The sequence below is a fragment of the Aulonocara stuartgranti genome (genome assembly GCF_965226115.1).
Source record: "Aulonocara stuartgranti genome assembly, chromosome: 18".
NCBI lineage: Eukaryota > Metazoa > Chordata > Actinopteri > Cichliformes > Cichlidae > Aulonocara > Aulonocara stuartgranti.
Window position 1 is genome coordinate 28645383 of NC_138954.1, and position 121896 is coordinate 28767278.

General features: G+C 40.9%; 12 protein-coding genes across 20 annotated transcripts in view; 5 read left to right on the forward strand and 7 right to left on the reverse strand.

Moving 5' to 3' along the window:
- LOC309694445 (uncharacterized protein) overlaps positions 1-24002 on the reverse strand; it is a 28804-nt gene extending 4802 nt beyond the window's left edge. Inside the window, exons 1-64 of the mRNA XM_082514540.1 lie at positions 23894-24002; positions 23720-23781; positions 23583-23621; positions 23213-23237; positions 21131-21199; positions 20963-21052; positions 20811-20879; positions 20590-20685; positions 20359-20445; positions 20131-20232; positions 18681-18746; positions 18486-18575; positions 18312-18398; positions 18140-18229; positions 17920-18009; positions 17748-17810; positions 17559-17612; positions 17391-17453; positions 17242-17310; positions 17046-17129; positions 16764-16850; positions 15970-16053; positions 15831-15899; positions 15674-15748; positions 15475-15591; positions 15293-15382; positions 15063-15125; positions 14906-14968; positions 14762-14830; positions 14566-14649; positions 14380-14466; positions 13869-13955; positions 13710-13778; positions 13480-13569; positions 13138-13227; positions 12965-13054; positions 12819-12881; positions 12377-12436; positions 12221-12289; positions 7543-7626; positions 7296-7382; positions 7131-7214; positions 6958-7026; positions 6797-6886; positions 6666-6716; positions 6484-6573; positions 6305-6394; positions 6142-6213; positions 5946-6008; positions 4741-4803; positions 4584-4652; positions 4391-4474; positions 4205-4291; positions 3041-3124; positions 2882-2950; positions 2652-2741; positions 2310-2399; positions 2137-2226; positions 1991-2053; positions 1549-1608; positions 1393-1461; positions 462-545; positions 227-313; positions 62-145 (exon numbers count right to left, since the gene is read on the reverse strand). Coding sequence (XP_082370666.1) covers positions 62-145; positions 227-313; positions 462-545; positions 1393-1461; positions 1549-1608; positions 1991-2053; positions 2137-2226; positions 2310-2399; positions 2652-2741; positions 2882-2950; positions 3041-3124; positions 4205-4291; positions 4391-4474; positions 4584-4652; positions 4741-4803; positions 5946-6008; positions 6142-6213; positions 6305-6394; positions 6484-6573; positions 6666-6716; positions 6797-6886; positions 6958-7026; positions 7131-7214; positions 7296-7382; positions 7543-7626; positions 12221-12289; positions 12377-12436; positions 12819-12881; positions 12965-13054; positions 13138-13227; positions 13480-13569; positions 13710-13778; positions 13869-13955; positions 14380-14466; positions 14566-14649; positions 14762-14830; positions 14906-14968; positions 15063-15125; positions 15293-15382; positions 15475-15591; positions 15674-15748; positions 15831-15899; positions 15970-16053; positions 16764-16850; positions 17046-17129; positions 17242-17310; positions 17391-17453; positions 17559-17612; positions 17748-17810; positions 17920-18009; positions 18140-18229; positions 18312-18398; positions 18486-18575; positions 18681-18746; positions 20131-20232; positions 20359-20445; positions 20590-20685; positions 20811-20879; positions 20963-21052; positions 21131-21199; positions 23213-23237; positions 23583-23621; positions 23720-23781; positions 23894-23969 — 4930 coding nt within the window. The 5' untranslated portion in view covers positions 23970-24002. The remainder of the gene's footprint in view (positions 1-61; positions 146-226; positions 314-461; positions 546-1392; positions 1462-1548; positions 1609-1990; positions 2054-2136; positions 2227-2309; positions 2400-2651; positions 2742-2881; positions 2951-3040; positions 3125-4204; positions 4292-4390; positions 4475-4583; positions 4653-4740; positions 4804-5945; positions 6009-6141; positions 6214-6304; positions 6395-6483; positions 6574-6665; positions 6717-6796; positions 6887-6957; positions 7027-7130; positions 7215-7295; positions 7383-7542; positions 7627-12220; positions 12290-12376; positions 12437-12818; positions 12882-12964; positions 13055-13137; positions 13228-13479; positions 13570-13709; positions 13779-13868; positions 13956-14379; positions 14467-14565; positions 14650-14761; positions 14831-14905; positions 14969-15062; positions 15126-15292; positions 15383-15474; positions 15592-15673; positions 15749-15830; positions 15900-15969; positions 16054-16763; positions 16851-17045; positions 17130-17241; positions 17311-17390; positions 17454-17558; positions 17613-17747; positions 17811-17919; positions 18010-18139; positions 18230-18311; positions 18399-18485; positions 18576-18680; positions 18747-20130; positions 20233-20358; positions 20446-20589; positions 20686-20810; positions 20880-20962; positions 21053-21130; positions 21200-23212; positions 23238-23582; positions 23622-23719; positions 23782-23893) is intronic.
- A 6423-nt stretch (positions 24003-30425) lies between these two features.
- On the forward strand, positions 30426-34800 carry dhrs1 (dehydrogenase/reductase (SDR family) member 1). Its single transcript, XM_082513209.1, has 9 exons — positions 30426-30582; positions 31152-31304; positions 31507-31650; positions 31777-31856; positions 32837-32969; positions 33062-33193; positions 33285-33354; positions 33565-33645; positions 34200-34800. The coding sequence occupies exons 2-9, from the start codon at positions 31161-31163 to the stop codon at positions 34334-34336; spliced, it is 921 nt and encodes a 306-aa protein (XP_082369335.1). The 5' UTR covers positions 30426-30582; positions 31152-31160; the 3' UTR covers positions 34337-34800.
- A 42-nt stretch (positions 34801-34842) lies between these two features.
- On the reverse strand, positions 34843-47837 carry LOC309693731 (E3 ubiquitin-protein ligase RNF212B-like). Of its 8 annotated transcripts, none has more exons than XM_082513212.1 (13): positions 47749-47837; positions 46627-46739; positions 46456-46505; positions 46288-46362; positions 45511-45617; positions 45317-45419; positions 45210-45238; positions 45089-45129; positions 44952-44976; positions 44808-44871; positions 41537-41588; positions 35709-35963; positions 34843-35616 (listed from the first exon to the last, which is right to left on the reverse strand). In XM_082513212.1, the coding sequence occupies exons 2-12, from the start codon at positions 46724-46726 to the stop codon at positions 35914-35916; spliced, it is 696 nt and encodes a 231-aa protein (XP_082369338.1). In that variant the 5' UTR covers positions 46727-46739; positions 47749-47837; the 3' UTR covers positions 34843-35616; positions 35709-35913. The 8 variants fall into 8 exon arrangements, with proteins under 8 accessions (XP_082369338.1, XP_082369343.1, XP_082369337.1 ...); XM_082513211.1 differs by lacking the exons at positions 34843-35616; positions 35709-35963 and adding exons at positions 39524-41253; positions 41373-41403 and having other exon boundaries at positions 45511-45602; XM_082513210.1 differs by lacking the exons at positions 34843-35616; positions 35709-35963 and adding exons at positions 39524-41253; positions 41373-41403.
- homeza (homeobox and leucine zipper encoding a) lies at positions 35941-40859 on the forward strand. The gene is made up of 2 exons (XM_082513208.1): positions 35941-36355; positions 37552-40859. Exon 2 carries the CDS (start codon positions 37579-37581, stop codon positions 39529-39531), a length of 1953 nt encoding a protein of 650 aa, XP_082369334.1. The 5' UTR covers positions 35941-36355; positions 37552-37578; the 3' UTR covers positions 39532-40859.
- A 1458-nt stretch (positions 47838-49295) lies between the features above and the next one.
- On the reverse strand, positions 49296-51194 carry LOC309693330 (zona pellucida sperm-binding protein 3-like). Its single transcript, XM_082512438.1, has 9 exons — positions 51089-51194; positions 50826-50992; positions 50646-50749; positions 50454-50542; positions 50196-50376; positions 50007-50112; positions 49839-49924; positions 49617-49708; positions 49296-49549 (listed from the first exon to the last, which is right to left on the reverse strand). Exons 1-9 carry the CDS (start codon positions 51150-51152, stop codon positions 49494-49496), a joined length of 945 nt encoding a protein of 314 aa, XP_082368564.1. The 5' UTR covers positions 51153-51194; the 3' UTR covers positions 49296-49493.
- Positions 51195-53722: 2528 nt separating this feature from the next.
- Positions 53723-56083, reverse strand: LOC309693355 (zona pellucida sperm-binding protein 3-like). The gene is made up of 9 exons (XM_082512465.1): positions 55976-56083; positions 55681-55865; positions 55489-55592; positions 55313-55404; positions 55061-55241; positions 54874-54976; positions 54714-54802; positions 54317-54408; positions 53723-54190 (listed from the first exon to the last, which is right to left on the reverse strand). The coding sequence occupies exons 1-9, from the start codon at positions 56040-56042 to the stop codon at positions 54069-54071; spliced, it is 1035 nt and encodes a 344-aa protein (XP_082368591.1). The 5' UTR covers positions 56043-56083; the 3' UTR covers positions 53723-54068.
- A 1674-nt stretch (positions 56084-57757) lies between these two features.
- On the forward strand, positions 57758-59428 carry nedd8l (NEDD8 ubiquitin like modifier, like). The gene is made up of 4 exons (XM_082514561.1): positions 57758-57920; positions 58698-58745; positions 58828-58910; positions 59004-59428. The coding sequence occupies exons 1-4, from the start codon at positions 57903-57905 to the stop codon at positions 59125-59127; spliced, it is 273 nt and encodes a 90-aa protein (XP_082370687.1). The 5' UTR covers positions 57758-57902; the 3' UTR covers positions 59128-59428.
- Positions 59429-59513: 85 nt separating this feature from the next.
- ap1g2 (adaptor related protein complex 1 subunit gamma 2) lies at positions 59514-73988 on the reverse strand. 2 transcript variants are annotated; one of them, XM_082514559.1, is made up of 22 exons: positions 73841-73988; positions 73019-73221; positions 72429-72553; positions 72130-72271; positions 71648-71744; positions 71481-71557; positions 71288-71383; positions 70984-71064; positions 70092-70190; positions 69937-69992; positions 69078-69191; positions 68189-68329; positions 66766-66820; positions 66250-66372; positions 65591-65680; positions 64271-64398; positions 64074-64178; positions 63791-63917; positions 63036-63198; positions 62641-62792; positions 62176-62274; positions 59514-60768 (listed from the first exon to the last, which is right to left on the reverse strand). In XM_082514559.1, exons 2-22 carry the CDS (start codon positions 73217-73219, stop codon positions 60670-60672), a joined length of 2370 nt encoding a protein of 789 aa, XP_082370685.1. In that variant the 5' UTR covers positions 73220-73221; positions 73841-73988; the 3' UTR covers positions 59514-60669. The 2 variants fall into 2 exon arrangements, with proteins under 2 accessions (XP_082370685.1, XP_082370686.1); XM_082514560.1 differs by lacking the exons at positions 73019-73221; positions 73841-73988 and adding an exon at positions 72637-73010.
- A 6966-nt stretch (positions 73989-80954) lies between these two features.
- prmt5 (protein arginine methyltransferase 5) lies at positions 80955-88550 on the reverse strand. Its single transcript, XM_082512819.1, has 16 exons — positions 88314-88550; positions 87881-87999; positions 86838-86923; positions 86603-86737; positions 86376-86488; positions 86203-86252; positions 85932-86095; positions 85629-85790; positions 85200-85277; positions 84477-84535; positions 84122-84244; positions 83733-83908; positions 83368-83571; positions 83180-83290; positions 81889-81953; positions 80955-81800 (listed from the first exon to the last, which is right to left on the reverse strand). Exons 1-16 carry the CDS (start codon positions 88409-88411, stop codon positions 81648-81650), a joined length of 1896 nt encoding a protein of 631 aa, XP_082368945.1. The 5' UTR covers positions 88412-88550; the 3' UTR covers positions 80955-81647.
- Positions 88551-90255: 1705 nt separating this feature from the next.
- Positions 90256-91044, forward strand: psmb11a (proteasome 20S subunit beta 11a; the record flags this gene model as incomplete). The annotated part of the gene is made up of 1 exon (XM_082514975.1): positions 90256-91044. One exon carries the CDS (start codon positions 90256-90258, stop codon positions 91042-91044), a length of 789 nt encoding a protein of 262 aa, XP_082371101.1.
- Positions 91045-91818: 774 nt separating this feature from the next.
- On the forward strand, positions 91819-101849 carry psmb5 (proteasome 20S subunit beta 5). Its single transcript, XM_082513218.1, has 3 exons — positions 91819-92095; positions 96962-97268; positions 101167-101849. Exons 1-3 carry the CDS (start codon positions 91841-91843, stop codon positions 101448-101450), a joined length of 846 nt encoding a protein of 281 aa, XP_082369344.1. The 5' UTR covers positions 91819-91840; the 3' UTR covers positions 101451-101849.
- A 13697-nt stretch (positions 101850-115546) lies between these two features.
- On the reverse strand, positions 115547-118368 carry LOC309694631 (uncharacterized protein). Its single transcript, XM_082514808.1, has 4 exons — positions 118141-118368; positions 117923-117953; positions 115736-115942; positions 115547-115682 (listed from the first exon to the last, which is right to left on the reverse strand). Exons 1-4 carry the CDS (start codon positions 118204-118206, stop codon positions 115678-115680), a joined length of 309 nt encoding a protein of 102 aa, XP_082370934.1. The 5' UTR covers positions 118207-118368; the 3' UTR covers positions 115547-115677.
- Positions 118369-121896: the final 3528 nt, after the last annotated feature.

Here is a 121896-nt window from a genome sequence, read left to right on the forward strand (position 1 = left end):
GTATTTTATTTTTTAAGAAGTCATTGCTTTACACTATGTGCAGGTAAGATATGTCACTCACCTTTAATCTTCTCGTCATCTCTATCATTTTCAGCCACAGTGACCAGTTTCTCGATTTCTGTTTGTAGTGCAATAATCTGCAGAACTGAAAGAAGGTTGGAACACTGATAAGTATTTGTACCTCAGTTAGTAATCTGGATTCTTTCAGCAGGTTGTTTGTACTCACGTCGTTGTGGTTGAGTACTTCTCTCTTTCAGCTCTTTTGTTAGTTTGTCCAGCTCCTCGTTCTTTTCATCTATGGCTTTTTGGAGCTCTGCAGAACAGACAAAACTTTGTTATGAGTAAATGTAAATATTTATTTAGCTAATATTAAAGCTGTACAACAACCCTTTAATGTACACCATGTGAATACTGGACCCCAGTAGCGCTGCTTACTTGACTTGACAATGAAACACACTCACCATCAACCTTGGATTTGGACACAGAGTTGTTCATTTGTGCTTTCAGTTGCTCCACTTGCTGAGTTAATGTAGAAATTTGTAGAGCTGAAAGAATCAGTCAGAATAAACATCAGCGTTCACTGTTCTCATCTAAGACACATGAAAATGTGCACAACATCTGCGAATAGTAAAACATTGAGAATGTGGAGAAAGAAATCATGGCAATATATTTTTTTTGACATATTAAGATATATTCAGATATTTTAATATTCAGATAGTATGATGTCATCATATCACATAGCAACCACCCAGTAAAGGGCTAAAAAGTTCCTTTTCTTATCAATTATGCTCCTATAAAAACATAAATGTATTTTTATTGCACAACATTAACATCTAGTTTAAATTCAAAAAGTCTGATTGACACCATCCTATTGCAAAAACCTAGCAAGTGGCTAAAAATGACATTTTTTGCCTTTATGCACCTACATGCACCTCCTTTTATTTGGATATTATCTTATTATGAGGCAGCTAGTTTTATTTATATTCACAAAGTTGAATTACACATGCCTACCAACCACCTAGGACCTTGTGAGATTACCCCAACCCCCAATGTGATTAAGTATATCAATCAGCCAGCTGCACAAATAGGCCAAACACTACAGTGGCACTACTGTAGCGTGGGCATGCCATGTAGTAGTAATTATAATAAATAATGCAGTACATTTGCAGCTCTTGCTTGACCATGAGTGACTCAGGCGTTCCCCTAATAACTACAAAATTGCATCATCATGAATTAAACCTTTTTTGTTGAAGGTGATAAAAAGTTAAGTAAAATATGATTTACAGCTTCTAAAATCTTCACTTTTAAATCAATATCATAGGAAAAAAAATGAATATATTATGATGAATTTGACAGCTTAGAAAGTTTTTTATTCAGAGATTCAACACTCACCAAGTGAAGTAACAGAGCTCGATTTGGACTGCAGCTCCTTGATTTTGTCATTCAGGTTTTGCTGCAGATCTGCACAGAGACATTTATTATGGGTGCTGATCACAGACAACAGTTTTCTGTATTTAGCAAGAACAGCAAGTCAAAGATTACACTCACCTGTAATTTTCTGCTTATCATCTGAACATCTTTCTGTCTCGTTCAGTTTTTCCTGCAAGTCTAAGAGAAAGGTTACATTACTAAGCAATAGTCTAGGCATTATTTTTTGATACAGGTCAGCATGAAAGCTCATATTGTTATATTTTGTTGGCTTTCAGTGGGTTTTGACTATGAGTTTGTAAAACTATTAATTCCAGGTTTCTCCAATAATTCAGTTCAGTTCACTTTTATTTATACAGTGCCAAATCACAACAACAGTTGCCTCAAGGCGCTGTGCTTTGGTGACAGAGGGAAGGAAAAACTCCCTTTTAACAGGAACAAATCTCTGGCAGAACCAGGGAGGGGCAGCAATCTGCGGAGACCGGCCGAAACTTGCAAGCATCTTAAAATCAACTTAATCCTTCTTGTTGCAGAAACTTAAACATGCCACGGATGAACTTACCGAGGATCACTTCCTGATCACGAGAATGCTCCAACTCTTTAACCTTCAGTTGTTTTCTGAGATCTAACAAAATGTAAAGTTAGCTTCAGGTGAAGAAGGTATCAGAGGTGATACTTGCTTTTAGAGAGCAAAAGAAAAATACTTACTAGAAATTGTAGCAGCACTTTCTTTATCCTCAGCTGTCTTAACTTTTTCAAGGTTTTCAAGTTGGCTTTGCAGATCAGTGATGTTCAAAACTGAGGAACAGAGGAAGAAAGAATCAAAGCAGAACTTTTTTCCTTCATCGTTTCTGCAGACACTGCAGTCTTTCTTGACTTACTCAGGTTGGCATTTTCCTGGTTCTTCTGTTTCAGCTCATTGACATGTTTCTCCAGCTCTCCCTTCTTGGCTGCAAGCTCATTTGTGATCTCTGAGGTCATTTTAAAGAAGTTAAAACAGGTTTATTGGTCAGACACGAGAGATCATCGTACACGTTTTGTACTGTGAATTACAAAAGCTACCAAGTTTCTTTATCTCTCACACTTATTTTGTTTTTTCTACAAGGATGGGGAAAACTAAAACTCTCACTTGCCCCACATCTGACTCCTCTGTGCTTCTGCCTGCTCACTTGTATTTGTCACACTCTTATCACTAGAGGAAAAGCACAATGGGAGATACTTACCAGTTAGCTCACTGGTTTGTTGAGATTCGCGGTTTGACAGCAGATTCTGCAGGTGCTTCACCTGACTCTGCAGATTCAGGATTTTCAGTGCTAAAGCACAAAGAAACAAAAAGAGTAGTTTGCTATAAGACATGCTGTGAGAGAATTACTTCATGAGAGGGATAAAGGTAAAAAGAAAGAAAATTCAACTTGTCAGTGAACCTTTGTGCTCACAGTTACTTCATACTCACTCAGTTTGGTGTTATCTCGATCACTGCTGCCTATTTGAGCCATGAGTGTGTCTATTCTGTTTTGTAGCGCTGCAAAAAACAGTGAATTGTATTAATAACATTTAGTCATCTACTATGACTTTGTGTCACCCTCAATCAGCACCTTAAACCTTAAAGTACCTTTTATCCGGTCACCAGCTGTCCCATTCACATCCTTGTTCTGCAGGTCCCATATCTCATTCTGGAGCTCAATGATTTGTAAAACTGAAACAAACAAACATCTGATGAATGACAGGTAAGGTTTGGTTGTGAAATGTTCCTTTTTGACAAAGTTTATAGTTAGGGCTGGATCAAATGACTCTGAGCAGTTACACTGCAACATGCTGAAGCTGCTAGTGTTTCATCTTCACTAACCCGAATCACCTTTTTGCTCTCTGTGCTTATATCCCACTTTGCATTTAATGATTAGTTATTGTTCTGTCTCCCTCTCCTTATCCTCATCCGGTAATGGCAGATGATTTCCCCTCTGCCTGATTCAGCCAGGGGTTTCTTCCTGTTAAAAGGAAGTTTTTCCTTTCCACCATCACCAAGTGCTGTTTTCTGATTGTTCATATACTGTGCTTACACAGTATTTTGAGACAGATGCGACAGGTGAGCAAATTCTTTATGAAACCATTAAAAAGTATCCCAGTTTTTCAACTGTGATGCTTCTTAAGACACAGCAGTTAACATGTCCAAACCAAGGGACTACATGTATTTTCAGTCAGGATGGGTAAATAATGGCATCGTGTGGGAGCTGAAGAACAATAAATTTATTTTTAAAGCAAAGGTAAGTGCTATATAGCTAGCTTAAACAAAGTACCATGCGTAAATCTTATGTTTTGTTGACCTGGACATTTACAGTGTAGAGCCAGAAAAGTTCTAGTAGTATTAATATGTCATATTATTGTCATAATATAACATTAAAGTTAACAAAGTAGTTTTCCAGTGTCAGGTAAATCATTCCTCTTAAATGACTGCCAATGACAGTCCGGATTTCAGTGGAGAAGCAGGGATTTGTGTGATTTGGACTGTGAGGTGTGGTTAGGAGAGGTGTGCTCACGTTTTGCTGCATTTTGGCTAAGTTAAATTTGAAGATAATCAAAGGATGGCTGGAGGGCAAAGGGCCACTGTACTGTTTTGTCCACCAGGTGGGCATGTCCCAGTAGCTCTGACATCACATGGAAACTATGGTTTGGACCAAATGTTGTCAATTGCCCCCAGAGGCTTAGTGTTGCAATAATAGGCAGCGGGTTGTCAGACTGTTTAAACAGTGTTGATCACAGAGTACAGCAGTGCACTCACCCACTCTCGGGTTGGCAAGCAATTCCTCCATTTCTGCAGTCTTAGTAATCAGTTCATCTTGCTTCTTCTCCAGTTGCATCTGCAGCTCTGTGGGGAATCAGAGAGAAACAGATATATGACTTGAGGTCATATTTGTTTCACATTTTTCCTCCAGGAAGTGTGCTGACTATGACAGCTGATACTCACGTGAGATGATTTCTGGATCTTTTGAGTTTGAGATCTGCTCCTTCAAAGCCCTCACTTCAGCCTTCATGTTGATCACATTCAGGACTAACAGAGACAAACGTGAGCAGATATGACGGCACAGATTAGTTCTGAAATATAATGTGAGGATGTGAGCAAAAAAAAAAAAGAGAGACTTTAACTGCACCGCACTCACGCAGAGCAGTTTTGAAGTCTTTAGTTTTGTTCAGTTCTGCAATCTTATCTTCAACTTCAGTCTTCAGCTCTTATTAAAAAAAGAAAAAAAGAAAAAACAGTCATATCAAAAACTCAGGCTCAGAAACTTTCAGGTTGAAGTCAGATTTACAACTTACGGTTTCGTTGTTGCTCGAGTCCAGAGCACTCTTGAGTCTTTAATTGCAGTTTTTTCTCCAACTCTGAATCAAAAGAAACAAACAACTAAAATTGGATCTCTGCACAAAACTCTTTAATATGATGGATATATTCAGAAAAAAAACCCCTGATTTGTGTCTTTGTCTTTTTAAAAAAGAGATCTGGAGGACTTACTCAAAACAAATTAAAAGGACTGAAAGCGCCTTTTCCATTAGTCTCTACTGGGATGGGCTCGCCATGACTGCAGGTAATTAAGCTAATGGAAAACTCTGAAAACCGTGGCAAGTTGATCCGAGTAGATACCGGTACTATAAGGGGCTAAAGATTATGTTGTAAATTTTTATCTCAAGATATAAAATGCTATATAATGTGAATGTTAGCTTACCATAAAGATTGGAAAGAAGGGGAAACAGCTAGCCTCCCTAAAGCTAACTACATGATTCCTAAAGACAAATTAACATGTTTTACTTTATTTGTTTAATCTACAGCAAAAGCCTTGCAAAGGAATTACATGTCACACTTATTCTGCTCATGTTCAACAATTACTGTAATCCATATGTGCCAAACAGAGTTGGAAAATAGAAGTAAGCAGATAAATCCAGGCGAGCTGTTGCTCATTAAGAGGATGTGTATTGTTAGCTTAGCCACTGAAGCTAATTTAAGGAAGTCAGACTTGAATTTTGAAATGAAATTATACCAAACTTTTTTTTAGAGAATTTGGCTATATTCCATTCAACACAGTGCAAATAGCTTGTAACTGAAAAACTAAAATGTACAAAAATGGTCCCAGGGCCTCAGAAGGGTTTTAATTGTAGTCTGTGTGCTAAGCTAAGCTAATGAGCTGTTGCATTATACTATAAGAGTTAAATAATAATAATGGATTGGATTTATATAGCGCTTTTCAAGTCACCCAAAGCGCTTTACAATGCCACTATTCATTCACTCTCACATTCACACACTGGTGGAGGCAGCTACAGTTGTAGCCACAGCTGCCCTGGGGCAGACTGACAGAAGCGAGGCTGCCATATCGTGCCATCGGCCCCTCTGGCCAACACTAGTAGGCGGTAGGGTAAAGTGTCTTGCCCAAGGACACAACGACCAGGACAGAGAACCCGGAGATCGAACCGGCGACCTTCCGGTTACAGATACGCTTCCCACGGTCGCCCAACAAAAATAAAATACAAACCTTTGTTTGCAGCTTCAAGTTTTTTATTCTCAGCTTCTTGTGTTTTTAGTTTCTTCTCCACGTCTGACAAAGAAAGTAAAAAAGTACTTTTAAACAGGATTTAAGATCAAGCAGAAATGTGTTGCAGGTCTTCAAAATATTTATGAGATTGACTCTACATGCACTAAATTGTTAAATGACTGCAAAAATCTCAAACCTTTGATTTTTTTGTCAGATGTCTGCGTCACCGCCTTTTTCAGTTTCACCCTCAGATCAGCAATCTCCATCACTAGTGGAAATACAAAAAACTGGAATATTATATCGTACTAAAAGGACATGAACAGCATGACACCAAAAAGCAAATTCAACAATATTCATACCATATTTAAAATTCTCTGCATCTATATGCTCAAGTTGACTTTCAGTGTCATCCAGCTGCCTCTCTTTCAACTTTAGTCTCCTTTGAAGGTCTGAAAGTGAGTTGAGATTAATAAACACAATCATTAGCTTAATATACAGGCTACTTCATGCAATATAGATTTCAAAGTTTGTTCTGTACCTGCAAGGCTCTCAGTATGAGCCTCTTTGAGGGCTGCTATGTTATCTTCCAGTTCTTTAATTTGCACTTCAAGCTCCATAATCTGAGCAGCTAAAACAAAACACAAACGTTATGGACTCGGATGCTGTTTGATATTTCATCCTTGTTGCTGACTGAACCAGAACTCATGACTGAACTCATACCACTTCTTGTGTTTCTCTGATTTCTCATGGCCTCCAGTTGATTCTCCAGATCTACAAAAATAGGCAAAAGTGATGTTTTATGTCCTTAAATATTTGTAGTATTACTATGATCGCATTTGAGGAGAGCCCACCTTTAATTTTTGCTTCTTGTGCCTGATTCTTCTTTTCTTCTTCCTTCTTCAGTCTTGCTATTTCAGCTTGCTGATTCAAGATCTGAAATGCTACAAAAAAGGTTTATGCATATATAACAAGAAGAGTGTGAGGGAAGTATTTTACTCTGACTGTTACTCACTCAGCTTAATGTTTTCACCCTGTTCATCTTTAACTCCATCAATCAAATAAGTGAGCTTTCCTTGAAGTACTGGGAAAAAAAGATGATTTTTTTCAAGAAGAAAAAACAAAACAGAAATGATCCTATTTTTGCTTTACACTTGTTACTTTACGCAGGTAAGATATGTCACTCACCTTTAATCTTCTCCTCATCTCTATCATTTTCCGCCACAGTGTCCAGTTTCTCGATTTCTGTTTGCAGTGCAATAATCTGCAGAACTGAAAGAAGGTTGGAACACTTATAAGTATTTGTACTTGAGTAAGTAATCTGGATTCTTTCAGCAGGTTGTTTGTACTCACGTCTACGTGGTTGAGTGCTTCTCTCTTTCAGCTCTTTTGTTAGTTTGTCCAGCTCCTCGTTCTTTTCATCTATGGCTTTTTGGAGCTCTGCAGATCAGACAAAACTTTGTTTGGGGGGGATTTATGCGTAAATGTAAATATTTATTTAGCTAATATTAAAGCTGTACAACAACCCTTTAATGTACACCATGTGAATACTGGACCCCAGTAGCGCTGCTTACTTGACTTGACAATGAAACACACTCACCATCAACCTTGGATTTGGACACAGAGTTGTTCATTTGTGCTTTCAGTTGCTCCACTTGCTGAGTTAATGTAGAAATTTGTAGAGCTGAAAGAATCAGTCAGAATAAACATCAGCGTTCACTGTTCTCATCTAAGACACATGAAAATGTGCACAACATCTGTGCATGTGCCCAATGTAAGTTGTGTTTTTAGCAAAGGCTCTGATTTTAACAACTATGATCCATATAAGAAATTTTGTGAATACCAGCTAGGACACTTTCTATTTGGACAGGCTGAGCATGGGGCAAATTAGCTGGATCACCTGCTGAGGCATGTGTGTGTCCAGAGGTGGCCTATCAGCTGTCTAAACACCTATTAAAAGGAAGCTAGCTGGATACTGGAGGAGAGAGGCCCCAGATATAAGGAGGAACGCGCGAAGGCCAGGAGAAAAAGAGGGACCCGCTGGTTGATCGTGGGGGTGCGGTGCCTCATCTGGAGACGGACCAGTCAGCATGACATGGCAACCCAGTCCCGACAGCAGGAACGGCGACAGTAGGAGACAACGTGTGTGATTAGTAGCAGGGGAGAGGTATACCTCTGCCTACATTTGTGAGTAGTGTCTCCACTGTCATTCACTGGGTGCAGCCGTGTTGGCAGAGGGTTGCCATGGCTATAAGCCAGGGCCGCTTCCGGGACGATGGTTCTAGCACCTATTTGTTTATTTACAGGGCGATGACGCAAGTGGAGCCGCGGTGGTATCGAGCGACGGACGCCAGTGTGTGATGGGCCCAGTGAGAGGACGAGAGGGGGATAGACCCATATGGAAAAGATATGTATAAATCTTATAAAGTTTGCATCTGTCTTGTGTGAAACTTGTATGAAAAGCATACAAGAGTAAAAACAGATGTAAGATCCCTTGAAAAATTATATAAATGAAACTTGTATGTTTTGGATACTTACTAAAACAATATATGAAAGTGGCCACTTTCATGAGTAAATCTTATAAGCCTTATATGATTCACTATATGAAGTAGGCCACATCTTATGCAAGTCTTTTATAAGTTTTTACTATTTCTTTTCCATATGGGGAGGCTCCTCCCCGTCAGCCTGGGACGAGGCTGGCGTGGACCCCCCTCCGCAAAGGGAATTTCTGTCCAGCTCATGAACACCTAACAAACATTCATCCTGGACTGTGGACAGTTACATCAGGGAACCGGATGGGATTTTAGTGCATGCAGAGAATTATATTTTTAGCAGTTTTTGAAGTGGGTTTTTTTTTATTCCTGGGGGATTTTAGTATATTAATAACATTTTATTGTATACTTTTTTCTTATTAGTATTTGGGTTGTTTTATTCCTACTGTCCGTCTCGGGAATAAACTGTTTCTGATCAGGCCTGCTTCATCATTGTGCCCGGGGTTTCTGATTCGCTCCCCCCCCCCCCTGTATTTAAAAGAACCATCCTCTTTAGTATGACATTCTTGCTCACCGGCTTTAGTGTCTACATTACATCTCTCTCAGGTTGGCTTCACCACAAACTCATTAACTGTGAGGAAGTATAATAAAACACTGAGAGTGTGATGAAACAAGTCAGGGAGACAGTTTATATTAGTGACACATTATTAAAACCTTTTTTTTTTAATATATTAAAATGCTCTGTCTGTCTGTGTGTTTGTTTCTTTGACTGCAAACTAGACCATCTGGAACTAAGCATTAAAAATTAGCATACAAATTAGAGATGGCACGATACCACTTTTTTATGTCCGATACCGATACCGATATCATAAATTTGGATATCTGCCGATACCGATATGAATCCGATAGTGTTTTTTAATCAACAAAACTGTTTTTTAAATATCTTGCTGCATTTTGTATAAGTTCATACTCAAGTTTAAAACAACAACTACACTAAAGCTATTCTGTTATACCTGTATGCAAAAAAAATGTTTCATAGTTCAGCAATACTGATCAATCTAATAAACTTAGACCTACACCATCCTCCCTATTCTGGTATTTTAAAGAGTACTTAGCATAAATATTAAGCAACCTAACTAATAGGGTTCCAACTCCCAGCAACAACAAAAATAAATAAATAAAAAATAGGGAACCACCCCTCACGCTCCACCTCATGATGCTTAATCGACGTAATCAACCTTAATTTGATGCAGTGTGAAAAAAATGCACAGAAATCAATTATTTTTCAAGAAATATTAAATAGATTCAACATCTTTCTTCAACAAAATTGCAGACTGCACAGATGGTACCTTCCCAAAGGAAAAAGTACTATAGCTTACTAGGGTATATATTAGACTTAATAGTTACTATATACAGTAATTGACTTCTATTCATTTTACATCAAATTAAAACTTTGGGTGTCAGATAATTATTTATTAAAAGCTTGACATTTTAAATGAGAATAAGAAAGAAAAGTATGTCTTTGTGCCCCCTTTTCCCTGTTAATGCCCTATCGGCCCCCCTGGCTAAACTTTGCTAGATCCGCCCCTGCACAGTTACCAGCCGTCAGCTACGTAGAAAAAGATCCTCGAGTAGAAAGTAATATTAAATAAATTCTAACAACAGCTTATCAAGCTTAAACGTGCTGCTGTTGTTCAGCCGCTGGTTTCCTCTTTCTGGTGCAAAGTGGGCCAAAAGCAAACTAGAGACACGGACTCGCGACAGAAAAGCTGATCAGCTGATCGTTAAGCAGTTTCATGATTGAAGTAGCAGCAAGAAGAGGCAGTCGCTTGTTAAGCTTAACGCAGGAATGCTTTACAAACATTCAGAGATGGACTTACACACTTGCTTTACTTCTCTCGGGATAACTTTGTCGGAGATGAAATGCCGGGTTGCTAGCGAAGCTCCAAATGCTATCCAGACCACCACAGGTCCCGCATGCCACAGCCGCTCTATCACGTGATGCATACTGCTCCAACGTGCTAACGTTCTGAGGTGAGTTGGCGTATTGCAAGTTTTGTGAGGTGCTTTCGTGATATTTAATGGATCGGATTACATTTTTTATTTTTCTCCGATATCCGATCCAGTAATTTAGGTCAGTATCGGACCGATACCGATACGTAATATCGGATCGGTCCATCTCTAATACAAATACATCTCAAGCTCCTGAAGGTTCTAACTTATCAGATATTTTGGCCTCATCATATTGCCAATCAACCACCTAGCAAAGGACTTATGTGTCCCTTTCTTTGCAATTATGCACCTGTAAGACCACATAAAAGCATTTTTATTACACAACATTAAAATCTGCAAACAACCCTGCAATGGGCTAAAATGACCTGTTTTTAGGTTTTATGCAGCTTTAACACCTTGTGAAAACATCCTTATTTCCATTCCAGAATAATAGCATGTCTCTATAATAATTGCACAAATGCCGTCATATCAATCATTAACATCTATATATGTTTTTAAAGAAAACATTCAAATTATTTGGATTTCCATATGTATTATATTTCTTCCATTTCCCACCCCAATATCACGTTTTCCATTTGCATTTGTTTCACCTGCCTCTTTCTGTGTATGTCACCCGTACGTCACTCAGAGGTCATGAAAATTTGTTCAAGTCACCACTACACGAGGAATGAATAATTAGAAATAAAATCCTTAAAAATCAGCATGAGCAGACAATGGTAATGCTGAAGACATTTGACCATGAGGACTGCAGGAACCATAGCACCATTACTGCTAAATATTATGAAAAACTACATTTTTAGTTTAAAATGTTTTGTGGCTGTTGTTAATCATTCCTGCTGTAGTGTACATTGTATATTACAATTTGGATCTTACATTTTTTTGACCAAAGATATCAATACATTTGCTATACTCCTTAAGTCTCTCTTTTAAAGCTACAGTTTTCACGTGTACGTTTTTGTGATAGTCAGGGGCCATGCCAATATTACAGTAGTCCACGTAAATGTCAAACCCAAGCTTTACAGGTCAGGTTTTGTTTGTTTTTAAAACTGAACGTACTATGTACACCGAATAATCATCCAACTCATCATCTCAAAACAATGTAAGAGCTTACTTTTTTACTTAATAATTTAGGGCAACTTATTCATTGACTATGTTGTCTCCAAAGAATACAAATATCATTTTTAATGGTATATTATGTTTATATTTTTTTTGCTCTTTGTAAGAATTTTTTAGAAACCAAATATGACTATATAGTCACATAACAAAAATGTTAAGAATGATGAGAAACTAACCACACATCTCTGTGCCATACATGAGCAAAGCAAAAAGCACGTTAGCATTATTTAGCCACAGAGCTGAATTAGGCATGCCTGCCAACCACCAAGCATTAAAAGAGAAAACTTTGCTCAATATGATTATATCTGTTGGCCAAGTGCACAAACATGGCAAACATTAATATAGCACTATCATTGTGTACTATTAGGCATGCACCACTAATGATGATACACAATGCAGTAAATATCTTGGTGTTATTCTTATGGTCTTTCAGGGTTTTTAATCAGTAAATATACCTACATGTATCATGATGTATTATTTATTATTGTCCTGTAATGTATCAAGTGTTGCAACACTGTGAGCTTCTTAACGGCTTCTAATATCTTCCCTTTTAAAATAATTTCACAGAGATCAGAAATAAATTGGTTAAATATGATCAACTGGATGGTGGAAGATGGAGCATATTAATACAGTACAGCTAACAGATTCAACACTCACCAAGTGAAGTAACAGAGCTCGATTTGGACTGCAGCTCCTTGATTTTGTCATTCAGGTTTTGCTGCAGATCTGCACAGAGACATTTATTATGGGTGCTGATCACAGACAACAGTTTTCTATATTGAGAAAGAACAGCAAGTCAAAGATTACACTCACCTGTAATTGTCTGCTCATAATCTGAACAGCTTTCTGTCTCGTTCAGTTTTTCCTGCAAGTCTAAGAGAAAGGTTACATTACTAAGCAATAGTCTAGGCATTATTTTTTGATACAGGTCAGCATGAAAGCTCATATTGTTATATTTTGTTGGCTTTCAGTGGGTTTTGACTATGAGTTTGTAAAACTATTAATTCCAGGTTTCTCCAATAATTCAGTTCGGTTCACTTTTATTTATACAGTGCCAAATCACAACAACAGTTGCCTCAAGGCGCTGTGCTTTGGTGACAGAGGGAAGGAAAAACTCCCTTTTAACAGGAACAAATCTCTGGCAGAACCAGGGAGGGGCAGCAATCTGCGGAGACCGGCCGAAACTTGCAAGCATCTTAAAATCAACTTAATCCTTCTTGTTGCAGAAACTTAAACATGCCACGGATGAACTTACCGAGGATCACTTCCTGATCACGAGAATGCTCCAACTCTTTAACCTTCAGTTGTTTTCTGAGATCTAACAAAATGTAAAGTTAGCTTCAGGTGAAGAAGGTATCAGAGGTGATACTTGCTTTTAGAGATCAAAAGAAAAATACTTACTAGAAATTGTAGCAGCACTTTCTTTATCCTCAGCTGTCTTAACTTTTTCAAGGTTTTCAAGTTGGCTTTGCAGATCAGTGATGTTCAAAACTGAGGAACAGAGGAAGAAAGAATCAAAGCAGAACTTTTTTCCTTCATCATTTCTGCAGACACTGCAGTCTTTCTTGACTTACTCAGGTTGGCATTTTCCTGGTTCTTCTGTTTCAGCTCATTGACATGTTTCTCCAGCTCTCCCTTCTTGGCTGCAAGCTCATTTGTGATCTCTGAGGTCATTTTAAAGAAGTTAAAACAGGTCTATTGGTCAGACACGAGAGATCATCGTACACGTTTTGTACTGTGAATTACAAAAGCTACCAAGTTTCTTTATCTCTCACACTTATTTTGTTTTTTCTACAAGGATGGGGAAAACTAAAACTCTCACTTGCCCCACATCTGACTCCTCTGTGCTTCTGCCTGCTCACTTGTATTTGTCACACTCTTATCACTAGAGGAAAAGCACAATGGGAGATACTTACCAGTTAGCTCACTGGTTTGTTGAGATTCGCGGTTTGACAGCAGATTCTGCAGGTGCTTCACCTGACTCTGCAGATTCAGGATTTTCAGTGCTAAAGCACAAAGAAGCAAAAAGAGTAGTTTGCTATAAGACATGCTGTGAGAGAATTACTTCATGAGAGGGAAAAAGGTAAAAAGAAAGAAAATTCAACTTGTCAGTGAACCTTTGTGCTCACAGTTACTTCATACTCACTCAGTTTGGTGTTATCTCGATCACTGCTGCCTATTTGAGCCATGAGTGTGTCTATTCTGTTTTGTAGCGCTGCAAAAAACAGTGAATTGTATTAATAACATTTAGTCATCTACTATGACTTTGTGTCACCCTCAATCAGCACCTTAAACCTTAAAGTACCTTTTATTATCCGGTCACCAGCTGTCCCATTCACATCCTTGTTCTGCAGGTCCCATATCTCATTCTGGAGCTCAATGATTTGTAAAACTGAAACAAACAAACATCTGATGAATGACAGGTAAGGTTTGGTTGTGTCATTTAGAGGGATATTTTAAATGGAAATGTGTGTCAGTGCAACCAAATTGCAAAAACATGACAGAAACACATTCTTTTCCCAGTATGATGGTGATTTTACAAATCTTAGCTTCTTCTAAAATTATGCAAAGTTACACCCATCAAGATCATTTGTTCTTTAACACCATGCAGACATTAAGCTAACTGATTTATAGGCCTTTTCCAAGTAGAGAAGGTCCCCATGTGAAAAGTATCCACTGCACAGAACGCACAGAGCAGGAAATCCTGGCCCCCAAATGTTGTCAATTGCCCCCAGAGGCTTAGTATTGCAATAATAGGCAGCGGGTTGTCAGACTGTTTAAACAGTGTTGATCACAGAGTACAGCAGTGCACTCACCCACTCTCGGGTTGGCAAGCAATTCCTCCATTTCTGCAGTCTTAGTAATCAGTTCATCTTGCTTCTTCTCCAGTTGCATCTGCAGCTCTGTGGGGAATCAGAGAGAAACAGATATATGACTTGAGGTCATATTTGTTTCACATTTTTCCTCCAGGAAGTGTGCTGACTATGACAGCTGATACTCACGTGAGATGATTTCTGGATCTTTTGAGTTTGAGATCTGCTCCTTCAAAGCCCTCACTTCAGCCTTCATGTTGATCACATTCAGGACTAACAGAGACAAACGTGAGCAGATATGACGGCACAGATTAGTTCTGAAATATAATGTGAGGATGTGAGCAAAAAAAAAAAAAAGGAGAGACTTTAACTGCACCGCACTCACGCAGAGCAGTTTTGAAGTCTTTTGTCTTGTTCAGTTCTGCAATCTTATCTTCAACTTCAGTCTTCAGCTCTGACAAAAAATAAATCAGTCACATCAAAACTCAGTCTCAGACACTCTGAGGTCAAAGTCAGATTCGCAACTTACGGTTTCGTTGTTGCTCGAGTCCAGAGCACTCATGTGTCTTTAACAGCAGTTGCCTCTCCAACTCTGCTCAGTGAAAAAGGAAATCCAAGTTAACAAAAACTGTCTCTGACACAAACTGTTAGTTATGGATCTATTCAGAAAAACAAAATCAACTCACCTGCGAATTTATCCTTCATAAGAGCATATTCCCTGTTTTTGTTTTGAAGAAACATCTGAAGGACTTTAAAAGAAAAGAAATGGACTGAAACACTATGGTGCAAATTAGCAACATGAACATCCTGCAGCAAACAGCTTTCGATCTCAGGCATGTGGCATGAATGTTGTTCCGTTCGCTCTATGAAAGCCCATTTTGCTTGAAGTGATACAGTGATTGTAGGACATACTTACGAGTTAATGTTAAAGAGGATTCTGCGTTATCGTCACGATTTTCTCTTTCAATTCTTTTGAGATGTTTGTAGAATTCAGCGATAACCAGAACTACAGAAAATACAAAAGTCAGGGTGTACAGAATTATGTTTTAGGCTACTTCACAACAATCAAGATTGATCCAAGTGTTTTTCTGGACTTACTTAATCTGGCATTAGCCGGATTCTTGTTATTCAGCTCATTGATATATTTCTGTAGCTCGGCTCTCTTCAGTGTAAGCTTATCTGTTAGAGTGTTCCTTATGATCACCATGCTTGGAGCTGAAAGTGACACACATGTCAAGTTGCTACAGTAACATTATGACACTCTATGCTAACATGAGGTCTTGGGTGAGATACTTACAGTTTGAATTGTAGGTTTGTGACAGCAGCGTCTCCAGGTGCTCCAGCTGACTTTGCAGACCGATGATTTTCAGAACTGAAAAAAAAGGTTAAAAAAAATGTAGCTGACTGCAAAAGATACGACTGCAGAGAGTTTTAGAGTTTCTCACAAGACTCACTCAGTTTTGTGTTTTCACCGGCTCTGTTGTTGATTTCATCGATGAAGCCGTCAAGTCTGTCCTGTAAGTCTGAGGAAAAGGAAAGTATGTATTTAGATTATATTTTGCAGGTTCTATCTTGACTTTAAACAACACTAACCCTCTTCTCGATCGCTTGTGGTTCCATTGGTGGCTTTGTTCCGAAGGGTCCATAACTCATGTTGCAGTTCAAGGATCTTTAAAACTAAAGCAAAGCAACGTGCAGTCTTTAAGTTAGAAAATGAATCTTACTGCAACAATGTCTACCAATTTTTTGCTTTTTGTAAGCAACTCAGAATCTCATTGGTTCCCTTCTTTCCCTGTGCCACTCCAACAAGTCTCTACTTTACACTCTTTTGAACTAATGATTGATAAAACATAAACCCCCAAAACATCCAGCATATCAAGCAAAGCCTCTCACAACATTATTCTTTCACTCTGCTGTTAATTCATTTTCTTTAATCTTGGTTTTTGCAGGTTTACATGTGACCTGAGTTAGATTTAACCATAAAAGCCATGATATGTGACAGTCCAGGTCTCATCTGTATTCAGTTTGTGTTTGACTAGCTTGTGATTTAATAGCACGACAGCTGAAAGCACAAGGACCTAGCAGGGCGACTATTGGTGGATTTGTCTAAAACAAGGATCAGAAAGTCGTCGTGCATTTCAGCCGTTTATTAGCAGCTTCACATTAAATGATTATACTTTACAATCCTTAACTCTGCTGGCCACTAGAAAGGAAGCAGTTTAAGGTTCTTCCACACTAGTTTTCCCTTTAAAACTGGATGTTATGTCCCTTTTTAATATGCACTTTATGTACATAACTGTGAATGTCAGTTTGAGTTTAGCTTAAAAACAATGGTTAGCGTTCAAACAATAATTCTGGTTCACATAAAGTAAAGTCAAGAAACTCACTTGCTCCTGGGCTAGAAGTCAGACGTTCTATGTCTGCAATTCCTGAGCTCAGTTCTTCTTGTTTTCTCTCCAGTTGTTTCCGTAGCTCTGTTGGACAGAAATAGGGGTTATTAAGAGATGTTAAAAATATCAGAGAAATTCCCAGTTTTCCCAAGGAAAATGTAAAGATGTAATTTAATTGTCTCAAGCGCAAAACTGTTTAAAAATTGCTTTAAAAAAATCCACTTAATTAATAGAATAAAAACAAAGGTATGGTATATATCTGTGGCCTCTGTCCCTCACCGGAGGTCAAGTCTTTGTCTTCTGAGAGAGAGATCTGATCCTTCAAAGCCTTGAGTTCATCATGCAGGCTCATCAGCTTTACAACTGGAGCAGAAAGCAACAGAAACATCACTACACAGATTACAAATTCAACACAACGAGATTACAAGCCGAGCGAGAGACACCGCTGGACACTGCGTACGGCAACGTGACTCACTGAGAGCTGGTTGGAAGTCCTCGGTTCTCTTCAGTTCAGCAATCTTGCGGTCAAAGTCGATCTTCACCTCTAACAGAAACGAGACACATGCTTTAAAATCAAGCAGGAATAATCAGAGGTTGTAGCTGAAAGCCATTTTAAAAACTTACGCTCATATCTTTTCACAAATTTGGAATCTAATTCAGTCTTCAGTCGCAGTTTCCTCTGCAGCTCTTTTGTATAAAAGGATAAAATCAGGTACTTGAAGCTCTTATCAGACAGTTTTCAAAATTTCTAAAAAAACAAAACAAAAAACAAACTACACACCGAGCACTCACCTCTTATTTTGGCCTGAGCTTCGATGTATTTTTTTTCTGTAACTCCACGCACAGCTGCAGATTTAAAGTATCATAATGTAAGATCGCAATCTTAATGTCAAGGATTAAGAAAGTATTCTCTGCTCAGAAAACAAATGATGTTAAATGTTTTTCTGAATTTAACACTAAAGTTAGTGCAGGTGGACTTACTGGTGGGCTGGCCTGTCAGGTGCTGCTTTTTCATTTCTTCTATTAGGCTGATGACTTGCACGACTGTTCAAAGACAAAGAAAACACCATTGTCTTGAGTGTTGGGCCTTAGCAGCACATTTATACGTGGTGAGGTTGGTGAGGTGATCATTCCGCCTCTCCTTTATACTTACTCTGCTGTGCCTTAACATACTCCACTGCTTCCAGTTGCCTCTGTAAAACGTCATGCCTTTGCTTCTCTCTGTCCAACAAAACGCGGAACCCTAGGATGAATAAACAGCTATTAATGTTTCTACTGCAATTAGCAGATCATTTGGTAGTTCCAAATAAGACAAGTACATATGTGACTTGACTTCGTAGTGTAAAGTTTCAAAGATTTGTGCTGCCATTTACCTTGAATTTGGGAATCAGTGATGTTTTTGGCGTTTCTCATCAGCTGGTCAAAATGTAGCACCTCGGCCTGCACTCTCATAATTTGCAAGGCTGTTGAAAGAATCAAGAGGGTGTCGAGTTGATGGCGCAATAACTACACAAAGGACGTGCTCGACGCTGAATGTTCACTTACTTAGTTCCTTGTTGTTCTCGTCATCTTTCAGCTGTATAATCAGCTTTCTGAGGAGAGCAGTCTTTTGCATCCATTGCTTCCTGGCATCTGAATTTAAAAAAATTAAATAAATAAAGTAAAAAAAAGAATAAACGTGTGCTGCTCCACAAAGGAGAGACGGGATCTACAACTCACCAGCGGCGAAGGTTTTGGATTTCTCAATAGCATCGATGATCATCCTCTTCAACTCTGCAATCTTCGTGCGCACATAAATCAGCTCCAGCACTGGACAGCCAGCAGAGAACGAAGTGTTGGGAAATGTTGAAAGACAAGCCTTTAACGTTATTACTCACACAAGAAATGCAGGCCTGTTTAGAAAGATTCACTTACAATTAGCAGAGTAGCCACCTCCTTTTTCTTGCAGCAGAACAATCTTCCTGTTGAGCTGTTCTTTCACTGAGCAGCAGAAGAAAATGGTCAGGATACAGAAATATAATAACATAATAAAATGAAAGAAGATGACCTTTTCTCCCAGTTTAGCATTATATTAATCTGAAATCTAAATAATTATTAAATATTTCATAACACCTATTGTAAATTCCTTAAGATTCTTTTTTTTTTTTACGGAATATGCAGCCATGCATTAGATCAATTTCAGCAACCATCACTTCTTTGCTCCATTTTGTCCTGAGCAACCAAAAAGTTACCAAAAAACTAAATGGATTTCATATAACAGTGTGTTATGCAACCTTCACGCAGAAACCGACTGTGACCAAGAAAGAAGGAAGTGGGAGACCACAGTGCACAGCTATGCATATTTAGGAGTTAAAATGGTACCACAGGAAAAAAGCCACACTTGAGCTGTGGCTTCAAAAATGAACCAACTCCCAGAGATTGCCACATTGATGACACTTCTGCTGCATCTTTTTTTCCAAAGAGGTAGCCATCAGCTCCAGATCAATATGTTTGAATTACTACAGATACCAGACACAACCCTTTATCTCAACTTGGAGCTAGTACTAGAAATACTCTACGTTGTAACCCCATAATGCGAGGTTTATATCCTCTCCTGGATCTTTTGCGTGGGGGTAAATGTATTAGCCACTAACCACAGTGCCACTCGCTACAGTAGCTACATTACAGCATTAAAAAAGCATAGTTTCAGGTGCTGCTTTAGTTTAGTGTAGTTGACTGGGTGACCACTTGCTACAAGGCCAAATAAAGTTGCTCACCTTCAACTCTGTACCCAAGGCCTCTTGTTGTCTAACAAATGTTAGCCTGAACCTTCCTGCTGTTATACTGCAATGGGCCTAGCTTCACTCATGTTTTTTTTTAAATTCTTTGTGTTTATACACTACTTTGCATTTAATGACGAGTTATTATTAATCTATGGACCCATCTCCAACCAGTCACGGCAGACGGCTGCCCCTTCCTGAGCCTGGTTCTATTAAAAGGGAGTTTTTTCTTCCCACTATCGCCAAGTGCTTGCTCATAAGGGGTTATTTGATTGTTGGGGTTTTCTCGCTATTATTGTACTGGAATATGCTCTTTGTTATTTACAACATGTCTGATGTTATATGAAGACAAACACTTTTTCATGAATAACTGACATTTAAAGGGTAAGAACTTTTACGTTTTAATTGCAATTTATTTAGACAAAATACTAAGCTGTTGTTAGCAGCACTAATAGAAAATGTGAAATGAAGTTTAAAAAATTAGCCACCAAGGAATGGTATAGTTACTGAACAATGTGTCAATTTTTCTGCCTGAACTGTGGACAAGCAATTTTCACATAATAAGCAAAAGTTTTTTTAGTTAAATCAAAGAGCCCGCAGTTTACCCAGAGTCATGCCAATTGAACTCCCAGAGTTTGGTTTTCCCCCTCTTGTTTCTGCCTCTTGTAAATCCCAGAGCTGATTCTGCAGGGAGATTATCTGAAGTACTAAAAGAAGAGAAAAAAAGAAAGAAAGCAATGAGCCATTTCCTTCTGCTTATATATGCATTCGCACAACACCAGCGCCTTCGGTTGACCTTCCGTTCCTCAAATGTGGTTCAAAAATACACTTACTGAGAGTTGCATTTGAAAGGCTTTCTTCAGCTTCCTGTATCTGATCTTTGAGTTCAGCCGTCGTCTTGTCCAGTTCTTTCTGCAGCTCTGCAGGAAACCAGTTTAGAAATGAAACATCTTCATTCAGTTTCTGTGGCTCCAACCAGAAGAATAGCGCTCAAGTGGAGGCAAATTCAAACATTTCTCAGTACTGCAAGATAAGCACATCATGCTAACGATAAAATAGCTCACCTGCGATTTCGTCTGCAGTTCTGTTAGAATTAGTAGCAAGCTTGATCTTCTCCTGCAAAGTGCTCACCTCCCCGGTGAGTGTCATTATTTTAAAAACTGAAAGAAAGAAAACACTTTTACATAAAAGCTGAACTGTGCAGCGTCATATGATTAAAATTTAATTAATTATGATTAAATCGTGACCTGTGCGAGAGATTTTACTGTATTTCCAAAAAACTTACGGAGAAGTGTGTCACCATCAAGCTTCTCCAGCACCTGCTTCATTTTGAGCTGCAGATTGGGTTGGTACGCTGTCAGGAAATCACACATGCATTTTAACTTTTGCTGATATAAATTGTTTCCAACTGTTACATATGTGCAAGGAAAGGCTTACTGCCAGATGTAGACGATGCTGTTGACATGCATGCAGCAAGTTCCACTTTCAGCTGTATGACCTCTGTCCTCAGCCCAAAGGCCTCGTCACCTGTAAGAAAGTGTACAGGTTGCAACAAACCAAAGCAAAAGTAGGCCTACTTAAACTCTTCGCTGGATGTATGCTCACCGAGTTGGTTGTAACGGTGATTCGCCTGCTGAAGTTTCCTTTGTAACACCTCCAAAGTTTCTTTCATACCTGATAAGGAAATGTTAGGGTGACACGAATGAGGACCCACACACACAGCTTTCACCTTAATTGTTCGGTACTTTTCACCAACACTGTCCCAGCTTTGCAGCTGCCACCCACACACAACACCCCTCCATCTTTTATAGGGGAGACATGATCAGATGATGGAGCTCAGGTGTGTGTCAGCCTCCCCTGACACCGTAACCTGAACCCACTGCTCCACCCCTCCCCTGCAGCTGAGCCACAAACCCCACCCTGCCACTGTTAGCAATGCCACATATTAAAGCAGCAAGATAAACAGTCTCACTGCTCACCCACTGTTTGAAACTAAGTATTTCAGCTCCTCCCCTCCTGTCTCTTTAAGACTAATTTCTTCTGACTGGCTGCGCTTTGCAAACAGAAGATTTGAACAGAAGGTAAGTAGCGCATGTCTGCTCACAGCCAGAGCTCCACCTGAGAAGGCCAAATGTGGGCAACTGGCTAAAACAGAGGGCTTAGAGCAGTCTGAAGTTTTTGGCTAATTTGAAATAACTTCTCTATAACCTGACCTCTTTTTTTTTTCTTACTTTGACCATGTTTAATGTATTAAATATGTATGTATTGATTGATTGAATCAAACACAAATTTTTTATGTAAATTTAAGAAGTTCATCCAATATCCTTAAAAGTTGCAGAGGTAATATAACAACAACAACAACAATAATAATAATAATAATAATAATAATAATAATAATAATAATAATAATAATAATAATAAGCAGACATCTGCCAAGGCAGCTCACTTTCTGTGCAGTATTTACTCTTAAGGGAAATTGTATTGTATTTTATATATATTTAATTTCTTTGTACTTTTTAAATGTACTTTAAGAAGTTAGTAGCGCAGTAAAAACAAGAGCAACGTGCAGCCTTTTGTTATTCGCCCTGCTGAAACCCATTTTAATATACTCGACATGATTCTGTTTATAATTAGTTTTACACAATTATATATTATATATAGTTACTTATAATTATTTTTTTATGTGGCTATAGCATGTGTGCAACATTAATTTCAGTAAAATTTGTTTAAATATTTAGTAAATAAATATCAAGTGGAAAAGAGCTTTTGCACACGAGTTGATTTTGTTTTCAAAAAAGTATTCGGGAACATTGTACTTGTATTCAAATGGTTATAACCTGTTAAAAATCCCCATACTGGGGTGGCTGTAGCTCAGGTGGCAGAGCAGGTCAGCCACTAACCAGAAGGTCGGTGGTTCGATCCCAGGCTGCCTCCTGGCTGCATGCCAAATATCCTTGGGCAAGATACTAACCCCGTGTTTGCCTACTGGTGGTGGTCAGAGGGCCCTGTGGCGCCAGTGTCCGGCAGCCTCGCCTCTGTCAGTGCGCCCCAGGGCAGCTGTGGCTACAATGTAGCTTGCCGTCACCAGTGCGTGAATGTGTGTGTGAATGACTGAATGTAGTGTAAAGCGCTTTGGGGTCCTTAGGGACTGAGTAAAGCACTATACAAATGCAGGCCATTTACCATACTGTATATCATTTCCTACACGCCTATAGAAAGTAGTAAGTAGTAAGAAACCTAGTTTTAAAGAGCTCTATATAGGAATATTATCAAGTCAATCTATTGACCTTAAAGTTGGGGTTAGAGGTCAAATGTGACAGGAGGTAAACATTTAAATGTAAGATTTTAGATTTAGTTTTTCAAATCTTTATTTATCTGACTAATAATGTAGAGACAACACTAAGACACTCGCTCAGCTAAATACTGGCATCACATTTTGAATCTGTGCAATGCACGCTCAATAATCCAGTTATTAAATCCCAGAAACTTGGTTCTGTTCATGTGGATGCAGCATATTCAGTGGGAAACATTTTTTACATCACTTATCCGAGTGATTTGGACGTCGCTTGGATGAGTGAATAAAACATTCCAGATTAGCAGAAGCAGCTTACTGGGAACATGTTTTTGGATTGTAGTGTATTGTTAAATAAAATAGATGTAAAAAATAAATAAATAAAAATCACTTACCGGTGCAAGTTTTGATGACAATTGACTGTAATAAAACATTTGATCTTAGATCAGATGAAGATAATATAACAAGTTTCTTATATCTATCGTAAGTAAGTAAGTAAGTAAAACTTTATTTATATAGCACCTTTCTAGATAAAAGATCACAAAGTGCTTCACACAAGGATAACAAAGCATAAAACAAAACAGACGACAGTTAACAAACAGCAATTCTAAAAAGATGTGTTTTTAGTTGTTTTTTGAAAGAAGCTACTGAGCACAGAGATCTTATGCTCAGTGGGAGATACAGATATACTAAAACTTTTATTGATCACAATATTTATAGAGATAAATCACATGATGTAATAACTATTTAATAATTACTACTTACCGTCACATTTACAGGGCTGTTTTGAAAGTCAGTGGATAGCTAAGGTAAATGCACAAGAAGAAATGTATCATTAGTAGTAGCAGCCAAACTTCTGCTCATCTCTAAACATTTGCTAAGTCACATTTTCTGGGACTTACAAGGATCCTGGAAAGGATTGCGTCCAAGTCGGGATTCCCAGTTCTGACCAACCTGTTGTGGCCTGAAATAAACGAGAAAACATAAATATTTACTTTTTTGTTGTTGTTACAGGTATTTGTTTAATTCAACCCCTATTAACTGACAATAAAAAGGACGATATTATTTCCCCCTACCAGCTCTGGGATCAGAAGTGCAGAGTACACAGGTGAAGAGGAGCGGAATCCAAATGAATTGAGAACCACCAGCCATGGTTTTTCCTTCCAAAACCTTCCTCTGCTGTCAGCAGCAGTCAGTGGGCCTTTTATAAGACTCTGACTGATCAATGTCCAGGGGTAGTGATGACTTCCCAGAAGAGGCGGAATAAATAAATGACTTAATTTGCTGTAAATGGCAAAAGTTAAACATAGCCAACTGTGCACACAAATAATAACAAATAAGCAACCGTGTCTTTAAATTCAATTCCTTGCCAAAAAGGAGAGACCTTATTGTCTGATTTATTTTGACATTTTTATTTGTCTCAAACAAACATTGCGCTAAAGCTCAAATAAAAATCAATCACGTTCAAAGTACCAGTACGAGAACTTTTAATCACATACAATGCCTCAAAGTCTGTGAATTGCTTTGGATTTTTCTCAATTTCCACTCTTAGCTTACAACCCCCCCTCCCGAAGATAAAAGATAAACTTATTAAACCTAAATAGATAAACATACAAACGTCATCATCTTTGTTTGAGGAAATGAGTAATGCATATGTGCAAGTAAAGAAAATAGAGGAACCTTTGCTTTATTTTTGCATTTGCAAACATAATTAAAATGATCTTTTTTTCTTTTTTTCCACCCTGTCTTGTCAGGGAGCTTTTGCAATCAGACACATTTTGCTTTTCCGAGATTAGCGCTGCAAACGCTCTATAGGCTCCTCTCATTCATGTGTTTCTGCAATTACACATTTAAGTGTAACTCTGGGCTCGGTTTCCTCATATGAACTGGTCGCTTTCAGATCCTTCCCCAACATTTGAATTGGAAGTTCAGGACGTTGACTTGGCCTTTCAAAAAGACAAAAAAAACAAGATTCTGTGTAATGGATTTTACGCATTTGTTTCTAAAGCAGAAACGCCTGTAGGTTCAGTTGGAGCTACTTTTATGACCACCAACACGGTGAAGGTGCAGGGTGAAGCATTGAGGTGTGTCTCTGGTCTATGCTGAAATGACAGATGATGTGATTTTTTAAAATTACATTTGTGGTGGAATGCAGGATTTATTGTTCCATCAATAACAGTAAGACATCCGGCCTAACCTGGCACCGTAATGCTGGAATGAAATGCTTTTCTTTCTCTCAACTCATTTGAAGTTAAAAGTCAGATTTTGCTCTCATCCCTCCACAAGACATTGTTCTAACAGTCTTCTGGCTTGATCTTTATTGAACTGCACAGGCAGATGACCTCTTGGAGAAACTGACTCTGTTCCTGCGTACTTTGGTGGGATTCTTCATATGAACTATGCATCAGGTTCATCACCAACATTTCATGGATCAAGGTGAACCAAATGACTGGGTCAATCCAAAACATTAACCTGACTGTGACTATTTGACCTTTCCTTGGTAGAAAAACAACATGTGTTATGTAAGGTGCAAGACTCGCTTCCTCTTATATTGAGATACAAAATGTGCTGACATTTTTGTTATGAAAATGTTGCTATATTTCCAAATGGCCTGACGTTGGTAATGAATGTTTGTGACCTCCTGAACTGCAACACTCCTTACAGTTTGAGTGAACGTTCTTGGTCAACCACTTACCCCCCCAAAAATCCTGGGTATTAGTTGACTCCCTAGGAGTGGTTGACTCCCTAGTCTTTCTTGGGAAGTGGTTGACAAGGAAGTTTGAAAAAACTTCCTCTATTATCTATGCAACCTGACTGTATATTGGTGTAGTCCAAATGTGTTAACCTTGTGACCTTTTCCAGCCTGATGAGAATCAAAAATGCTAAAGTGTGAAGTTTTCAGGAGTCTTGTGTTTTTGTGCCATAATGCACTTCTGACCAAAACGTGCTGTGAAGATTAAACCCAGATAAATCTGCTCATCCCAGAGTTTAACATACTTCCCTCCCTCAAAGGTAAAATTCCTAAATTTTAAAAAATGACCACAGAAGAGTCAGCATACTTCACTTTCCTCTGGATTGGGTAAGTCTTAAGTGACCCAAGTCCTACGAGATGCTTCTATAACCCTTTATGGCAGCGGTCCCCAACCTTTTTTGCGCCACGGACCAATTTAATGTCAGACGATATTTTCACAGACCGGCCTTTAAGGTGTCGCGGATAAATACAAAAAAATAAAATGATACGACCAAGACAAAAACTGTGTATTTTGTAAATATAATAATAAACGCAAATTCATTGTGTAATTGTGTAACTTTATTGACAGCGTACTTCTTAAATGTCCCTTAATGCTCTCTGGTCACTATGGTAACGCATAAATATTTCTTTCAAAATAAGACACACAACTAAAACACAGGAAAAGACCCAGGGAAACCGAGTTAATGATAAGAACCCTTAAAACCGCTAAACTTCACACCCGAGCTTCAACTCTCGCGGCCCGGTACCAAACGACACACGGACCGGCACCGGCCCGTGGCCCGGGGGTTGGGGACCGCTGCTTTATGGTGAAGATCAGCAACTCAGAAATAACCTTTGTTCATGCCATGATTCACTTTCACAAACATGCATCGTGTAGATCAGACACTGAGAAATCTTCTTTAAATAAAAACAAGACACTCACTCTCACATCTGTCATCGCTGAAAGCACTAGACTGGGAGTTCGTCTTCATATTAACATGTTTAATTTAATTTAATACAAAGAAAACAGAAAACCCCAACAATCATATGAGGTGAGGGGTGGAAGACAGAACAAGATGCACTATGGAAAAGAGTCCGGGATTAATAATGACTAATAATTAAATGCAGATTGGTGTGTAAAAACATAGAAAGTAGAAAAAGGTGAGTGAAGAACAAACAGTGCAATGTGGGAATCTCCCAGCAGCCTAGGCCTATCGCAGTGTAACTAAGGGAGAATTCAGGGTCACCTGATCCAGTCCTTTATCAAAAAGGAAAGTTTTATGGCTAAATTTAAAAGTAGAGAGGATGCCTCTCTCCCAAATCCAAAGTGAGAGCTGGATCCACATAAGAGAGGCCTGGAAGCTGAACAACTAATCCCAAAGGTTCACCTTCTAAGGTCAGTAGATCCAACTGACCACTCTGAGGATCCAAAAGCAGAAGCATGAAAACTTACAGCATTGAACTGAAAACAAGCTGTTTATTTAGGCGAGCAACACAAAAAGGGAAACCTAAAACTTGGAGACTCACTAAAATGATCTAAAGAACAAGGGGAGACAGCAACTATATATACAGACAACGAGACAAGGGAAGCAAACACTAAAAGCAAATCAAAGGGAAGGCTAACTCTTTTAGAAATAAAGCAGAAGGTGCAACAACTAAATAATGGACGAACTTAATACAGGAGACTTGGCACAAGGGAACAGAAAGAACACTGAGGGAAGAATTAAACTCAAACATCATACCAAATGTGGCAGGTTTGCAGTTTATTAGGATTAATTTCTGCAATGTAGACATCTATCAGGATTTTCTCCTAAATGCACACGTAGAATGAGGAATGGAAGACAATAGAAGCTTGCGACATTTGCCCTGAGGCACTATCAAAGCACGGCCCACTGATGAGAATAGTTTGGCTGATTAAATACAACTTCCAGTCTGAGTTTGGTTATCTCTTCCGCTCAGCTTTTGTAATAATGCCAGTAATCAAGAATCACTGGGTTCATGCCCCACTACCAAGTGACAAAAAGAGCAAAGGTAGACGTAACTTGTGACCATGTCGACCTGTGCGAGTGAGTTCAGGATGATATGTTGTACAACCATGTTTGCAATGAAAAGAGAAAACTTGTGTTTCTGTAGGAAACACTGTGAGTATTTGGGAAATACAGAGTTCAACAGAATGTTTCCCCCATTCTTGTTAGATGGCAAGTTTTTAATGATGCCCCTGATGATTCCAGTGGGCAGTCTGAAGGTCATGATGAAAAGGTATGCCAGATGGGTTTGAAAAGAAGTAAAGCTCAGAGTTTGTAGGAGGGACCCACACAACCTTCAGGATTTCACGACTGTGAGGAAGAATGGACAAAAATCACACCTGAGCAACGCATGCCACTAGTCTATATGCGGGAGGCGTCTTCAAGCTGTCACCAACAAAGACAACCTTGTACAAAGTTAATTTCAATAAGTGCGTTCAATACTTTTGTTCCTGTGTCATTTCTCATTATTACACAAAACTTAATTCATGAACATCTATTCTTTGATTAATTTGCATGTGTGGATTGGATGGGCTGTTACCAACATCTGGTGAGAATTTCATGTCAAGAGGACTTTTAGAAATATATTTACTTACACAATTGTTGACATGTTCAATAAGTACTTACCTGCTGTGCATATTTCAGAAGCTGCAATGTGAAATAAACAAAGACTCTACAAGTAATTAGAATTTTGGCAACGCTGCAAACAGTTTGATAAAAGTAACCCAGTTCAACATGAGAAAATATTCCATAATACTACAAAGTGTAAAGTGTTATTGATAGTGTTTGTGACGATGTTGCTCTTTTTACTACAAACTATTAACTGAAAATAACTGGTTCTTGGTGAAGATATGCTGGGAACTGACAGGTTCTGACAATGATTTACTAGATCTGTTTTAACCAAGGTCATTTTAAGTGAACTGACAACACTTAGCAAACATTCAGAAACTAAGTGCAAACAGTGTCATCTAGTCCAAAAAACAACTTTGAAATTAAAAACCAATCCAGAGAGATCTTTTTACAGTTTAGCTACTGTAAATGTATTTGGTGATGCAGAAATGAGAACGTATACGAACTCTGAAAGCTTGTGAGTTTATACGTACACTGGAATCAACACCAAGGAAAGTTTAAGTAAAAGACATAAAGAAAGCTGAAAAATGCTGGCTCATGAAAAGAGCAGCAACTACAGAGATGATTACCATGATTTGATAACAAATTAATATCATCTCAATGAGGCTGACAATCAATTGTACACAGACACCAATATTTCTCCTTTTAAAAGGACACAAACAATTTCGATAGCAAAAGTCCTTTAATGACACAGTTTTGATTAATGAGCACTCGTTTCTATTTGAATATATTTGTGCTAACAATACTGCTGTTCAGAATGTCTTTTAGCTTTGTCAACTCAGAAATTGGATGGTGTAAGTTTTAGGAGACGAGGGCGCCATGGTGTGGTGTTGTGCGGTAAGAAGAACATTCACCCTGTCTGATCTATCACCAAGTAAACTGTCACCAACTAAACCAGAAATCTACAAATCTATTATTTGACCACAATGGCGCTAGAGTGAGCTGCAGCGTGGCCTTTTTATGTTTCAGATATGCAGTTTTAAGTGTTACCTTAGTTATTTAATTCATTAATTCATTTTAATTTTCTTTACTTATGCTTTTAGCATGTACAGCACTTTGTGAACTCTGGTTTTATGTTAAAGTGCTTTATAAATAAAGGTGGTATGGTATGGTATGGTATGGTATGGTATGGTGTTTACAGCTACCAGCAGCATTTCCTGCAGAAAACTCCTTTCCTTGCAATGTGTCTTGGAGCTAACTTTTGTGAACTTCCATCATAGCATGGAAGGTAAAGGCAAACTTCCATTGTCGATGACTTAACAGCAAACATGCAAATTGAATTATCAAGAGAAAACAAAATGAAACATTAGTATGAATCATTCTAGCTCTTGTGGGTCTAACCACTGAGGGACTTCTCCAGCACACTGATCTAGAGTGGTAAACCAGATAAACCAAAGAAACCACTAGTGAACTGTCTCTGTGTGAGGTTGAAGATAACATAATCTGTGTCTTAGTCAACACGTTCAAAATTAACAAAATAAATCAAAGTATGGATCAAAGTACGGATTACTTTGATTACTTACAGGATTATTGTAAGTATCTGAAAATGAATGGAATCTGCAGCAGTACAGCACGGCAGAGATAAACGGATATGAACATTCACACCAAAGTAAAAGAAATCTGCAAAACTGCATCTGTGAAAGAGACAAACATCGTTTGAGGTTATTGCTTCCATCGATGTGGTTCACTGATACGGGCGCTTCCCAGAGAAGCGACCAGAGGCCAAAATGGGTGACTGTTACATTTACAAGAGCCTAACTTGTAATTTGAACAAAAGAATTTCATGTTTCTATCATGAACAGAATTAAATCGTGAAGGATCTGCATAAAATTCAACAACTTAATTTATTCTTTCTTTATTCCATCTCCTATGTGGGTATGAGTTTCTGTGAGTTTGACTCTATTTATGTGTTTTGTTGTATGTATATCGTCATAAGTGTTTTGTGAGTGTTGTTGCTCATCACAACAATCAGATAGGCTCATGGAGTTTTTAAAAATTGCAGACCTAATATTGCACTCTCCTTGGCATATCAAAACACTAATATGACAAATATTTTACGTACTGTCCCGTCATATGTACTAAATATACTAAAGTAGTGCGCGGTGAGCGTATTCTGGGGAACCTGGACGATGCTATTCGAACGAAGGCGGAAGTTAGTACCAGTGAATCCTCTTGCATTCGTTTTTTCGTCTGTCATCTTCTCGCGATATTACAGTAGACTGACTCTGGTTATTGCAGAGTTGAGTCTCTACGGCAACATAAAAAAGCAGTGCCGACGAGCTGCGGTACTATCGCTCATACATTTCCTTGTCCTGTTGTTATTGAGACCTGACAAACCAGATCCTGCGCGTGCTGTGTTGGACGGTATCATTTTGTACAGGTGAGCGGCTTCGGTTTATTTATTATTATTATTATTATTTTTTTTAACTATGTGCCCTGCTAAATAACTGCACAGGACTGACACTCATTATGATTTGAGATAGCGTGACAGCGAGCGCGTTACATATAAATGTTAATGCACGTCAGTTAGAAGCGCTTTGACATCGTGTTGAACTTTCCTCTGGTAAAATCAACATCAGCTTCGTTGTTAGATTTTTATTGTGCTATCAGGGTAAAGTTCATGTAATCCTTGTGTAAATAGTCTTTTAACTTATTGCAGATATATCAGAGTGATTATCTATTATGATCATCAGTGTTGGTTGTAAACTTCTTATGCAAAATGCTGTGTAACACTGACTGGACCTAAAACACTCATGTAAGGAATGATGTCACTGCTCTTACTTCCAGATAAACTCTGGACGATGGTTCTATTATGCAATCATGTTGCAACGCCTTTTAAAGTTCCAGCTGACTTTTGATCACATGTAACCCTTCATGTTGGGTATTTTGCTCACATGGTGTAATGGATCTCACTGCTGATTGTATATGGTGTTATTACTGCTCCTCCAGACACTGAAGATGTCCCTGTCTGGCTGGGTATGCGTAGTAACTGGTGCCTCCCGGGGCATTGGCAGAGGAATAGCTCTACAGCTGTCTGAAGCAGGAGCCACAGTCTACATCACAGGACGCCAGGAGAAGACTCTGAAGCAAACTGCTGCACAGGTGGGCTTTTAACACTTGGAGTCTTCTAATAATTAGACAGGGAGGCATTTTTAAATGCAGCTTATTGTATCGTGGCTTTCATTTGTGATTAGTGGAGTAAGTTCTGAAGTAAAGCAGATCCTCCCCTCATGTCCCATATCAGTGTTGCAGCTAAAGTGTTGGCTCGTTCTACTATGTTATTATTTTTTCACTGTTGACACAGGTGACGGAAAGGGGTGGGAACTGTGTACCAGTTATCTGCGATTCCTCAAAGGAGACCGACATTCAAGGACTGTTTGAGCGAATTAGACAGGAACATAACGGCAGACTGGATATACTGGTTAATAATGCCTATTCTGGAGTACAGGTTGGATCACTAATGCTTTATCATTTCCTGGTAGAATTATTTCAGAAGCACCTAATATGGAGTAAATCTGCGTGAATGAAATGACATATGTGCTTTACTTTAACAAAACACGTGGAATTGTTTCAGGATATCTTTGAGAACATGGGTAAGAAGTTCTGGGAAACTGAGCCTTCTATTTGGGATTCCATCAACAACGCAGGCCTCAGGTACTGTGTGCTTGGGTGTTTAATCATGAGATAACTCACTCATTGTGAGCAAACGGCATCCTATCATGTAACAACTGGCCAATACACAGATGCTAGAAAAAAAAGTTATATATTAATATTATTAATAATATTTGCAGGTCATTAAATGAAATAAGTATTTGATCCTCAAACAAAACTTGAGTACTTGGTGGAGATATCCTCGTTGGCATGCACAGCAGTAGGATGTTTCTTGTAGGCAAACACCAGGTATACATGCATCTCAGGAGGGATTGTGGCCCACTTCTCTTTACACAAATGACTTCTGTTTGGCAACTCAGAGCTTCAGCTTAGAGATCTGGCGACTAGCTAAGCCACTACATGACCTTAATGAGCTTCTTATTTAGCCGCTCCTTTGTTGGCTTGGTGGTATTTGGATCATTGTCATGCTGGAAGACCCTTCATGACCCATCTCCAGTGTTCTGTCTGAGGGAAGGAGGTTCTCATTCAGGATTTTAAAGTCCACGGTCGTGTCCATTGGCCCCTCATTGCAGTGAAATTGTGTTGCATGTTTAGCAGAACAACAGCCTCAAAACATAATGTTTCCACCTCTGTGTTTTTGACCATTGGTCACCATCTCTTTGGGTCATATTCCTTATATTTCTTCCTCCAAACACAACGAGACCTTAAGTTTTGGTTTCATCTGACTACAGTACTTCCTCCAAGCTTTATTAGACTCATTAAGGGCCTGTTCATGTGCATTCTTGAGAAGGGCAGATTTCAATTCATTACAGCATAGTGTGTTACCATTGGTGTTCTTGGTGTCTTTTGAGATGATCCACTACATGATCCACTACCATACTGTTCAACTCTTTGGAAGTGAGCAAACTTACAAATTCAGCAGGAGATCACATGATGCACACAATCCAACCTAGAAATGTTTTGAAATAAAGTAAATGGTAGAAATATTATATGACTTACTTAAGTTTTTCGACATCTGGCAGGGGGCACTATTTTTTCTCAGTTTACGCAGCCCGGTTGATGGTGGCTCAAGGTCGGGGTTTGATAGTGACCATTTCTTCTTTTGGAGGGATGCGGTACCTCTTCAATGTGCCATATGGTGTTGGTAAAGCTGCTGTAAGTTGTCTTCTTGATCAAGTATAACATGTGTTACTGATATTACTTTCTGATTGTTTTAAAGGCCTTTATTTTTTGTGGTTTGTTCCCAGTGCGACAGACTGGCATCAGACATGGCTATCGAGCTACGCCGCAGAGGTGTAGCTTCTGTCAGCCTGTGGCCAGGAGCGGTAAAAACAGAACTGGTGTCTCAGTTGATACTGGCGAAAGAGTCACCGTCTAAGGTAGATTCCCTGTAATGAAAACTCCTTTTTCTGGTTGCTGCTTCAATTGTAAGCTAAACTTGTGTTTTTTGCTTTTTTTTCTCCCCAACAGTTTAAAAACGTTTTTGCTGATGGAGAAACCACAGAACTGAGCGGGAAGTGCATTGTTAACATGGCAAAAGGTACAACTTCAGAAATTGGTGCTCACCTCACAGTGAGACTGTTAAATAGACACCAACACCCCCCTGATGGACATTAAAATGTCTTTCTGGGAGTTATTGTTTCTAAGAAACAGATACCTTAAATGCTGAGGAATTCTCAAGAGTATTTTGAAAATGCTTTTTTAAGTGCACGCAAAGAAACCATATTTTGATTTCCTTTTTGGCCGACAGATAAAAATCTGATGTCACTGACTGGGAAAATACTCATGACTTCTGATCTGGCAAGACGCTATGGAATAAAAGATGTCGATGGTAAATTTGTGATTTCTTTTTTAAGATTTGAATATCTTAAACTTCACTACTTGGCGCTTAACAAATCTATTACGCAAGCTTTATGTCCCAGTTGCTCTAACATATCAGTACTGGTAATAAGCAAAATAATTTTGAATGTATGGTCAATCCACCAGTGTGCACAAGCTCTTTAATCGAAATTATATTTGTAATGCTAAAATATAATTATTGTTGTTGTCCATTAACTTTCAAGTGTACTGTTTTACAAAAATCAGAAAAAAATGTAAAGCACATTATTATTTTTTGATTAACAGGCCAAATTACAGTTATTTACTAACATCCTTAAACGGGAAAATTAGTTTTAGTGGTTGAATGTTATGCTTGATTCATTTCTCAGAGAAACCCAGTGTAGCGGCTCAAATTTGGGAATAAACACGTGAATTATTTTGTTATTTTCTTAATAGATACCATAATTTATTTGTTTTAAGCAAGTTTTAGACAGACTTTTAAATATTGGTGGTCTAATAAAGTTTATTAAGAACCGTACTCTGAACTTATTGTCTGCTTACCCACAGGGCGAAGTGTAGCTGATTACACTTCGATTAAATACCTCCTGTCCCAGGTCCCGTACCTGTCCTGGCTGTCGGTTGCCGTGCCCTCATTCGTACGTGTGCCACGCTTCGTGATGACCCTGGCATTCAGCCGGTTCTAAAGATTTCCTACATAAACTCTCTAATGGCAGTGTTGTCTACAGTCGCCATTTTGTTTACTAACAGTTGAAGGGTGACGAAAGACTTAAGATGAGCACTTTTTTTTAAAGGAATGTTTATCATTTTACATATGTGCACACACACAAACACACACCCCTGTGTAAGTACTTAATGACTGTGATTCTGTGGTGGTGGAGGTAAATGAAGTAAACACAAAGGATGTCCCTGTATAATTTTCCTCAGATGAAGACACAATGTGAAAACCTGAATGTCTTATTATAACTACATATTATGGTTTTCTTATATATTACGAAGCTACGAATGATATTTCAGAAACACAAGTGTATTTTGCACTTATTTTTGCATTTTATAAAAACTGTATTACGTATTCTGGACACACAGTACTGCTAATACTGCACCTGGCTGGCTAAATAACAACCAGTTAAATAAATGAGTGCTAACCTGTTGCTGTTTATTTGTTTTGTTTTGTTTTTTCAAAATATCAAAATTGAAAATTGAAGATTTTTTATTTGCAGACATTTAAAAGAATGAAGGCTTAAGTTATCTTGGCTTTACTTGTCCGATCTAGCAGTTATGCCCATCTTTTATAATATTCATGCTTCCAGGTCTGACAAGTGAAGCCAATGTGGAAATGCCTTTCTTTCTAATAACCAAGAGGGGGCAACTGTTACATGTAGAAAAACAAGACCTCCTGTGATATTCTATGGTAATACAGCCATTATTTCCCTTGCTCTGTGCCTATGTCAACACTCTCATGGTCCCCAGTAGAATCACAGAGCAGGACAAGCTAGTTTTTAAAATGTGATTGACTCGTCATTAGCCAAAGAACAAACAATCTCCCTAAATTTCACAGTCAGAGCCATCCTTTCATCTGTGGATTTCATCTGTGGACAGACTTTATTAACACAACAGTGTTACAAGGTGAAGTCACAAAACATGAGAGGTGTGAAACGTGACAGCTGTTCAGAGATAAGTGTAGACCATGAACTCAAGAACTTCAAACACGTGTACACCAGTAAGATAAACCCTTACTTCTGTTGTTAGTTTGCGAGTTCACACAGAGCCACTTTAAAAATATATATACCGAAATCAAGTCTGTGCAATGCGAGTTGTTGTGTTTACTAAATATTAAATATTCAGTGAACTGTTCTACTTCATTTCTCTGTGTTTCGTTAACTTGTAAACCCACAGATGGCCAAAGGTAAGGATCCTAAATAGTTTGTAAAACCAGGATCAAAGAGCCGGTTCCTAACGGGAGTTCCTGGAAGAGAAAACAAACAAAAAAAGATGCTGACGAGAAGTACTCCAAGTCAGGCGGGGAGAGTTGATGGATGACCAAATGATCAAATTTACCAACATGACTGTAGTCGGAAATCACATCAAATTTTTGTCGGCCGCTTAGGACAGCGGGAGGGCGGAGGGGAGCTCTGATGGGTGGTTGACGTGAAACTGTTTAGCCTACTGTTAGTGATATATTATACAGGCGCTTCCTCCCTCCAATCCAAGGCCTGCTTTTCATGGACTGGCACACCCACACCCCGCCGTCACTGTTGGAGAGTCAGTTGGGCCTTCTGGTCTTCCTGGTCCTCAGCTCCGCCTCGCCTCGATCTGGCCGGACAGGGGAACCACTTCACAGTTAAAGAACAAAAGCAACAACGGGAGGACCGAGTGGCACGAAATAACGGCGGCTCGGATTGAGAGTCTCACGGATTGGAGCTTTGTGCCGTCTTCGGCAGGAATTAGCCGACGACTGAACTCCTAGAAAACGCGACAAACTTGGTCGCCTCGGATCTTTGTATCCTGACCGTAATCCGTCGAGGTGCTTGATAAATAAGACAAGGGTCAAACAAACGGACGGACGGTATCGTTTCCCAGCTCTGCCTTTAAACTTCGGCCATATAAAGCGAGGTGCCAGGGGGGAAACCTGATTTTCTTCGCTTTTCCTTTCGCTCAAACGGACCTCGGGAATAAAAAAAAAAGGGCTTGTTTGGCATTTTTTGGTAAGTTTATTTTTATGTTTCACTGAAGCGTGTCTGACGACGAAGTGCGCCTGTGCAGTGTGAAGCGTTTTAGTTAGTACGCCATAAAGAGGGGGGGAGACGCTGGACTGCTATTGTAGCTGACACGGTCAACATTTTTGAACTTTTGGAGCTTTTTCTTCCGCGAAAACAAAAACATGGTGTCTAAACTCCCAACGGTTTAGCGGGTAGGGGGATGAGTAAGACATGAAATATATATTTAAAAAAAAAAAAAGATTGTGGGGGTCGCCACATGATCTCATCCCCGTGGGTTTAGTCTACCACCAATGAGTAATTCAGTGATTTCATAATTGTTAGCTAATGTTTGTGTTACACTTCAGCATTTCTTTTGTGGTTCAGGCGACCTAATCGCCGGCAGTGGCTTAACCTCGCAACTAAATGCGCAACTATTGCTCTTCCAAATGAAGATTAGAGCCTTCCAAATTAAGAGTAGCCTTCATATTATGAAACTGTACGTTGTGAGGTGTCTCCACCCCTGATTGATATAATTGAATAAAGACTGCAGTGGGACAAAATGTCAAACAGTGGTCTAGCACTTATACTGAATCACTCTTTCATGTATGTAATAGAAGCTTTTGTGAATAGTTGGAAGCAACACCTGTTGCTTAAAAGCAATTTGATAATAATGGTATTAATCACCTTAGAACTACTTTAACTAGGAATATTTGATTGTTAATAGTGTGTCTGGACTTAGACTCGAGTACGACGATGCAAATGTTTTGGTGGCTGCCTTTGTGAAGAGGCTACACTTATCTCTTCGAACTGAGAACTTGGAAGTGGAACAAAGCCTGAGTGGGAAGGGGCGAGAAAGCAGACTGTGATGGATTGCTCATTCTGCCCCCACCCTTTGCAGCCAGTCCCCCCACTCATACAAAACAAAAGTCAGCCATCACACTCTGGGGGAGGGGAGACCCAGTCTGGATAGAGTGTACCACTAGTTTCATTGAGAGTTCAGAATAAGGAGAGCAGGGTGGGGGTGGCAGCTGTCCCATAATTGACTTTGAGAATGAATGAGAACATGGCGATCTTAAAACATCTGAGTCTGTACTCTTGAGAGGACGTAGGCCTTCCTTTTGCGATAATCTTGTCTTTAGTTTAAACAGTTTGGCAGCTGGGAAAAGCACAATACTAAATTATGGTTTCTGATTCTTTTCTAGGTGAAAGCACACATTTTGATAGCCCAGATGGCTACATACACTGAACATAACGGCAGACATGGACTACCTTTGGACATGAAGGAGATGCTAGAAGAAAAAGTAAAGACAGAATGTGAAGAAAACCTTGAATCCAAATGCTCATCCAAGGATTTGCGTGACTCTCCCTGCTCAGCTGAAAGCAACACAAGTGGGGTGGCTAGTTTCACCACCAACCACAACTCTGTTGTGTGCCTGCCTCTAGTGTCAGAGGGACTGAAACTGGTATGGACACAGTCTGATCAGACCCGTGAACTCGACACCATCCCAGAGCTGGTCAAAGCCTTCAACTTATTTCCCTACCCGTCGTCTCGGGAGGTTAGCGCTCTAGCCCGGGTCTGTGCCTTGCCACTGGACAAAGTTAAAGTGTGGTTTATGGTGCAGAGAATTAAATATGGAATTAGCTGGTCCTCGGAAGAAATTGAGGAGACACGGCGAAAGCTGGCAGTGCCGGAGCTTTGTGATGACTCAATTGAAACAAATGAGGAAGACAAAATGAAAAACAACACAAGTTATGAGGAATTGATAATTGAAGACAAGGATAGTGAAGAAGAGGAGAGTGCTCTTTCTAACTACCCACCTCAGACAAACGGCCCAAAGTGTGAGTCACTAGATTCATACAAGCCAGCCAAATCCAGCACACCGTGTTTCAGCTCAACCCTCCCACCGCCTCAGGATTCGTACTTCTACCACCCACCAGCAGACACGCCAGCAGCCGATGTTTCCTTTGACCTTTCAGACTCTTCTCCACGACAGCACCGCCATGGACGCTACAAAAAGTCTAAAGCTCAGCTTGCTGCCCTTCGCAAAAGTTTTCTAAGAGAGAACTGGCCTGCAGAGGCAGAGCTTAGACGCTTGCAGGAAGAAACGGGGCTGAGCCGTAACGACATTCGTAAATGGTTCAGTGACAGTCGTTACCAGCTGCGCGTCGGTCGAGGAAGCCTGGCAGCAGCCCAGAACTTTTCTCAGCAAGCTGCTGTGGGAAGTAAACATGATCAACAGTCTCAGCCTCTTCCACTTATTACTCAAAAGTCTCGTCAGCTGAATGGGGCGAAAGGCCATGAGCCAGCACGTAGCAATGGGATTAGAAATTCACACTTCTTCCAGACCTTTTTGTCAAATAGCCTGGAGGCATTTGGGGAAAGGGTTCTTGAGGCACAAGGGCACGATGTTATTGAGGATCTTTCAGGGGAAGGAGACACTTTCAAAGATGAGGAACAGTGTGATGAACGACCCTTACAGTTGACAAAGACTTGCAAGATTGAGCCAGATGTTCCCCTGGAACCATTAAGTATATCCAAATACTCTCCTTATTCTTCCCCCTCAGACAGCCCACCATTGTCTGTCTCACCTAACAAACCATTTTCAAATAAAATCACCACATCAAAGAAGCTAGGCCAGTCAGCCAAAACCAGTCCCTCCACATCTACATCCCCTGCCCTCACTCCTGCTGGGCGACCAAGAAAGACCAAGGAGCAGTTGGATGTGTTAAAGCAGCATTTCTTGCGTTGCCAATGGCCTAAGAGTGAAGACTACACTGAACTTGTTAAGCTTACTGGTTTGCCACGGGCAGATGTTATTCAGTGGTTTGGGGACACACGCTATGCTGTCAAAAATGGCCAGCTGCGCTGGGTAAAGGGGGTCCGTGATCAGTTCTTGGCAGAGCTGGCTTCCCAGCAAAGCAGCTGCGGTTTAACAAACGGAAGTGGAACATCCTCTCGGCCCGGGGGTAGCCGTAAACGAAAATCTCAAGCAAATGGAAGGAGTGCAGATTCCCCAGATATCCAGCCGTTGGTTAACTATTACCTTTCAAATGGCACACTACATGAAAAAGACCTTGATTCTCTATGCAAGAAATCGAGAATGAGCTACCAGCAGGTGCGGGATTGGTTTGCAGCTCAGGACGTTGGGGAAACTGAGCAGGAATCTATTGTTGTTACTTAATAACATTTCTACAAGTTGAGGTGCTCTTCAAATAATTTGCACCATGAAGCATAAATATTACTTTGGTTAATATTGCTTTAACTGAGCAGGTTTGTAACATTCAGTCTTCCCACTACAAGCCCAAAGTGAGGTTTGTGTTTTATATGTGCTGCATTCCCTGCTTTCCCTAATATATTTGGACTTGAAATACCATTGTGCTGCCTACATTACTGTAAATAGCGCAGCAACTTGTACACTGGTTTGCTTTATTTTTTGAGCTTATTATTTTTGATTAGATATCACTACAGAATTTCTAGTATATTATGTAGTTTTATAATTTAAATTGGTTGTACATTTGGTACCTGACTGTAGCAAACAACCTACTGCTCCATAAAATGTCTACATTGACAAATTTGTTGACTGATCACTGTGTGTAACCATTCCTTTATAGCCAACAAGTCCTCATCATGAAAAGCACACTGGACATGTACACTTTAAATTGATGTCTTGCACTTTGGTTTATGATCCTGCTGCCGTTATGTTAATTAAATCCAATTATTTCACAGAACATAAATTCCTAATTGTACAGTGTTGTTCTTGATACTTTTAAACTCCTCACTTTTCTTTTTAAGTTACAGAAAATACAGCTAAATTTAATAGCTACAGCGTATTTTTGAAACACATTCCTCAATATCCATTTAGTCTCTCTGCTGTAATTCTTAGTAAATAAATAGCTTGCATACAAGTGCACCTTTGTGACAGTAACAGTCAACAGTACTAAGAAGCAGCAGACACATCAATGGCATACAAACACCAACCCACTCATTGATTCAGTTTTGGGTTTTTTTTGTTTTTTTTCCTTTGGTTCCACCCCCCACCCCTATTCTGTCTTAGTAGTTAACTTTCAGGTTTATAATATAGACAAAAACAGTACTGTGTAATCCAAAGAAGTTTTGTTTTTCAGATAACATTATGATTCATAACCCAAGCATTATCAAATTGTCTTATCAGTTTATGTATTTATTAGTTATTTCCTTCATGGCTGTGTTTGAGAGATGAAAAATGTTTTAGTTGACATACCAAGAATGAAGTGGGCTTTAAACAGAGTCCGTTTAGTTTCTTAGAAATGCCTGGACAAAGGCTGGAAATGTTACGAAGCAGTGTGCATCACTTTGTTTTGTCATCCTGTTAGTCAGGAAAAAGTTAATGTGTCATACTTTGGGGAAATGTTCATAACATGTAGTGTCCTCCTTGGTTGATGTTCTTTTTTTTTTCCCCCCCCCTTGTTGGAAAACTTCTTATTTGCACATTTGTGTCACTGGAAACCAGTAAAGCATTGACCTTTATAACTGTGTGCAAAGTTTTTTGTTGTTGTTGTTCAATGTACTCTATGAATATATCTGACTATTTATTTTTAATCCATGTTAAGTTTTGTTGTGAGTGTGAACCACGTGAAATTAATGCATCAGCAGTGTACTTGCAGAAAGATTACGATGACTCCAACTAAGTTGTCAGTTTAATTCCTTAACAGAACAACATAGTAATATCAACTTCCATTAAAAGTAAAACAATTTATACATGCCTTTTTGTTATCAGGGCAAAACCACACAACAATTTCATAGTCCTAATGCACAAATCTCAACTAATGAACGCATCCAGGGGTGTAAATAGACATTTAATCAGTGCCTAGGTGACTGAACTGATAATCCACTTATGAACTGTAAAAGACCAGGAGTCTGGGTTCTGGGGATGAAAATGAACTGACTCAGTAACGTGAAAATATCAAAAGCTTTTATAAATCTGCTACAATGTTTGATAAAAGTTAGAATTTGTAAGTAGCTGCCAGGTAACTTTTCCCTCACCTGGTAGGTGTGCTTAATGATGTAGGTGTTCCTTTTTAAAACAAAGAGAAAGATTTTGATTGGGGATTGGAGGCGCACAGTATCCAATTTGATACAGCACATTTTCCAGTTTGATCACAGCATCCATGGCAGAGCTAAAAGAGTGTGTTTGCAGCCACACTTACTGTATTCATGAAGAGAACTATGGCTGGAAACTGAAGCAGCTGATCCAGGAGTCTGACAAAACACAAGCACAAGAAAGTTTCCTTTGATTTTTAATTTTGTAACTTCAACATTCTAAATGGAACCTTCAGTAGTTTTAATAGCAAAATACTTGATGTACTTGTTAAAGCTGATTTTTGGTAATGAGTGAAAAAAACTTTCAGGTTTTATATCTCATGGAAGCTCGTTTTTTATCATGGAGGTACCATGAAGGAAAACACCATTCCCTTATTTTATCAGCAACTCAGCCACTTCAACAATTGCGTACCGGTCCATAGACAGACTTATATGTTTACAGGTTTAGTCAAATCTTTAGTAATTTCAAACACATAATCCCCCCCCCCCCCCCCCAAAAAAAAACAAAAACAAACAAACCCCAAAACAATTCAACAACAAACAAACAAGCAAAAACATTTAGATCATTAAGTGTGACTGCCTGGTTTATAGTCGGCTGTGGGCACAGACAGCTGGAGAAACGACAGCCGATTAGACATTCCTGCTTTACATCTGGGCACATGTGTGCCTGGTGCATAGTAATGTAAATTCTCCACAGATGAGTCTCCACAGACACAGAAACCCCCCTCAAAAAACAGACAGGCATGTGGACCCTCGTGCTTACTGTATGTCACAGACACCTAAGCGTCCTTGGACTCAGGGACACAGAAAGTAGAAAACCCGCTTTTAAGCTGTGCCTTTTAGCTTCATAGTTCAACTAACCCTTCCAGGCAGCTCTTATTTGTGTGGTGACAGTAGATGAGACGACACATTAGGTTTATTAACAGTTGTAGCTCAAATCCGTGATGTTTAAACCAAGGAAGGGGGTTAATTTAAGCCCAGCTGGGCTTGAAATACACTTGTGTAAACCCTAAAGATGACGTTGATGATGAAGATGTAAGTTTATGCCTTGAGAACAGAAACTGCTGCTTGGCAGTTAAAGCTGGAGCCTGAAAATGCTCACAAAGCTGACTGCATTCAACATTATTTACGAAACAGATGAGAACAAATTATTAGCTCTCCTATGAAATTTAACCTACTAGGACCTGGCATCCACATATATAGACATCACATTTTGGGGTGTCTAGACCAGTGGTTCTCAAACTTTTCACAGTGAGTACCACTTCATAAAATATATGGCTCTTGAAGTACCACCCTTACGGCCGAAATTGAAGTACAGTAGTATAGGCCTATTTAACACCACATACAGTTTACACAAGACAATTTTATTTCTTATATGAATGTTATTTATTTTAACTGTCATAAACAGGATGTGACGAGTGATAATAATAACAACTGTACTGTATTAAAACATTCACAGCAGGTGGGATGTCCAATCTTTAAGTGAAGACCTGATGAAACCTGCTTCCGGGTCCAAACTACTCTTCATTTATTATGTCTGCTGTGTTTTTAACATGTTTTAATGCTTTGTATCTTGTTCTATTTAATCTGAACAAGCCCATAAAAAAAAGTTATCACTGTTGGCCTCTCTCAGTTTTTATCATCACTATTCATTTTAAAGCTCAGTTTTAAAAAACCTTACGATGTAACAACAGCCCAGCCCATGCAGCAGTATATTAATGACTAGCCTTATATTGCAGTTGTTCTCCTGTCTGAAGTTTGGTCCATTTACTGGAGTTCATCCTCCAGTATTACTGTGTTTATATTATGCTAACCATAGCGGTGTAGCCCACACATCATTATATACCAGCTAGCCCAACTTCAGTAACCTTACAAACACCACTGCTGTTTAGTTTTCTGTCTTCATTTATGTCGGAAGTGATAGCAGAGCTGTATGTCTTAATTTTTGCTGTGGCGGTTAAGCTGCTGAACCTCCTTCGTGGTTCGTGCACGTCAAAGTTCACTTTGCTCTTCGTGGCGTTTCAGCCGACGACACGAAATAGCATCATGTGGTGGCCTCGCTGTCTACCCGCTGTGTGATGACCCTCCTCCAGGATCCGCCCACCCAAGCGAAATACACCGCTCTCAAGGCTCTTCTGGCTCCGGCTCCCAGAAGAGCCTCGGGAACTTTCGTGTTGTCTTTGCATACCTCTACAATGGTATATTATTTAATCTTTAAAAAACTGGGAGATTTCCCACATACCACCAGAGAGAGCCCAAGTACCACTAGTGGTACGCGTACCACAGTTTGAGAACCACTGGTCTAGACCACAATACTAAATTTTGCTCTACAAGGGCCTGATATCCACTTACAAGGACATTATACTGCCACTGTTCTATTGAAATTTAAAACGAATGTCCTCTTATCATTTTTATCAGAAACAACATCAGGTAAAAAGACAATTCTTTATTTTTACATTCATCAGGTGCCAATCAGCCCAAATCGGAAAGAGATATTAAAAATGCATGCCATGAAAGAGTTTGGGTCTTAGGAGCTTAAAGTAACTTTTTCTGAGAATCCTTTTTAAAGGCTTGAAACTTTCCTTTTTGATAGTTTATAGTAAGGGCTGGATTAGGTGACCCAGAATCCTCCCTTCGTTATGCTGCACTGGTGGGCTTCCCATGATGGGCTGAGTGTTTCTTCGTCACTCACCTTTCCCCCTCACTATGTGTTTGCACACCACTCTGCATTTAATTATTAGTCATTATTCCTCTCTGGCTCTCTTCCACAGCGCAATTTTTGCCCCGTCCTTCTCCCCTTATTTCCAATCAGTCGCGGCATATAAAGTGCCTCAAGGTGACTTTTGTGATTTGGTACCATATAAATAAAATACAATTTATCTGAGTAACTGACTATTAGCTATTATAAGGAGAGGTAATAATGCTGATCTGGTAGTTTTTGGTGTCTGTGATGTAATTGTGTTTCTGTGTGCAAAGTAAAATAATGTAGGGATCCTAAATAAAATTAGAAAGTTTGAATAAGCTGTGATAGAAATGCATTTCTTTGTTTAACAGCACTTGGGAAATTATTTTTAAAAAATTGTCAATTTTCATAGGAGAGCAAATAATTATAAAATAATAAATATAATATAATAATAGTTGTATTATATAGGTTTATTATTATTATAATATAATCATAGTTGTCAAACTCAATCTAATACTTTTTACCTTACAGTTATTTTTTAAGACAAACATGTCTTGATATATTTTCACTTTTGATCTGTATTTCCTTCACAAGTGCACTGCGAGCACACATTTATATGAAATTTTAGTCTGATATATTTGGTCATTAAATTTAGGTTCAATAAAATAATACACTGGGTAAAACTGGAGACTTACATTGAGGGAGAGACTAGGACCTCTGTGCATGTTCCACCTCTGGGACTCTGCTGAGCCTATATGACTGACACACATATATCATATTTGAACAGTCACATGATACAAAGAAAGAAATCAACTACAACATGACAATAAGATGCTTACCTCGTGGTTCTTGAACGAGGCGTAACTAGAAAAAAAAGAAAAACACAAGCTCAACATGAACATGAACCAGAAACGATTAAACTAAGCATCAGCGGTTAAACTGTAACACTTCAATCAACACAAATCACTGGGGTTACCTGGGGAGGTGACAGCCACAGGGAGGGACATCCTCTGAGTTCTGTAAATGAATGGGTTATTACTGCTTCATTTAAAAACTACAAATGAAGTGAACATGTTAAAATGAAAAAGAACTTTTACCCTTCAGTTTGAAATTGTCCTGGAGAGAGCTGCAGAGCAGAAGAAGATTCATTCAGATGAATCTTTTTGGTACTCTTGTTTTAAAAATTAGGCTTTTGAAGACTTACCCTCCATTGTGAAAGTGGCTTTTTAAATTCCATAGTTTCTTTCTTCACCTCTAAAAGCTGCTTTTTTAAGTCAGCATTCTCTCTTTGCAGGTCTGAGAGTTGCCTTGAAATAACAGAAGAAGAAGAAAATCACTGCAGTTGGATGGTTTTATTTACACTGCCACAGAGGAAATAATAGCAGACATTAAAATCACCTGTAACTCTGCTCGGTGACTTCTTTAAGGCGTCTTTCCAATTCAGCAGACTTGTGCTTGAATTGTGCCATGACTCTCTCCATCTGCATCTGCTGAAAGATGACAATCTGGGAACATGAAGACATTGTTACTAAATGATAATTCTGTGAAAAATGAACAAATCAAGTTTGACTAGTGGGTAATAGCTCCGAGTTTCCCAAATAATCATAGCAGAGAGATGCATTTCATTTTTCAATCTGTAGCTAATGACATACCAAGTTAATAGTAATTGACTGCATACACAGGTATTTAACAACCCGCTATAACAATTAAAAGGCACAGAGGCAATGGGGCTTGAAGTGGCACGATCTGATATCGTCGTGTTGGTGTTGTTCCCACATCATCATAATAAATGTTGTTCCAGGTTCAACATTGCAAGTGACCAATCACATTGTTGTGACGTAATACTTTTGCGGGTTTGGAAAAAACACTGTAAATAAAAATCTACATAACTTGCGAGAAACCGCCTCTGTCCGCCGATCCAGCAATTTGAATTCTTTGCATTTCAGGATGCTGTTCTTTAATAAACGGTAAGCATTATACATATTGTCCTTGCAACATTGGAATTTCATAAATGAATGAATGGCTTGGCTTGCAAAAGTATTACGTCACAACAATGTGATTGGTCACTTGCAATGTTGAACCTGAAACACCATTTATTATGATGATGTGGGAACAACACCAACACGACAATATCAGATCATCCCTTGAAGTGCATGCTGCCTGGCAGGGACAGACCTGACACATGTGCTCTAGCCGTGATTGGATGAGCTTCACTGGGTCGTTGAAAAACATTTTTTCCTGCGGCTTCATCTGAAGCAGAAATACATCCACATGACAAAGAATGTTGGATGTCTGAATTAAAGTCAAACAGTAAGCTGCTCTGATTACGTCAGACTCACCAACCTCATTGATAGCCAGATAGCTGCAGCTGGCCCCACATACAGTGCACGGATCTAAAGCAGATGGGGAGGGGGGGGGTTTAGCAGCCTCAAACTTTGAGTTGCACTGCATCACAGTGGAGACATACTCATGAGGAAGTCTAGTTACAGCTCAGAAGCAAATGAACTCTCTCACTTGATTTAACGCATGCTTCACAGAAAATGTGGCCACAGCTGGACGCGGCAAACGTGGATCCTCTTCTTTTGAAGCACTGGTTACAGTGGAACCAGACCATTTTTGTGTGTTTCCTAAACACACACATGCACACAAAACAATCAAACAGACACAAGGTTATTGCCCAGTTTACTGCAGAAGAACTGGCCCTTATTTACCTCCCCTTCTTTTTGAGCCAGAATAAACTGTTGCACACGCACCTGTCTTTAATAGTTTCATGGGACTCTTAAAAAAACAGCTGCGATCTTATTATCTGCAAGACCCCCATCAGTGCAAAATTTTATACCACACTCTTTTTGTACAGCTTTTTTTTTTCCGTCCTCATATTACACACTGGTAGCTGCAGGTAGTCCAACTTAGAAACAGAACTTATGTGTTGTCTTGCACACAACTCAAAATTACTCACATGAAATAATTACATAAAAGCCAAACCAGAGTTCAAAGGTAGGAAGGATAAAAGGTGATGGAAAAGGAGTAGCATGAGAAGAGGAAGCCCAAGAATACTAATTTCAGATGAAACATGTCCAACTGTGGTAGAGCATGTTTTTCTTCTGGGAGTGGTTGGTTAACAAAACATTTTGAGGGGATTTTTTATTTCCTTCTGTGTATGCTTTAACGTCATTCCTGCGTGTACAGTGGAATCTTTTTTTTTAAACTTTATTAATCAAAATACTCAGTCTGCAGAGGCTTTCACGAGAGACGTCAGGATTTTATTCGAGCTTAACAATGCATATTTCAGTCTTTATATTAACTTATCAATTTGTATCCCTTCATTTAAAAAAAAATACTGAACAGAAGTAATTTAAAAATATATTCTCAATGAATCCCTCTCAGTTTCCTCAATTACTCACTACAAAGGTGACTCTGACATTAAGCTAAAAAAAATGGCTTTACTCACTGAAAACTAAGTTAAACTCAAACTGTCACAAAGTATTAGCTTGCTAGCTAATTAGCTTAAGTTGTAGAAAACGGCGCTCAATCAGCCAAACAACTGGAAACACTGGACACTGGCAAAACACTAAAAAGAAAGGACCCTCATATTGGCTTCCTTTTTTTTTTTTTTAGGTGTCTTTCTAACCTTACCTGCTACACGGAGCCGCTGCTTTGACACAGGAGCAGTTAGCTCAGCAGTCCCCGCCTCGGGAACCCGGTCTGTGTTGTGATTGGCTAATGAATGGTGACGTACGTGAAGTCTGTATTACGTACACTTTCTCTTAAAACCAAGATCCGAAGTGGAAACGTTTAGAATAAGACCGTGCTAGGATTTACTATACACAAGTTCTGCTTCTCAAACAGCAGTCAAGGATATCATGCCTACCATCTCCAGTTTAATCACTGTTTGGCTATAAATATTCGGAAGAATTTCCTGTCCGATTAACATAAGACGTGAGGAACACGAGGACGCTGTGAAGCTTGTAAGTGCCCTCTGTTCCCAGGAATCTCTCTAGAAATACACTGCTCAAAAAATAACGGGAACACAAAAATAAGACATCCTAGATCTGAATAAATGAAATATTCTTATTAAATACTTTGTTCTTTACACCGTTGAATATGCTGACAACAAAATCACAAAAATTTTCAATGGAAATCATATTTAGCAACCCATGGAGGTTTGGATTTGGAGTCACACTCAGTATGAAAGTGGAAAAACACACTACAGGCTGATGCAACTTTAATGTAATGTCCTTAAAACAAGTCAAAATGAGGCTCAGTGTGTGTGGCCTCCACTTGCCTGTATGACCTCCCTACATCGCTTGGGCATGCTCCTGATGAGCTGGCAGATGATCTCATGAGGAATTCCCCAGACCTGGGCTAAAGTTCCTGCCAACTCATGGACAGTCTGTGGTGCAACGTCGCGTTGGTGGATGGAGCAAGACGTGTCCAAGAGTGCTCAATTGGATTCAGGTCTGGGAACGGGCAGGCCAGTCCATAGCACCAATGCCTTTTTCTTGCAGGAACTGCTGACACTCCAGCCACATGAGGTCTAGCATTGTCTCACATTAGGAGGAACCCAGGGCCAACTGCACCAGCATATGGTCTCCAAAGTGTTCTGATGATCTCCTCTCTGTACCCAATGGCAGTCAGGCTACCTCTGGCGAGCACATGGAGTCAGTTTCTGATTGTTTGAGCAGACACACACACACACACACACACACACTACCTGAGCCACTTGTGTGGGTTGTAGACACCATCTCATGCTACCACTAGAGTGAAATCACCTCCAGCATTCAAAAGTGACCAAAGCATAGGTACTGAGAAGTGGTCTGCTGTCACCACCTGCAGAACCTAGGTCTTGCTAATTGCCTATTTCCCACCTTTCGCCTATTCCATTTGCACAACAGCATGTGAAATTGACTGTCAGTGTTGCTTCTTGCGTGGACAGCAGTTCAAGTATGCTGGTGGTATTGCCTAGAATTCATATAGCATATTTAAAAATAAAATTTTACAAGCCTCGTTTATAGTCACTTTTATTCCATGTACTGGAGTCTTTAGTCAACTCCCCTACAGCTTTCTTAGAATTAGTTGTCCCATTAGTTGCAAAATGCATGCCTTTGGATTTTGCTAGTTTGTATTTGAACATTGATCGCTCAGTACATTTTTGAATAACTGAATTAAAAGACACCCATGAATACTTAAAGGAAAGTCATTTATTTACGCAGCTTTGATACAATTGCACAGATCTGAAATGCAGAGAAGCACCGACAGCCTGGAAGTTAAAAACCTCAGTTGAGCCTGAAGTCACATGGATGGAGCCATTCTTGAGAGCCGTCCGAGAAGAGGATGTCTGTACCACTATTTCAAGGAGAAGCTTGCCTTAGTGACTCATTCTAATCTGTGATAGTGAGTGGACCAAGGACTACGTTTTGTACTGCACCATGCTTCCCTGTGGAAAAAACAGTGTTGAGTCCTGTACAGCAAGAGCACAGTTATAAAAGTGTAGAAATGTATACCTGTCACTAGATCCCTCGTCTTTCTGGCCTTGCAGCTGGACTCACAGCAGTCACATAGACTGCTGTGTGAAGGGTCGTCAAGCAACTCCCAACTGAAGTAGGCAGAAAGAAATAATCACTGAGCTTCTGCCGATTCCAGGACAATTTAGTCATAGCTCAGCATTCAAGCTGAACTACAACATATCCAGTACTACAAACTACAGAGTCAAGTATGCGTTTTACCCATAATCTTTGATGTAGTGGCAGGCCTTCTTAGTATTGCCAAGTCCGTTGGGATCCCAAGCCACAAGGCTGCAATGAATAAACACCTGCAGGATGTATAGTATTCCACGATTAACCAACAATCTGCTTCGTTTCCTACATTCAGTTCTTGCAGTTAAAGACATTTACCTCTCCTCCCACAGCAAACTTGAAGGCTTGAAGGGATAGCCGGATCTCTGAAGTCTTTTGCCTGGGTTCAAATTTTGAGCGCGATTTCTTACTGTCGACAAGACATCTGAGGTTCAAGAGAAACAGATTATTTCAAGGTCTAGTCAACAAGAATACCCAAGTCAGTGCTTCTTGATAGCACAAGTTTACCCCTTGTTGGTGATTAATGGGTATAGAGAACTTTCAGGCTGCAACTCAGGTGTGGTGGCAGCGACACATTCATCAATGAGTAGCAGCAATGGCTGATGGGTCTGCTGCTCCACGCTAGCCATGATGGCGATGATTGAGCCCAGAGGGAATCTTGTAGATTCAGCGGGGCCTGAAAAGTTAGCTAGATTTACACAGAACAAGGTGAGTCGCAGGAATGTTTAGGACTGCTTCTATTTTCAGGCACTTTCAGATACCCACCATTCATGAGTCCAATATGAAATACTAGTTCTTCTAAACCATAGGTACTAAACACTGGCTCAAAAACCAGGGGGTACCAATCTCTGGGCCTGCATGAAACAGGTTAAAAGGTTGCATTTTTTTTTTTTTTTTTTTATTAAACATACATTTGCTTTTTTGTTCAGCATTCCATGTTACAACATGTCCACTTGCCTCTCAAATTCACAGACAATCAAGTCAATGTACGAAGGGATGACAGAATTAGGTGGGGTAATGTACGTCAGGTCATTGGCATAGATTAGTCGTTTGCCAGTAACCTGTGGGGAGGAAAGATGAGTCACCAACCTGTAGGGATAGACTGTTCTTTCATGCACATAGTTCTGGGCTACTCACAAGCCTCCTGAAGTTACAGTCATTGAAGTCCACAGTGAAAACAGCTTCCCTGTCTGTGAGGCTTGTGGGAAAGCAGCTTCCCAGACGGAGCAGTGAAGTGTCCATCTGAGATCTACCGTCTGTCCACACCAGTGTCACAAAACCACCTTTACAATCCAGTTTCATGTCTAAGTAGAGAGGGAGGCAGCAAAGGGGATAATTAAAAACATAAAATTCTTACCCTTAAATTCTAAAAAAGAAGCTATTTCTCATTTAGACATTACCTGCATTTACTGAACCTCTTGCCACCAGGCCCAAAACAGCTACACAATACCAAAGGGAGGCCATGATGACTGAACACTTGGTGCTGGTGCCACTGGTGTTTTTATTCTCTTACTACAGGCTAATCAACAAAACCAGGTTCACCTGCTGTGTGTTCGCAGCTACAGGTGCAGCAGCAACAAGGTGTTTGCAATAAAGAGTTCAGTTGATTTTGATGTGATGTGAGTCACATGATGCAAATCTTAATATTTGTCCAGTTTAGTCAGTTTCACATCACATTACGATCATGAAAGCAGTAGTACTGTAGTCTGAGAAGGTAACGAGATGTTATATCAGTATGAGGCAATTTCAGATCTAGACAGTCAAATTCAGAAAACAAAACCGGAACATTTACAGCCGGCTTGTTTCACGTCATCTCACAGAGAGCTTTAGTATTAAACTCAGACAGAGTCAAATGCCAGGGAATAAAAATAAGTTTTAAATCTAGTTTTAATGTTGGAATGCTGTTCCACAGTGTGGGGGCAAAAAATGTCTGAGTTTAACTCTAGATTGAGGGACAGTCTGAAACATCTGACGGTCTGATTGGAGGGACCTGGAGCATCACAGGGCTCTAAGAGGTCAGAGATGTAGGAAGGAGTTAAACCATGAATGACTAAACAAACAGGAGGATTTTGAAATCAATTCTGAATCTCAGAGAGAAGCTAAAACAGGTGGCTGTGAGGACCCAAGGAAAAGCTGCACAAGCAAGAGACAGTAAAGTCAATTGCAGTGTAGTCCAAATGAGAGGGATGCCTCTCAGATGGAAAAGCCTTAATTTTCCAATATGGAGCAGAGGGGTGGGGGTGTGTGCGCATATACAGTCAAATATTATACCAAGACTGATCACCAAGCTCAGAAAAACATCCATCCAGTTTAATTCATGGTTGTAGAGGGGCTGAGCCAGTCAGAGCTAATAGAGAAAGACAACTATTCACACCTGTTAACGCTCACACATTTGAAGTGTGGGAAGAAGCAAGAATATCCACAAGGAAACTGAACACATGCAAGTCAACTTCAGGGGTCCGTTCTTCGTACCTCGCTAAGTAAGTTAGCTGGATTTGATTGTTGACGATTTCGCGTGATCTCCGAAGCTCATCCGGGACTTGCTGTCATAGCAACAGATCCGTAAGCGTAAACCTGCTTGGGAGCAGGCTCACTTTATGTAAACAGGATTAGATCGCGGCCACTCAGGTATGTCCGCTTCATGTATAAGAAAGCAACAGCGATATTTAACCACTGTTTTTCCATAAATAAATATTATCAATGTAACTAAAGATAATGGATTTGATTCTTTTATTGATTCCATACAGATACATACAGGTCATTTCCTAAAAAAAAAGGGAAATGTACTATTAATCATTCTATTTCATGTATTTGATTATTTCAGATGTAATTCATATTTTAGAGTTGTAATTGTAAATTACTTCGTGTAATCAAGATGAGAGACCACGGCTATAAAAGCGAAGGTGGATTTGGGAAGTCTGCCGCAGCCATGTCCTGTCCGTATACGCGAGCAGCCCATTGCGGAAGGTGCAAGATTGATAAGGAGAGTTTTCAGAATTCAGCGTATATTGCGGGACAGACAGGATCCTTTAGCTCAGCGCGACAGTGTGCTCATTGAGAGATATCGATTTTCCCGTGAGGGTATTATTTACTTAACCAACTTGTTGACGAGGGGGTGCAGGACCACCACCTGTCTTTTTTTGCTCTGCCCTTTTCTTGGTTGCTGTTATAAACAAACAGATTATTTCAGGGACTCTTTTCAAGAGACTAAAAGCAATACAAGTGATAAATATTACCATTCTGTAGAATATTATATTTCACTTTTACTTGTTCCCATGTTCTAGTGGGTCCTGTCGTGGCTCTAATGTGAAAGAGGATATAATGTAATATAATATAATATAGTGTAATATAATAAATTTACCCTACCGCCTACTGGTGTTGGCCAGAGGGGCCGATGGCGCGATATGGCAGCCTCGCTTCTGTCAGTCTGCCCCAGGGCAGCTGTGGCTACAACTGTAGCTGCTTCCACCAGTGTGTGAATGTGAGAGTGAATGAATAGTGGCATTGTAAAGCGCTTTGGGTGCCTTGAAAAGCGCTATATCAATCCAATCCATTATTATTTTTATTATTATTAAATGACTTACTAGTTTAATTTGTCAGCAACTTTCTGCCAGCCCTCTCTCCTTGCTTTTGCAGCCTTTGCAGTGTTTCCTTTGGGTTTTAACTAAACTCTGAAACTCCTGAAATCCCTCAAGAGTTCTTGCTCTGCTGCCGAAAAATACTGAGCGCGCTCCTTCGACATTTTCGCGACCAAAGGGTTGCCGATCAATGTTTCTACTATCGATGCGTAGCCCCTGTTAAGCCACCCAGTGATCTCACATTACTTCAACCAGCTGTACTAATCGTCAACAACAGGTGTGTTCGCTCAAAGTTAGCGCGATGATTTGATCTTGGATGTAGTAAGCGAGGTACGAAGAACGGACCCCAGTAAAGCCCCAGCTTATTGTTTTGACCCAAGGACCTTCTTGCTCCGAGGCAATAGTGATACACCAAATGAGGTTTTGAAAATACAAGTATCTGAAGAGCACACACTGTCAGTTTATACAGAATAGTCATTTATTGGATTCAAATGCAATTCCAGAAATGTGACTTTTACATTTAGAAGGCATTTGACAGTAGGGCCCACCTTCCTACTGATGCACAGCATCTCTGAAAAGCAGCAGTATCACATAAAAATGGCTGGTGTTTGACAGAACAAGTAAGAGTTTACAATGTTTTAGTTATATCAAGAACAAGTATCATTTTACAGCAAAAACCCCAGAATAATGAATACGCAAAACAAAAATCACACAATCGTGACGTCCTCGGAGGTTATCCGCCATCAGATCCTTCAGTCATACTGCAGTCGATATCCGTTTTGACCAAGCTTCGTCGCACAGCTTATTTGAGCTGTGGGTCAGCTGTAGTGGCAGACTCCATCATTGTGTCACTGTCCCTCAAGTCAGATTGGTCCACAATGATTAGGGGTCCCAACACAGAATTGTGACTCGGACCGTCTGATGCTGCAAGGAGAGTTGAATTCATGAGTGGTGAAGCACAGCCCGCTTCTTTAAATCAGATGTCATTTGAATCCCTTTGAAAGTACAGGTCTGATAGCATGCAGTCACATTAAAGACACATGAGGTTACCCCATTCAACACCCCTCCTGGACCGAGACTTGCAGCTCAAGTCACAGCAGTTACAGAGGGAGCTTCGGGATGGGTCATCAAGCAGCTCCCATCTGGAGATGGGGACAAAAAGAAAAGCAGTCATGTGGAGCATAACTTCCATATTCAGCAAGCAGTGTTCAGCCTGTTAAATGAAGAATTAAAACACAAAACCCTGTAGTTCAGCAGTATGAAATACAGTTAAGTACAATTTTGCTCAAGAACACTTGAGCACTTTAAGTAAATCTCTTTTTTAAGAGTTCCGATGCTAAAAAGCTTATTAAATGAGTGTAACAGTAATGTCATTTCCATTTATCCAGAGACTGAGGAAAAAAGGTAAAAGACTTGTGAAGTACAAGTTGTTGAACTCAATAATCACCTGTTAGTTCCCTTTATATAATGACAGGCCTTCTTGCTTTCGGCAAAATTTTGAGGATCCCACACAGCCAGTTTACAGTGGATGTACACCTGAGGAACACAGGGCTCGAATTAAAGTTCCTTTAAATATTTATTCTTGAAATAATTTAACCTGTTCTCACCTCTCTAAAACCAAAGTTGAAGGACTGGAGGTAGAGGATGATTGAAGACGAGTGGTACCGAGGCAGAAACATCGAATTTTCTTTTTTGCTTTCTAAAAGACACCTGGAGAAATTGGTAAGTCAGATTACCAATACGCATCGTTTCCACTACACTGAGTACAAAGTCTGAACAGTACTGGAACCCTACCCCTTGTTTCCAATGATTGGGTAAACCTGGCTGCCGGGCCGCAGCTCAGCTGTGGGGGCTGCGACACATTCCTCCATGAGCAACAGCAGTGGCTGATGAGACTTCTGCTCCACTGCTGCCCATATTGGCATGGGGGAGCCCAGAGGAATGATGTTCGTCTTTGCTATGCTTGATAGCTCCTCTGTGGAAAAGTAAATGCTAAGTAGTGTGCGTTTTAACACGTGCTTGTAATTTGGCATGGTGAGAAGTTACCATTGAGAAGTGCCATGTGGAAGACCAGCCTGCCGTGACCCTCGGAAACCACATATCCAGGGTTCACGAATCGGGGAATCCAATCCTTGGGTCTGAAATAAAAAAAATATTAAGAATGGCAAGATTCTACATTTCATACAATTTCAGTTTGAGAAAAAAATACAAGTGTCACAAACCTTCTGTAAACACATTCAATGGGATGCACAAAATCTGGAGGGTTTGGCTTTGTCTGTGGCCTGTAGCTCATTTCATTCTGATAGAATATGCGTTTTCCCTTTACCTGCAAGACGGGAAAGCAAACAAGTGATTAAATTAGAGCTCACAAGTGAGTGGAAGCTACTGAAGTTGCATCTCTCAGAGTACAGTACCATTTTAGTAAACTTGCACTCGGAAAACATATAGTTAAACTGTGCTTCCCCCTCTCCAGAGGGCAGAACCTTCCACTGAGATGCCATGCAGTTTCCAAGAAACAGTCGCGCTGCATACGGCACCAGCTCCGCATTCACCCTCCATGTCACCCTCACGGAGTTGTTTGCACAGACCACGTTGATGTCTGGAAAAATAAAACAAAATCACGGTCATCTTTTATGTGGACAGAAACACTTAAAAATATGCATTTGTGTCTATACGTCTGAAATCCTCCCCCAAAAAGAATATATATACCTGCATTGGCAACAGTCATTGCAAAAACAGCCAGGACAAGCAAATCTAGGTAGAGATGAGTCCCCATGACTAAACAATCCTGTACACATTGGGACCAACATGCTTTATGAACTTCTTGCTTAATGACCTCAACCATCAACACCTGTGTGAAAGCAGAGCCCACGAATCACAGACTCAGAGTGCTCTATGAGCTCATCACTGTGTGATCGGGTGGACCTTGAATGAGTGGTATCTTTACTTTTACATTTCTTTTTCTTACTACATTTGCTTGACAGAATTTAAGTTTAACGCATTTCCTTCCTCTTAATCAGCATCTTTCTTCATCATGAGAAAAGATTAATGTTAGACTTGTTTTTTCTAGTTATCTTTGGAAATGCCCAGTCTTACAGAAGAAAGTGACACGTGTCATATCATAGGCCACTGAAACTTAGAGTATTACTTTCCATAAAGCTTACAAACTCTATGTGGATCAGTAACTTGACAAGCTTATTTGAGTTTACTTTTGTTGACATGCATGCAAGACTTGGAAGAAATATCCTAGAAAGCATAAATCAGGTAAACTTACATGTGCACGTTTAGTTGGCAGTTGTCTAAAATTTTATTTTTGCACCAACAACATAATTCCCAAAGAAAGCTGAAAAGTTTTAGCACAGTGGGCAGTGTCCTTAATGAACAGCTAGAGCACAAGAGAAGAAGAGGGAGGACTAAAAGATTATCTACAGCTGGTATTCAGTACCTGAAAGTCATTTCCTTAGGAAGGGTGGCCGTCAACAAGCCATTCTTAAGGAAGGAAGAAAGGGGTGAGGTATACCAAATTGCTCAACAACTGGACTGAAAATCAATGAAACAGGTCTTGGAGTGATGAGTCATTCTGACTGGAATTATGGTCTGTATGTATGGAGGAGGTTAGGAGAGAGGTGAAATAGTGAGTGTCTATATGGTGGAGGCTCTGTCATTGTTTGGGTCAGTATTTCAGCCACTGCTGTTGGGGATCCTGACAAACCCATTAATGCAGAAAAGTGCCATCAGACTTTAATCCACCATGGGAAAACATCTGAATGGCAACAGTTTTATTTTTCAACACACACACGCTGACAATGCAGTAAGAGCATATGTGAAGCAGTGTGGGATCACCATGACAGAGAATGGGACAAAAGGCAGGCGACATCCAGAGAAGAGCTTTGACTGTTCTTCAACTTAAAGGCTACCTGAAGAAATGACAAAAAAGCCGCCTAAGAGAGTTCAGACTGTGATAAAGAATAAAGATGGTCATACCAAATATTAACTTTCAAGCTCATTAGAATTGTACAAACTGTTTTTGCCTTATATTCTGCATTTATGTGTATTTTGTGTGCTTCAATAAATCACATTTTCCTGGGAAATTATGCGGAAATGACGAGTGATTCAAGACTTTTGCACATAAGGACTACTGTTTATATTTGTTCTTTTTGCAGTTCAAAATAAAGTATAGATGAGTACAATTCAGCTGTCGGAGGCAATATTTTTATATGATGTTGCATCACTACTGAAAATCGATTACATAAATCTATAATGGTATAGCTTTTTGGAAGTTTGCTTTTATTTAGCTGCCATGATTTTACTTACCAAAACTTTTGTACATATGGGGTATAATTCAAGCCGTACAAAAGTACATTCTTTTGTTCACGTGAAATCTGCCTGCGACTTTAGAAATAGATGTATTGAAATAACAGATATATTGAAATAACTGATCTTGTATTTAGAAGTTAATACGTCAGAGAGGAACAAAAATGCTGGTGTGTTGTGACGGCGTCATGTCCGGAATGTTAGCCCGTGACACAGGAAGTAAAGTCCGGTTAGCAGAAGAAGTAGATTGTTATTCGGCAATTTGCTGTTTAGTTCACCAAGCTGTTCATAAAATTTGTTAGTATTATTTTCTTCATTCAGCATGTTGATCAAAGTCAAGGTAAGAACATTACTTTCTTTGATTCTAGCCCGGGCTCCATGGGTGGTGTTCAGTCCCGTCTCTGTTTCTCGATATCCCGCTAATATCACAGAGCCGGTTCGCTCATTTATTTCAGGGCCTGGGGCAACAGAAAACCCAACTTACACCCGACATGCTGTGAAACAGATCAGTGTTAAGCACCCGATCATTCAAGCGAAACTGCTCTTTCTTCACTAAGTTGCTATTGTTTGACGTTTGCTAACACTCATCGTTGCTAACATCTAGTTTTGGTGACTGAAAACAGGTTAGCCCGTGCTGTACTACAACCAGTGAATACTTTATAGTTGTGACAAAGCAAAAAGGGCAAAAAATGTTTAGGGTTTACGCTACCGATGCCACGAGACTTCATTGTGTACTTGCGACCGAAATGTTGACGTGTTTCTAAAGTTTAACAGAGTCTATAAACAGAGATATGGCGACTTGGCTAGTAGTGAAAATAATCAGTTTTTCCATTAACCGGCACGGGCATCCTTTTCGAAACCGCTGTATGCAAATCCAGAGTTCAAATCATCTGGCAAAATTACATCAAATTTTGGATCAAAAATTTCCAAAAAAGTCCCAAGACATTTATTTTAACCGTAACTGTGTGACAGTGTTTATGTACAATAGTATAGTAGCTGAAATTCCCTGGCAGCTTGGCTCGAGCCCAGAGAAAATCCTTGGTGAATTCCTCCTTCTTCTTAACCATTTAGGATTGTGAAAGTTCAGTGTTTCTATAATCGTTTTGTTATGTTTCAGACTCTCACTGGAAAAGAAATAGAGATTGACATAGAGCCCACAGATAAGGTAACATCTTGTGATAAATAGTCCTTGTTATATGCAGCTGCTAGATTTTGTTGCTTAATCTCTTGTTTTTGCTCAAATCAAGGTGGAGCGGATTAAAGAAAGAGTGGAAGAGAAGGAAGGGATCCCACCGCAGCAACAGAGACTTATCTACAGTGGAAAACAGATGTGAGGCATTTTGCTCTGCAGCTATCTGCATATGATCTCCAGGTGTTCTCCTGCGAACTCTAATCATCTCCTGTGTTGTCTTGTGAACCTCAGGAATGATGAGAAGACGGCAGCAGACTACAAGATCCAGGGAGGCTCAGTGCTCCATCTTGTGTTGGCGCTAAGAGGAGGATCAACAAACCACAGTTGCTGCTTACCCCTGTCCTCCACGTCATGAGTCGCTGTCATCATGGGAAGCCGGCCGAGTGCCAACGCTTTAGGTGTCTGTCATCGTCTAACCATGTTTCAACGCAGAAATCTGAAATCCTCCGTTTCCAGGCCGACGGAAACGAGAAAACAAAACAAAACAAAAATCAACCGGAAACATTAAAAAGAAAAAAGGACGTTCTAATTCCTTTGTACTTGTTTTTGAAATCCCACACTGGCTTTCTGAGTTTGACCAGTTAATGCAGGCACCCATGAAGAGACAGTTTGACAACACTGTGGTCTTTTTGCTTGTGAATAAATGATGAAGTTGATCTAAGTGTTGTCCTCTGATATATATACACATATATATATATATATATATACACACACACACTGAAATCAAGTCACAGCTGAGGATTCTGGAAACAGTTTTTAATTAGAAAATGACATGAAATTGAAGATTGAAAGACAATCCAAACTGCTGTCAAATGATTCCTTCTGTGTCTATAATTTAGTTAAGGTAGTGATACAAACAGTCTGGTAAAGACTCCAGTGAAATCCATGTAGAGCACCGTTGCTGACATCCAGTACGCAGAGCGGTTTTAAAAGGGGTTAAGATGAGTTATCAAAGTCATATGCTGGCTTTGTTTACAGTCATAAAACTCTTGTGCTTATACTTTGAATATCTAAAATATACATTTTCCAGACAGCATCATGCGTGTTTTTCCTTTTGCGTCACCATACACTTACATCAGAAAATAACTCATTTTGGTAAACAACAGACAAAGAATAGCATTAAGGAAAATCCTTGTATGGGAGTGATTAAAAAAACAAAACAACTCAAAGTTAAATAATCTTGGCCTCAAAAGCTAAATATTACATTTTAAGAGAGGATGAAAGGCACAGGAATGGTTCAGGACATGGATATTGCTGATCAGGTGAATAAAGGGGGAAAAAAAAGATGAAGGACTCAAGGTTGTGTTTAAAAGCTTCCTTTCATCCAAATTTCATATATTTGCGTTTCCTAATAAAATGATGTGTATCTGATATAATAAATTAGTTGTAGTAGCTCATTAATTAGTGTTTGCCTCCTCTCAATCAGTGTAAAGACAAATTTATTAAAAGCATGCATAAACTGCTGTGTGTGTGTGTGTGTGTTGATCTGGTGGATGACTGACAGAAGCCCCTCAAAGTTTATATTACTGTGGAGTGAAACACTGAATACAATCAGCTGTAGCAGCTTGTAAACAAAAACCCTGAATGATATCTAATAGACAGTTGTCGATGCAACATTTAAAAAAAGTATTTTATGTTTTTCCATTTTGTACCTGCATATTCCAGTGTCCACTCCAATAATCTCCTTGATCTATTCCTGAGGAATGGACAGATGCAACTCCATACACGAGGCTTCTGAGAGAACCGTGTTTCTTACACATAGAAACAAGAGATCAGGGTAACCGAGGACCGGCAGTGTGTAGGGTGTGTCAGTAGAAAGGCTGCGTCAGAGAGAAACGACGCCCGCTCATTCACCCACAGACTGGTGTCTCAGTCCTGTTGCATTGATTGGCTGAGATCACTGACCGAGTCCAGGGAAGGAGTCGATCTGGACCGTATCCTGAACAGCTGATCCTTGGCTGGTGTAAGAGATGCGGAGCCTCATTTTTAGATTGACCTGAAAGGAGAAGCAGGACTTAGATACACACTACTACACTGAGCACTACGTCTCCTGTGATTAGAATACAATAAGCCTGACGTGGGGCACATATTGCAATGATCATGTCAAATACAAGATATTTGTTCAAGATGAGAAAACACCTCGTATTTTAGCATTGACACAGAAAGATTGCAGATACAGTCATGCAAAAAGTAAGTGCAACCACTGAACCTGTTGGCTTTTTGACAGAATTTAGGAAGCAAAAATTTGGATCTCTTTAAAAAGTGCCTGATATAAAAACACATTTTTGTTGTCGTGCTCATGATTTAAATGAAAAACACCTTCAGTAAATACACCTCTGCATTAATCACACCTAAAATGTGAAAAAAATGAATATGACCCAGTATTTCCAGATGAGTTGCCAGTAACTGGTTTCTCTTTAGGAAGTCACAGGTGAAACCTTTGTTTCGTAAACCTCTGACATGTCGGCTCTGGTTTTCTCTTTGTCCTTGAAAGTGAGCATGAGTATAAGAGCATAGGAGATTCTTTGAAATAAATCACATGACTATAAGGAAACTCATGTACAAATGGCATAGATGCGAGTAAACCCCAATTTGAAGTCCAATGAATATAAGGACAAAAATCAGGCCTTTTGAAACAACTTGCTCTGGAGAGAAAGTTGAAACAGGGTGCTGGAAATGTTATGGTTTGGAGTTTTTGCTTCTGGTTCCTGTCTTCTTGCACACACCATCCATCCATTCTCTTCTGATTATCCAATTCAAGGTCAGAGGGGGTTGGAACTATACCTGCTGTCAAAGACTGGGAAGTAAGGTGCACCCTGGACTGGTTGCCAGTCTGTTTCAGGGTTAATACAAAGGAACAAACAACCAATCACACTAGCATTCACACTCATACCGGCCAATTTACACTCACCAACTGCATGTCTTTGGCCTGTGGGAGGAACCCGGAGAAAATCCACACAAACACAGGGAGAACATGCAAACCCCACACAGCCTAGCTGGCCAGTGGATTCAAACCCAAGATGGCTGTGTTGTCACGTGACATTACAGGTGCTGCCCACTGAGAATCAAAAAGGTTCGCACCAAGCACACTTGATCTAAACTGATTGGAAGCTAAGCAAGGCCGGGCCTGTTTAGTCCTTTGATGTTCAAGGCTGATTAAAGCAAATCTGAGCCTCTGTCTAAAAGCCGTGAACGTTTTTAACATGATGAGCCCAAGCACACTGGCAAAGTCACTAAGGACTGCCTCAGGGAGAGGAATTGTAGCAGCTTAGGCAAGATAGAAATTCCACATTTGAATCATGTTGAAATGTTACAGGTGATTTGAAGCAAGCAGTACAAACCCTCAGATATTTTGGGAGCCGAAGGTGAATACCAGCTTTATTTGTGTGTGTGTTTACACCACCTTATTGGGGTTGTTGAGGACCACCATCTGGGTCACTTTAGCTGTGCCTCTTGCAGGAAGAGAGTCCCCGCTGGGGGCCTTCATGTGTAACTGGACACTCTGGAAGGAGGATCAAATGAAGCTTTGAAGTTGAAAGCACCCAAACCCACACACGTTGTTCAAATCCATTTGCTGCACTGGTGTTTACCAATGAGACGTGACAGGGGCTAAAAGTGACACCTATCAGTAGGGCTGTAGGGCAGGACATTAGAAATGCAGAGGTCCTGCTTCTAAAGGTTTTACTAAACAAGCTGCACAAAAAAAATCTCAGAGCCTCAGAAACAGTAATCTCACAGCAGCCACTGCGCTCCTGCTATAATCCGCACATACTGGTTAAATGTGTGGCAGACGGTGGCTCTTGAACAGCAGTTTAATCATCTATCAGTGAATGATTAGCAGGATTTTATTGCTGGTACTGATACAAACCTTGGGCACTGCAGCCTGCAGGGTGAAGCCTCTGATGTCTGACTCAGTGGAGTTGGAGGCGGTGAGTGTGACGGTCAGGCCTGAATCGGACTGTTTCTCACAACTCAGTGTTACAGTCACACCGTCCTTCTCATACACAGTCACTGTGGCAACTATGGAAAATACAGTGTAGAAGGCTGCATTAGCTTAAAATCAGTATTTAGCCACGGAGAGTGCATCAGTCCCTTAAAGAGCAAACTTCAATTCAACCCTATCCACCTGGTTTCTTCTAATTATCGTGACATTCCAGAGATTATCCAGTGACCCGATTCAACCAATTCTCTAGCTGTGTGCCTAAAAATCACGCCCTGTTTCCTGTTTCTGTAGTTCGTTGTGTGTATATGTGAAGGTCAGACCTGGCGTGATGGGAGTGGGCTCTAACCCTCCAAGCAGATCCAGGAGGTCTCCTCCAACAGTGTTGGGTGTGCTGACAGGAATGGGAGGAGCTGCGCTGCCTAATGCCGGGCTGGGCTGCAGAGGCTGCTCAGAGCCACCCAGCAGGTCCAACAGATCACACACCTGAGAGACACCACAGAGGGGAGGAGATAATCCAGCTGACTGCACATTATTATTATATGCAAAAGACAGCTTAACAGAATAAACTTTATCTAAAAACAGCTCTGGAAAAATGTCCAAAATACTACGATAAACATGAAACTGGCTGAATGAATAAGACCCACCCATTTTGTTTCAATCCTTATTCTTAACACCCGACCACAGCTGTTAAACTTAGCTTTACTGGAATTTGATTTGCATAATAAAACAGACAAGAGAAAAGCCCGCAAACATACCAATATAGCAAAGGATCTGAGAACACAACCACTAATGTTCATAAAGCGTTGTGGAGTTAATGTGAAACCAATATTTTTAATCACAGCCCATTACAGAATGACAAGCTAAAATGAAGTAAAGCCTACCCTATCACATGTGCAATTTTATGTTAGCTTATTGCTTTGGTCAAGTATTAACTTAAGTTTGAAATCTAAACTAAAACAATAAATTCTCCAGAGGGGCGATCTCTCTAAAAAGGAGGTCAGACCCAGACACTGGGATTGATCTATTCAACAGGCTAAAGTGTGACCCTAACTGAATTTTTCCCATCACCTTGTACCTGGTTAGCAGGCTGCTGTGGCTCTCCTGGCTTGACTTTGACTGTTTGACTCTCCTTGATGGTCTCCCCGTTGGTGTGACCCTGTGAATTCTTTTCAATCACAGGCATCCTCTCAAGCACTGCTGCCCTGTGAAAAGAAGGACTATTTCAGCTCTTTTGGTCAGAAAAAAACATTTTTATTCAGTAAATTCCTCAGTGGTTATAATGACAATATATAAAAGGCCTAAAACAGCTCCACATCTCATTTTCTAGAAAATGTTGACCTAACCACTCCCTTCAGTACCTCATGTGGTCATATTTTTTGAAAAGAGCGTTGTATTCAACTGCCCTCTGCTGGAGCTCCACGTCTATACAGCTGCCGTAGATGCTGACGATGCTTCTGATTCGACTGTCGGGAGTAGAGTTATGAAGAGAAAGAGGCGCAGTTAGGGGATTCACAGGGTCACAGTCACTGTTTGCTGCTACACAAGAGTTTCTTACTCCACATTCTCAGTGATGCGCGTGCTGAGTTTCATTGTAGCGGTCAGAGCAAAGCCCCTTGTTGACGGGGACGACATGTGGGACTGTAGCACTGTTTCCAAGACGTCCAGGACGTAGTCCTCTGTGACCTGAACAACAGACATGTAAGTGCAAGGTTTGACAGCTGGCAGCACATTTTTTAATCTAAAAAAGAAACGCAGTGCTCGTAATTTCAGCTGAATTTATTTATTTAGCAAACAGAGAAGATTATCAGAAGACACAGTCAGTAACTAAGTAATGTTGTACTAACACTTTTTTCAGTCTTTTTAGATCAGCGATGTTACACTTGCTACTGAAAAAGTTGTGGTCACTTGTTTTATTGCTATACAATAGAGACGTGTTACAAAACAGATCATCAGAGAGACACATGTCGGCATATGTGTCCCCGTACTGGCTGACTGACTCAAGCATTAGCCAGAGTCAAATGTCACCTGATAGGTTGACCTCTGTAACCCCTTTACTGATGAGTTTATGAGGGAAATCACTTATTTTGGGACAAAATGAATGAAATATGAAGCCCATTTTGTAAATTTTGTTCATTCAAAGTATCCTTTGAGTAAAAAAATGCTTGTGCTCATTGGCTAATATGGTGCAATTGACAAGTTGTCCAGTGAGCGTGAGACTTTTCAGTCAGATCCATCCTTTACTCGTCACGTCTGGTTTTAAAGCACTGAAAACGCCGATCTTCAGGCTTTTATTTGAAAATTCACAAGCCACTCGATGTCACTGTGGCTACGTCCATGCAACAGTGCACAACAATGCAGTTTTACAGTGAAAAGTGCTTCATTAAAAAAATCAATGGACTTTATCAGCTTTTTTTCTGCATGTTGGAATGTGTGTAATTATGGGTTTATGAAGCATTTGATCAAGGAGATCTATTTTGAAGACAATCCAATGACATGAACTACTAAAATATTCAGGGGATGAATATTTAATGAGATTTGAACAAAAAAAAAAAAGGCTCCTGTCATTATCACCATTGCTAATTTTCAGAAGAATTTCAAATTTGAATTTCTGCTAATGCTGCTCCTTCCTTCTTCCCTGCTCGTGCCGACTACCTATTTATTCCCAGCTCAGAGCTGTAGCTGTGACTGCAAATTACACTGTTATCTTTGTGCCGGAGAATTTTTACATGGAAAAACCTAAAAGATAACGTGTATTTAAAATGACATCATCTGACAAAAAATTTGGATTGCTAATTTATTGCAGCAGTGAGCAGCAGAGAGCAACAAGCATGAATTAAATAAAAACCTAAACCAGTGTTTGCTGTGCTCTGTGTACCTGCACAGGTTCGGTCTCCTGACATTCTCCTGTCAGCAGCAGGTCTCCATACTCTCCGATACACCAGCACGCCACCTGGACCAGAGGTTGCTGCACATACAAATATTACATAAATATTACAGAGCACATAAAATATGTGATGTTGCCAGACTGGCCTGCATTGCGGTTTGAAATATCATAGCCATTTTCCCCAGATGCTGGAAAAATAGGAAACAGTGCTGGGCTGCAGATATGTAAATACTCATCCAGCTTGGATCTGAAAATAAAGCCGTCTGCATCAGCCAATTTCAAACTGAAAGCAAAGCAGTAAAGCCAAAGCAGCTCTGTCTGACTCAGGACTATTACAGCCCTTTCTCTTAAGAGGGAAATTTATCAAAAAATTCTAATTAACTTTAAACTCTATGAACACACAAAATTATGACCATCTCTCATCAGTGAGGCTGTGGACTGAGACCCACTTTCACTGACTCAAGTCTGATCATTATCCTCATGTTTAACGACACCACATCTGCAGTCAGAGCTGCTTTTTTTTCACGAGTTTATTGTTTGATACGCTCAGACCGTAACGATTTTATATTATATATCAAACAGGAGACCAATTTCCGTGTTTGAATTCTGAAATGATCTTCTGAGAACAGAAACCATCCAGACTCACAGACCTGCGAGATGTCACTGAGCAGAGCCCGGTAGAGCTTGTGAACGGTGTAACAGTGGAGCTCTGAAGTGTTGGTAATGAGCTGAATCAGGTTGGGCACCGTTTCGTCTCTCACGTCGCCCCCTGCCTGGCAGAATGGGTATCAAACACAAAACACCATACTAGAAAATAAACAAAACAGCTAATTTGGGGGTAACCTACATTATTCCTTCAGAGACAACAACCTCCCTTATGGGGAGATTTTCATAGCAATAAATACACATTATGAACCTTTAATTCTTCCTAGTTATGCTCTTCCAAGCACTTTTTCTATCCTGCATCATTTTGTCTGCACAGGACTAGTTTACACTTAACTATTCTCTTAGATCGGTGTAACATTTAAAGCTTTGTTATCTAAAAGCTTGAGAGATGAGGTACACACAATCTAGAAGTCTAATGTATTAAAAACATATTTTAACACAATCATAATGCATTCACAAAGAGTTATGAAAGAGGACCCTGTAAAAGAGGCAGCATTTACCGTGGTGAGGACATGCAGGATGGTGTCAATGTGCCAGCGCTGGGAGGGAGCATACCTGACAGAGACAGAGACACACACAGCTAACTCAGTGGTACACACACACACACACACACACACACACACACACACACACACACACACACACACACACACACACACACACACACACACACACACACACACACACACACACACACACACACACACACACACGCTACTGCATCTAGCACACATCGAAAAAGAGAAGTGCCTCAAGTTGTTGAATGATACACAGTAGAAACGCTGCAGGCTATTCAGTCGCGGTGCCACTTAGACAGGAATATCAGTGTATGTGGAGACGGACACTGAGAGAGAGATGGGTGCATACAGCGTAGACACAGGCACTTTTCTTGTTACAGCTTCAAGGCTTACACAGCTGCATCACCGCATTTTGTCATACGCATGAATATACAGTGTATGTGCTCGCATGCATGCAGTGGTGATGAAAAGCCTGTGAATCCATCAGATTTTTTTTTATAACTCTGGCTAAATGTGACATAAAAAATCATCAGGTTTTTAAAAGAAAGATGAAGAAAACGCATGACACAGGTAAGAAATGATCATATCTGGTTATGAACTTATTGAGATGAAATGAAGGTGAATAAGAAGCTTTCATTTAGTGGGAGTACAGTGACTTGTGAGTGGGCGTTCTGTTTATATTTAAAGATTGGAGATCCCTCACACTCTGATGTTCACACTCAAAGCACAAACAAAGGACTTTGGGATGACTTCTAACTCCACCAATCAACAGACAGACAAAAAGAGGAAATTAAAAATCAGTGCTCGCTCAAAATGAGGCCTGTAATAGTCAGGACGCAAGGCAGCAAGGACAAAAAGTCCCTGCTGCACATCTGCAGTGTACTACAGATCACCAAGACAAATGAGAAGGCTGCAGGTATGCTATGGTGGTGGTAGCATCATGGTTTGGGCTGGTCTTGGTAGGACTAGCCTTTAATTGTGGGTGGTTTGCAAAGAAAAACTGTCAGAACTTTTGTTTGTAAAATGCTATTAGGTCATGCAGCAGCACAATAACCCTCAGCACACAAGTAGTTCAACCATAGAATGGTTAAATAATATTGTTAATGTTTTTTTAAACAGCCAAGTCAAAGTCCTGAACACAATCTAAAAGAAAAGCTGGAGCTGAAGTGACCAGTTCATAAGTAAACCATCAACAATCCAGAGTTGAAGCTGTTTTGTATAAAGGAAGCAGCTAAAACGGACATTTAATAACAATTTTTCTGACCCCAGAGTGACCAGATATTATATTGTTGTCTCATTTGAAATATACAAACTTCTAAAGGGTTCACAAACCTTGAAGCAGCGCTGCAGATACACTTTGTGTATGAAGTATATTACACTGCCTTCTCTGCAGCATTTCACCTACCTTTCAGCAGCATTGAATATACCGCTGGCAGTTTGAGACCTGAGCTCGGGGGGGCAGGAGGAGAGGAAGCTGAGCAGTTCCTTCATCATAGAGCGGATGTTGGAGGCTGACACCAGAGCCAAAGAAAGCTCCAAAGCACGGCTGGATGGATCGGAAAAGAGAAACAACGCTGATAATGCTGGATATACAAGCTGATCCTTCTGTGCTGTTACAGCTCAGGTCAAAACGTTCTGAGCTGATAAGATGTTTGCTTGCTCAAACTCTCCGTGTCCATCAACATTTACAAGTTTGCTGAAAATCCCTTTAGCAACACTCTGATCTGTCTGTAACACAACTCACTGGTTGGATCAAAATACATGGAGGAACTCTTCAACTAGAAAACATATCACCAAGGAGAAATAGTCCCAGAGCAGCATTACAGTTTTGAGTATACAGACTGGATGTGCAAACTTTTCTGATATTAGTCAGCAAAATATGCTTTTTTTTAACTACTATATACTAGTTTGCAATATATTAATATTAATTGTATATGAACATATATATTAATTATTTTGTTTTTCTTACAGCACAATAAAATCTGTTTGGCTACATGATGAAACTAGAGATGGTAGTTAGCATCAAGCTTTAGTGTGAGGTTCAGACTGTTAGTGAGTAGCACAGTGGGAAGCTACACCTGCCAAAAATACAGAATGTTAATGTTGCCAGGTCAGTGGCACTGTTACGTCGTTTTATTGTTATTTCATCTATAAAAATCAATCACTACTTAATGTGAGCCAATTAAAAAGTATCAAAAACATAACAGGAAATCAAATACTTCTAGAATCATTTTAACAGAACATCTACAGATGTTGAACAGCTGTGCTAGGCAAAAAGAAAAAAAGAAAATCACCGCTTAACAGAAGCATCCTGGTCTTTCAGGCAGTCTACTATAGTCCCTCGGTGGCGCTGCACTGCATTGTGGTCTGTCCCAACAATCTTCTGAAGAGAGGTCATGGCGATATAGCTAAACAGACATACACGAAAGCCAAAAATAATGAATGTTTTGAAAGTTTTAAGTATCATTCTCTATTATAATGAAGCCGAATTCGCTACACCAAGGTCATCTAAAGTGACTGTGTGTGGAAACGCATCCAGTGGATAAATTATTAAAATGTGATTTCAAAAAATGTTCAACCTGACAATAAAGATCAACAACAAAAGAAAATCTTAATTTTCTCAGCTTGCAAGCATGAATAATTCATCACTTCACTTCAAATAACTCATGGACTGATCAAGTATTTATGTGGACGCAGGAGAGACGCTACCTAGTCAGGCAGGTCTTGCAGGAATAAACCTGTCACTCTGCAACAGAGAGATTCAGAGGACCTGAGGGTAGAAACTAGACAGACCTGTCTGCCCACAGGGCCCTTATGGGGACGAACCCAGAAAAAGATTGTAACACAATAAAACCCTCAGGAAACCGCAGCAGCGCCTGCTGGAAAATAACATGGTCTGAAATTGAGAGCTCAGCATGAGCAGTGAGCAGCGTGACCTTCTGGTGTGGCTGTAGAGTAATGGCTCTAGAGAAAGTAATTAGTCAGCTCAGACGATAAGAGCCTGTTGGGAGATTTCGCTCTTTGGCTGTAGTGAGTTTTCCATTAGCCTGAAAAGGTGAAATCACCCTGAGAGATAAGAAAGGGAGAAGGAATGCATACAGGGGAGGATTAGACAGGGAAGAGGAACAAAGATCTGAGGAAAATAGAACTAACCGAATGTTTCTGTCATTGTTCAGAAGAAATCTTCCCAGAATGTTCACGGCCAGAACCTGCAGCATGAGTAAAGGGAAGTGTATGTCTATGAATTAATAATTTGATCAGTCAGCAATATGTTCAATGTATTCACATCACTAAACACAGTCTCTTACTCTGAGGCCACTCTCTGACTTGATGTCCAGCACAGTGAGAACAGTCTCATACAACACAGCATTGCCCACAGTCTTTGTACTGTCTGTGTTGGTCGCCACCTGTATGGTAAACACAAACAGGCAGACACACAGCTAGTACAGTGCCAATTAGATAAGAGTATAGTTAAAAACTAGGGTATTTTTAACTACAATTATCAGATAAACAAAGACGACAGCTACATATCTGAAAACGTGTCTGCACTGGTAGCTCTTTAACTCTTCACCCTGTGAAGCTGAACTGAGCAGTTTCTGTCAAGTTTCCGACCGACTTATAGAACAAAATGACTGAGTTTGCATCAGACGTTAGTGAGGGTGGTCTCTGCCTACGCAGCTACCTTTGAAAAAACACTAGAAACTACTCTAATGCTTATCAAGCCACGTCTTTACTGATATATACGGGGGTACCAAATTCATTAATAAAGGTAGAGGAGGCGTCAACGGGCGCTGTCTTTATGGAGGAAAGAGTTTCAAACAAATTGCTCTGCAGAAAGGCCAGATTTTGGGTTGCAGCTTTTCTCAAGAATTAGTCACACATGCAACATGAGTGAGTGACTAATGCCATTTGCCACAGGAAACCATAGATATTAATAAATAAGATAGTTACACATGCTTCAACTCTATCTCTATGAGAAACAGTTTCAGTTTTGAGAAGAACTTTCTGGCTGGCTCTCATGTATCATAAAAATGCATTTCAGGTAAACTTTCAGGGTCATGTAAACAACAGGAGACGGGTGACTGGTCAAATGAAATGTTTGCTCATTCTGAAATGGCTGACATGTGGAAACTTTTTCAGATCTGACTGATGTGAACTGAGCCAAAGAAAAGCTTTTTTTGGTGAAGGTGAACACTATACCTGAGCTAGGAGGTCGTTCATGGCATCGCTCGCTGCTTCATTGTTGCGACCAAGGATTCTCAGCAACCTTAAGATGCGTACCTGTGTTTGGAGACGCGACAGAAGGAACACGTGGATGGGAGGTGATTTTGGGAGGTGACAATAATCTAGTGTTTGTATTAGTAACACAGAATTAAACTACATTAATTGAAGATTTCGAGCCATGAAGCAGCACATAGTAGTAAAAATAAGTCCTGCTAGCCGACTCTGACTTTACACAAAGTGTAGCTGGGATGTGCAAGGGGTTAGTGGAATGAAATCCGACCTGTAGGAAGGGATCGCTGATTCCTGCCACATCGTGGTCTGGAGAATAACCCGAAATGACGAGACCTTTCATGATCTGAACCAGATCTGGTACCGTCTGGAATACACACAGCACAACCACATTGCGACACACATGTAGGAATACAGACAACATCTGATCAAGAGTAATCTGTGTGTGTGTGTGTCCCTCATACCTTCCTGAAGCGCTCAAGTGTTTCTGAGTTCCGCTCACACAGCTCAGTAATGAGCACCACAGCGCCGTGTACGACGCCTGAAGACAAATGAAAACAATAAGAAATAAACTGAAAATAGTATTCACAGCATGACGAGTTCACTGTGTACATCATAAAAGTATATTAACCGTGGTTCTTCTCAGTGAGCAGCGAGCGAGCGGCTTTGGTAAAGAGCTCTCCCAGATCGTGGACTTTTCTCACGATGTGAACAGCGCACAAAGCAGCCTGAAAGAACAGCGGAACAAGTCATCAGCAGCGTTACATCACACGTCCACTAAGCACATGACGGTGGGATGTTACAAGTTTTACAGCTCATGAAGGATTTGAAGTCCTATAGGGAACAGTACGCATCCTAAAAAGTTGTACTACGTCACACTAGATGATTATGATGAATATTTAACAATCAACCTGCACAAATGGATCCTACATACATAATACATTATCCCTGACATTAACATGCTTAGGTCAGTGTTTTGAGTATAACATACAGCTTGCCAAATCACACACAACACAATACAGATTTGCTTTTAAACTGCCACCTCACTGGTAGTAATATTAATATTGGTAAAAGCTGCTGGATGAATAATTGATTCCTCGCAGAAGTCCTCACCTTCTTTTTAATGTAGGAGTTGGAAGCTCGGAGCAGCCTGTCAATCTCTGGCGCCAGATCCCTGCACATCTCAGCTGACCCCATGCAGGCTAGTGTGCAGAGAGCTAGAGACTGTATGTACTGGTTACTGTTTGACAGATCACTGAAAAACACAAAAAGATAAAAATATTCAGTGTTTTATTTAAATCATCATTATTTCAGTAAACCTTCCAAGATGTACAATTACACATTAAGGAATCTGTCATTAACTGCACCACCTTATATGAATGACAACAGCATCGAGTTTGGGTTATTCTTACTTCTTAATAGAGTTGGTGATGAGCAGGCTGGCGTCCTGCTTCTCATCCAGCAGCATCATGGCTCCCAGGTATCCTACGCGTTTTTCACTGTAGCGCGGGCTAGCAATCATCCGAACGCACTCCATCTAGTATGAACAGCAAAAGCTCTTTTAAAAGTGAAAGTGAAGTAATGCCCCCGGGAAAGTTCCCTACCATTTAACCACTCAACTGGAGGTCAGTCTCAGCTCCAGAGCAGCAGGGAGGGCCTCAGTGGCCCAGTTCCAGTGTCCACCCTCGTAGACACGAGGGCTTTCGCAGACTTTGCTTGAGGGCATTAACAACAATTCACAGTGCTCTAGTAACGGTAAAAGTACAAGCTTAACAAAGCACATACCAGCAACATTGCTAGCAATACAAGGGAGCATTTCCGTGCCTAACTTCACTGTGTGCTCATTCCTTGTAAGATGCACGTGCTGGACATTACGACTTCACGGCTGATATGGTGTGACGAAGTGAGCCCAGACCCTCCAGCTACTGTGACGGCTTCTCACCTCCCCTGGCTCATTTAACCCGAAGAAACCCCATGACAGGCATTAGCCAAATCCCCTCACCTGACCAAAGTGAGCTGGGTAGCCCAGCATGTGCACGTAGAGCAGCTTGGCCAGGTTGTGCGATCGCCCTCCGTTGTCGGCTTGTCTGAACTGTGCCCGGATGGCTGCGCACTCCCTCTGAATGACCCCCCGCTCCTCACACTGCGTCCTGGCTGACCTGATGGCCCGGATCATCTCCTGCAGGGGCACTGATGGAGACATGGCTGTGTGTGTGTGTGTGTGTGTGTGTGTGTGTGTGTGTGTGTGTGTGTGTGTGTGTGTGTGTGGGAGGGTAGGTGGGTGGGGGTGAATGGTGAGATGTGTTAGTATGCGTTGTTTTGTGAAGGAAAGAGCATGATATGTTATTAACAGAAAACAAGAGTGTCACAACACTACATATGATTTCATTTCCTGTAACAACATCTCCAGGCGTTTATTAAAGCCGTCACTACACCGCAGGACGTAGTAAAAAACACTCAGATGGGCTAATTCAAAAACAACTTAAACAACAGCTAGTGTTTTCCTTTCTTTTTTTCTTTGGTGACAGGCTGATGGAGCACAAATAAACAGAAAGTTACTGTCATCTACCAATACTTTTATGAATTAGACTTGGGGAAATATACTTAAATGAACAGGCTAACTAACAAAATTAGCATGACTCTTCCGTGGTCGGTAATGCATGTCAGAGAAACGAGCCAGAGGCTAGCGCACTGACCGATCCGAGCTAACCTTGCAGATGCTGTCAAGCCTGGCATGGAGGAAAGAGTCGAGCTACTGAGCTAGCCACGCTAGCATAACAGTCTGCTTGTGTATGTGTTTTAAAGCGCCAAAATAACAACATACCTCTACAGTTCACAGAGTTGCCAGGTTTTGAAAAGTAAAGCCGTTCAACCGACGCCCCTCCAATACACGTCGGCAGTCAGTTGGTTGGTTGGAAACCCAATTACTGTATCCATACAGTTAGCGTTAAAATAGCAGGAGTTAACATTGTATTTCCTGTCACAACTTTCAAATTAAAGGTCAATTTGATAGTTATAACAAAAACAGTGAAACAAAATTAAATAGCACTTGAAACACAGTTAAATAAATACATATTTAATAATCCTATCAGTAATGAAGTGAGAAGAATGTCTTAAAGCTATTGTATATTTGAACTTTTAATCAATTAAAAAAAAAATAAAACTATTTTCTAGCACAAACTCACACGCACACGTGACATACAATAGAGATTTTACCTCTATATATCTCTGTTTATCTCTATATAAATCTCCATAAAAGTATAAATCACCTCGAGAACATATGCAGTCTCATCATCAACCATCAATTCTATTTAAAAGGGTTTTGTTTTTCACCGTTTTGTTTTTTGGGGTTGTTTTTTTGTTTTTGTTTTTTTTTGTATTTTTAAAGAAAGTCCCAAAATTCGCAATGTTACAAACGACACACAGGATCCGGTTACAACATGCAAACTTTAGCAAACAGCCAGTTTATAACACAAATGTCAGACTGCCAAATACACCAAGTACGCCACTGACTTACATGCAGGCACAGGTCACCAAAAAGCTGTAGACTGGATCTAGGTCTGGATAAAAGACAGTCAAGCTGAAAATTACACGCGAATAATAACATATGTCAGCTTCTGGCTCATCAAAAAAAATCAAACAAAAACAAACAAACAAACAAACAAACAAACAAACAAACAAAAGGCATGCAGTATTTGAATGGGGCATGGGATCAAGCTTTTATTGTGAAGGCAGAAGTACTTTTCCTCTTTAGCTTCGATGATGTGACATTTGACCCACCTCAGCTTACCGTACCTGTCCACTACTTCCGCAATTTGATCAGTCATTGTGGGTGGACTCCACCTAGTCTACGTCAGGCGTTTCAACAGGTGGATGAAACATTGATGAGAATGTGCAGCAGGCAGAGCAATACAAATGGCGTGCAGCGTGTGCTATAAAGACTTAACAGAGACTTTATGAAGACATCAGCACATCCCATTTTCAAGCACCATCAAAATGTGATAATTATTCAAGTTTTATTAACATACATCAAATTTACAAGATGAAAAAAAAGGAAAATCGTCTATAATGTGGCAGAAAATATATACATGTAATAAAATAATTATAAAGTGCAAAGACTTGTTTTTGTTACTATAGTGGGGTGATAGTGCCAGCACATAATGCTATAAACAATACATTGTTTCACACACCCTCACAGGGACACAAGGGAGAAGTTTAAAAATGTTAAGGTAAAAAAAAAAATGGCACTGAATATGCATAAAGATGATATTGCGCCATTCAGTGTAGCAAAAGAGCTCTGGACTAAGCCTTTTGACGCCAGCAGTGCAGAACACTATGAGGTGTTTCCTCTTTCTAGGAATTATCTTCCAGGAATGATTTCTTCACACCAATGTGTTTACAGTCGTGTCAAAAAGTTAGGACACAATTTGTGTTTGTGACTCTTTTTATGTGTTTCTACATAAAAATAGTTTCTAGTGATGAATAACCACAAGGATTTCATTGGCAAATAAAGAAAAACTTAGGGGAACAAAGTTGATTAAAAACACATTTCATCAGGTGTTAATTCTTTTGTAGCCCCAGGTTCTCCTTCATTAGCGGGTATGCCACCACGTTTTTACAACAGATTAGTCATTTTCCTGGAACAAATTGTGAGGAAAAACCAGACCAGTATTAATATAATAACATTTGTTGTCACCTCTTGACCCCTGTATTTAATACTCTACCACACAAGCCTTACATGTTGTTTGTGCTTTCAGGCATCTCAGAGGTGAAATGCCAAACATGAAAAGATTCACTGTAAGAATCAGTTTATTCAGTCAGTTTATCGGTTCATTTTAGAGGAAATGCAACCATCTGAGTGTGTGGTGATGGGAAAAGGTTGTGGTGAGCACACAGGCCAAAAGCAATAAATAAAGGCAGCAGGCGTGGTAGACGGGCTTCTGTTGCACTGGCAAAACACAGCCTGAAAGCAGAACCAAAGACATAACATCCTGGGAACAGGAGCAGATGGTGTTTGCTTAACATGTGGACTTACCACTGGAGGAACAGTTCAGAAAATGGAGTACAACAAGACCAAGTAAAGAAAGTAATCACAGAGCACCACAGGCCATTATACCAGAGTAAGACATTCTTTTAAACAAATATAATCATAGATTTCAGGTCTTCTCCATTTGACTCAAAAAATAAAGCTTAGCTTCTTATTTGCACCCTGGTTTTTTGTGCAGAATCCACAGATATTGATCCAAAATCATCATGGAAAAATATGAATTAAAGCACAGCAATTCCAGCTATAATGAAACAGGCAGGAAACGGAGGGGGGCAAACTGACTGCGACACTGTGAAGGCAGAGACGCTGACCCCTACGTAGGTGGAGAAATCCACAGAGATTGGCAATACTCACAGTAATTTTCTTCCAAGTGTCTCAAAGAAAGATTAGAAGCATTGTGATTATATACTCAGATATCACCAAACTACTAATTACATCATGCTTTTTGAACCACACACGAAACCAGACCACCACTGCCATGACATCCCAGGCCAGTAGAGGGCAGCAGACAAACACAACCTTGCTGCTACTATTTGAGTATCGATTTTGTTTACAACTCATTTTTTGTAATAGACATCTGTTCATCAGTTTGACATTTAGTTTTTCATTTACATTTTTTAAAATAAAAAACTATATATGAATATATGCCACAATAGCCTATGAAAGTTTCTTATTTTACAGACTCCCACATAAACACTTCACTGATGTCAGATATAATTAATACGTTCCTGTTAACCATCAAAACCTTAACATTCTCATAAATAGTCAGTATTAATCAAAGCCAGTTCACAATAACTCTGGACAAAAAGAGACAAATTAGTCTTTCATCCCACACAAAGCATTAAGGGGCATTAACATGAATGAGTTGGTTTGTTGGATTGGCCAGTGCGTGGATGTGGATTAGAAGTGGGATGAAGAGCTATGAGGGACTGTAATCCCTCTTTCATGCTTGCTAGGATAATAAATCTTGTGAGAAACAAGGGGACTAAATAACGGCGGTGCCTTCAAAAACAGCATTTCTCTATTTTAGCATCAGGCGTTTACAAAAATAATTTACAAACTGACGGTCTGAGAATGGCTTATAAAATGTTTTATTACCAGTAAAACAGTCAGTTGGTAACTCCACTGGTAATGCCACTGGCACCGATCCTACCTCAGCTTTAAAAGGCTGTAAGACAAAAATATAAAAAACAAAAAGCAGCCACAGCCTTGTGAGGAACACGAACATAAATGAACTAAACAAACTGTCGGCAGAGATGCTGCAACTAGACAATGAAAGCACAGCAAATACTACCAAAGCACATTTGGATAACACCCATGATCATGATGAGGCCAAAAGCTGCAGTGAAGACATCTTGGCTACACTGTGAAGCGATTCACGCATGTAAGCATCAAGGACAGGGACACACTGCGCCAAGTTAGAGGCCATTTGTTTGGTCTTCGGGCAGCACAGAGAAAGAGACACTTTATTATTGCATCTTAAGACAAATGAAAGCAGACTTTTTGTAAAAAGGAAAAAAAAATTTTTTTAAATTGAGCTGTAAATGAATGTGAGTGCGTTCTTAATTATAATCGTGCACGATGGCTGTGCAGGATATCGTTTTGTGTTTAATATTAAATATGTTCTGCCTTGAGCCTTTTTCACGTTAATTATGATTTCATGATTTGATTCAATAATTCAACTTATCGGCACAGCACCTGTGTGCTGCTCTGGGATTCTCACTAACGCTCAGCGCTGTGGCCTTTATAGCCTCACGGTGGAAGTTTGGGGGACGTGCCCACCGTGTTACACGGCAGGATGTCAAACCGATGAGGATGTCATTGAAACGGCTGGGGACAAGAAGGCTGTTTGAATTCTGTTATTTGTTTGGTAACTCACACTTCCAATTATTAATTAACAACTCTTTTTTATTGTCCTAACTATAACTCTACAGGCCACTGAGTGCGACACAAAAGCGATGCACTCATTTGTTTGTTTCTCGATTTAAACAAATGGCAATAATAATTTAAAAAAAGATGGACACAGAAAATGTCTGCATTTATTACACATTCAAATCATTTCTTGGGTGAACTTCTCTCTTTCTCCTTTCATAGAGGAAAAGAATAAGGAAGCACTGAGGCACATTTCCTGAGTATTCAGAGAAATCAGCCAGCTCTTATTGTAGCTGCCAAGCAGATACTTCTAAGTCACTTTTCTCAGTTTACAATCATCCTGATTCTTGTCCCTGCTCTCAAAGAGCCAATCAGCAGTCAAATCGGAAACATGCACCATGTGTTGGAAGTGTATAAAGTGTGGGAGGAAAACAATTCTTAAAACTTATTTTGGGGGAAAAGTCGCCGAAACTTTTTAACCCATTGTTGACTGGATTTAACTTTCTCTCTATGTTCTTTTATATGGTGGACTCATAATAACATAATAACTCATAATAATAACGTGGAAATGACTTGATCTTAAAGCCAAGTCTAGTATGGATGCATGCGAACTGTTTGGGTCTTGTGAGTAAATTATGGGTATTTTTGCACATGCAGCTTGCTTTTTTTCCCCTCCATAGACGACAATAAACAAAGGGGGGATAAAGCAGGTGGTTTAACTTAAATGATAGTTGCAAAAAAGTTGCAAACAGCATTTTTAGAATCTGCTTATCTGACGTTCAATGTGCCTTCGCTGAGAGTCATCCACTGACCCTGACACCCCCCCGGTGAAAGGCAGCTCTTTTGTTCACTGATGGTTTAGAACAATGAGCAGAAGACAGCTCTTGAGAAAATAAGCTTATAATCACCAAGCCTGAAATTACCCATTGTGGATGGTATTACCATGCTGCCCCCATTATCTGCATCTGTTAATTCACTGATGCAGCGCAATAATCTTCAATTGTGTTTAAGGACTCACACAGGGAGACGGCAGCCAGCAGGCGGAGGCCAGTGCCAGGGGGAAGGCAGCAGTGGAAGAGAAGCTCCAGGATGTAATTGGAGAGAGTGAGAGCCATCATAATATGAGTGGTAGGGCAGCTAACCAACACTGAAATCCACAGACGCAAGGTGTGCAGTAAATAAAACGGGGGGAAATTTTCTTCTTTTTTTTACAATAGCCTATTAGCTAAAAGCACAGCAGTAATGTTATGCACTACAGTGCACCTAAGATTGCTTTTGATTGATTATTCCTTCTATATCTATTATTATTTAATGGAGCATTTTGTTTTAATCTTTCTGTTACTGTGCAAAATAAACTGTTTAGGTCATTACGGATGAAAACATCCATCCACTTTGAGGGTATATTATAACACGCTAATTAAATTAGACTGGGACATCAACTTCAGACAAAATATGATTGGTGTGCCATCTAGTTATTTCTATTTGACGGTATAACTGTTCTGGGTCCACTTCCATGCAAACACGTGGAAGGCTCCACATGGACAGAGGAGCCCAAAGAACAAGACCATGATCTGACCAGAGGTGGGGTCCAGGTGGGTTGTAAAGTGACTTGCAGAGGCCACAGCAACTTTATGTAGGCTGAAGTGACTTAAATAGCTCACACCTTACCAGATTTACCAAACGGATAGGCGAAACAGATCGGCTGATTTGCCAGGATTGCAGCTGATCTCGCCTCCTTCGCCTGCCAAACTAATTTGTTCAAGCCAATTTCTGCAGAATATTTTGGGGATTTGGGGTCCTTTAAAAGATTGTAACATTTGCACATCGTGTTATTTAATCTTAATCTTCCAAATTGGTTTTAATCTTAGCCTGATATCAATCCAAAGTACCCCGGTTGGTGAAAACAATACACTTGTTCTCACCCAACTCATTACACCATTAATGACCCAGTGAGCCTGCATTCTACAGTACCTCCTTTAGGACTCACAAAATCTGACAATGTTTCCTAAGTGAGCAAAAGACAAACAGAACATTTAAGAATTGATACTTTGAAGATAAAAATGACAAGTTTACCATTTCAATTAACATAAAAATGTGATTCTAAAATAAAAAAAAACAAAACAGATTCAGCATCTTCTATGAAACAGCATCACTCTGTTGACATACTGCATTTATGCTTGTATTCTTTCTTGACTTCACGTTGAAGACTTCATTTAGAAAACTGGAGCCAAAAAATGAAAAGAGGACATAAAATGAGGAGGCAACAGTGCTTTCGCTAATTTGTGCTCCTTGGAATTGATCTAAAAGCTGGCACAGGGTCTCTGCAGGTGCACCAACTGTGTTATTTGTTTTTTCAAGTCTAAGCAGATTTTCTGGGGGAACAAAAGCAGTTAATTTTCTTTACTGGCTTGAGTTTACAATAGTCAGGCCATGTGTGCTCACTGTGTGTCCCCATGCTCTTACTATTCAGCACTGGGACATAATATGGATTTCTCATGGACGCTGAGCCTGCACTTGATCTTGTTAAGCACATCTCCCTGACGAAAAGCCCACACCAGGGGAAACTGTAGGTTTATTTGAAATAAAGTTTACCTTGTCACGGCGACACTGAAAACTCCAGCTGAGTTATGTTTTGCATTTCACTTATAATAACTACTATAGTTGTGCAGGACTGCTGGAGCCCATGGAAATGTTATGAGTAACTATACTTTTCAGACACATAAGGTGTAACACCAGTCTTTAAAATGTTTTTTTTTTAAGTCTGTGCAGCCTGACTTAGCTGTTTTCCCTTCATCAGTAAAAGTGTTGGAGGTGAAGTGATTAACTGTTGCAAGTGTATCTCTCCAAACATCTAACAACAACTAGCCTGACCCCAGCACTACAACCGTGAGGACTTGAGAGAATTTCTTGTTAGGGCAAAATGAATTGAAACAGTGCACTTGTACCTTCATTTGTAAAAAGAATCATGATTGCTTAGGGTCAAGGTCAAGAAAGGGTGACATCTACAGGAAAAATCACCTCCTTGCAGATCAGATCATCATTTAATTTCAACAGATTAAAATACAGGAACTGCCTTTAAAAAAAACAACTAAAATCTATCATTTTAACAATTTAACATGTGACTCAAAAACATTCAAGCTTCAAACAAAAAGGGCACGGTATGTAGAGAACACTACAGTGTGGTCTTTATTGACACGGTTCGAACAAAACAAAGGTATGAACAAACAGCCCCAAATGTCATGGTATGCAACCTGAAAAGCAGTTCCTTCTTCTTATCTTCTCATGTTGAGCAGAAGGGTTTAAATATGCAAATATTGTGTATGGAATGTGTGTTTGATAAGGCATAAGTCCAGGATTGAGTGTAAATCGCTGTGTTGAACTGTAGTTCAGAACAATAAGGACAAGTAAAAAAGGATAGCATGACGACGCGGTGTTAACGTTTGACCTAATCTGAATGAGCCAGTCTCACAGCAACAGTACACTTTGGGTTCAGGTGAGAGTGGTGAATGTGGCACGAGATTTAAAAACAAGAAAAGGTTCAAATTTGGTTTATCCGATCTATTCTTCCTAAACTGCAAAGTGCCCACCACCGCGGACTTTCAAGGGCTTGCACAAGTCCAGGTTTTTAACTGTGTCACGACACCCGTTCTTCCACTGCCACAGAGTCTGACAGAAACACAGGAGTCTGCCAACTTGTGCCGACGCGTCTTCTTCACAGGCCGATGGTGTAGGAACGGCCTGCGGGGTTGTGAATGGCAGAGCAGGAGGGCTCCGTCACAGCCCATTCATACCAAACCTTCTTCCCGTTGTTGCAGCGCCAGAATCGCACTGTGACATCATCGTCCTGGGATATGGAGATGGGTTGCTGTTGGCAAGAAGGAGCACGGTGACTTATCTATTCACTCTCATTTTTCAACTTTAGCATTTAACTCGGTACCGACTAAGGAACTTACTTTAAGAGGGAAGAGGATGGGGAACCAGGAGAACATTCCGGGTGAGTGTGTTTCTGGTTTTATACCTGCCAACAAAGAAGACTTTAAATGACAGTTCAACCAAAAGGAAAAAGAAAATACTTCTAGTATTCTGGACTGTAGATTGTAGAGATATTACACCTGCCTTTTTTTTCCCCCCTTCTTTTTTTTTTTTTAAAACACGATGGAAGTAGCTAGCGATGCTCAAAGCACCTGATTTTTCAGAAATCATGATCGAAACGCTCCAAAACAAAAATGTGAACATTTTCATGGACAAACTATTTGCTTTCTGCACAACTACACCCACCAACGCATCATTCTGAAACATTAATGAAGCCCTGCTGGGCTGTAATGGTAACAAGCTGCACTCTTGATTCTGTTGCTGGATGTAGACTGACAGAAAACAGGTCCTAACTTCTGCATTCATTTGAAGCAACTAGGTCATGATTTTTTTTATATGAACGTGCAAAGACTGAGTGCTAAAAGTAGGGCTGTGCGACATGTGGGGAAAGAAAAATAAATCTTATAATAATTTTTTTTACCAGTTTTCAGTTGATCGATATATTTCACAATATAAAATGAAGCATTAGTTATTAGCTTAAATGTTTCTTTCCATTCCTAACTGAAGATATGAGGTCAATTTTGATTTAAATATAATTTTCTAATTTCAAGCTCATGTAAAATAAATAACATAGGTATACAGAACAAACAAACATTTTAATTCTCTAATTTAACTCTGCTTGATGACATCGTGTCTTTTATATGAAGCTGTCTGTTGCATTCATTGACCTCTCTTTCCAACAATGTCCTCGCCTTTTGAGCCTTGGGCTGTGTGTGTTTGGGGGGCATGTTTGGTAATGCTGGCACGTTATCAGTTTTTATTTTCTCTTTCATCTTTCTCACACTGCTAACACACTGGCGTTTATGTCTGCGGTAGCCCAAACATTAACATTTCCAACTGTGTACATCAACCTAACCTGACGCAGCTCTAACTCTCTTCGAGCCACATGATTGGTTTGGCGTAGCACCATTCTGTTTGGTTTTTCATGCCATTTTCAGGCATTTATCAACACATGGCTGGAATGAATCTACTAACTTTACATTACTCTGTTGAGGAAAAGTTATTTTGCTGTGATAATCTTCATGGTTTTACCATCCAGCCCAAATTGCAAGGACGATGACAGATTCTAAAACTGGGGAACTCGTAAAAAAACCTGATGAATAAAAAACAAAATAGGCCAAAGGACAAATGGATCTGGATCTGCTGACTTACTGAGTGTGACATCTTTGTAGAGAGTGGTCTCAAAGTAGCCAGCAAAGCCATGGAGCACAGAGTTACAACCCACTGTGAATCTGAGGCACTGATACCGGTTATTGTTCATATCTGAAACAGACGGAGGGAGAGGTGGTGAGCACATGCTCTACAAGCTTATTAGAGGGATTTTAAGCGATTCCATCTACCTGTTGAGGGATGTGTGAAGGTGAAGCAGGGTTTGGGATCAGCCAACTGGTGGAAGTTATGAAGGCGCACAACATAGGGCGTCTCAAAATGGGACTCTGGATCCTTGTCTCGTTCGCGGCATCCTCGTACTTCGTTGTAAAGCTTAGAGGATGACAGAGGAGCCAAGTAGGACGTGTACGAGCAGGGAATGCTCACGCCATCATCTGAAGGTGAGATGATATAAACAAAGGGGAAAATGAAAGTAATTAGAGTCAGGAAGCATTAAAAGGTGACGCTTTCAATATGGCTTGTGTGGAAAAATGACCTCTGATGACTCTGCAGTGTCTACATGTGTAATTAAGTCTTCATTAAAATCCTGAAATACCTTTGAGAAAATGCTGTGCTCCATCTAAGCACTCTGGGGAGAGTTCATTGTCGCCAAATGATCCGAGCAGCTCGCTGACAATGATGTCAGCTTTCTCTGGTGCGGCCCACTCCCGCATGTCACATGACACCACCGTCACCTGATCCCCCCACTCCTCAAAGCGCCAATTCTCTAGCCTAGAGAACACACATCAATAAAATAAGCGTTGAAAGTTTCAGGCTTCACTTCAATCCCCTCCTCACTCACTATAAATTCAGACAAAATCAAAGGCCAAGCTTTTATCCAATCTATAGACTCATTCAAGTAGCGCAATTGATCTGTTGCATGCGATAATATTTTTGCTTGTACGCTGTGAAACATGGAACATTTGAAAGCATTATTTTACTCACGTCACTACAGCATTGGGATTTTTCTCCACAGCATACACCCTCAGTCTCCTGTCTGCCTGCCTGGCAGCACGCAGGGATGCATTGACCAGAGGACCCCTACCTGCTCCCAACACCATCAACACCCTGTGGAAAAAACACATCATTTTAGACAAGGCTGCTACCCTGGTGGTTACCACTGAAGTTTAAACAGTCAGTGTGTGTTATCCTGCTCTACTTCCAGTGAGACTTATAGGAGTATATTATAGACTGCCATGATATTGAGGTATTAATCAATATCTGGATACAGTTCCTACTCCACAATCCACAATCCTCACTTGTGACTCTTTATACAATAATTTTAGATATAGATACTTACTGAACATTAGTGTCCTTCTGCTCCTCTGGAACTCTGTCTAGCAAACATTTATATACAGCCTGCACACACAAAGAAAAGACCAAAAACAAAATGGTGTTAAATACATTTTGCCTCAAACTCTTACAGACCATTTAAACCCCTTTATTAACACCAAACACCTAAATGTCAGTGTTTTTCAAATGCTACATGAGTGACAGTCTGATTTATGTGGATAAGCTCTACATACACAGACAAATATCTAGGCGTATCTTCACATTCAGGCTGAACAGAGGCCAAAGCAAATGATAATGATTATGGGCAACAGTGTGGTGCGGTGGTAAACACAGTTGCTTCACAGTAAGAATGTTCTGGGTCCAAGTCCACTGGCTGGATCAGGGCTTTCCAAGAAAATGGACAGATGGATAATAATTACAAGCTCATAGGTAAAAAGCAACTGACCAATATTGAAAACTGATACCATCCACTAAGGAAACATGAGCCAGGAACTGAATTTTCAAAATAAGCGCAAAGGGACTGTCCACTAATAAAATTAATCACAGCTAGCCGTGTTCTCTGTGATGCATAAAAACAAATGCACTTGCATATCTGAACAGTCTGCCCAAGTAAAGTCTGTGTAGGGGAAACAATTTTACTGCATTTGTATGTCTACTGGACAAGCAAAGACCTCTCTGTAACATCTGTGCCATGCCTCCTCATACCCCAAAAAATGTCTGACTGTCTTACTTGTTGGTACTGTGAATACTTAATAGGATCCTTCTCGAACACTTCGTATGTCTGAGACTCCAAGTTGTCCATCAGAGGCTAAACAAAGAAAGCAAAACATGACGTTAAAAGGTCCTGATTAGGAGGAAAAAGCAAAACAGCCTCACAGTTTTACAATTCTACCAAACAGTGAAACTGCAGTTTCCATTCATATCTCTCGACTATGTCATCACTTCATTACTTTATATTATTAGACATGTGTACAATATGTCACAATTAACAGATTAATTCTTGACTTAAAATGTATAGTTTGCAAGGTCATTGCATTTGACCATCAAAATCTAATCTGATGTTCCTTCAGTGATCCAACCAGACATAACTATACATCTAGCTATGGCTTCAGGTTGCACAGAGGCATACAAACGTGAGCATGAAAGGGTACTTCCTCACCTGTAGAGGTGACTGCAGGTAGTCTTCATAACCCTTAGCAAAGAGCTCGTAGGCATTGGGTGCAGGCCTGTTCTGGTTGAGGTACTCCAGGTACTGCAGGTAGGATCGGAAGTCCTTGTCAGTGTGCCGACTGGTGCCTGTGAAGATGAACTGGGCCTCCAACTAAAAAAGGAGATCATTTTAATTTAAAGATTTATTTTTTCAAAAGTAGACAAAAAACAAAAACAAAAAAACAACCTTTTTGTATTTGATTGAGTTCTGTTAAAATCAAACAATCTGCAATCTATGAATGTTATTTTATACCTTGAAGAGTCGAAAGATTATTCTCTGATGGGCTTTCGACAAAACAGGGAAGCCCTTCTTATTGGTTAGGAAGATGCTGGTGGGGAGAATGGCTGCTTTGATAGGTTCTCCGAGCCATTTATCAATCACAGTGTCTGATGGCATATCTGGTCCAATGTCAACCGCTTTAGGAATACAAACGAAGCACAATCTCAGTAACAGACAGGAGCATAATTATTTCTCAATGCCCGAAGTTTGCCCCAGGTTGCTGCTTCACAGTGTGTTCTCTCACCAAGACAGATTCTCTTGTTGTAGTCACAAAGGGTTCTGAATGAGTTCCACCTATGAAAAAAAAATGAGGTAAGTAAACAAAGAGAGACAGTGTTTTAAAGGAAATCAATAGTAACCGTTTCAGCATGCAGACGGCACTCAGTTGCTCAGGAAGTGCCGTGGCATGAAACTAACCAGCTCCAAGTCTTCTCATCAACGCTTGTGTCATCAGTACAAGAGATCGGTTCATTCTCAGTCAGATCTTCCCGCATGTCCTCTGACGCCATCAGTGGGACGCGTATCCAGAACTAATCAACAAAGAGGACAGCAGCAGTTAAATGAGCACTTCCACTGTCTTGACTTTTCTGACATCTTAATACAGTCTTTGTGTGCTTGTTGATTCCTGATGTGCTGCGTCTTACATTTGAGGTGTGATGTCCAGTGTGGATGTGATTTAGCAGCACTCGGGCTAGATTGGCATTACTGAGGCCCTTCAGAGGGATCATGAAGACAGGCAGGCCCAGGTAGGCGGAGAAGTTTAGCTCCTGGGCAAGAGCCTGGAGAGGAACATGGGAAAACAGATAAGATAAGCATTAAAAAGATGACACGATAACCTCACTCATATCTCAAGATCAAAGAACCCTCACAAGCACTTACAGCCTCTGAGTTTCTGCGTTCTGTCTCGATTTCTGAATCTGCATCGATCCATGGAGAGAGCTTCCCAACGATTAGAGTATTCCAATCTAGACAGAACAAAAGGACGGTTTAGAGAAAGCATCAAACACCTAACCATTTTACCTTTATGCTAAAATCACATTCTTCTGATGATGAGTATTTAATACAAAATATGAAAATGATTAGAATTAGTGTCTTAACATCTACTTTCCTTCTTAGGCTGGGCTTTAGCAGAACAAATGGTATTTTTAGGATTGGTCTTTCAGCACAACCTACCTACTTTCTGATGAGATTTAGTTTGCAGACAGATGTCCTGACATAAAGACTTCATTGCTCCATTAATTTTTGGCAAACTCCCGTGCTTCAGATGCAGCAAAACAGGCCCTGACCATGATAATACCACCACGCTTTTATGCTTTAATGCGGTGTTTTCCTTACTCCAAACAGTCTTTTAAACGTAAACTAGCAAGTTCTATTTTGGTCTCAGAAGCCCACATAAGATTGTTCAAATGCTCAGTATTCTTTTTGCAGAGTAGCTGCTCTCTTTTTGGTGCCCTGCTATGAACAACACGTTGTTCAGATTCTGTAACCCTTTCCATCCCGTTGAACATCAGCAGTTCCTTCCTGAATCTTTCTAAAATCTCATTTATGCCATGACACACTTACACAAACGTATGTCGTCAAACTTTGATAAATTTATGTTCTATGAATAAAAAGTAATTTACTGAGAATTGTAAAGGTTGCAGTGTTTTTGGTTTAACAGACCTAATAAGAAGTTAATTTCCACTTTTAGGACTGTAAAAACTGACTATGCTTAAATCTATTTAATATTACATTTAAATAGAATTTAAAGTGACCTTGACCCCCCCTCCCAATAAATAAAGGGCACCAGTAGACCCCACCATGCCCAAAAATACCCTGCACAGAATAACACACTCAGTGTTTCCTCTCACTTTAGGGGGACTGATGATTTAATAGCTAGTAATGCCTCAGGCTGCAAAAGACAAAGGGGCAGGGAAACTGACCTCTGCCACATAACAGCAGGTCCGACCGGGTCTGGGCTCCAGGTCGGGATTTAGCGGGCTCCAGCTCATATTCCCTCCTGAACCTCGGGTGGAAGAGAGGCATGCACAGGAAGTCGAACCTGGATACCAGAGGAGGGAAGCACTTCAGTTAACATTCAAAATATTTATAATATCAGCACGAAGTAAAACACAAACTTGTTTTCTAAGTAATCCTCCACACAGCTCAAATATACTATGGGAGTAGGCAGAGCCTGTGTACTGCACACTTCACTACAGTGTCAAGCATCATTGTGATTCGGGCACGTGCTGGTAATTCACCGGCTAGCTTAGCAACCATCATGCACTGAGAACGTGCTAGCAAAGCAGCGCGTTCTGCTCATAAGCTCATTTCAGCTAAACAAAAATTACATGTAGAATCGAAAAACCATCTTACCCAAGTTTGGCGACCGCGGATAACGTGTCGGCTATCTCTGGCACACAATTCAAATCTCTCCCGCAGGACACCCTGCTCCCTGTGCTGGCAGACGCCATGACTTTAGCCGACTGAATGAATTGATTTCTCGGACTTTCACATTGCTCTGCCTTTAGAAGAAACTGGCGCCATCTTGGCTCCTAAGGATTACAATGCTTGCTGGCTAACAAACGTGAGACAGAACCAAGATGGCTAATGAGTGCACAAGTTGCATATCGCGTACATTGTCGCGATAATTGTGCACCGAGCGTTGTTTAAACGTTGCCATTTGATGTTTCACGGCGACTTCTTTTTCCAAGACGAACAGCTTGCTGTACTTTGATAGAAAAAATAAAAACCAGAAACCAGATTTGAAAAATAAAAACCCGGCAAGCCCTTCCTCCACTGTACAAATACAAAAAATTATTTACTACTAGCTGATAATGGGGACAATTTTTTATTTTTTATTATATTTAATTTTATGCTATGTTATTTTATTTTTTAATATACAGATGAAAACGTATTGTTTTGTGCTGCCTGTCTGTTACTCTTTTAAATGTGCTGACAGCCTCCCGCAGCTCGCTGCACTCTACAGTACATGGACGTCTTGCTTCTGCACACATTGTTAACTATTGTATAGTTAAACAAACATTGACCAGAAATTATTTAGATAGAGACTTTTTTAGACCCACTCATTAAGAAGCAATAAAACACCACAAAAACACTTCCCTACTCATAAAATTGGTTTATTTGGCAATTTGTTCATAAATAACTAAAATTAAAAAATATTTTTTCAGCAGAAAATTCAGTGTTATGTGAAATAACATTACGGCTGAAGATGTTTTATCCTCAGATCATTTTAAAAATGGCATGCTTTATTTAATCATCAGTAATTTGTGATATTCTTTAAAAGTATGTCTGTAGTTGCTGCTGGCCAAGGTGGTCAGTCAGATAAAAACTTGTCTGTTATGATGATATATCACAGAAGCTCCTCTATTTGCCAATTCTGGTTGTGTTTTCACATGCGAACACAACGAGAAAACGGTGCAGGTCTCTGACACTGACATATGTGAAACGGAAACACCTACAGTTTCCATTGGGATCCAGGCAGGCGTGCTTTGTGGAAAGTACAATAGCCAGTTGCAGCCTACCGATGACAGTGTTGTAAAAGATGGATGAAAACAAGCAACAAAGTTTTATGACAGAATGCTGTTTGAGATGAAAGGCAAAAGATCACTTTCACTTTGGTACGTTTTGATTGATTTCTATTTATAGATTCAACTAGGCAGCACCGCTTGCTTTGCTTGTCCTTACTGAACTCCACTTGTAGGACTTGCAGAAAGTGGCTTCTGCGGATATCAGGTTCACAGCATGTAGGCTAAAATATCACTTACATAAACCATAAATGGTTTTGGATATGGAACACGGCGTGTGTATATGTGTGTGTTTTTCTACCAGCTGTCACACCTGCATGAGCTATAAAAGCGCAAGAACTCAGAAGCAGATGAGAAAGAGTAGCAGCATCCGCCCTCTACAAACCAGATCTGTTTCTTTGACACTTAAGATTGTGTTTGATCAGCTTTTCAGTGGATAGACTGTGTTTGAGAACAACTTTTGTTTACTTTTCAACAGAAAAGATGTTCTGATTTTGTGATCAAGTATCTGTGTCTACACCATCATGGCTTTGGAAGATGTTTGCAGCTTCAAAGAAAGGCCGGTGCAACATAAATGGTTTTCTTTTTCATCTCTGGGGGACGCAGCAATTCCATTTCCTACGAGTGACTGTTACAACCTAAGATACTCAAGACTGGAAACATCTGAAAACAACTGTGGAGTTCCACTGCATTTTTTTATACCACCTCTTCCACATTCCTCCTCTTTCATCAACAGACCGTTGTCATCCTTCTGCCCACCCAAAAATTCAATGACAGTCCAGAAGCCTTTCCGTTTGGCTCATGGAACAACAACCCTGGGTTTCATCTTCCAAGGTGGGGTAATAGCAGCAGCAGACACACGTGCCAGTGCCGGGGGGCTTGTTGCCTGTCCGGCTGTTCATAAGATCACCCCTATTCACTCTCATCTAGTGGTCACATCTTCTGGTAGTGGTGCAGATTGCATGCTGTGGGAGAGAATTCTGATTAGAGAGATCAGACTGTACCAGTTACGGCATGGACATCGCCTTTCAATACGTGCCACAGCTAAGCTCCTTTCATCTATGCTCCATCCTTTTAAAGGTACTGAAATGTGTGTTGCTCTTACACTGTGTGGTTGGGATAAGCAAGAGGGTGCCGTTGACTGTGCAACAAGTTTGGAAGACTCACCCTGGATGACTGATGATAGCTCCTTGGCTGTTTTTAGTAACCAAAACATTACTGCAACAACTTCTCCAAACAGCGGTCCAAAGCTTATATATGTGTGCAGTGACGGAGCCCGACTGCAGGGAGATGTCTTCTCTGTGGGCTCAGGCTCACCTTATGCTTATGGAGTCTTGGACAGAGAGCTGAGGTGGAGCCTGAGTAAAGGAGAAGCCATCTCATTAGCAAGAGAAGCAGTGTTCAGGGCCACTCACAGGGATGCCTACTCGGGGAACAATGTGGATCTTTTCCACATCACAGCACAAGGATGGAGCCAGAGAAAGAGAGAGGACTTGAAAGAAGAATATTACAGAGATAAAGAAAAGAAGGGAAAGAAAAAGAATGACAAACTCAAATAATACTCAATAATCAAAAGCATTTATGTGTGGGAGGAAATTATGATGTTATATTTATCATTGAAAAGTAAATTTAATAATAATCACACACATTTACACTCTGATGGATGGATCGGAGAGTAACTTGGGGTTAGTATCTTGCCCAAGGATTCTTGACATGCAGACTGGAGGAGCCTGGGAACAAACCACCAACCTTCTGATCAGTGGGTGACCTGCTCTACCTCCTAAGCTACTAATGGGCAAGCACAGTAGCTTGAGGTTAGCGCTGTTGCCGTACAGCAAGAAGGTCCTGAGTTCGATTCCACCATCTTTCTGGGGTCTTCCGGGGTCTTTCTGTGTGGAGTTTGCATGTTCTCCCTGTGTTTGCGTGGGTTCCCTCCAGGCACTCCGGCTTCCTCCCACTGTCCAAAGACATGCAGTTTGTGGGGATAGGTTAATTGATTAATCTAAATTGCCCATAGGTGTGAATGTGGGAGTGAATGTGAGCGCAAATGGTTGTCTGTCTCTGTGTGTTAGCCCTGCGACAGACTGGCGGCCTGTCCAGGGTGTACCCCGCCTCTTGCCCTTTGACAGCTGGGATAGGCTCCAGCGCCCCCCGCGACCCTGAAAAGGATAAGCGGAAGTGAATGGATGGATGGATAATAATAATAATAATAATAATAATGATAATAATAATAGCTGTGGAATAAAAGGTATTTCCTTTACCTCACACTTTTTTTTAACCAATACACCGCCACAGACACAGGGGGCGCTGTTTGATTTTGTTACCGTGACAGAATAAAAAAAACTACCGCGGCGGATGTTGCTTGTTCATCATACATTTTCAAAGATGGCCCTTGCTAGTGTGTTGAGCGGTGATTCTGCGGATTTTTCGTTTGATAGTAGCCAGTCCTTTGCTTTTGGTGGCGGACCCGGACCAAGAGGTCTGGGGTTAGAAGGCACGCCCGAGGACAGCCTCAGTTTTTCCGTTAAAAACCCGCTGTGTGTCGGAGACGATGATGGCGTCGAAAGGAAAATAGAGTTTCTGCATGGAACCACCACCTTAGCATTCAAAGTAAGTTAACGGTCCAGTTATTGTAGCTATATGGTATAAGAAACCCCAGTAGCAGTTGTATACCTGTCTAAACTAGACGTTTGATAAATTTTGACTTTACATATCATACGCTAGGGTTTCCGGTATAAATTGTCTCTGATGTTAGCATGCTAGCGTGGCTACAAATCGCTTTCTCATGACAGATGTGCATGGTACACGAGATAGGTGATGTGCACTTAAGTAAACGTAAACAAGTAATCTCTCTAATATGTTTACTATGTATAGTATTAAGACAAATCGTGAATTACGTAGGCTTACGTTGACGTTTCTCAGTCAATTTAAAAGCAAAAATGTGGGTGTTTTAATAACATAGTCACGTGAATTTATATAGTAGGAAATCTGACGTGTTCTTCCGTAAAAAGTGCAGCAAGTACACACTTTTTGATGGTTACAACTTAAAAGAGCTACCTAAACGTGTGTTATTTCCAAAGTGATTTGTGCTGAGTATGTAAATGTATTTCATCCATAGGAGAGCCTAACCGACACAGGATATTTTGGCTGATAGTATACATTTTTAAGGGTTTTAAAATAAACTCGTGCCTTTTATATACTTGAAATATGTTCAGTTATATACTGAAAAGGCAAAATGGATGAAAATAGTGCGTTCCTCACAAACTAATCGCCTACCACCTCTTCAACTTGAACCCCAACTTTTAGACACTGTGTAGCGTGTTGTAAACAACAGAAGCAGCCCCAGGTGTTGGGGAAAGTACACGGAGAGACCATTTCTCACTTATCTCGAGTATCGTTTTATATATTTTGCTCCGAGGAACGTACACATATCGAGAAATATAGTAAAATAAAAATGTAGTTGACCTGTCTTAAAAAAATAAAAAAATAAATTGTAATTGATACTGGCCAACTATGTATTAATCAAAAACAATTTACTATCAAAAGAATATTACATCATTGCTACCTTTTTGTTAAGACAATTTGCAACACATTTCTGTCAATATTAATTAAATGCATACATGAATGAAATTTGCAAGTCCATATCTTTACATCACATCATGTTAGGGGTTAAAATGTGATGATCTTTCATTATTATGTCATTACTATGTTCAGTGACGTTGCAGTAGGAAGGAGAAAAGCACAAAGGCCCTTTAATAAGATTCCTGTTAATTGTATTCAGATATATACATGTATAATGTGTTGAATGAATTAAAGTCACACTTTCTGTGAGTCTTCTTTTCAACTGTGAGTTCTCCATACCTGCTTTTCTAAATGTTATTGTTAAAACACACATGAAGTTTTGATGGAAGAAGACGTGTATTCGATTAGTCATGACTGTGATGCGCACAATAAAAACAAACTTGCATGCTCACGAAAAGAAGCCAAGAAATCTCTAGAAAGTGGAAATGTTCTTTTTGATGTTGTACATCAAAGTAGAAAATCTAAAAGGGGGGAAAATAAATCTTGATTTCTAGAAAGTTTAAGGCTTGCTGTTGTTTTTTTGTGCTGTAAAGATTTAAGCAGTGTCTCTGAGGATACATTTATTTGTAATTAACAATCCTTCCCTAAAAAACCACCAAGATTCCATTGACAGGCTTATAAACTGGCATGTACAATTGGCGATGCATAAATACATTCTGCCTGTGTGCCGTAGAAACCCCCGATTGAAAACATTTAAAACAGCATGAAAGAGCCTTGCTGTTGATTTGTCATCACAATTGAAAACAGCCATTGTAGTCTTCTCCCTCAGTTTGTCAAACGCTGTGGAGCAGTGTAAATACAGAACCCTGCTGATGGCTTTTGTCTCTTCAGGGGATTTGTTGATACAAGTAAAAGATAAAAATAACGCCATCCTTATCCCTTAATCCCTTAATGAAAACATCCCCCACAGACATCTCCCTCTGACTGGCCAAATCTGTTGTCTACTATACTTGCTTCTGTGACTGTCAGTTCGCTGATAGAGGATTTTGGAAGGAAGAGCAAAAGTCTTTCCTCTTATCCAGCAGCTTTCTGCTAGAGCCGAACCGTATATTGCACCTCTCTGACAGCTGTAGAGCAGCAGCTCTTTTTTTTTTTTTTTTTGGCCTCATTTAGGCAGAACTGCTGCAAGCGATCTCTTACTTAAATTTAGAGCAAGTGACTCTATTCTGTTAAAAGAAGTGGATGTAGGGGAGGGCATTAAAATGTATTATGCACTGGTAAGTAGTGTAGCTGTTTAAGAGAGAGGGGCACTGATTGCAAAGTTCTGGGCCACTGCTAATGTTTAAAATGACAATTTGGCTGCGAGCCAGTTCCAGTTGATTTTAACTGTTTAACCCAACAGATCGATCGATCACTGACATCGGTAAATGCCATCTTTGTGTCTTTTCTTAATCAATGTACTGATATCAGTCTATATATCTAGTACTTTAAACATATGGTTTTGTGAGGAACTTGTGGAAATTCGTTCGGTTCGTAAGCAGATACAAGTGTGGCCAGAAGGGTCTTCAGAGGCTTTACAGGACTGCTTTAACACCACAGACTGGAACATGTTTAAGCAGGCTGCCACCTACAACAACACCACTGACCTCCAGGAGTACGCAGAGACTGTTACAGCCTACATCAACAAGTGCATTGAGGATGTAACAGTCACGAAAACCATAACTGTCCGGGCCAATCAAAAACCATGGATGACAGGAGAGGTCTACAGGCTGCTGAAAGCTCGGAATGTTGCCTTCAGAGATGGAGACGAGGCAAGCCTGAGGACAGCTAGGGCCAACCTTTCCCGTGGCATCAGAGAAGCTAAGAGACAGTACTCCAGGAAAATATCCCATCACTTCAAAGACAGCAGAGACTCACGGAGCCTGTGGCGGGGCATTCAGACCATCACAGATTACAAGCCCCCACCACAGACTTGTGACAGTACTATCCCCCTGCTGAACGAGCTGAACACTTTCTTTGCTCGCTTTGAAGTCCGAAACAGCACCACTGCACAGAAGACCCCACCCCCTCCTGGTGACCAGGTGATGACTCTGTCCCCGGACAGCGTGAGGAGATCCCTCAGCAGGATCAATGCACGTAAAGCTCCGGGTCCTGACAACATTCCTGGTCGTGCACTGAGAGACTGTGCAGTGGAACTCACTGATGTCTTCACAGACATCTTCAACATATCACTCATCCAGGCTGTCGTCCCCACATGTTTTAAAGCCAACACAATCATTCCGGTTCCAAAAAAGTCATCTCCCTCCTGCTTTAATGACTACCGTCCTGTTGCACTTACTCCCATCCTGATGAAGTGCTTCGAACGACTAGTCATGCAGCACATCAAGACTGTCCTGCCCCCCTCCCTGGATCCCTTCCAGTTTGCGTATCGGCCCAATCGCTCAACCGATGATGCCATCTCCACTGCACTCCACTCAGCACTCACACACCTGGACAAAAAAGATTCATATGTTCGAATGCTGTTCATAGACTTCAGTTCAGCATTCAACACTATAATCCCCCAACAGCTCACTCAAAAACTGGTCCAGCTGGGGCTCAACACCTCACTGTGCAACTGGCTGTTGGATTTCCTCACCGGAAGACCTCAAGCAGTACGGGTCGGCAGTAATACATCCAGCACCATCATTTTAAACACGGGGGCCCCGCAGGGATGTGTGCTGAGCCCCCTCCTCTTCACTCTGCTGACCCATGACTGCACTCCATCACACAGCTCCAACCTCTTCATCAAGTTTGCGGACGACACAACGGTGGTGGGTCTCATTAGCAACAGGGATGAGACCGACTACAGAAGTGAGGTGAGACGCCTGGCCACGTGGTGTGCTGACAACAATCTCTCTCTGAATGTGGAGAAGACGAAGGAGATTGTTGTGGACTTCAGGAGAATGCACACCCAACATGCTCCTCTGACCATTGACGGAGCGTCTGTGGAGAGAGTGAGCAGCACCAAGTTCTTGGGTGTGCACATCACAGAGGATCTCTCCTGGACGTACAACACCACAGCACTGGCCAAGAAATCACAGCAGCGTCTCTTCTTTCTCCGCAAACTAAGAAGAGCAGGAGCTCCAGCCCCCATCATGTACACTTTCTACAGAGGCACCATCGAGAGCATCCTGTCGAGCTGCATCACTGTGTGGTTTGGAGCCTGCAATGCGTCCTGCCATAGAACCCTCCAACGCATAGTGAGAGCTGCAGAGAGGATCATTGGTGTCTCTCTCCCCTCCCTCCAGGACATTTACAGCACCCGTCTCGCTAAAAAATCCCTTTGCATAGCGGCTGATCCCACGCACCCAATGCAAAGCTTCTTCAAGCTGCTGCCGTCGGGGAGGAGACTGCGGAGTCTCCAGGCCAGGACCAGCAGACTGAAGGACAGCTTCATCCATCAGGCTGTCAGGAAGCTAAACTCCCTCCCGATTCTGCCCCCCTCTCCCCTCTTCTCCACCACGGTCTCACTGAACTCTGTCACACACACACACACACTCACTCTCTGACGCACTCACTGGCCTGCTCCAGTCACTTTGTGGAGCATTGGACTGCTTAAGCATTGGACCTCATAAGACTTTGTTGTTACACTATCTCTTACCGTACACTACTAAATCCCCATTTGCACTATTTGCCTATTTTGCACCACTATGCCTTCTTACTTGAATATTGTATATTGTATATTGCATAGCTTTTTTTTGTTATACGTAAAATTGTATTGTATTTATTTAAATTTTTACTTTTTAATTATTTTATTTGCATTTTTCTAATCACTAGGGTTTGAGAGTAACGCAATTTCTATTCTGTGTATGTCCTGTACATGTGGCAGAATTGACAAATAAAGTTGACTTGACTTGACTTGACTTGAAATGTGGGCTACCCGACCCATTTTTTGACTGCTGTTTCCCCTCTCAGTTCCAGCATGGAGTTATCGTTGCAGTGGACTCTCGAGCCACAGCGGGCTCCTACATCGCGTCACAGACGGTCAAGAAGGTGATTGAGATCAACCCCTACCTACTGGGTACTATGGCTGGAGGAGCTGCAGACTGTAGCTTCTGGGAGCGCCTGCTGGCCCGCCAGTGTCGCATCTACGAGCTTCGCAACAAGGAGCGCATCTCAGTGGCAGCCGCCTCCAAGTTGCTTGCTAACATGGTGTACCAGTACAAAGGCATGGGACTTAGTATGGGAACCATGGTCTGTGGCTGGGACAAGAGAGGACCAGGTAACATCAACAGTTATATCTGACATGGACATGTCATTTTGTCTGGTTATAAACTGATCTAGATAGAATTTGTACTACTTTAAACTGTACCAGTATCAAGATATGCAGTGCTTCCTTGAACTGATTGTAGGACAATTTGTATAGTGTCAAATCAAAACAACATTTTCCTTGAGGCACTTTCTAGTGTAAGGTAAAGACCTTACAGTAATACAGAAAACCTATAATGGTACAGTAATAAACATATTTTAGCTAACATTCACCCACATTCTGTCTACAATGAATATATCAGAAGCAGCTTGGGATTCAGTGTCTTGCCCACAGATGCTTTGGCATGGAGACTGGAGCAGTCAGGGATTGAATTACCAACCTTCCAAGTAGTAGATGACCTGTTCTACTTCCTGAGCTCCATTATCTCCCCTAATGGGGAGATAAAACTGGCAATCTGGAATCAAGTTGACCTCATGAAAAACTATGCAGTCTGTGAAAATTGTTCTTGAAAATGGTAAATTTGGAGAAAGAGCAGCAGAACGACATCCAGCAAAGTACAGCTGGCCTGGAAACCAAATGTGGACTTAGTGACTGAGTCCAACACTTGTCTGCCTGCTGCTGGTTCTCCTAAGAGTGGCCTTCCAGCTTGGAGTAGATCTCTGAAGCAGAGCAAGGGGCACAAGTTGAAGTGTGTATGAATACAGGGAAAGAGGCTTTCTGGAGATGGAGCTGAATGTGTAGCCAAATTAGCCTCCTGTCAAAACAGGAGAGTCCAGGTGGTTAGCAGCTAAACTTTAAAAATATAAAAGAGGGGATTGTGAACTGGTGAATGTATGCTGATTTTGTCTTACTCAAAAAAAAGTCCCTAATATTCTTGTATGGGATATAAATGTTTAATCTCTTTGTTGCCGTTTGTGATTCAGCTTTTAAGTAATGCACTTAAATCTACTCAACACACATCAGCTTTTCTCTCTTGACATATGCTAATGGGTCTGTTTTTATGTGAAAGATTATTTTGGCAGCTTAATCATGCATCGGTTTTGTTTCTCAGTGTTGTCAAAGATCCTTAGTCCCAGGCAAATTTCAAAGAGGCTTCATTATTCATTCATTCTTCATTATTTTTTAAGCATGAGTTTGGACATGAGTGGTTAGCTGTTTATTATTTAAATGAAATATACTACAGCTGGGCTGTGCGGATAATTATCATTTAAGAAAAAAACAAACATATGCATTACTCCGGGTTAGCCACTAGGTGTCACTGCAGCCTTTCTTTTGCTCTGTCTGTTTTAGTACCTTAAGCTGTGGCTTTTGAATACCACACAGTGTGAGGCTGTACATCACAGAAGGTGTGCTTAAAGAGGCCGCCACGGTGACACAGTAATGGGAAATCGATGAGGCTGGGACTGCAGGCCAGTGAGAGCACGGTGGGATGATGGACATTGGGTCTCAGCCCTGGACAACTGGGTCGTATGCATAATGGCCATACACGTGCTGAGATCGATGGTGGCTTTGTATGGAAAGCCAAGAGGTCTCTGTGAACAATGACAGCCCGCTGGTATGCCAACAAACGCAAATGACACGTGTTAAATCCCGGGCAATCAATTGGGGAAATAATGATCCCTGTATAAGTTCAATATGTATGCGGGCTTTGCCATGGTTCCCACAATGCCAGTGATTGAACGGAGAGGTAAATGTCATGTAAATTAAATCAATCACGATTAGGTGGGAAGCTCATTAACCAGCTACAATCATGTCAGGCACTTATTCCCCTGATGAAGTGTCTTAAGCTCCATGCAGACTAAATTGAATAAAAGCGACATTGAGGAGCTTGACAAATATGGCTCAATGTAATAACATTGCATGTTATGACACTCACATAATCAGGGCACGGTTAATGCTTGATAGCTGGATAGCGGCTTTGGCTTTGACAGAGGAAAAAGTGATTGTACCTTGCGTGGCACCCCCCCCAGTGCTCTCTCTAAAGACATCAAGGCTTCGTAATGAGCTGATATGTGATCCACTGAAATGTAGCGTCATGGCGACAAAGCCGAGCAATGTTTGATACGAGTCCTCATCAAAGAAGACCCATGTGGCTGTCGGTTTCGAGCAGGTCCCAAGGGAATGATGTAATCGCTTTTTCTCCTCTGTACAACTGCTGCTGTCTTTTTACTCCTGAGCCAGTCATGAATTCTAGGGGGGGAAGGACAGATGACAGACACTGACCTATTTGAGGCTACCCACCCATGCATCCTTACTTACACTGTAATACTGTCATTCCATCCAGCTGCACTGGCTGCTGTTTTTAAAAAAAAAAAGAAAAGAAAAAAGGCTCTTCGAGCACCTGTCAGCTGATTGATGGAGTAGAAGGAGCCTCTCCTGGCTGCAGAGCTCCACCATCCAAACGACACTTCCGCTCTGATGTGTGCCTTGCAAATTTTAACCTCCCTCTTCCACCCCCCCACCCCCCTTCCCCTCGCCCTTGGTTTTCTGAGCACTCCTCATCGGCTGCATGTGTTTCAGACTGTTAAGTGATAAGTGATTGCATTGGGCGCTACAAAGATCCCAGGTGTGAGGGTTTTTTTTGGTTTTTTTTTAATGGATGTGGGAAGTGTCTTTTGGGTGCCGCTCTGCTGCTATACTTGGACCTCCTAAAGAGTCCTCATCCACCTCCGTCAACTGTGCTACTCAACACAAGAGGCTGCCTTTACAACTCTCTCTGCCTGCCCATTATGTTTTTAACGAGTCCCTCACAGTTTTCAAGAGGAACAGGCAGGTCTTGGAATGGCAAATTACCCCCGTGCATAGGCAGGCACTGGATGATTATCATGGCAAGCTAACGACAGGCTGAGGAAGCTGCAATTTGCAAGTGGCTCTCTATCCCTAATAGACTGTCACTAGTTTAGCTGCGAATCTCTGCAAGCGAGGGTGTGCAGTGTGAGGGCATTTTGAAGTGTTTTTTAATGTGGGAGATGAGAGATAGCGGTGGATATTAGGTAATTTTCCATGCATGTGTTCCTGCGTTTGTCTGTGCATCATTTTCACAGGTTTGAATTTGTGAAAGCAGTATGAAAAAACATGCCTTTTCGCAGGCTGTCTTTTTACCATCTGCAGGCTGACTGTGGGCGAGCTCACAGGCTGGTGCTAGTCATCCGTTCCACGTCACTCCGGGATGAGGCCTAGCGAATGTGTCATAGCGCGGAACAAAATGTCTCGCATGTGTCCACGAAGCGTGGTGTGGAGCAAACTGTCCCTCACAGGTCCATCAGAGCATTGTGAGTCTGCGGTGCACATAAGATTACATGTTTGGGGTGGAGGCAGAGCTTGTGCCTCCATGTGATGCTCAAGTGTGTAAAGGTTAAAGAAATGTGTGTGTTTGTGTGGAAGAAGTGCGCTGTACTTGTTTGACGTCTACAGGATGTGAGCGCGATGTTGTTCTTTGCCCTCCCTGGCGAGGTGCGAGATGCTGTTACCTGCGAAGCTCAGGTTGTGGGTCGATAGTTAATTTTTGGCCTGTTTGCGGGGATCAATAAGATCCAGAGCAGGGCCCCTGGGCGGACGGCGATGTGGCCCCCGCCTTGTCAGCAGGTTCTGCGGCCGGCTTCGTTTTACTTGAAGAGGGTGGAGCTGTTCATATCTGCCAGCCTTACTTCACTTAGAGAGGTTGCAGCTGTTCATATTCTCTCTCTCTCTCTCTGGAGGACATGCCGTGCGTGAGCGTTTCCAAGATCGCGTGTGTGTGTGTTTGTTTGTGGGAGCACTGCGGTGTTAGATGTACACCATCTCAGTTTTCCTGTCAAAGCGCAACATCTAGAGAAATACAACTCCCTTTACACGGTTTCTCTGTCCTCTTTGCCTTCCTGTCCTATTGACCCACCCGTTGTCCTTTCTGTTCCTTTTTTTTGCTTTTCAGGATTGTACTACGTCGACTCAGAGGGGAACCGGGTGTGCGGCGACTTGTTTGCGGTGGGGTCAGGCTCCATGTATGCCTACGGTGTGATGGACAGCGGCGTGAGACACGACCTAACGGTGGAGGAGGCCTGCGAGCTTGGCCGTCGCGCCATCTACCAGGCCACGTACCGCGACGCCTACAGTGGAGGGCAGGTCAACCTGTACCACGTCCACAGCGAGGGCTGGACCAGGATCTCCCAGGACGACGTGCTCGTGTTGCACCACCAGTACAAAGATCAGGCGTAGTTATAGAAAACAACATAACGTAGAGCCGGGTGAGGGTTGGGAGAGATGAGGGAAGGGGTAGGAACTTATTCTAGTATCCAATGTTTAGCTGTTCTGAAATGCCAGAAAGGGTTGACACATAATAAAAAGGACTCATCTGCAGATTGACTGCGACTCACATTTCTTCTGTGACTTGTTGCTAGCTTCAAGCCTTTATACTGTACATTTTTAACAATGCCAGTGAGCTCCACTCGCCCTCCACACAGTATGATTTGAGGGGTTGCAGAGACAGGCCCGATGACTCAAACATGCTTTAATACAGTGTGGGAGTAGTGTGGTGCTTGCCCTACATACATTTCATTTGGATCGTACTCTTAGAAACTGCATCGCCTTCTTCAATAAAACCTGTGATGTTCTCTCTTTTTTTTTCCCAAGAGTCTTGCTTTTGTTATTTCGTGGGAGGGCCAATTCCATCTTTGGGTCACAAGATAGTGAATTGTATTTCTTAGAATTTCCTATTTATGCAAATGTTTAACGGGATCGCTTCCTTTTCCTTTTGATGTAGTCGTTTTGCCGCTCGTTGTGTTTACATTTCAGTCATCTGTTTCCCTCCACAGATGTGGGGATTTTGGAGGTACATCCAAAATCTGTGTAGTCTCCTCTATACGTTGTGTTTATTAGTGGGGAGTAGTGCTGTCTAAATAGCACTATTTAATTGCGTACCACCAGCCTCAGTAATTGTGCCTCCTGAGTTGTAACAGTATGTTTTCTTCCCCTCATTGATAATGTTCCCTTCCTCCGCTCACGTTGCACAAATGCGCCTTTTAATTGGAAGGGGAAATTTATTCTTTAATTCCTCCCTGACACCCTTAGCTTCTCAGCATGCAGTGTTGTGTGCCACCCTGCCATGGTGTTTTACAATGTAACGGCCTGCGCTAGCGGTGTGTCCCCCTCCAGCGGTTTTTATGGCCCGGAATAAACACTAATAAAGGCGATGGGGTAGACAGCCGGAGCCGGCGCACTTTCAAACCGTGGTTAAAAACTAGTTTCACAGGTGACTAGTTAGCAGATGGAATAGAAATGGGATTTCGATAAATGGAAATGAGTGAGTCTCGTCTGCGATGCTGCTTCTGTTAAATGAAGTGATGGGGAATTGCAGCGTCAATAGAAGCAGATACTGAAAGAGTGATGACGCATGCGTCCGTGGAGAGATGCTAAAATGGAGCAGATGTGTTAAACTTTGTATTCAAATTTTGAGAAAACTGTAACCACACATGTCCTCCCTGGCTGGCTTCAGGAGTTGGAGGATGGATTTTTTTTCCCTCAGAAATGAGTTGAATATGACTCAGAATGGTGGATAAAGACTAGGTCCTCCAGTGCCATTACGTATCCAGTGCACTGCATTGTCATCTAAGTAGGAAGGCTTTTCTTGATAAAAATAGCCGGCTTTTAGAGGCCGTGGTTTTTGTCCATAATTGCTTGTTGAGATGTCATTCAAACAAAAGCACAGTGGAATGTGTGTGTGTGTGTGTGTACATGGAAACATTGACCAATTGTACTCCCAGATAGCAAGACGACATTGAATTGATGTTGATTTTTCATCCGATCCGTCGTTATGATCAGGGTTGAAATGCCACTGTTGTAACAACATTGAAATACTGTGGTAAACCGACGGTCTTACTATAGGGACGTTGAAATAATGTTGATTTACCGTTGTTTTTTTGTCATTGATATTTGATCTATTTGTAGTCGACCAGGTGACGACAACAACAACGTCGAGAAAACGTCTACTTATAGTTGACCATCATTCGGCGCCGGTCACCATCAAAAAGCCATCGATTTGTAGTTGAGCGTTAAATTGCATTGCAACTGAGCGGGTTCAAGCTTGAACCCAGCATCCAAACAGAATATTACTGAAGTACCCTAATCAGCCAGATGTAGTTAAAAAATATTTACCAGTATTAAATCTTTCTCTGGTGACGTCAAGTTTTTTTTTTCTTTACTAAAACAGCAAAAGAGAAAGAATACTCTGTTAAAAAACACTTTGCCATGGTGGATGAAGTATATTTTTTGAGATTTGCCTACAGCTACCTAGTCTTACAATAGCAGTCTTGTCAAGCGGGGATAACAGGAACAGTTTGAGGAGTATGTGGGAAAAAAATAAATTGAAAAATCATAGATGTAACCTTAGGGTGTAATCAAAGAATGACACCCAAGTTTCCAACAATGGTTACAGATCGTGACCGTGAATTTGAAAAGAATAATTGCACCGCCCCGACCACTGATCGCTATCTCTGTCATACCTTTGTGTAAAAGGAGGGGAAATTGTAAGACATTCGTATTATGATATAAATATAAAGGAATAAAAAGATGTAGGGATATTGGCACTCTTTGGTTCTTTAGGGTTACAGATTTGTGATAAAAGCTGTCGGTGTGTTTTAAATAAAATTCTTTTACATTTACCAAAATTGGAACAATCCGATAAGCACGTCACCTTGGCTCGGAATGAATTCATGGTTCCTGCAGGAAGGATCCTTGGATGATCCCGCTCTTTATCCAATGCCACACAGTGAATATTAGCAGTGAAAAAACAACAGCGGATTGCTCTCTGGGTTAATTATAATCACTTTAATGATTTCAAGGACCATCGTGAGTTGAGAACTGAAATTTGTCCAATAACTGCTTTAGGAGAAAATATCTGCAAAATCAGATTAGCTCTTTTAAAAAGGCTTATCAACATTCTTAACTTATCTCGTGAACTCAGTAAGTATGCCTGATAATAATTAGCATCTTAGATTGCTGACTTTGGTTTTTATAGTGTCACTGGGCCTGAGATTCATCTTTTAGTCAAATAAGTGCAAGTATCTGCGCATTATGATGTTCACAGACGACACCGTGATCTGTAGACTAGTGAGAGTATGGAACATGTGGAGGAGTGGTGGAGGTATGCACTGAAGAAAGAAGGGATGAAAGTCAGTAGAAACAAGGCAGAATACATGTGTCTGAATGAGAGCGAGAGTGGAGGTAGTGAGATTAGATGAGTTTAAAGAACTGGGGTCAGAAATCCTAAGCCATAGACAGTGCACAAGAGAGGTGAAGATGAGAGTCCAGGGAGGGTGGAGGCGGAGGCTGGTTTACAAGGTGCTAGTGAGACCTGCTGTGGTGCATGGTTTGGAGACTTTGGCATTGACAAAAAGACAGGAGGCTGTACTGGGTGCGGCAGAGCTGAAGATGTTCTGATTTTTGCTACGAGGGACCGGGACAAGATTAGAAATGAGTTTGTGAGAGGGTTTGGGTACAAAGTCAGAGAAGGAAGGCTGAGATGGTTTGGACGTGTGTAGAGGAGGGAGAGAGGATATACTGGAAAGAATGTTGAGTATGGATGAGGCACGGGTACAGGAGGAAGACCACAGAGAAGATCCATGGATGTGGTGAAGGAGCACATGCAGAGGGTCGGTGTGACAGATGTGGCCAAATGTGCAAATAATGCGGTCAGGGTATATAAAAGTAATCTGTTGTCTTTAGGGCAGTCTGAAGCTCAGACTTGGTTTCCATGTTTGTTTTTTCTACTCATGTCTCAACCTGATGTCAGCTAGGGACACATTTCTTTATATAGTCATGTCAGACACAAGCAACGCCACAGCCTCAAAGGATCACGGAAATAAAATGGCTTCTTTCAGACAGATGATAAACCAAGGTGCTGCAGAGAAGGCGAATATAAAATAAATATATTGTATGTATTTGAATTAGAATTGAAGAAAAAACTGTAAATCAAGCAAAGATACTCTAGTGAAATCCAAAACTTCAAATATGGTTCTTTTAAAGCAGGGTTGTCGAAGTCATTTTACGTCACGGGCCACATACAGCCTACGTTAATCTCAGTGGGCCGGACCAGTGAAACTCTTCTTTCTGTCAGTGTAAAGAAGTTGAATTATACATTTAATTCTCAAGACATCTTAATATAGGATAAAGAAGTACGATTTCAACAGTGTGTCTCGGTTTTTTCTACACGATAAAGAAATACTGCTCAGTATTTCAGTAAATGAAAGAAATCTTTCACCATGACTCTTAAAGTGTAAGATTACATAGAGAGTATATCCATGTGTACAACTGATAGTGTGGAGTGAATACACACTGCATTCAAATGGGACTAGATTGCTTTGCCAGGCCAATTCTGGCCCCCGGGCCTTTTGTTTGGCACCTAAACTTTAAAGCGTGGATGCTGTATTTCAGATTACCTCCTAAGTGACATGACAAAGTATAAAACAGTTGTAACTATCGTACTTTATGAACTGCCGTCACTCATTACCCTTCAAAATGCATGAATGTATTACTCACACAGGACTTTGTGGATCATATTTCATTGTCTCACTGGTACCTTAAACAAAACGTTCCCGTTCACACTTGGATTTTCTTTTTGGTCTAATCCTCACTCACTGACAGAGCAGCTAGTTTGGCCACGCAGACTAATGTGCGTATACGTGACTGCAACATAATGAATGCTTTAAAAAGAGACTGTCCGAAATATATGCTCGTGGTCACTTTATTAGGAACGCCTTGCTTGTATGGGCTGGATTCCTGTTTCCTTTCAGAGCTGTCGTAATTCTTCATGGCACAGATTGAACAAGATGCTGGAAGCATTCCTCAGAGACCTTGGTCCATATTGACGTGATTGCATCACACAGTTGCTGCAGATTTGTCAGCTGCACATGCAAAATGGCAATCTCACCAAATCCCAAAGATGCTCCATTAGATTGAGATCTGGTGATTGTGAAGGCCACTTCAGTACAGTGAACTCACTGTCAAGTTCAAGAAATCACTTTGACTGGCTGTGGCATTTAAATGATGCTCAGTAAGTCCTAAGGACCCCAAAATGTGCCAAGAAAATGGACCCCACATTAATACATCACCACCAGCCTGAATCATCGATAAGTTTAGATCCGTCCTTTCATGCTGTTTCACCAAATTCTGACCCTACCATCTGAACGTCCAAAAATGAGACTCATAGGATCAGGCGTTTTGCCAATCTTGTACTGTCAAATTTTAGCAAGTCTGTATGAATTGCAGTCTCAGTTTCTCATTCTTAGCTGCTCCTCTGCATGCCTTGGGTGCAGTGAGTGGTTATTTGAAATATTGTTGACTTCAGCTAGAAGCAGTTTGGCCGTTCTTCGTTCTCCTCTGACCTGTGGCATCAACAAGGTATTTTCTCCCAGAGAACCGCTGCTCACTAGATATTTTCACTTTTTTGGACCATTCTCTGTAAACTCCAGAGATAGTGCAGGAAAATCCCAGCACATCAGCAGTTTTTAAATTACTTAGACTAGCCTGCCTAGCGCCAACAACCATGCTATGTTGAAATTCTGACGCTCGATTTGAGCTTCAGCTGTGTCGATCACGTCTACGTGCCTGAATACTCTGAATTTCTGTAAGGCGATTGGCCGATTAGACATTTACATGAATGAGCAGTTGAACAAGTGTACCTAACAAATTGGCGGGTTATCTATAGATATATTACTGACCACATATGACCTAGGTCACTGGAAACATGCTGAATCCTTTTTGTGTGTGCCATTTTGTTTACAGCTTTAGGTCCATAAACGTGGTTAGCGGGGAGCATGTTTCTATCTGCCCTTTGCCCTGACTTGTCCTGTATGGAGGAAACACCTCTAGCCTCTTGTGGTTTTTTACTATGTTTGTACTGATCCACCCTGTCTGTGTGTGACCTTGGCACTGGACCAGCAGAAGGCAGGCAGCATGCGGTGCCACTGTAGAAAGTCATCTCTGTCTGGCACAAAGATTGCGGGTTGTCAACAGGTATTTTCAGAATAGCTGCTATTATCTGTACCAGCTTTCAGAATATTTTCACAAAGCTTTACGCTCAGGAAAAGATGGTGACACTCTGGGAAGGCATGACAAAATTAAGAAAATAGATTTTTTTCTTCTTATTTTTGCCTAAATTAGACTGAATGCTATGAAAAGGACCAGCTGGCGATATTGAGGGATGCCAGGACTATGATTTTCACACTGTCAGAAAAATAACCCCTGTGCCCACATTATGCCATCTGTCAGGTGGCCATATATGATTTCACTTCCAGACACCAGATCGCATCTGAACGCAGTCCTGTGGGGAGATCACCACAGACACCTCCTGTACGAGACGTTATTTCCTATGCTTTGACGCTCGGACTTAGTAATTGGATCTTCAAAAGAAAAAACACCCGCTGTAAGAGTGCACGCCTTTAGTGATTGAGTATCTCGCAGCCATTGTTTATTCCTGTTGATGCTTCACCCTGATGGAAAAAACAAATGAGAAGTCTATTTGGCTTGGGTAATGACTCCTGGCTGGCTTCCTCTTGTCCACCCCGAAGGCTCTCCGGGTGTCATATAATCAGTACACCCAAGTCCTTAAATGCATGCCAATTCTGACAAACAACAAAGCTGGCATGAAGATAATTGTGTTTGTGGGCTCTGCGCATCCCTTTCCCTCGCTGGCCCAAGAGGCAGCCGCTGCCTCGCCTCGTTTGAGAGGTGCTGTTTTTCATCCCTTGCAATGACAGCCGCACTCTTGTCATTCCCGCCGCATGCTTGCCATGGCTGCCTCGCTCTCCTCGAGATGGTTCTTTTTTTTCCTCCTTCTTCTTCTTCGCCCCCCAACCCTCCAACCCCTCTTCTTCTTTTTTTTTCTCTAGCAATGTTTTTGGCAATTTCTTTTCTTCTTCTTCTGTTTTTTTCTTGACTCGATTAATTCAGTGACATGAATGAAAGCAGCCCGGCAAAGTAAACAGTGGAGCTCTTGAGTTCTGTCCAATCTGAGTCAGTACTTGTTCGCTTCCCAGCAGGCACTTAGGAGCTTCTGCCAACACCGCTATTGCCGCTCTTGATGATGATGACGACGAGGGTGATGGTGAAGATGAGGAGGATTATAGCCCCCTACCATTAGTGCAGACTGTGCCTCGAGAGGCCCGAAGCGGTTGGCTGTTTATCCCTTGTCATGACACCTGACTGTATAAATGGGACCTGTCTGTTTGTTTTATCGTCAACAGCACCAGGCCTCGCCTTCCAGGCAAAGAGAGACAGGGTCAGGGAGACTACAGCTAAAGACTTGGCATTAAGAGCAATGGTGGCTGCCACGGTCACTCCACTTACTCCCATGTGGCTTCTGGCTTTTTTTCTCTCTCTCTCTTTTTTTTTATTATTGCACTACGTCCTTTAATACATGGTGACTATACGTCCCTCAGGGCAAGAGAAGTGAATTGCGGATTCTGCTGTTTCACAGTATCAGTGGGTTTTTTTTTCTTAGCTTCTTGCTATTTCAGTGGTGCTTCAGTTCTTACATTTGTTAAGGTGACGCACCATTACTGCTGCTGTGTTTTCCTATTGACTGACCTTGTAAAGTGGTTGAAATGCTATAATTTGCTCCTGTAATCTTTACTTGCTGAGAGTTTGAATTGTGGCTCTTCCATGTATAAATCATTAACAAGTACAGTGTCCAAATCCATCCATCCATCCACTTTTTTTCTACCACTGATCCAATTGAGGATTGCGTCTGATTCACACTCACATTCATACCTACGGGCAAGTTAGAATCGCCAACCAGCCTAACCTCACTATCTGCATGTCTTTGGAGCAGAGTACCTGCAGAGAAGCGATGCAGACATAGGCGAAGCATGCAAACTCCACACAGAAAGATGGTAGAGACAACATTGCGGCACCATGCTGCTTATAGTAAGTTGTATGAAATGCAGCTTTGGGTTGCACATTCTTTTTTCACTCTGGAAAACGTTTCTGCTTTACAATTCTGATGGAGAACAAAACTACAGTGTGTGTGTTTTATGGGTTTGAAGTGTCATTCAGAGCTGCAGGCTTTTTGACAGAATAGCCAGCCCCAGCGGAAGACCCATCTCAAGAGGAACAACTTTGCCAGGCTTGAAGCCCCTGCCTTCCCTTCTTATTCTCCTCTCATTCTTCTCCACCTCTTCATCCATCCATCCTCTTTTTTCTGTTCTACATTTTGACTTAATCCTCCCCGCAGTGCCTTCAGCCTGTCGCCACTTCCCCTCCGGCCTGATCCTGCTCTGATCGATGCCACCTTGCTCCCTACTAGAAACCCAATGGGGAAATGGAAGCATTAATTACCCACCCCAGAGCTCGTTACCCTGGCTCAGCCCTTTCAGCTTCCTGGCTCTTCACCGACTTTGCAATTGTAATTCAGCTGGGGGCCCAGGACGTGAGGGTAATAACAGAGGGTACCCGTCCAAACGGACGATCGCCCACTGATAAATGATCTGCTGGGCCGGACGTGATGGAACTGATGCGAAGGGCCCCGGGAGTGACTCTGAAAGTGATTGACACACAGCTCTGGCACGGGGATTTTTGTGTGAGAGAAATAATTTATGGCTTTCTCTTCCGGAGCTGAGACGAATGCCAGAAATGAGTAATGACCTCTTGGAAGTTCAGCTTCTCTGATCGCAAACAATAGCCCAGGTTGTCAGTGTGGTGGAAATGACAGAATTGATGGCGTTATGAGAATGAGAAGCTAATGGACTAAATCATGGAAATGGCAGTTTAATTAAATATCAGGGCCCAACTATGAACAACATATTACCATTAGAGACGTCCTCACCGATAAATATTGCCCCTAGATGTGGTAAAATGAAAATGAAGGTAAATTGCCCTTTCTTTGGCTAACTGCTTCTGTTTTCTTAATCTTCTCTTCTTGTTACCCTTTTGTGTGACGGCTTGAGTACCTAACTGTTGAAGCACCCAGCAGTTGGCCTCCTCTGTGCTACTCAGCGTCTGATGTTTTCATGTAAGCGCCATGGCGAAAACACAAACACACACACACACACACACACACACACACACACACACACACACACACACACACACACACACACACACACACACACACACACACAAACAATAATGTTTATTTGCTTAGCTACCGTCTCTCCTCAAGCATCCCCAGCTCTTTGCCATAGCCCTAAATCCATTTACAGCCTATGCCTCTATCAGCAACTTTTCCCCTTATCCTCCCATGCTATATTCTGTCTTCCTCCCTCTCCCTTTTCTCCCTTTTTTCCACCCCACTGCTTTCACCATTAACCCTCTCCTCCTTCTTTCTACTTTCCCCATGTGCCCTCCTTCTCTCTCCTTCTCCCTCTCCTCCCCTTGCCCTTCTTTTCCCCCTTACTTTCTTTCTTTCTTTCTTTCTTTCTTTCTTTCTTTCTTTCTTTCTTTCTTTTTCTCTGTTAAAGACCGATCTAGTCTCATTACACTGATGGCCCTGATGATTCACTTGAATGGTGCACTCTCTCCCCGGTGCCTCTCCAATGGTTCCTCTGCAGCCTCCGCATGCAGCGGCACTCAGCAGTAACAGCAGTCTCTCTTGCTCTTTCTCCCCGGCCACAATGACAGCGTGGCACCTGCTACTCAGCCGCATGACCTCTTGATATTATCATATAGGTCACAGAGACATTTGCACACTGAAGTATTTCTTATTTAACAAGTACTCTCCCACATGTAAATGTTGTGGATGGAAGAAGAAGATAGAGCAAACACCCGGAGATGATGGGAGGAACAGGGAGGGGGTGGGAATCAGATGTGTGAAAGAGTGTGTGCAGCTAGACAAAGTGTATATTTAGCCTGCTTGTGTCTTTTACACCGAACCAGAGTTCAGGTGTGACACTTCCCTTTGATCTTGGGACTATGACTGTGAGCGCCCCACGCAGACTTAACCACAACCACCTTCCATTATTCATCTCTAATGGAGCATTTTTCACACATTGGGAATTACCTGCAGTGCAGAATCTGGTTTGCCTTCAGTCTCGCTCTCACTGGCACCACTGCATTTTGCTGAGAGGAAAATGGTGCAAGCTAAGGCTTTGTCCCATTTCTTCCTTGCACCTTCGCTCTTGAGGTTTCCCTACCTGACTGCACAGTCATGTGAATGTAATGTTACTCCATGAATGGTCGTAGTTGTAGCTTGACCATAAACTTGCCAAGATTGTTTAGCATAGTTTCACAGCTCAGATCACAATATTCTCATGTCGAGCTGCACTGTATTGCCAAACGTATTCCTATGAACTATATGAACTTGAGTGACATCCCATTCTTAATCCATAGGGTTTAATATGATGTCGGAAAGGAGCATGTTTATGGGAATTTTTGACCATTCTAGAAGTGTATTTGTGAGGTCAGACATGCTAATGTTGGACGAGAAGGCCTGGCTCCACTCGATTTCTGGTCTGGACTCTGTGCAGGCCAGTCAAGTTCTTCCACACCAAACTCTCTCATGCATGACTTTATGGACCTTCCTTTGCACACAGGATGGGGCCATCCCCAAACTGTTCCCACAAAGTTGGAAACACAAAATTGTCCGAAATATCTTGGTATGCTGAAGCATTAAGAGTCCCTTTCACACCAACTCTGCCTTCAGTAACATCACCTTTAACATCACGTTCATCAAACTTGACACTCTTCCCCATGAAACTGCAAAAGGTTTCACGCAAACACAACAAACTTCCCGGTTTCTGTAAACTCGTGTAATACAAACTGGTTCAATTAACATGGAGAATATTTGTAGGATTATAATTGGTTTTAAAAGCCCAAACAAAAGAACATGCTTCTTTATCAGAACAAATGTAACAGATTTCAGAGGGGAGCAAATGTTTTCATAAACTGATCAGGAAAACATTTGCACCATTATTATTTTGTAAATGACTCAATTACTTTCTGGCTGTTTTCCTGTGCATGACCTCTGTAGATGTAACTCCAGAGAGATGTACATTTTCCAACATTCTCAGCAACGGCAGCTTCCAAACCGTGCACCTCCATGGAGAGTTTGATTTCAATCCAAACTATTAAAGAATTAGGAAGTAAAACAACCACCAAATCTGTTGCGCTGACAAGAATGTAGCTTTCTCTTTTGGGAGGGGCTGTGGCCGAGGATCACACATCCATCATTTTTACACTTTGCTGTACTATTGCGTTTTGAGGCGGTGCAGCTAAAACCTCATACCTCACCTAAGCAACCGACTCAACCTTTTCGGGGAAGGTCTTGGTTATTTCAACAAGCTCTTTACCAAGTCAGATTTTACATACTTCACAAGCCCAAAAGAGACTGGATGCTAAACTGGCCTATCTGAAGTCCAGACCTCTCACCCTCTGAGAACATTTGGAGCATTATAAAACAAAACACATAACAAAAATCCTGCAAGAGAAGTCCTGGGAAGTTAAGATGCTGAGTTCAGGTACTGTAAACAAGAATGGCAGAGGTTGGTTTGTTATTTTGCTTTTGAAACACCAGCACTGGGCCTCCTCGGTTCCCAAATGTTTGCAGAGTGTGGGTGAAAAGAAGAGTTGATGCAATACAGTTGTAAGCATTGCACCTGCCCAGTGTTTTAGAACTGTGCTGCTGGCATTCAAAATTAGCATATATTTAAAAAATAACCTGAGTAAATACAATTTCTTCACTTATACTAATAAATATAGGGTTTAGCTGATTTATAAATGACATTTCATATTTTCTTTTTAGGAAACAGAGTTGTGTGTGTGAACTACCCAGAGAGTCAACTATTTATCAGGGTCATGTTCCCTCTAGTACACCTGATCTGACGGCCAACTGAGTAAAACCACACAATGGACTGCAAAAAAAACCCCAGCGAGCATTGTTTGGACATGACAGCCGTAGCAGCACTTGAAGCAGGCCTTTTCACAGTGTGATATGAAGAGTGCATTGGCACAGCGTAAAAAAAAAAATTCTCATGATATCTTGTTAGAACAGGGGAAGTTTTTTCTATCTTAATGAATTCAAGATTCTTATTGCTCTATCCCACAGTTATTGAAGAGAATGGGGAAACTACGCTACTGGCTCAAAGTTGGGCGGATGAACAAAGGTTGAGAGAACAGACTGTCCCATAAGAAATAAAGCAGCCATCTGAATGGTAGCTCTGCTGGACAGAAAAATGTCCGTGCAGTGAGGTTTTAGATAAGACACTATTTCACGTACTACACTCTCACAGTGACAGCCTGTGCACATTGCTTATTAAAAGCCCCATTTCATAGTGTGCTTTAATTCTTCAAATGATGGCTTTATTACATAATCAGCCACTCCTTTGTCTCTCCTGTGGCAACATTGCTCGTACTTCTTTCTCATTAAAGGCTACAAAATGTGCAATATGGCACGCGACGAGGCCGGCTCCACACTGCTGTTTAAAGAACAGGTGCATGTAAATAAGGGACAACATGTAAGCCGGGTTTAGGTGAGAGACGCTAATCATAAAAATGCAATCAGGCCTAGATTGATTAATGTAATTATCTGCAGCTGTTTTCTTCAAAAATAACAGCTCTGTGAAAATGGGACTTTGAGAAACCAATGTAAGCACTGTTCAGCCTTCACTCGCTGCATAATTTGGCCCTTTTTCTTTTGCTTTATATGCCACTACTATCTGACTAAACATTGTCTGTGCTGTTGACAACTTAAATGTTTATACTCCAGACCAAGGTGACTTTAAAAGAGACTTGCAAGGAGATAACACACAGAGATATGTTCAATAGCGGGAGAGGCCAACAATACGCCGTGGAGAGCCAAGACTGTGGATTTTCATTCCAAAGCATCGCTTCAGCGGGTGACAGTGCTGATGAGTTCTTCCCTTCTACCTGACAGACTGCTAATTAGTGGATGTCTGGATGGAAAGCAGGCAGCCGGCTATCCCTGTTCTACACTATCCTGCTTTTACAGTTATAATGGAAAACCAACAGTCTGTAGCTTCACTACTGACAGTTAGCTAAAGGAGAAAGCAACTTTAACAGTTTGTTTAGCGTGAATCTCTCAGAGGTCTCTGCATGATCTCTGACTTGTTTTCTGCTTCTTCGCCAGCTGTGAGCAGATTCTTTTGTGTCCCTCTGCAGCACGCTGAAAAGAAAAATCAACCAAATTTAATTTATGCAAACAGATAACTGTCGTTATACATAATTTATTCTTTCAGTGCGAAAGCAGTGCAAACTCAGTGCTTTGTTAGAACAGAATTGGCACAAAACACATGGCACATACGTATTTACACAAAAATCTGATGAATGTTAAGAAATAGTTTTACCCTCAGTGTGATTCATTGTTGTGCAAAAATGTTCAATGCCTAAGATATGTCAGTTTGATTCTCTAGCATGACAAATGTTCCTAAAGTTGGACAGCAAGACTAGGTGCTTGCTTTATGAACCTGTGGCACCTGAATTAAAAGGTTAAACGGTGAGGCCCAATGCTGTTGCTCATATAGAGAAATAGACTTTACTATGTTATCCCCAAAATGTAGAAATTTTGTCACAGCTGCAAACAACAACAACTATGAATACAAAAAAAGTTAAATTAAGTGATTCAACAGTATGGAAGCTTAGTTTTGCCAGTGGCAAAAAAAAGAGAAAGGAAATAAGAAAAATATTTTTTGGCATTATGTCAATTTCAATATCTGAAAATTTCAAATTTCTTAAGTTGAAAATTTGAGATTGAAATTTAAAACTCTATGAAGAGAAAAGTCAATAAACTGGAAAAGAACAAGTACCTCAAAAAGTATACATGCTTAAAGGGCAGTTTGAAGGGCAGCAACCTGTCTCCGAACAGTTGGGGATGGACTGGTCCAGACTGTAGTCACTCTCGCACAGATTGCCATCGTTTCCAAATAACTGCTGTCTAATTTAGAAATGTAGACAGATTGCTAACCAGCTGCAATCAATCAGTCAGTTTGCACCCATGTTCACCACTCATCTAGTCGCTAGGACACTAGACTCAACTGGTTGCCAACTCGTTGTATTCTGGTTACATTGCAATGTTTTCTATATTGCATGGTTTCTGAGGACTTATATCATTTTGCAGCTGTAACTGCGGCCTTGCAGCAACAATTTTTGAGTTTCTTTTTCAATGCACAAGTGCATGCACAAATGAATTTCTATTTAATGTGAATTACTGCGTATATAATCATCATATTATCACCAACAAAATGTGCATATAGTTGCCAACTGAACCCAATTCTGTCACGGGGCCGAGTGGCCTGTACTGAACAGGACTCAGGTGCAGAAACCCAGAGCAGAGACAGCAGATGATGTAACAATTTATTAGGTTTAAGTGCAAAAAAGAAAACGTAGCAAAGACAAAAAAAACAATAAGACGTGGAGTTTGACGAGGCGTGGCCTGGGGAACGTGGCTAGGGCTAGGGAATGAGGCCTGAGATGCGGAGTGGAGCTGAGCAGGGAACAGTCACACTGAAGAGAGAAGATGGAGGAGTTACAACTGGCCACTTCAGAGCTGCCTCCACTTGCAGTAGGGGACATGGAGTGTTGAGAGGGGGGTGATGAGAATCCAGGGGAGGCTGAGTGGCGTGGAAAGGCTGGCCTGAGATCCGGGGCTTCAGATGGAGTGTGATGGCAGGAGGGCAGGCAGGTGAGGCACAGAGAGATTTTCAGAATGATTGCTTGGTATCCTGAGTCCGGAGGTGGAGCGTGAGCCAAGGTGAATACAGCAACTGCAGCACAAGAGAGTCGTGTTAACAAGATAGCTCACAGCAAGAACTTGAAGTATAAGGCCTGTTACCAACATGTGTTGATGACGAACTGGCAGTGAATGACCATCAACGTGTGGTTTAAATCCCTCTGGCTTGATTGCCTGCAATAGGCTCCAGGTGTGCAGGAGCTGGAGTTGGCCCTGCCCAGGGGCGGATCCCAGGTCAGTTCAGGAGCCTTATGGAAATTCCAGCCACCCACCGCAGACCATGACAAATTCGTCGCAAATTGATAGCAGACTACTGGCGTGCACCGAAGTTGCTTTGAAGATGGCAACTGAGTATGAGTTATTGCAGACCTAGTCCCCATCTTATTACCCCAAGGTAATAAAGGCATTCTTTTTAATTGCCAGCAGGGTCAGCTTCTCTGGTTGCAAACAAATTTCTTGCTATTTAGAAGTCTATGGAAAACTAATGGCTCTTGGTCATTTATTGGATCATTTATGGGATCAGTTGCTGGTTTCAGGAATTAGGAAAATGCAGGCCATTTACCATTTACACAACATTAAGCTCGTTTTGTGACTTACTGCCATTACTACAGTACTGCGGTCCTCACTGGGTTCAAAACACCAAGATGACAATGTCAAAAACTCTCTGATTCTGATTCTCACTACCCAGTGGGTGATGTGATGGCAGCCACCTCCATCTTTTATATACAGCTTATGGTATTACATGACTGCATGAGGATAGCGAATGATATTGGCTGATCCTGAGAGATGCAGCACAGGTAAAAGTAATAACATAATTAATATCTCTGTCCTATTTAGACACATCAGTATACCACGAGAGAGCCAACACGCACAACCGCAGAGCCCTGGAACACCCAAGTGGCATGCAGCTGTCATTAAAGTTAGCAGCGGTGGCTGTGTGTGACACTTTAAAGAGCCCACTGCGAGAAGGGTTCTGTAGGCCAATATTCTGACATGTCAAAGCAGGGGAAGCACAGGTGTGACTAATAACCATTCAGGTGTGCCAGTTCCAGGGCGCTGATATTGTGCGTGCTGACTCGCTGCCAGTAACTTACTGGGACACTTCAGTGGAACAGAGCCATCATTAATGTGATTAGTTCCACCTGTGTTTCTGCTGCTCTGACAAGTCGGGATATTTGCAGTGACAAAAAGAGCCTGTTTGCAAACGTCCTCCTGTTTTTCTTGCTTCTGCTGAAAAGTGGCCAAAGCTGGATAAGAAGTAGGAAAAAAAACCCCACAAACAGCAAATCTGTATCAGTGAAAGTAAAAACACAATTTTGATGTCAGTCCCTCAGAATCAGAGTTTTTGCATCTGTTGGGGCTCACTGTTTTACACTGACATGTAGCTATTACACAGGTACAATCCTATCACAGGAGACCCAAAGATACCAATTACTCCACCAACAGCAGCCTCGATAGACACAACTCAAACTGTAGCTGTCTAATTGGGTACTTTTCCTTCACAGTTTATCACAGTCTTTAACAGAATCTAAAATTTCTTGCTGTGTCAAGCCAGCTTTGGTACTTTGTTCTTTTTTTTTTCTCATCTTAAAACATATCAGAATAAGCCGAGTCATTCCACTGCCTTTGCCTCTAATCCTGGCAGTGCTTCTAACTACAACACCCGCCATCTACCTATTCACACGTGGGTTTCTTATTGCTTTTGGGAGGGTCTACCGGGGGACTGATGCTTGTTGTGGATATTTACTACAGCATCTGCTGCGTATTGTTGTTCTTCAACTCAACCTTGTAAAACTGCTCAGGTATATTTATACAGTGTCTCTTCCACAGTAAGCCGTGCCACTGCTGTCCCAGAACATAAAACATTAAAGTGTTTTTCTCACCTCTCGGAATTGCAGCATGCTTTGTTTTTCTTCATATCCCCTTTCCACTCATAAATATATCTTATTTCAAGGCCCATTATCTATTGTCAGACAGATATAAACCCTTTTATTATCTACTTCTTTATCCTAACCTTTAGATTGTTGTTGCAGCCTGTCTTGTTCCTGTAAATAAAGGAAAGCTCTCTGAAAAAAATCAGTTAAGGAAAAAACAAAAAGCAGACACACACACAAAGATGTGTCTGACTTACTCCACTTCTAATTTTCTATCCCTCCCCTCAATCTGCATTTGATATCACAATAATGCGAGACTCTAAATTTAATTTGTTTGTTTGCTTGTCTTTCTTCTCACCTGAGTCTTCATAATCTCCACTCTGAGCCTGTGAACTGATGGCCCTGCTCTGGAGCTGGCTTTCATCCTGCCTAATTGCTTCTGATGGCCTCTGCGGGGAATTTCAGGAGGGAGATGCTCCAGAGCTCAGCAAGCGCGCACGACGAGGGGTTAAAATACACCGTGTGGGATTAATGGAGGGTTATCGCAGCAGATGAGAGGAGAGGGGAGGCAGGAGGTCCGTGTAACCCAACTGCTCCTCTATCCTCTCCTGTCTGTTGCCAAGACCCGGGGCAGTAGCCAAGAGGAGACAGTGGCGTTTGTAGGGGTGAGGTGGGGGAGGAACACGGTGGAGCATTACGATGCTTGTCGACATGTGGGTTGCACTTTTGCTCGCTCGACTTCGCCTGTGGTGGTTTCTCTAATTTGTTTGTGTCTGGTAGATGTGCGAATATCTGAGCATGCGGGGTAGCATCTGTGCATGCTGCTCGGGCACAAACGGATGGCATCAAGGCCACAGTTTCCCATTTTCCATGTGGTTTCATCTCGTCCGTCGGGGAATGGTCTTCCACTTGAATACACTTGGCTTGGTGCCTGTGGCAACCCTCCTGACCTCCTTGTTTCTCTCCCTTTTGTCCACCACACCTGAGATCTCCGAGGCAGACGGTGCCTGTAACACCAACCGAGAAACTTGCAGATGCACACAAAGCCTTGGGTCTGTCTACTGTCCGCAAAGCTGCGTATCTACACGAGTAACAGTGAACGATTCTTATCCCGGGCCTGTGTCTCACAGTGTTTTCTGTCCTTTATTGAATATTTGAACAAGAAGAACATCTGAAAGAGAGTCCCGTCACCACACTCTGTATTCCCTCTCCTCTCCCTCAGAGGGCTCTGATCACATTTGTGACATAACTCCTCTATCTCCAAACCAAATATCACTGTCTCCACATCTGAAACATCCAGGCTTTGTTCTGTTGAAGGTTATGTAGGTGTCTGTGATTTATTTTTTTAAATGTCAAAATTCTGTTTGTTTTTCTTTTACATCCTCTCTGTGCTTTCTGCTCAGATATTCATGTCAGGGTGGCTTGCATAGCAAATATCGGTCTGCCTGCCTGTCAGTCATTTTGCCCATCTGTGCATCTGTATGACCGTCCAGCATCCCTGTCAGCTTTGCCACAACCCCCACCCTCCCGTTATTCTTCTCGTATACTGTGTCTGGAGCAATCAGTCCCCTCCTCGGGCTTATGCCGTTTATCTCCCTCTGTGCCTGAATTTGTCTCATGGCTCCTCCTGTGTGTGCTTACATAGTTTTTTTTCTTTGTGCCTGTCCATTCACCTGTTGGCTTAGTATATGTGCGCATCCGCTTGTTTGCACGTCAATCTGTGTGTTTGTCTGAGGCTTCAGAGCTTCAGAGAGCTCACCTGTCAGTCAGACGTCTCTCAGCTGGGTATTAGCTATGTGTAAAGACAAGGTCATGGTGACTCAGGCACGCAGAAGCAGGTAGAGCAACCCCCGAGCCTTCAAGGCACCAGCACAGTGCGCTTCATTCTTTTTACTGATAGAAGAAGCCTTAAAGGGCAAGCAACACAAGCAGCAGTAGAAGGATCTGATGGAAAAATGTGAAAATAAAAAAAGTTATTTGGAAGAGAAAATCAGCCCAAGTGTTAAAATATTACCCACAATGCCGGGTGTAAGAATCCATCATTTTGCCAGCATAATAAAGGATTGCTGCCAACTGAAATGACTGATTATAAAGCTCTGCAACTGGATGTTAAATTGAAACATATTATTTGTAAAGTAATAGAAAATTCTGTTCTTGAAGCCTTTGCACATACACTGCTGTATAAGATATGTGTAGCATTAAAAAATGTTTTAGACTGAGTAATAATGCAGAAGACTGTTAAACAGGTATATTCATGCATGCTCAAGGAAATCCTTACCTGTGTGCAACAAAAGCAGATTTCTGGGTAATTGATGCTTCCTCAGATTTGATATTGAAAACGTTAATGTTGACAGCTGGTAAACTACCTTAACTTTATATGTGACCATGAAAACTGGTCGTGGTTCAGTATGATCCCAAATACTTTACCAAAGACAGACATTCAAGCTGTTCCATTGTTTTACAGATGCCCAGTCAGGCCATCCCAGCAGACAACCGCTTAACATCTAATCCACAGTAGTACACATACTACTATCCGGTTATTAAGTGATGACGTATGAAACCTGCATCTGGGTCCAAACTACTCTGCGTTTATTAAGGCTGTTGTGTTTTTAACATGCTTTAATGCTTTGTATCTTATTCTATTTAACACAATCCCCTAAAAAAGTCAGTGATCACCGTCGACCTCTCTTGGTTTTTATTACCACTATTCATTTTAAAGCTCAGTTTTTAAAACCTTACGATGTAACTACAGCCCAGCCCATGCAGCAGTATATTAATGACTAACCTCATAATGTGGATGGATTATCTCAGTTTGAAGTTTGGTCCATTTACAGCATCATACCATGCGATTGCATTTCGTTAGCTTCATAGCATAAGTGCCTAAGTCATTGACTTAGTCAAATGACTTAGGCAATTATGCTATGAAGCTAACGATTTGTCCCTAAACATCTGGAGCCGTCACGTTAACTTTTATTGAGTGGAAAAAAGTTAGCGTTCATTCTCCAGCGTCACTGTGCTAATGTGTTTATATTATGCTAACCATAGCTCTGTAGCCCACCACCACATAGCACATCATTATATACCAGCTAGCCCAACTTCAGTAACCCTACAAACGTTACTACCGTTTAGTTTTCTGTCTTTATTTATTTTGGAAGTGATAGAAGAGCTGTACATTTTAATTTTTCAGAAATTCCTCAGTCAGAACATGGTGTGTTATCTTTAGATGGAAACTAGCGCGCTAACTCCCAGCTAAATTTCATAAATTCTGATGTTAACCTTAATTACACAGTTAGTTGTTAATTGTTAGGCTACGTTCACACTGCAGGTGTTAATGCTCAATTCCGATTTTTTTGTCTGCTTGTTCACACTACAAATAAAATGCAACAGCAAACGCGCTCTAGTGTGAACGCTCAAAGCGGCCCACATGCGCAAAAGAAGACGTCACACACAACTCGCTCTGTTTAGACCCAGACCAAACAATATTGTTTGACTGATGGCCCTTAATATAAAAACTTCGGACTTTATGTTTCCCAATTTTTGCTTTAAGTTATTTTGTCATTTACATAATAATGTAAATAACCTAATAATTATCCTAATCCTTATTAATTATCATTCGCGATGTCTTCTCCGGCGCTGATAATTAGCATCTGTCTTGTGTCAGTGACGTAAAAGACGGATTTAATGCGACCTGACCATTCAAACAGCAGTTGCTTTCTAAAACATTGGATATGTATCGGATTCAGTACCACATACGAAAGTATGTGATCGGATTTGAAAATATCAGATTTGTGCCGTTCACACTGTCATACCATGATCGGATATGGGTTGCATAGGGTCAAAAAAATCGGATTTGATGCGCTTTCGCCTGCAATGTGAACGTAGCCTTAGACAGTTTGTAACTCTCAGTGATGCCGCAGTGTTCGTTTGACTTTGGGACCAGAAGCGGAGTTTGGACCCGGACACGGCTAATGACGTCAGAGTTAAAGACCAGATTGCAGGAGTCTCTTCTGTTTTATTTTCTTTGTAGCACTTTTAAGCCATTTATGTTTCTCTCCATCTAAATGATGTCTTATGTGTTACATGTTGAAATGAACATATGCAAATGGTCACAACT

Excerpts from the sequence above, each read along its gene's own strand:
- dhrs1 (XM_082513209.1), top strand. The coding sequence starts at position 31,161 with ATGTCCCTGTCTGGCTGGGTATGCGTAGTAACTGGTGCCTCCCGGGGC. Across the intron at positions 31,857-32,836 it reads ATCAACAACGCAGGCCTCAG|GGGGCACTATTTTTTCTCAG; the intron begins GTACTGTGTGCT and ends GACATCTGGCAG. Across the intron at positions 32,970-33,061 it reads ATGGTGTTGGTAAAGCTGCT|TGCGACAGACTGGCATCAGA; the intron begins GTAAGTTGTCTT and ends GTTTGTTCCCAG.
- homeza (XM_082513208.1), top strand. The coding sequence starts at position 37,579 with ATGGCTACATACACTGAACATAACGGCAGACATGGACTACCTTTGGAC.
- LOC309693731 (XM_082513210.1), bottom strand. The coding sequence starts at position 46,726 with ATGGTCTGGTTCCACTGTAACCAGTGCTTCAAAAGAAGAGGATCCACG. Across the intron at positions 46,506-46,626 it reads TGAAGCATGCGTTAAATCAA|ATCCGTGCACTGTATGTGGG; the intron begins GTGAGAGAGTTC and ends CATCTGCTTTAG. Across the intron at positions 45,618-46,287 it reads GGCTAGAGCACATGTGTCAG|ATTGTCATCTTTCAGCAGAT; the intron begins GTCTGTCCCTGC and ends TCATGTTCCCAG.
- LOC309693330 (XM_082512438.1), bottom strand. The coding sequence starts at position 51,152 with ATGGCCTCCCTTTGGTATTGTGTAGCTGTTTTGGGCCTGGTGGCAAGA. Across the intron at positions 50,750-50,825 it reads ACTGTAACTTCAGGAGGCTT|GTTACTGGCAAACGACTAAT; the intron begins GTGAGTAGCCCA and ends TCCTCCCCACAG. Across the intron at positions 49,709-49,838 it reads CACTACATCAAAGATTATGG|TTGGGAGTTGCTTGACGACC; the intron begins GTAAAACGCATA and ends TGCCTACTTCAG.
- LOC309693355 (XM_082512465.1), bottom strand. The coding sequence starts at position 56,042 with ATGGGGACTCATCTCTACCTAGATTTGCTTGTCCTGGCTGTTTTTGCA. Across the intron at positions 55,866-55,975 it reads AATGACTGTTGCCAATGCAG|ACATCAACGTGGTCTGTGCA; the intron begins GTATATATATTC and ends TTATTTTTCCAG. Across the intron at positions 54,977-55,060 it reads CCAATCATTGGAAACAAGGG|GTGTCTTTTAGAAAGCAAAA; the intron begins GTAGGGTTCCAG and ends CAATTTCTCCAG.
- nedd8l (XM_082514561.1), top strand. Across the intron at positions 58,746-58,827 it reads ACATAGAGCCCACAGATAAG|GTGGAGCGGATTAAAGAAAG; the intron begins GTAACATCTTGT and ends GCTCAAATCAAG. Across the intron at positions 58,911-59,003 it reads ATCTACAGTGGAAAACAGAT|GAATGATGAGAAGACGGCAG; the intron begins GTGAGGCATTTT and ends TGTGAACCTCAG.
- ap1g2 (XM_082514559.1), bottom strand. The coding sequence starts at position 73,219 with ATGTCTCCATCAGTGCCCCTGCAGGAGATGATCCGGGCCATCAGGTCA. Across the intron at positions 71,384-71,480 it reads CACTTGAGCGCTTCAGGAAG|ACGGTACCAGATCTGGTTCA; the intron begins GTATGAGGGACA and ends TGTGTATTCCAG. Across the intron at positions 66,821-68,188 it reads ATATTCAATGCTGCTGAAAG|GTATGCTCCCTCCCAGCGCT; the intron begins GTAGGTGAAATG and ends TGTCTCTGTCAG.
- prmt5 (XM_082512819.1), bottom strand. The coding sequence starts at position 88,411 with ATGGCGTCTGCCAGCACAGGGAGCAGGGTGTCCTGCGGGAGAGATTTG. Across the intron at positions 85,791-85,931 it reads TAATCTTTCGACTCTTCAAG|TTGGAGGCCCAGTTCATCTT; the intron begins GTATAAAATAAC and ends CTCCTTTTTTAG. Across the intron at positions 83,291-83,367 it reads CTTCACACATCCCTCAACAG|ATATGAACAATAACCGGTAT; the intron begins GTAGATGGAATC and ends CGTCTGTTTCAG.
- psmb5 (XM_082513218.1), top strand. The coding sequence starts at position 91,841 with ATGTTGCTTGTTCATCATACATTTTCAAAGATGGCCCTTGCTAGTGTG. Across the intron at positions 92,096-96,961 it reads CCACCACCTTAGCATTCAAA|TTCCAGCATGGAGTTATCGT; the intron begins GTAAGTTAACGG and ends TTCCCCTCTCAG. Across the intron at positions 97,269-101,166 it reads CTGGGACAAGAGAGGACCAG|GATTGTACTACGTCGACTCA; the intron begins GTAACATCAACA and ends TTTGCTTTTCAG.
- LOC309694631 (XM_082514808.1), bottom strand. The coding sequence starts at position 118,206 with ATGAAAGCCAGCTCCAGAGCAGGGCCATCAGTTCACAGGCTCAGAGTG. Across the intron at positions 117,954-118,140 it reads TGGAGATTATGAAGACTCAG|GAACAAGACAGGCTGCAACA; the intron begins GTGAGAAGAAAG and ends CTTTATTTACAG. Across the intron at positions 115,943-117,922 it reads GCTGCAACAACAATCTAAAG|TTGCTGTATTCACCTTGGCT; the intron begins GTTAGGATAAAG and ends CTTGTGCTGCAG.